This window comes from Xenopus tropicalis, chromosome 5, assembly GCF_000004195.4.
Source record: "Xenopus tropicalis strain Nigerian chromosome 5, UCB_Xtro_10.0, whole genome shotgun sequence".
NCBI classification, from domain to species: domain Eukaryota; kingdom Metazoa; phylum Chordata; class Amphibia; order Anura; family Pipidae; genus Xenopus; species Xenopus tropicalis.
Window position 1 is genome coordinate 104,437,498 of NC_030681.2, and position 144,179 is coordinate 104,581,676.

Genomic DNA, 144,179 nt, shown 5'->3' on the forward strand with positions numbered 1-144,179 from the left:
ACAAACGAGTGGCCCCTAGTTGCATGGGCTCCTCAGCCAGAAGACTTGGGGTAGATGAAGATTCTGGAAGCAGCACGGAGGAAACTGGTGATCTGCGGACCCGTGACTTCAGGGACTGCCTCTCCTTGATCCTGGAGTCAATGCGAATGACGAGAGACACCAACTGCTCAAACTGTGTGGGCAAATCTCTGGCGGCCAATTCATCCTTGATGCCTTCATTAAGACCTTGCCAGAAGGCTGCGACTAGGGCATCATTGTTCCAAGCAACCTCGGCCGCCAAGGTACGGAAGTCAATGGCGTATTCAGCAGCAGACAAGGTGCCCTGAGTTATCTTTAGAAGGCGGGTAGAGGCGTTGATCTTTCGGCCAGGGGCATCGAAGATCTCGCGAAACGTAGCAATAAAAGCCGAGGAGTTGTGGACTAAAGGGTCGTCTCGTTCCCACAGAGGTGATGCCCAGGCCAGTGCTTTACCCTGGAGCAATGCAATGATGTATGCCACCTTGGATTTCTCAGAGGGGAATCTGAGGGGAGACAGTTCAAACTGAATGAGACACTGGTTCAAGAAACCACGGCAAACCTCAGGATCCCCTGCGTAGCGCATAGGAGCAGGAATCTTAGGTTCGGAGTGCGGTACCACAGCCGAGGGTGCAACAGAGACAGGAACCTGTGGAGGCGAAGCAGAACCGCCTTGCGCTCCTTGGAGGGAATCCAGACGGGCGGCGAAGTGCTGGAGAGACTGGGAGAGATGAGCCTGTTGAGCCTCTTGAAATTCCAAGCGCTTGAGGAGTGCTTCCAGGACGTTCTCCAGGGAACCAGTAGGGGCAGCGTAAGAGGGCTCCATGTTGGCCCAAGCTAATCTGTTACAGTCTGTATGCTTAGGAGCCCGGTAACTGCCCGGAATAACCCCTTAGATAAGCAGGAGAGCCCGGCCGACCCCGGTATTCACCGACGCCCTTTTGGGGCCCCGGACTTTCTGCGGCGGGAGAGGCAGGGATCCTACTTACGGCCAAGGTTATTCAACGCGGTACCAAGGGTAAAGCTGTAATCGGAGTCGTGGTCAGGCAAGGGTCAGTGGCAGGCAGCAAGGATCGTAGTAGAGAGTCAGGCAAGGTCAGTGGCAGGCGGCAAGGATCGTAGTCAAAAGTCAGGCAGGGAGTCAAAAACCAGAGAATCAGATATAATATAGCTTAGCAAGGCACCAGGAAATCAGGACCAGCTTGGGCAATGAAAACAAGCAAGGAACCGCTTTTTAAGTTTGAATTTGGCGCCAAGGTGACGTCAGCGCGTCCACTGACGTCATCGCGCAGCGCCGGGAGGACCTAAAGCTACTGCGCATGCGCGCGCGCGCCCTTTGCCATTGCGCGTCGGGACGCGCCGAAGAGAGGTGCGCGCGGGAGCGCGCTGTACCAGAGGAGCCCGGGGACCGGCGCGCTTGAAGGTAGGAATGCGCGCCGGCCTCCCGGTGCTCCTTACACTGAACTTATCTCTAACATTTGTGTGGGTGAGCATTTGGGGAACAGTGATCACAACATGGTCTCCTTTGAGATAATGCTGCAGAGACAGCTCTATAAGGGAGTAACTAAAATGCTCAATTTTAGACGTGCAGACTTTGCCAGTTTAAGGGCATCTCTGCAATGTGTCAACTGGGAAAGGCTTTTCATGGGGTTAGACACAGAAGGAAAATGGAACATCTTTAAAACATTGCTTTGCAAGTATACACAACAGTATATTCCCCTTGTAAGCAAGGAGAGGCATCGCAAAGCAAAACCTTTATGGCTGAATAAAAGTGTTAAGGTCGAGGTTGGTAATAAAAAACGTGCTTTTAAAGCATTCAAGTTAGCTGGGACAGCGGAAACTTTCATCAGGTACAAGGAAGCAAATAAAGCATGCAAAAAAGCTATCAGGCAAGCTAAAATAGAGATGGAAAGGGATATTGCAGCTAGGAGTAAAAAGAATCCAAAATTATTTTTTAATTATGTGAATAGTAAAAAAATGAAGCAAGAAGGGGTGGGAACTTTATTATCACGGGGAGGTAAGTTGGTTGATGAGAACGGGGAAAAAGCAGAAATTTTGAACTCTTATTTTTCATCTGTCTATACATCTGAGGAGCCAGATAATGAAGGCTTCCCTTTTAATATACCCAGTGCTAGTAATTTAGCTACTGACGCGTGGGTCACTCAGGAGGAAATTCAAAAGAGACTTGAACATGTAAAGGTAAACAAAGGTCCAGGACCGGATGGGATTCATCCCAGGGTATTAAATGAGCTGAGCGCTGTGATTGCCAAGCCTCTTCACATAATTTTTCAGGATTCGTTGAGGTTTGGCATGGTGCCGAGAGACTGGCGGATTGCTAATGTGGTGCCGTTATTTAAAAAGGGATCTCGTTCTCAGCCTAAAAACTATAGGCCTGTTGGTCTGACATCAGTAGTAGGAAAGCTTCTGGAAGGGGTAATAAGGGATAGGATAGTTGAATACATTGCAGTTCACACTACTATAAGTTTGTGCCAGCATGGTTTTATGCGTAACAGATCTTGCCAGACTAATTTAATTGCCTTTTATGAGGAGGTGAGCAGGAACCTTGATGCTGGAATGGCAGTTGATGTCATCTACTTAGATTTTGCTAAAGCGTTTGATACAGTACCTCACAGAAGGTTAATGATCAAATTGAGGAATATTGGCCTAGAACATAATATTTGTAATTGGATAGAAAACTGGCTGAAGGATAGAGTACAAAGAGTGGTGGTAAATGGAACATTTTCTAATTGGGCCAGTGTGGTTAGTGGAGTACCGCAGGGGTCAGTCCTTGGTCCTTTGCTTTTTAACTTGTTTATTAATGACCTGGAGGTGGGCATAGAGAGTACTGTTTCTATTTTTGCTGATGACACTAAATTGTGCAAAACTATAAGTTCCATGCAGGATGCTGCCGCTTTGCAGAGCGATTTGACAAAATTGGAAAACTGGGCAGCAAACTGGAAAATGAGGTTCAATGTTGACAAGTGCAAAGTTATGCACTTTGGTAGGAATAATATAAACGCGAACTATCTACTGAATGGTAGTGTGTTGGGGGTTTCCTTAATGGAGAAGGATCTAGGGGTTTTTGTAGATCACAAGTTGTCTAATTCCAGGCAGTGTCATTCTGTGGCTACTACAGCAAATAAAGTGCTGTCTTGTATAAAAAAGGGCATTGACTCAAGGGATGAGGACATATTTTTGCCGCTTTATAGGTCCCTGGTAAGGCCTCACCTTGAGTATGCGGTGCAGTTTTGGGCTCCAGTCCTTAAGAAGGATATTAATGAGCTGGAGAGAGTGCAGAGACGTGCAACTAAACTGGTAAAGGGGATGGAAGATTTAAGCTATGAGGTTAGACTGTCGAGGTTGGGGTTGTTTTCTCTGGAAAAGAGGCGCTTGCGAGGGGACATGATTACTCTGTACAAGTACATTAGAGGGGATTATAGGCAGTTGGGGGATGTTCTTTTTTCCCATAAAAACAATCAGCGCACCAGAGGTCACCCCTATAGATTAGAGGAACAGAGCTTCCATTTGAAGCAGCGTAGGTGGTTTTTCACGGTGAGGGCAGTGAGGCTGTGGAATGCCCTTCCTAGTGATGTGGTAATGGCAGACTCTGTTAATGCCTTTAAGAGGGGCCTGGATGAGTTTTTGAACAAGCAGAATATCCAAGGCTATTGTGATACTAATATCTACAGTTAGTATTACTGGTTGTATATATATAGTTTATGTATGTGAGTGTATAGATTGGTTAGTATAGGTTGTGTGCTGGGTTTACTCGGATGGGTTGAACTTGATGGACAATGGTCTTTTTTCAACCCTATGTAACTATGTAACTATGTAACTATGTAACTATGATTTATGAATAGGAGAGGGACTGAATAGACATAAAAGGTATAAAAAGAAACAATAACAATAAAACCATAGCCAGACAGAGCAATAGCTTTTGGCTGCTGGGGACAGTGACCCCCATTTGAAAGCAGCAAAGAGTTTGAAGAAATAATTAAATACCTATAAGAAATAAATAATGAAGGCCAGTTGAAAAGTTGCTTTGAATTGTTCATTCTACATACTAAAAGTTAAATTAAAGGTGAACCACCCCTTTAAATACACTGATCACTTTTGAATTACTTATTATTAACACTGATTGACCATTCCCACACATAAATATGAGAATCCCTTCTTTACATGTTATATTGAACTAATACATGCTTAATACTAATGCATTAGTTTTTTCAACCTCCTTCTCTAAACAATAGGGGTCAAGCACATCTCAATGGTGCTTCTACTGAAAATAACTGAAAGACTCTGTATTAATATAGAGCTGGTAAACACCTGTTTGAGTGTGGTTGACTTTATTTTACATATTGTGAACAGTATTTGGGGGAAGAGACTCAAACTTTGAATTCCCATATAGTCCCTTATACTGGTGTAACTACTCTGCACCGCCCCGCCCCCCCACCTGCAGAAAAATCTTTAAAAGGGCCTAGCACAGAGTAACAAACTCACCCAGCACCCCATACATCTCCCCTATGCTATGGCACGTTCCCCACTCCCTCCCTATGTAAAGAAATGGAGGAAGCAGTTTGCTTCCTTGAATGTTATGCCACTGGTCCCTCACTTTAAATTCTGCAAAAGCATAAAAAGTTTAAAGGAGAAGGAAAGTCATTTTGCTATTTTACTTCCAATAGATTTGCCACATAAGTCCCACCAAAAACACTATATTTATTCTGCAGAAACCATTACTATGCCTGAATAAACAGCTTTAGAAGCTTTCTCCGTTTGCTTAAAATAGCAGCAGGAGCAAGGAGAGGGGAAAGAAAAAAAACTGCGCAGACTCTGGCCACAGGAATTAAGGAGGAAGTCAGACACTGGAACATCATGTTTACAAAAAAAGAGACAAGAAATCCTGTGTTTCTTTTAATAGAGGTGCAGCATTACTGTAAGTGCTTATGGCTGTATTTAACTAGACCTTTCTTATTAAAGCTTACTTAGTTTTTACCTTTCCTTCTCCTTTAAGTAAATATATAAGACTATAGGTTTATTAATAAAGGCTTATTAACTTTAGGAAGGTTTATTAAAGTGCAAAAAACAGGTGCAAATTGCAATGGTTTCATGATTTTTACCAACATTGCAACTTACCTCTACATTTTTGTGACTGCAGATCTTTGCAACTAAAGCTGGCCATACACGCACCGATAATATCATACGAAACCTCGTTTCATACGATATTTGGTGCATATATGGCAACTCAGCAAGGCAACCGATATCGCAGAAGGCTGCGGATATTGGTTGACTCGCCGATCGGGCAGGTTAAAAGATTTTGATCGGGCACCATTGAAGGCGCCTGAGCAACATCTACCTCTAGGGCTGAATCGGCAGAAGGAGGTAGAAATCCTATTGTTTCTACCTCCATATCTGATGATTCATCCCTGAACGTCACCACGTGTGTGCCCAGCTTTAGGGCTAAACTTCATGAGAGATTTTTATCAGATTTTGCGAGCCAGATTTAATCTGATCCATCATGCAACAGCACTGGATTTTGTAGGATCCTACAAAATCTGATCTCCATAGGTTGTAATGTAAAGTTGGATTAGATAAAGTATGATGATGTGTTTTGTTCCTGCATCTCCATCTGACAGTCAATGTATTTCAAAGGGAAAAAAAGTCAGTCAGACGCTATCAGATTTGATCTCGTCAGGTGAAGATGCAGCATGCAGTGTCCCCTTCCGATAGGTGTGTAATGTTGGATGGCAAATCTTCTGATGTGTAGTTTACACATCAGATTTTTCTCTCTGTTCCATTATATTTTAGCTGCAATAACATCAGGATGCGTTTTGTCTGTCTGGCGCCATCCTACAAAATCTCCGTGGAGGTTAGTCCTAGGTCATGTGGCCAAGAGGTTTGCTCTGTGCCTTGCACAGGTTGCTCTAAAAAAGATGCAAAAGTGCAAAACCTCTATAGGTGAACTGGTGACAAGTGAAGAGTGCCAATGGGCAATTTTGTACCTATTAGTGTGTTAGTAACTAGGGATGCACAAACCCAGTTTTTTGGGTTCGGCCGAACAGCCAAAATCCACCCCGATGGGTTTGGCCGAATACTGAACCAAATCCTAATTATCATATGCTAATTAAGATCCAGAAGCGGTAAAAGTTGGTGCGAGCGGCGGAATTTCCACCCCCCTAACATTTAACCCTTCTGAATGCTAATTAGCATATGTTACTTTATGCTAATTAGGATTCGGATTAATTTCGCCCAGGAATGTGGATTCACCCGAAACCAAACCCTGCCAAAAAGGGACGAATCCTGGATTTGGTGCATCCCTAATAGTAACATGTATAGTAAATAATATGTCGGATTTGCTATACATTGTTACTCACACCTTAATATTTGGGAAATCATACACTAATTGTTTTGTTGCTGGGTATGGAATTCTGCCTAAAGCTTTTCATCTAACCTAACAAAAACTTCCTAGCAACAGAACCACTGTCTTCTCAGCATATGCTATTGTAACTATTTTCAATCCGCATCAAGTCAAAAACATTATCTGATGGAAATTTTCTAATTAACCATATAAATGGTATCTCTAGGTTTGTATAGCAACCACCTTGGCATAGCTACAAACTCCCCACGCATTTCACTTTGATATAAACCTTGACACAAACAGTTGATCTCTGCAAGAAAATTAATCAGAAGCAGAGCTGTGGAAATTTTCCCAAAGAAAAATCTCTGGGAAACAGTTGTTATGGAGCCAACAGTAAAGTATTACTCTGCCCCATTCTACTGCTAAAAAACAGCTGCAAGAAAACCGTTGTGAGCACTAACTAAAACATTTGGGTCTGTGTCACTGGCCCTAAAGCATTATGCACTGGGTTAACCTAGCTCACTGCTTTCAGTGGGCCTAGACAGACTGCATGGGATAGGGCAGTGCATTTCAAAGTATGGGTGCAGCACATGAGAAGTCCTGGATGCAAGAGTGAGAGGAAGTAATGAGTGAGGATAGGAAGAGGTTGTGTGCTGACCATAGGTTACGTTTGGGGGTATACTTGGGGATTAGGGTGGTTATATCTAGTGGTTAGTACAAGCACCTTAAATTGAGTCCTGTATATAACAGGCAGCCAGTGCAGGGACTAGCAGAGAGGGGCAGCACTTGTGGAGCGGGTGGAGAGGTGTATTATTCTTGCGGCACTGTTCATGATGGATTGAAGTGGTGTTAGTTTAGACAGGGGAAGCCCACAGAGCAGTGAGTTGCAGTTGTGTAAACAAGATATGAAGAGAGGAAGAGAATATTGGCAGTTTTGTGTGTGAGGAAGGGTTGAACGAGAGAGATGTTTTTGAGGTGCAAGCGACAGGATTTAGTGAGTTGAATGTTGGGAATGAATGAGAAAGCAGAGTCAAATGTGACTCCTAGACAGTGAACTTGGGGAAATATGGTTATATTATTATTTTGAATGCTAACAGTGATTTCAGGCAGGGAAACAGAGCTGGGAGGTGGGAAGCTGACCAATTCAGTTTTGTCCATGTTGATTTGTACAAGAGGAAATGAAATTGCTGTGCAGACCTGGAGAAGAGAGGTGGATTTAAGTATCATCTGCATATAAATGATATTGAAACTCAAATGATCTCATTAACTAACCAAGACCAGTGGTATAGACTGGAGGGGTCCAAGAATTGAGCCTTGAGGTACCCCAACTGAAAAAGAGCATGAAAAGGAGGTGGAGGCTACATGGGAGACACTGAAGGATCGATTACATAGGATCCAAGATAGAGCAGTTTCTTGAATCCCCAGTGAAGAAAGAATATGGAGCAAGAGAGGATGATCGACAGTGACAAAAGCTGCAGAAAGATCAAGCAGGATTAATAGGCCATTTGATTTAACAGCAAGTATTTCGCTACTTTAGGGCTCTGGTACACGGGGAGATTAGTCGCCCGCGGCAAAACTCCCTGCTCGCGGGCGACTAATCTCCCCGAGTTGCCTTCCCCCTGCCATCCCACCGGCGAACATGTAAGTCGCCGGCGGGATGGCAGACGCGGCTGCGCGATTTCGCGCAAATCGCAGAAAAAGACTCGCGAGGCTTTGTTCGCCGGTGGGATCGCAGGGGGAAGGCAACTCGGGGAGATTAGTCGCCCGCGAGCAGGGAGTTTTGCCGCAGGCGACTAATCTCCCCGTGTACCAGAGCCCTTAGTGATGACTGTTTCTGTACAGAGGTGGGGGTGGAAGCCAGACTTAAGTGGGTCACGTAGGCAGTGAGATCTTAGATAGTGTGAGAGTTCATTGTGTACATTGCTGTTCTAGTAGTTTGGGGAGAAAGGAGTAGAGAGATTGGTCAATAGAGGGGAGTGTAGAAGATTTTTTAAGCATAGACTTAATGACTGCGTGTTTGAATGAGTGTGGTAATATGCCAGTAGAGAGAAAGAAATTACAGAGAGAAGTGAGAGTTGGAAAAAATATAGGTGAAAGTGGAGGAATCAGATGAGAGGGAATATGGTCAAGAGAGCAGGTGGTAAGATGAGATTTACACAGGAAAAGAGAGACAATCTCCTCTGTTATTGTGGGATTTAAGAGAAGTAGCAGCTGAGGGAATGTATGCTAGTGCACTGTGCCTTGGGCTCAACTTTATTTCCTTGCAGATTTTTTAAATTTTGTCTAGGAAATAACTAAGTTCTCTGAAGTGATAAAGGAGGCAGCAGGTTGAGTGGGTGGATGCAGCAGGGAGTTGAAAGTGTTGAAAAGTTGTTTGGGATTGTGAGACTGTGTGGATATGAGTGGAGAAGTAGGATTGCTTTGCAGACGACAAAGCCTTCCTGAAGTTTTTTAAGGCATTATTGTAATGGAAGAAGCTAATATTGGAGTTGTTTGAGCCTGCTCGACTGCATTTGGACTTGTTTTGTTTAGTGTGCCAGGGTTGTCTATTGGTGTGCCGTGGGTGGTGTGTGGAGAGGGGGCAAAGCGGTGCAAGACAATGGTAATTGTGTCACTGCAGAAAAATGTAGCAAGTTCAGGGTCAGTGAATGAATAGACAGAGGCAAGCACAGGCTGTAGAGTGAATGAGAGATGTTGAAGATTAATGTGATTAAGTTTCTTGCGTCTGTGGTAGGATTCTGAGGTGGAGATGGAGTGTGCGAGGGGGAGAGTGTAAGGAGACAGTGATCAGAGAGAGGTAAAGGAGAGTTTAAGAGGTTAGAGAGCAGAGGTGCGTAAAAAGTGCTGTCTTGTATAAAAAAGGGCATTGACTCAAGGGATGAGAACATAATTTTGCCCCTTTATAGGTCCCTGGTAAGGCCTCACCTTGAGTATGCAGTGCAGTTTTGGGCTCCAGTCCTTAAGAAGGATATTAATGAGCTGGAGAGAGTGCAGAGACGTGCAACTAAACTGGTTAAGGGGATGGAAGATTTAAACTATGAGGTTAGACTGTCGAGGTTGGGGTTGTTTTCTCTGGAAAAGAGGCGCTTGCGAGGGGACATGATTACTCTGTACAAGTACATTAGAGGGGATTATAGGCAGTTGGGGGATGTTCTTTTTTCCCATAAAAACAATCAACGCACCAGAGGTCACCCCTTTAGATTAGAGGAACGGAGCTTCCATTTGAAGCAGCGTAGGTGGTTTTTCACGGTGAGGGCAGTGAGGTTATGGAATGCCCTTCCTAGTGATGTGGTAATGGCAGATTCTGTTAATGCCTTTAAGAGGGGCCTGGATGAGTTCTTGATCAATCAGAATATCCAAGGCTATTGTGATACTAATATCTACAGTTAGTACTAGTGGTTGTATTTATAGTTTATGTATGTGAGTATAGATTGGTAGGTGTGGGTTAGGTGTGCTGGGTTTACTTGGATGGGTTGAACTTGATGGACACAGGTCTTTTTTCAACCCTATGTAACTATGTAACTAACTACTATGTAATGAGGTCAAGGGTATGGCCATCCTGGTGGGTGGGGTCTGAAACCCATTGTGTGAGCTCATACGTGGCGGTTTAAGTTTAAGTAGCTTGGAGGTAGGAGACCCTTAATTGTCGACAGGGATGCAGATACCAACATAGCAATCCCCATTCCACTCACACAGTGGCAACTAATCGTCCAGAACAGGCACCGAATCCACCTTTTTCTATTAATTTCATTAGTATCAATTATGAGTTGTACAACCAGGATTTAACATATGGGCTGTGTGACAATCACAACCTTAACCCAGATATAGCACCAAATCTATTTACAGAACACTATGATTAGTACCGAATATGTCCCTGATTCACTCAGATCCTGGGACAAAAACTGCTTTATAAATGAATACTATGTACTCTATATATATAAATATAAGTGTGTATATTCACATACAGATTTGTACCAATAACAGTCACTCGCTGATTCAACATATTTTGAAGCAATTTTCGAGCTCCTGGCTGCTTATCCCAGAATAAGAAGTTCTGGCGAGGTCCAGTTGCTAATGCAGAGGCGGTACCAATTAACTTGGATCCAATTACGCTATGCAGAAGTAGCAGCAGCAACATGCAATAATCGCAATATCCAACCCTGGGAATGGTGACGACTTGTTTCACAATAGCATAACATGCAAATAATGTATTGCACAAGTCTCATTTCCCTTTCCTGTATGTACGGGGCTGCGGAGGTGCCTGAGGTGAGTGAGTCAGTACAAGCAGCTCAGCAACATTTTTCCTAAAAGATTTTGAATGACAGTACTGTCGCTGGCAGCTCCAAGTCTGCAGCATAACATACTGCCTGCTTCTTAACTCCGCCCCTACACAAGGATAGAGTGGGAGGCTTCTGACAGGCATTGGGACTGAACCAATCCGCTGTCATAGGGGGAGGAACCGTAGGAACTGACAGAGAAGAGGCAAGCCGGGAAGAGAGAGAAAAAAGTGTCATGGAAAGTGGCTGGGTGACCCGCGGCAGGGCTGCGGCTGACGGCTCCAGCTGGTGCTTTTTGGTCTTGGGAAGGAGTCTGCCAGTAAGGGACGAAAGACGCTTCTGATAATCCCTACTGTGAGACTGCAAAGGTGAACGTCCTGACACAGGTAATGTAGGATGTAGTTGACATGTCGCACAAAGTGTTAGCACATGGGGGCTAGAATGCCGACACAGCTAGGGATGGAGATGGTGTATTGAGGTTTCATTACCAAAGCGCTTATCTTCAATATTTCGTAGAACTGTAACTACCACTACACAGCAAGGAAAGCTATATAGGGAGTGTATCTGTGCAATGCTTGAGTTGCTGGATGTGGGGACACTTACATGAGCGCTCTCAACTTCGCTCTTATCCTGATGTTGTTAAAGAGGACCTGTCAGTTTTTTAAAAATGCATGGATGTGTTTTCAGATATGGTACACATCATAACAGGTTCTATGTTGTAAAACTGGTGTGTCTCTCTTCTGAAATCTCGCACATGCACAGTGAATCATGCCATGCACAGTCATTTTTAATTTGACCCCAGAAATTAAGCACAGGATAAGACAGGCAGCGTTTTGTGCACCTTTCACATCACGATTTACAAATCAGTATAGAAGGCACAGGGAGAGGGGAATTTGTGAACGGAGCTGTAGGCACGGAGGGGGGGGGGCGGGTTGGGGGAGTGAGTTCAAAGCCTTTCAGAAGCTAGGGGGGGGGGGGTTGTGTGAGTAAAGAACCAAGCATTGCTTCAGAAACCCTACCCTTGCTGCTGTTTGTCTGTAAATCACAAGTCCCATCAGAAGTTAGGGGGGGGGGCTGAGATTTTGCCTGCATTGTAGGATTTCCCATGGGGCTTTGCGAGGCGACTTTCAGAAAGTCGGGTCTTGTGGGGCTCATGCTCATTTTAAAAGCTGCTGTATTAGTTACAGCCATGCAAAAAAAGATAAAGGTATGTAATTATTATTAATGCTTAAAATACATTCTTGCAGTAAACTGAAAAGTGTCAGGTTCCCTTTAAATGATAACTATGACAGGGGTTGGTGGGAGTTGTAGTCGGTATGGGAGTTGTAGTCGGTATGGCTGCAGCAGGGAGATCCCATACCTAAACCTCATCTCGCTGGCGATCCTGGCTGCCGAATAGTTGATACACGTCTTTGCTGCCAGCTATGGCTTCTAATTACTGCAGGTCGACTTTAATAAGCATAATTGCTAGTGTGCTTATACCTTCATCATCCTTGGTTTTGCTACGATGCGACTGCTCTACCAAGGCGCTCGTTTGGCTTACTGGAGAGTAAACACCTCCTCCCAATTCTAAACTCCTCTGATGTAGCATGTATATCCTACTCCATGTCCATGTATTGGAGAGCCAGAGGAGCTGACATACACGGAGTGCCTCGGAATGTTACTGTGCTAGGCAGGTAGAAGTTACAGTGTTCCCTACACAAATGCATGTTTCTATTGGTTAATGTGCAGTGACACAGATTTTGTACATGTTCCATAGCAGGGCTCTCTGCTGCCAACTGGAATATGGACCCCTTGTTACAGGCCATAAGACTGCATTGTTCAGCCTTGCACTCTCAACAGACTTGCTTTATCTTAAGAGCCTTTCATTTATCGCAACTAGCAGATGACTTATGACAATGCTTAAGCAAGTGATTGGCTGAGGCTGAATTTTGGACAGTAGTCAAAATTTAAATTAATAGTCTCATTTAGATACATTTTCTGACGCAAGGCTGCTACTACTTGAATATTGTTAATTTCTCATTTGCCGCTATAGCATTAGTAGAAATCTATACATTTGCTTTGGTTTCAAATCAACTGCGTTACAAAATGGTCAGTGTCTTTCCTGCAAGCATGATTTCCTGCAATACACTGTTCTATGCAAAGTAGATTTTTGACTGGGTACAATTCTTAAAGGTGGTTGTATGTTGTAACCCCCCCAATTCTTTTTTTATCACAGGGTCGGGGGCTGTTGCTTTGTGGGTGTTACTAACCATCTCATTACTGTAGTGTAGTCCCTTATCAATTTGTGATACTTATACTCCATCGGAATGAATCACTTATGTAAAGCATAGCAACAGTGATGACAATAATGATTTAAATACACAGGGGTAGGAGATGAAAAGCAGGTTTAATAGAGCTTCAGCCATCATAGTGTTTTGTGTTGCACGCTCCCTCAACCACAGTATGGGAAATGATTTAACACTCCTAGAACTATCAGATCGAGAAGCATGGTTTATTATTGTGATTTTCGGCCCAAGTCTGCAAATGATTGGCGGCTCTCCCCTCTCCTTACAGATTGTATCTTTGTATCTGTAAATAAGAAGAATGCACAGCCACTGGTAGCTGTCATAGTGAGATGGGGGGGGGGGCACAAGGCATGCTAATGATAGCTCCAGGTCTATGGAATCAGGCTTTATTGATTTGTTTAAGACTGCTGAGGGGTAAACGAGTGAGGCAGACCATCAAGTGAGTTTGACTCATTCATGGTGAGTGACACTTGGCCAAAATAGAAAGAGTTTACATGGCATGAAATTGACTAAGTGTCAGGTATAATTTGTAAACCAGTCTTTATTGCCAAGTTTAACAACAACACATGGTTAAACAGTGGTAGGCAAGTCCAATTGGCAGTTTGCAGTACCCGTCACGTTACATTTACTAACAAATTTACTACTACCCCCACATGATAATTCAGTGCCTGTAAAGATGCTCCATTTGTAAGCCTGAAATACCTTGTCCCTGATATGTAAAGGAAACCTTGAATTCACTAGTAAGCACTGATGCCCTTGGCTATGGGCTTTCATTTAATTAGGCAATGTTCATGGGTCTTAGTGATACAGCGTGCCAGTGAATTGTGGCAGTCCTAGAGTGGGAATCTGTGGGTGCAGTTAGATGCCTTAGACTAGTGATCCCCAACAGCATCTTGCGAGCAACATGTTACTCACCAACCCCATGTATGTTTTTCCCAGTGGCTGATTCTTATGTTTGAATTTCTGGCTTAGAGGCAAATTTTGCCAAACAGAGCCTTCAGTGGGCTGCCTGTCCACATAGGGGCTACCAAAGAGCCAATCGTAGCTCTTATTTGGCACCTCCAGGAACTTTTTTCACACTTGTGTTTCTCCCCATCACATTTCCATTTGAATGTGGCCCAAAGGTATAAAAGTTTTGGGAACCCCGCCTTAGATAGTCACTATTTATTGGGGTGGTGGAAGGGCTGTTTGTGCCTTTGTGTACTTAAAAGGACAGGGGTAATTTGAATCTTAAATTATGGCTGTATTGTGGAATAAATCACTTTGTATTTAAGATGTGTTGCAGAACTGGACAGCCTGGTGGTGGGCAAGTATTGGGCTCAGTTGGGTAAACTTGGGGATACACATCAGCCTTTTGTGAAGCCATTTGCTTATTTAGTAGGGCACATTCACTTACCCTGATGCAGTGAGCTATGTGTTGTACATTGGTAGCCATAGAGCAAAAACAGAAAATATAGAGTAGGTGATACCTTTAAAGGAGAAGGAAAGTCATTTTGCCATTTTACTGCCAATAGATTTGCTACATTAGTGCCACCTAGAACACTATATTTATTCTGCAAAAAGCATTTCTATACCTGAGCTCTAGAAACTTTCTCTGTTTGCTTAAGATAGCAGCTGCCATTTTGAGTAGCTTCCTGCTGCAGCTCTAGCTGTTATAGCTCAGATCACACATTCCTAAAGGAAGGGGGAGTGAGTTTTATGAATTCTTGTGAGAGGGGGGAGCAGGAGAGGGGAGAGAGGAGAGAGGAGAGAGCTGTGCAGACTCAGGCCCCTGAAATGAAGAATTTTTCTAAGAGAGGAAGTCAGACACCCGAACATCATGTTTACAAAAAAGAAAACCTCTGTTTTTTTTTTTTTTTATAGAGGACTCATTGCAGCTTTTCTCTGAGTGCTTATGGCTGTATTTACACAGTTTTAAAGCTTTTCTTATAAAGCTTACTTAGTTTTTACCTTTTCTTCTCCTTTAATGGCTAACTTAGTAGAATGCAAGCTTTCCGGACTACTTAGGTCCCTGCTTCAAGTGCCATTTCAGATGCAATCACTGTGTTGTTTTTCCCACAATACAATGTTTTTTCTCAGAATTCATGCGTCATTGCATGAGCAATGTGGGTGCTGATTTAAACGCAACTGTGCTGCATCTGGCAGTTACACTGAATATTTTCACAGTTTGCTTGGTGCCAATTCTGGTCTTTGCTCACAGTTTCAGTGTGCAGATGACGTCTGCACCTGATTCTTTAGCTACATGTGTGCTGTGTCAACGCAGGGCGCTGAGGGAACCCTGGAGCCAGCACCTGGTCAGGAGGTGATGGTAGTTCCAGGGTTCACACAGTGCTATGTATGAATAGACGCAGCAGCACTCAAATTTGGAATGGGAGGCAGGAAAGACTAATTGCCGCTGAGCGCAACCATACAGGATTGCGCAGAGCCCATTTGTATCCAAGTGCCTTAATGAAAGTGGTTTTAAACGCAACTGACTGCGAAGAAAAGTGCAAGTTGCCCACTGTATCTGTATCTGTGGACGAAAATAAGCGATTTATTTATTTTTTTATTTTTCAGAAATTTTGTGAATCTTTATACCTTAAAATTGAGCTATAACCAAGGCTCCAGGTCCTACAGGTTTTTCTTACCTCTGATCTGTAGACATTTTGGTGCAAGAAAAAAATATTTGGGATTAAGAATCCCTGTAAAGTGAGCCCAAAAGCCCAGAATTGAAAAATAAGCTGTGAAATTTTCCTTACAGGCCCTTTTGCACATGTGCTTTGCCTTGTGACCTAGCAAATATATGCTTCAGTTCTTGCACAATCAGAATAGATCAGAGTATATAGTCAGTATACAGAAGTGTGTTTTATGTAATAAAATTAGATATGATAAAGCTTAACCAAGCATGAGAAAGGCACACTTGCACTCCTTTCACAGCACGCATTGTTTAGAACTTCCAACAGGTAGGATAAGGAGTTTCGGCTTTAATATATCAATACAGAAGACCTTTAAATGTAAAATATATTGGCTTATCCCCCATTTAGTATTGATTGGGATAATGCCATTTATGCATAATCAAGCTTAGTTACTCTCACTTAATCTCATAGTACCCTTTTGCCTGGGAATTTGTTGTCATTTATTAATAACTCATGGCTCTCACCCAGAAATTCAATAAATATTTGATATGTCATAAAGTGGTTGAACTTGAGGTTGAACCTGAGCATTATCTTTGCTCTTGTGTATCTTTTGGTTTGTGGTCACTTTCCTCTGTTCAGACATGGAAAATGTGTTGTGCATCATAACAGTCAATATGCAAAAGGGTTTGTGGTGCAATACTGTATAGGTTTGATGCCATGCTTTCACCAGCGTCAGAGTGAGATATGTGATGCAGAATAAGAAAAAAGACCCTCCCCTTATTGTCTCTAAACAACATGCAATTGAAATTATGTATGTTCATTAGTTCTTTTTGTCTGTAGATGTAAACTGTTAAATTTGTATCATCCTACTCTGTAAAGCACTGTGGGAGAAATAGCGCTATAAAAATACTAATAATGTGTCAATACTTTTATTAAACTAGTGAAAAAAAAATCAAATACTAGCTGTATGGACATAAAAGGGTTAAGTTGCAAAACTTAGGGCAAGATATGATGGGTAACTATGTGGCAGATTTAAAAAATTTATCAAAATGGGAAAAATTCGGACTGGAAACAAAAATCTCTGAAGATCACAAATATCACGAAAAGCTTAAGAAAAATTGTATTAGTCACGATAATATTGTATTCGCGATCCGAAAGTCACTAAATTTTCGTAAACAGCGGCAAAACCGATCCGACTTTTTCGCGCAAAAAATACGGAAAAGTGGCGCAAGAGTCGAAAAAGTTGCGAAAGCACTGAAAAAATGGCGCAAGCGTAGAAAAAGTTGTGCAAGGTACAAAAAAGTCACGGAAAATACGATTGGACCGATCGAACAAACCCTCGGAGCGTTTGTGGATAAGTAAATGTGCCCCTATGTGTCCCATCATTACTCTTTAATCCACCTTGATGCTCTTCAGCAGCCTGAACTGGAACAGCTGGAGGCCTCATGTGTGACATTCTTGAATATGTGTTGCATTATCCTATATTGGGAAGGGAGCTGTATCCATTGTGTAAATCAACTCTTGATTTACTCTCCTTCTATGTATTTCTACTAATTTGTATCGTCCCAGAAAGTGTGGAGGCTTGCATCTTTCCTAGCAACAGTTTTACAAAAAAGAGAAAGGCATTTTTTGGTTTTTAAAATCTGTGATTGAAATAATAAAATATCTGCTGAATCTTATATTAATATTTAGCGGAATAGCCTATAAATGTAAAATTATTGTTTTTATTTGTTCAGAAGTCCAACTGACCTCTTTTTGTGTTGGTGTTTGAGAGGTGTGTTTCTATTTTCCATATTCTTTTCTTTTCTTGATTTTTTTCTGGAAGAGTTGTGCAAGCCTTGAACATTATAGAGCAAGGCTGCAGAAATGTGTCAAAGAGGTGAAGCAGAAAGAAGGATACCTCAGTGCTTGAAAGTACAAGTGTTACATGGGCAGACCAGTGCTGTGGTGCATACTGATCTCATTATACCTCATTATACCATGGCTGGAGTTACAGGGTCATAATAAATTATATCACCCTCTGGAACAACCACTTTATCTGTATGATCAGGTGATAGGATTCTACAGAGCAAGATGATGATATACAGGACACGGGGCATTTAAAAATAAAATATTGCAAGAATGATGTAATAAATTATTTTTAAAAATCTGAATAATTTCCAGTGCTAGCTGGGAGCTTTCATAAACAACAGGGAGGCACAAGGAGAGAGAAGCTTTTCACATCCTCATGTTACTATATAAATTATACCACTAAAGTTAGTGGATCCTGCAAACTTCATTGTGTGACTGTCAGAACTAAAGATTAACAGCTTCTCCATTCCATGTATGCAAATGTGCTGCGCATAACTTTTCACTGGAGGCTTCTCACCTGTTTTACACTGCAAAATCTCAGTGTCCTTTGCTGTCCAGTGGGTGGAAGCTGTTCTGAACAGGACTGTCTTTAGGCTAAGGCAGGTGTCAGTGCAAAAGAGAAGCTTTAAAAGACTGGGTGGGGAGAATCCAGCTTGTACAGTTGTCAGAATGGATAGTGCAGTTTTGTTTGGCTTAGTCTGGAGATTAGCTGTTTCTGCCACTGAGAGCTGTTATGTTAAAGCTGATAAGTCTACAGCTGCACCATATTCTCTCTCGTTATGATGAGGCAGTAGAAATACTAAAAAAGCACATGCTGTTTAATCCTCTTCTCGCGTATTTCCCCAGTGGGAAGCCAGAGGGAGCGGATGCATAGATCAGCTCCACATCCCAATTGGACGTGTGCCGTATGGAGACACAATTAGAGGGCTAGGCAGCAGGGCATCTTTTGTCATTTACAGACCGTACTTTCATGCCAGAGGCTTTAATTTGAGATAAAACGTTTGCAAAAAGCCTTGTGCAAAAATGCCTTAAAAATCATGACTATTCTATTTTATCTATTGAGGGACATTTGTATATCAGAGTAGCTTTGTTGGTTTGTTGGCATCTGCTTTAGATAATTTGTAGATAATACATTCCTGGAAGGAGAAAAAAAAACTTCACTGAATTATCAAAGCAAATTGAGCATATTTTTCTAAAGGAAAGAAATTGCAACAGTATTATGCCTTAGTGACTGACATTAACATTTATTTACTTACCTAGGTGTTCTTGTCTAAATGGCTTATATGTAGCAGTGTTTTCATTTATATGTATTTGTAAATGTGTTGTATTGGCTTAAGCCAATTTTTTTCTCCAAAGACAATTTAACCTGTCTGGAGTGTAGGAGGATTACCAGGAGGAAAGCCACATGGACATGGGAACAATATAAAAACTGCCTGCAGATAGTGTTCAAGGCATAATCAGATTAAGGCCCAAAAAATTGAGTTGTTGATTTGAGAAAAAATATAGTAATGTTTGAAACCTTAAATAGTGGGGAGTTATTGAAGAAAAATATTGAAAAAATATCTAGAGAATACTCTGCAACTAAAAGCTAGTTTCTATAGAAACCCATGGGACTTTTCGCTAACAACTTTATGTATTTATTTACCCAGTTTATTAAAACATTTAGGTTTTTCAGCCTCATTGAAATTAAATGAACCATTTAATTTGTGCTTCTGTGCAAGTTTTTTTCCATGGAAAAATGTGGCTGAATATTCTGTCACCTTGTTTTCTTAAATAAGGTAGTGCTCGACCTTGAAGAAATTAGGCCTCCAAGTGCCTGTTTTGCACTTCCATTTACAATCGCTTTTGTAAAAATGAACTGACAAAACCTTAAATCCTATGTATCATACTATCCTTGCATATGTGAGTGTTTTCATTTTAAAAAGCCATTTCTTTTCTTTTTTTTAGCTACACATATCCTATGTAACCTATATAACTGTAAGAAATTTTGGGATAGATTTTCTGTGGTTATGCCATGGTGGTCTAGAAGAAAGTTCCCTAAGCCAGTGCAATTTTTTAATGAAGGCGCAGACCAGCTCAGGAGAGAAAGGTAGCAAATGCCTCATCCCACAGTGTTTTTATCAGTTTACTGGGGTTTTCCGGATAAAGGATCTTTCCGTAATTTGGATCTTCATACCTTAAGTCTTCTAAAAAATCATTTAAAAAAATGGATAAACCCAGTAGGCTTGTTTTGGCTCCAATAAGGATTGATTATATCTTAGTTGGGATCAAGTACATGGTACTGTTTTATTATTACAGAGAAATCCATTTTTAAAAATTAGAATTATTTGCTTACAATGGAGGCTATGGGAGATGGCCATTCAGTAATTTGGAACTTTCTGGATAACTGGTTTCCGGATCACAGATCCCATACCTGTGTTAGTATAATGCTGAAAACTATGCTTTCTACTATGGAATCAATCTGGATATTTTTCATTATTATTAAGGGATAAGACAAAGCACTTTTCAATAAATGAAAATAACTGTCATTACAGGGAAACTAATCTTACCCTTATTGTAGGTTTTTCTATGTGTCACTGATTAGAAAACTAGAGGGTATTTCCAGACTTTTCATGTCTATGGGGTAGATTTATCAAAATGTGAGTTTAGAGCTTTGTACATAAAAAACTCACCCATGTTCTATTCATTCCTATGGGATTTTTTTAGAAGCATATTTATCAAATGGTGAGTTCTAACTTTCACCCATTGATAAATACAATTCTAAAAATCCTATAGGAATGTATAGAAAGCGGGTGAGTTTTTATGTTTAAAGCTCTAAACTCACATTTTGATAAATCTGCCCCTAAGTGTATATATGCATATTAAATGTCAATAATATGCATGTGTGGTAGAGATAGTGCCTTCAATAACCTCTAAAACATTCAGTTGTCCAATTCTACTGCTAGGGTGTTCAACTGCCTGTCATTGAGAAAAAAAATAAAGTCAATTTTTGCACTTTATAAATACTTGTAAAAGGTCACAGGTCAAAGCAATGTGAAAGTCAATAAATTGTATATATGACATGCCAATGGGAATTGCCTTATTGCTCTCTTTCCAGAGGTATTAGTGTCCTTTATAGTTCAGATATATTTACACAGTGCCATTACAGAGTTTGTTCATTATTTACAGTGGAGCTTTACAGTCTGTGTTCCTATTATATTCACACCCACCAGGGTCAGTTTCATCAGAAGTGGAAGGAAAACGGAGTACCTGAAGGAATGGAGAAAACCCACACAGGGAGTCCCACTACATGGAAAGAGTTGGAGAGCACTGCCCTAGATATTTACTGCTCTAGCATTATTTGGTGTGAATTGCTGCATATTTTGTCAGCACGGAGTAGACTGTAGCTGTCTTGTAAATATTTCTTACCATCACATTATAAACCACAAAAGGGGAACTGGCTAAATCCCTGTCATTGACAGTTTTTAACATCAGCAGATGAAACCCCTAGAGTTGGTTTTCATTACAAAGCATAAAGCTTTTATTTCTTTTCTGTATATTCTTTACAGAGTTGCAGCTGATGGCCTTGGACATATAAAATATAAATACACACCGGAGCTTTGAAATTGCCTCCTTCTTTCCCTAATATTATGACAAATGGACTCTATGGTATTTTCATGATGTTTAAGAATAAAAATATTGATGGTAAATCATTCACTGACCTCCATTATGATATTAAATTAAATGTTTATTCAACAGAAGAAATTTTAGTGGCTTTTCCAATTTTTTCAAGTAAGAGAATGTATGGAGCTGTATGAAAATGTTGCTGTGGTGCTAGGTTTGATTCTAGCCAGGGCTCTATCTGCAAGGAGTTGTATGTCATCCCCTTAGTATGTTCTCTCCCTGCGTATTTGGATTTCTTATGGGTTTTCTACCACACTTCAAAAACATTCAATCTTCTAATAAATTTAACTATAGTGTGAGTGTGTTAGGTAACTTAGATTGTAAACTTCATTGGGGAAGGGCTGATGTGAACAATGTATCATTTCTGTGCATTTTCAGTGCTGCAGAATATGTTGGTGCTATATAAATAAATAATAAAAATTGGAACAATGTTTTAGCATTAGATGCCTAACGAGTCTTTTCACTTGCTTTTTCTCCTTTCATTCCTCTACAGGCCATTCCTTTCCTCCCTTTCTCTCCGCCATCTCTCATCTTCATTTTATATCAAAATAGTTAAGTGTTAAGCTTAGGGGGATATTTACTAATCCACGAACGGACCGAAAGCGTCCGAATGCGTTTTTTCATAATGATCAGTATTTTTGCGACTTTTTCGTTGCCGTCGTGACTTTTTCGTATGGCCCGCGATTTTTTCGTCGCCGTTTACTATCGCTCAATACGAAAAAGTCGCGCAAAATACGATAAAGTCACGATGGTGACGAAAAAGTTGCGCAAAATACGATAAAGTCACGATGGTGACGAAAAAGTCGCAACATTTTCGTTTCCAATACGATTTTTTCCCTTTCGGGATTCGGATTCGTGGATTAGTAAATCTGCCCCTTAGTGTTAAGGTTAGAAATTGGTTCCTTGTGAGTAATGTATAAAAGTTGGGATGTTTGAACCAAATGTTGCAACCTATAGCAACCAGCCTGCAGGTCACATTTGCTTGTCACCTGTTTAGAATCCAAATCTGATTGCTATCAGTTACTAGACATGGTGCAAACAGCCTCCATTTCTAGGTATGTGTAGATGACTTTTTTCATGTGATTCAGCTGACCAGTGTTTTTCTGTTATTATAGGACGGGCTACTAAACTAGGTCTAAAAAAGAAAATTCATATACTGTACAATAATAATAATAAAAAAATGAAATCACTTTGCATTACAAAAAACATTTAAACCTATGAGGTGTTTTCCATTGCTATGAAATGCCACAATGTCATAGGCCAAATAGGTAGGCTGACTTGTACCCAGCATTGGCTTGCAGGCAAACAGCATAACCAGCACTCTTGTAAATTGTGATGTATGCAGTTTCTACTTTAACACAAATTGATGTTTGGTAGTTCTCAGATATGTTGTAATTGGTCATATGGGCAGGCAAGTGGTGTAGGGTAAAAGGAGGCCAGTAAAAGCTCAGCACCTTTAAAGGAGAAGGAAATGTTAAAACTAAGTAAGCTTTTTCAGAAAGGTCTATGTAAATACAGCCATAAGAACTCACAGAAAAGCCCTCTATCAAAAGAAACACAGAATTTATTGTCTCCTTTTTTGTAAACTTGTTCTTCATTCCTGGGGTCAGAGTCTGCCCAGCTCTCTCCTCTACTTTCTCCTGCTCCAACTGCTTCAAGAATGCTAAGAAGTCCATCCCCCTCCCTTAGGAATGTGTGATCTAAACTGCCAAGGCTAGAGCTGCAGCAGGAAGCTATGAGGACCAAGCTAAAATGGCAGCTGCTGTCTTAAGCAAACAGAGAAAGCTTCTAGGGCTCTTTACTCAGGTATAGAAATGCTTTCTGCAGAATAAATATGGTGTTCTAGGTCGCACTAATGTGGCGAATCTATTGGTAGTAAAATGCTAAAATGACTTTCCTTCTCCTTTAAACACACCTTGGTATATGTTTTGTCCTTCTACACAATTCACTGGCGATTAGATTTTCAGTACTATCAAATGGCCAAATATCATTGGTCAGCCATGTGATTTTGGGTTACATGGCATTTTGAAAACTCCTAGATTTCCTTTCCACAGTGCACTGTTGTGTTGTTCTCTGAAACTATGTAGTAGCGTAATCTGATGGGGCAGGTGGGCAGGTGTGGAAAATTGCAAATAAACTGGTGGATTGAAACTCATCATCTTTGGTGAATGGTATATCCTTTGTCACAATATGCTGAGTAGTTCTACAATATTTGTTTGATTGGAGCCATATGATTTTGAGATATTGAATACATAGAGTGCAGACTGAAGCTCAGCACATTTAAAAACCCATAGGTATATGTTTTGTTAGATTTGGTCTTTGCAGGGCCTTGCATGCAGGGGCCTGAAATTTTTTGAACCAAAAGTAATTGTTGACATCTACTGTATGTAGAGGATGGTCCCTGAGAAGTTTAGCTGTCCTTGCTTTTACTGCATCCAGAGACATAAAACACACAACCAAACAAAGAAACTGACAAACTTTCTCAATATATACTGTATATATATATATATATTATATATATACGTTGTATAAATGAAGAACAGAGTGCCACACATACAGGGACTTTAAAAAAGAACAAAAAAAATCTTTATTAATCCAATGTTTCGAACACTGAATGTGTTCTTCTTCAGGGACAAACCACAGTATATATATATATATATATATATATATAATGGGAAACTCAGTAAAAATGTAAAAGTTCCCCAAATTGGTATTCACATTTTTAATATGTCCCAAATAGATTATTACTGTTTTTTTCTGTTTCCTACTATTCACTTACAAAATTATTGTTATTATGTAACTTGACCTGGGCTGCCCAAACTTTGGCATTCTGTATGTTTAAGGCCAAGATTACTTAATATAATCTGGAATATTTTGGGGTGGAACTGTATTAGATGCTTTAGCAAAGTCTAAGTAGATCACATCCACTGCCACTAGGTTTCTGCTCACCTTATCATAGAAGGCAAGATCTGTTACACAAAAAAAAAAACATGCTGGCACAAACTCATAGTATTGTGATTTGCAATATCCTGTTTCCTGTTGCCCCTTTCAAAAGCTTTCCTGCCAATGATTTTTAACTAAGGGCCTATACTTTTCATGCTGACAACATAATATCTTTTTTGAATAATAGCACCACATTAGCAATTTGCCAAGCTCTTAGCACCATGCCATCAAAACATGAAAGATTCCTGGAAAAGTAAGTCAGTTGGTTTGCCAATAACAGAGCTGAGTTCATGCATATTATAAATAGCAGGAAAATAAAACATTTAACTTTGATTTGGAAACTGAATGAAATATAAAACAATGATGGGATTAACTGCCCCTTGAAAATGTGTGAAATCGAAGACAATGATAGGATTCATTTTTCCTCGAAAATGTGTGAAATAGAAAACAATAATGGGATTAATTTCCCATTGAAACCGGGTAAAATAGAGCATAATGATAGGATTAACTTTTCCTTGAAAATGTGTCAAGGACAGGCTGTCACTGACTATTCTATTCCTCTGCTATTCTAAGCATCCATAGGACTCAATGGTACTACAGATCAAACCTGCCGAATTTTTTTGGGCAACAAAAGTTAACTAAACTTTAGTAAATCACAAATTGTGGGAGTTAATTTTGAAAAAGTCAAATTTCTGGGGGGAAAATTTTGTGGAAAACTCAAAATTTTCCAGAAACAATATCGCAAAAATCGAGTACTGGCAAAAACCCATTCTTTTTTTCACAGAATTGCTTAGTAAATGTGGCCCTTAATCATAGGCCAGTAGCAGTTTAATGCTCAAAGTACCAATAGCCTTGAGGGCCAATGTAAATACTGGCTTAGTTTATTGGTACTTTGCCCTGCTCCCAGACACACTGTCAGTTGTAACTTTTCTGTTCTTGAAGTTGTGTCGTGCTTGACACAGATGAGTAGTGGAGCACTGAGGGAAGGCAGTAAATGTTGTGCTGGACACCATTATATAGGCAAAGTAACAGTTTTTTTCTAAAATGTATCAGTATCCCTTTAAATGCTTTTTGCATATTGAAATTTTTATGTAAGTACCCTGACTTATTTTCCCGCTATAATATAGGAAACAGAAAATGAAGGTAGCTGTAAAGATGAAATGCTTTTTATTATAGGGCAGCCTTTTCTAATAACAAATATGCACTTAAAATGTCAAACCTTAATAACATTCTTTATAGAGCATATAATTTCCCAACTGGCTCAGCCTAGGGATGTTGCAAGCTGCTGGGTTTTGCTTGGAGTTGACAACTCTGGGGTGGTTTTATTCACAATGGTGAAGCAAGCATAGTTGGAGGCTGTGTATTAAAGGGGATGCTCACCCTCATGCACAGAAAACTAATTTTAAAAAGTACAAGGGCAGCTAAATGTGCATAATAATTTAACAATGTATAAAATGTTATTTATAAGTGCTTACATTTCTATTCTTGTGACTTTATTTAAGGCATGGCTGGAACTAGAGGTACTGAGAATGACACAAAGCAGGCATAAGAAATACATTAATGAAATAACCTTTTTTGAGCTTGCAATGACATATATATATATTTTAGGTCATGCTGCTGAAAATGCACAGCGCAGTTTAAAGAGTAAAGACTGAATGGCTGAATTTGCACTTCAAACAGAAAAGAAAACCCATTTTTTTAACCTATGGCATAGCAGAAAAACCTTGAAACTGTGTTAAAAGCGCAATCTGTGACATGCAATTTACAGATACATTATGACAATTTGTTCATTTTTAAGTTATTCATTCTGATTTTATGATGTGCTATTTAAGATATCCGCTCGTAAAACTAGCTAAATGCTTGGTATTTTCTTTAGTAATTGGTATTCTCTGAGTCTTTTCAATTAAAATTTCTGTGGTTAAGAAAAAATGTACACTCCCCCAGAAAATATATAACTGTTTATATGGCTAATCGTTAATCTTTGTGTAGTTGGAAGGGACAGTGACACAAGTCTTTTGTCTTTAAATAGAAGGCTTAGAACGTTTTCCAAGGCAGGTTCCTTTGTGGTTAAATACATATCCTCTTTTTACTTTCAGGATTCTCACTAGAATACACTAATTTAAAGAAATGTAGTTAATTGTTATGTTTTCCTTTTATAATATCATATTAAGCTTAATGAACATTATAAAGCTTTCAATTAGCAGAGCAATTAGATTTTTGCCACAAAAAACAGTTATACCAGCACAAATAGAAAAGAAAGCTTTTATTATAAAACAAAAAAAGAAAAGAAAAAGTACTCTGCAGAAAGAATGATAGACACGGCCTAGTCACATGCAACTTGTTTTTCTGTGTTGCCATTTATTAAGTGTCAAAACCACAGAAAAAACTCATTTAAAACTTTTCCATCTAAAAGCTGCTAAAGTCAAGGGCAGGTGTCCTTTTTTAACAACTGGAAGAACTTTCTTTGTTTCATGGTTTTAGAGGTTTTTGGGTTCTTATGACGCTTTCATTTGTGTGAGTAAAGGAAACATTCCCATTTTTCTCTGCGTTTTTTTGTGTGTGCTTTTTTAAAAGGCGATTTTAATAAATTCTTTGGCATTCGTCATATTAGAGAAAATGGCATATTTATCAATAGGTGAAAGAGTTTAGTATTTGATAAATACGCTTCTAAAAATTCCATAGGAATGCAGTGTGGGTGAGATTTTATGTATTATGCTCTAAACTCACATTTTCATGAATCTGCCCACAAATTTACTAAAACTCCAATTTATCTTGTTTATCTTTTTTGAAACCACAAATAAACTTGGTTCCACAAATGTCAGACATTTCTCAAGAAATCCAAAGTGAAAAAGCACATGCAGGAAAAAGTTGCAGAAAAGCACAACTTATTTGACTTTGCCACACGACAACCACAACTTTTTTTAAAAGTTGCACAAAATTAGTGACACAAATCCGAAAAACACGAAAAGTTTGAAGCAAAGAAAAGTTTTCCAGGGATATCTGCCATTGACCTCTATATGACCTCAACAGGTTTTATGTGGAGAGTTTTGGAATAGTCGCGGAAGAAACGCTTGAAAATCTCGAAAAAGTCATACCTTTTATTCTCACAAATTTTTCAGCACCAAAAACCCTGACCCGAAAAAGTTGCAGTTGACTTCTATATGACCTCAACAGGTTTTAGGTGGAGAGTTTTTTCGTTTTGGAAGAGTCGTGGAAAAAATGCTTGAAAATCTCGAAAAAATTACAACTTTTTCCTGCAAATTTTTCAAATTTTTTTTAAAAAAAAGTTGCAGGTTAGTAAATGCCCCCTAAGTGTTTTTGCCAGTCGAACACCATTCTGTTCTATGGAGTGATACTGTAGGTCTGAGCACTATCACCATTTGCTTCCCTATACTTCTCATATTAAGGAAAGATTCAGACAAACATTAAATCTTAAAGTCTCAGTACAGTTTTACTAAGTGAGAACTATTGCTACTGTTCTGTAAAATCATAAATCAGCCACTTAATGCTAAATATTATAAATAAATAATAATAAATACTGGTATAGGTTAGGTGTAGAATTGAGCTATATGTAGGTCTCAAGATGACTCTGAGCTACAACGCCAGTATTCCCTGACAGCGGTATGTCAGTCAGTTCATTGGTTTGGTATTACATAGCATTTAGTTCATGTGACACTGAATATTTTGAAGCAATATATATATGTATATATGGAAATACATTTAATGAGATTCTTGGAAATGGCTAACTTTGCTCCCCTTTAAGTAATATATAGCAAACAATCAAATGTTTGCTTTTAAACTGACCAGTATATTCTATTGATATGGTAGCAAATGTTGCACTTATTTTTACCCAGTCTTACATTTTTGAGATGTAAGGTTTACTTTTTGTAATAACCCCGTTTTCTTTTATCTTATAATCTGTACTGATTATTACTGAATATTGATTTATTTCAGTTTAATGATGTACATAAATAAAATGATGTAAAAAGTACCATATAAATGTAATTAAAGGGGTTGTCCATCTTTCAGTTAGCTTTTAGTATGATGTAGAGATTAATATTCTGAGACAATTTGCAATTGGTCTTATGAAAGCTGATAATTTATAAGGGGGCCATTTGCTACCGTTTTTTTTCGATGATTCATGGGTTTTTGTGCTAAAACTGTTTTTTGTGTAAAATAAAACACAGGAAGGGACATAAGTTGAAAAATTGTAGCCTTGCAGAGCAATAGTTTTTCTGGTTGCTGGGGTCAGTGGCCCCTATTTGGAAGCTGGAAAGAGTAAGAAGAAGAAGGCAAATAATTAAAGAAAATTATAGATAATAAATAATGAAGATTAACTAAAAAGTTGCTTAGAATTGGCCATTCTATAACATACTAAAAGTACAAACAAACGACACCCTATATTTTTAATTTGAGCTGGTATCGAATCAGTTTATCCCTACCCTGCCATACACGGGTGGATTTAGGCTGCTGATTTAGCCCCTTTAGACCAAGCCAGCAGCCAGATTTCTGTTGGCAAGCTTGGAAATCCAGTCAGATGAGGACAGAATTGGCATGTTGACAGGCGCGAATAAGCTTCCATTATAATCCAATTATTGGCCTGTGGTACAAATGATCAGATCATCCTTATTTGGCCCAGCACATAGGTCACCAAATCTGAAAAAGTTCTGCTCGTTTTGGGACCTTGCCACATCAGCAGATTGTTGTGTATTGCCAGCTTAACCCAAACAAAATTTGGACTGATGAATATGCATTTTGCTACTAATAAATTCCAAAAGGCTAAACCCCTAGTTGACAAGTTGCAGTAGGGTTCAAGACCCCATTTTTCATTGCATTAATGCTAACCACTGTACCCATTCAGATTATCAAAAATACTTGGGACCTTGGGTTTTCCAGATAAGTGATCTTTCTGTAATTTGGACCAGCATACCTTAAGTCCAGTAAAAAACATTTTAACATTAAATAAACCCAATATGATTGTTTTGCCACCAATATGGATTCATGCAGTTTAGTTACCCTCAAGTTCAAGTTTCTGTTCTGTTAGTACAGAGGAAAAAAAACTTTATTTTTAAATATTAGAATTATTTGCTTATAATGGACTCCAAGGGAGATGGTCCTCCTGCAATTTGGAGTTTCTGGATAACCGGTTTCTGGATAATGTATTCGGTACCTGTATCTGAACAATAAGACACTTCCCAAAAATGCAGTTTGCTGGGCTGCACACTAAGGGCTGAGGCAGACGGGGAGATTAGTCACCCGCAACAAATCTCCCTTGTCACGGGTGACTAATCTTCCCGAAATGCCATCCCACCGGCTAGAATGTAAATCGGCGGTGGGATGACATACGCAGCATGGCGATTTTCCTAAATCGCTGAAGTATCGGGAAATCGCGGCGCCACATATGCCATCCCACCAGTGATTTACATTTTAGCCGGTGGGATGGCATTTCGGGGAGATTAGTCGCCCGCGACAAGGAAGATTTGTTGCGCAGCGACTAATCTCCCCGTCTGGCACAGCCCTAATAGCATTTACATTACATAACAATCAGTTCAGCCCAGCTAACTGCAATTTGTAAAATCGTTACTGATATTTCGTAACGATCTGGTCTTACCCTAAATAGCTTTCAGATTTTTGCTAATTTAGTGCCATAATTTATTTTCTTGTTCTGCTAAGGTAAGCAGTTTACATGATTGCTACAGACTGTGTCTTTAATACCTTCATAAAGGGAATTCATTGACATGAGAGAAATTTGTTTACTGGCATCACTCCATCACTTTTAGGAAAATTCCCTGACTTTGAATGCATTTGTGAGGGTTTATTATACCCTAAACAACCCACTGCTGTGTCCCTGCTTTTGCACCTGCGTATGTATCAAGCTGAAGTGTTGCTTTTGACCCACAGAGGTGTGAAAGAAAGCTGCATGAAACACTCTGCCCATGGGTGAAAATATAAGCGGTTTTCCGATGCTGGTGCCGCTCGCTTCTGGGGTGGTATAAATTCAGCAGTGGGGCAGAAGCAATGTTGTTTCTTCCCTCCTGCAGGTTAATAAACATGAGAACAGCTTGGGCACAACTGTCAGTCCATCAGAAATGACAAGGAATTATGGTGCTTGCTAAGGATAAGATGGCAGAGATTCTAAAATGCTTTATTTATTCTCTGTTTCCAAGAGAATGATTATTCATTTATAATGAAATGATCCTGTTTTAAGTGTAAAATGCCTTTCGCTTTAGTCATTCTGAAATTGTTGCAGCATTAAAGTAATGGAATGTTTTGTGCATGAAATGTGTATTTTTTTTGTATTATCAACACTTCCTTTTAAATAAAGACATAATACCATCTATGGCATGTGTGCATGTCTGCTAAATAATGCTAATGTTATGTCAGATAATGAAAGTAGTTTAGAAATTGGTAGTATGTGGGCTCTGGTTTATAATGGAGAACCAACAGCAAGGAGAAGCATTAGGAAATCCCTTGTCATCATTATCAACACATATATACAGGTACATAAATATATAACACAGCACTGTACAATTATACAAGATTATTTTCCTGAAACAGACTGCATACAAATATTGAGCGATTGATTAATATTGAGGAGATATAGGGGCACATTTATCGAAGTCCGAATTTCGGATGTTTAAAAGCACGAAAAAATTCGGACTAACCACGATAATTTCTGATGAACGTTAATTGCACAAAATTTGTATCGTTGTTGTATGAAAATATCGTGGTGTGATCTGAAAGTTACAAAATGTTCGTATCAGAGCGATTGTAAACGGTGCGAAAACCTTTCTGACTTTGAACTTGAATGAGCTTGAATGAATTCCGAAACGTTCGTAGTCGTTGCGACAAATTGACACAAAGCACGAAAAAGTCACGGAATTTAACGAAAATATCGTAGAATTAACGCAAGGTTCTAAAAATTAGAAAAAATATGAATTTTTACCATTCAGACCCAGTCGTACTTTGATAAATGTGCCCCATAATCTTGCCCCTTTAAATTTACAATCTAGCCATTACTTAAGCTTTCAACTTGCATCAGTGTAAATGCTACACTTCTGGCAAAAAAGTTAAAATGCTTGTGTGTAGATTCTGGGGTAGATTTATGTGATTTTAAAAAGGCAACAAAAGAGTCAGTTCTGGGTTTCGGAAGGCGTAAAATAAAAAACATCTTGATTAATTTGCCATTTATTTTATACAGCTTTTTACACCATTTTTTTGTTGAATTTCATTTTTCATAGCATAGTATACAGGCCCCTATGTGTTTCCTCATTTAGTAAAAATTTGTTTTCAAATGCAGGAGGAGATGCTGATAATGTGCATTCATCTTAACATGCCCATACATTTTATTTAGCCGGCGACCACAGGTGGAAAGGAGGGGTTTATGATGTGGGAAGACTTGGCTGGGAGGTGGGGGAGAAGAATGGTAACTGATGGAAAGGGGTTATTCCGTTTCTGAAGCTGTAGTACTCTCTTATGGAATATATTCACTATATGTGGCATGCTCCTGTTTATTATTATGTTTTAATGAATTGTTTCTGTGGCTAATTTACTTAATTCAGTTATACCACTGTATCATTATATGGTCACACTGTAAATGGTTAACTGTCTGTTCACCATGTGAGTTATAGACTATTAAACCATGTATACTTATAAAAAGAAAACATAATTAGCTACATAGAATTAACTTGGTTTGATGAAGGACCAGCTGTGCCAAGCTAATCTGATGAATTTCTATGTAGCATTATCAGTATGGTGCCAAGTCTTTTTAGGTTCTCTATAAATTACATTAGCTACATTGTAGATGGTCTATAAAGTAATTGTAATTCAACTACATTTAGTGATATCTGTAAATTTTCTCTATATAGAAAGATTATTAAGGCAGATTGGTCATTTTTGCTTAGAAGCTTGATAACAACAACTAATGTCAGTCAGCTCTTGCAAAGGCTAATAAAACCTTAGAATAAGAAGGGAAAATAGCTTCTGGGGTTATAAGCAAAATACAGTGTCAATACATTATACGTTAGACCACATTTTGACTACAGGGGCATGTTTGGGTTGCCCAGTTATTTAAAACAGAATTTTTTATTTTTTTAAAAGGTTTTCGTTTCTGGTTTCTAGTTTCACTGATATGTACTGAATTGTAACAGTGACCTGGCTCTCAGATCTGCCACTGGGAAACATGGGAGTGGGAAAAATTAAACTGATTCATTAAAAAAAATTGTGACGTATTATTTGGAAACAATGGTGGACATTTGGTGAGACCCCAGGTGTAAGAAAACTGAAGCGCAGGATGCAAAACACAGGAAACATAGTGGAATGCGTGTTTTTTTTAGTTTTGCACCCTTGATAAATGAACACTAATATTTTTTTTTGTAAAGGTGAGCTGCCCTATATATTAAACTAGCATGGATGGGCAGATTTTTTGAGCTTGCAGGCCATAACTGGATCTGGTGTGCATAAGCCGTTGTTCAGAAGGTATGTTAAAAGTTAACTTTGTTAACTATATACAGTTACCTAGCATGTGGTTGAAATGTATGATTAGTTTAATTTACCTTTGTTGTTTCAGTTAGGTGTTAATTAAATATAACTGGAAGACTGAATGCTGCTATTGCCATATGCTGTTTATGGCCCACCAGTATTGAATTGTGCAATTTCTTCAATAATTAGGCTGAAATTAATTTATGAACTTAATTTATTGACACATTGCTTTCTATTTTCATTTCGTTTTCTAGTAAGGCTCTATGCCTTAGTTAAAAAAAAAATATTTAGAAGTCAGATGGTGTTCTATGCCATGAACAGTGCTTTGACTGCCACTACTCATGCCTTAAAGGAGAAGGAAAGGCAAAATATATAAATGGTAGCATTCAATAGTGCTACTCTTGTCAAAGAAAAACGCTATACTTTTGGATCGATTATTGCAAGAATAACTTTATAAAACTTACTTGAAAGTTTCAGCACGCTGTATAGAATGGCGCCGCCATCTTGGAAGTGGTATGCCCACTTCCTTTTCTTCAGCGCACTGCACTGCGCATGTGCAACATTCCTCCCCCCCTAGCCTAGGAACGCATCTGTCTCTGCACACAACATTCCCAGAGGGTGTGATGAATGGGGAGCATGCCTGCTTGTGCGCGCCCACTGGACATAGACATGTGCATGCTCCGCCTCAGTTCCTAGTCATAGTGTCTGTGCAGGAGTGATGCATCATGGGAACTTTCTTCACACGGCTCAGCGTTTTTTTTTCCTGTTTGGCTTCTGAACTTCTAAACGATCGCTATATGGGGAGACTTAAGGGCACTATTGAGACAACTGATGGTAAGCCTGCAGCTTGAGATTAACTCTTATGTAGCCTTTCCTTCTCCTTTAATGCCTCCTATTCTATTGAATTGAAAGCACTGTAGGCCTCTCAGTACCTGCAGTTGTTGACTGAATATGCTTACTGGATCAAAGGTGTTGTAGACACTATGGGTGTGTGCAAATAGGGGCAAGGGGGGGGGGTCACTTGCCCCCCCCTGGAATTTCACATAGAATACTGCTCATCGCCCCCTGTCCCAGATCATTGTTTGAAAGTCCTACTTTACCCTGCTTCTCCAAAAAAACATCCAAGATAGCTGAGCGTTCCACTGTGGAATGCACAGCCATTTAGAATTTTTTACATGAGCCAAGCATAGTGAGGGAAAGAGACACAAGCAGCATGGGAACAATAGAACTTTGGTATTGGGATTCTTCTTGTGCAAGTGTAGGTGAGTGGATGCTTTCAATCTGTCAATTTCTGCATTCATCTTTCTGGAATGTATGAGTAATTTCTAATTGGTGATATCTAAAGCCATTATACTGGTACATCTGGGGTTAAAATCAGAGTGTCCATTTTCCATAATTATACTGGCATGTCTGGGGTTAATACACAGATTGTCCATTTTCTGTACCAATTTTAATGGCAAGTCTGGAGTTACAATGCTCATTATCTATTTTATTTAGTGATTATACTGGCCCTTTTGTGGTTAATATTCTCGTTATTCATTTTTGGGGTATGTTTTGGTAAAATGGGTGTGGTATTTAGGGATGTGGCTATAAAAAGCATGTGACCAAAACATTTCAAAGGACTGCACACAGCAGATTTTCATGATTTATACTCAAATAGGAAAAGGGAATCTTTGGTCCCTTATGTAGGGACCCATCGGGTTAAGCTCTGCACCACTGAGCCTGGGAGCAGAACATAGGCCCCAGAAGCAATTTTACCCCAGGGGACACCATCCCTCTTTAGAAAAGTCAGGGACAGGGCCCTGTGAATGAGGTTAGAAAATACAGCAGATTTGTCATAGCACTTTCTAGGAAAGTGAAGTAGTTAGCACCTAGCAAGAAAGGTCTTAATAGCCCCATCAAAGGAGAGTTTAGATCTGGGAGTATTTCTCCTATCCGGCAATGTTGCCTCAGTGTAGGGCCACGGAGTAGAGATAGTGACAGGCATAGAATAAACCCTGATCCCTACTCACCCAGAGGACTCATATACTAGAGGTTATCAACCTGAAGGAGCAGATATCTACCCAGACTACCTCCACAGGGGTATTGGCTAAAAGGTGTATTTACCCTGCCCTGACTCTACCAAGAGGGTAAACCGGTGTACACCCTCTCTTATTCCTCAGAGTGTATTATCAAGTAACATCTACCTCTGCTTGCGTGTGAGTATTTGATACCCTGTTACCATCTTGTCTTGGACAATAAATCTATACCATAGTTTACCACAAGAACCTTTCTTGCATCCATATTTACTACACTTGCACTACATAGCTACAGTGAGTTGTAGTTCTACTACACCCTCAGCTCCTAGTCTAGGCTTTTCCATCTAAGCGAATGCCCATCCTAAGAAAGAGGGTTGCATGTAACGCATGCTCTCATATCACTACTAGCCTGGTTTAAGCATTCCATAGCCAAACAAGTGTTACACTTACATGTTTGAATAGCTGCCAGCTCAGTAGTATATACCCATGTGTGACAACTTATCCTGAAGTTCCCTTTTCTCCCTTCATACTTCATACTCCCTTCATACTATTTTCCAGTTGGTACTGTATGTGAAGTAGAGTTACTGTATTATCTTTCCCTTATTCCCAGAGACTGCTCTAAGTATGCATAGAGTGTTCTATTCATTTATCTTGTCAAATGCTGCTAGCAATGCATTGTAACCAGCTACTTAAGATAAAGGCATAATGGGCACCTTTTTTGCACACACACGGCTAGTGCTGCATACTGCATGTCTTCTGCCTGCATAGATGCATACTTGCATGTTTTAGATGCTAAACTCTACTTCACTGCGCCCTGACAGGCAGATGCTGTGGTTGTCAGTACACAGAAAACATGGGGTGGAAAACAGATTGTCATTTTCAGTCCCTTTCCCATCAAGCAAATAAATTACAGCCTTTAACACTTTACATGCCGGGCAATGTACAATCTACAATGCTGGGCAACAGGGGCGGGCCGAGCCAACCTGGCGTCTAGGCAACCCGGTCGGCCACCTCGCCCCTGCAGCTGCGTTATCGCAGTTCACGCTCGCGGGGGGTGGGGAGTGATAGTTCGTTCCGTCGACCGCATAATAACAAGCGGTGGGGGCAATGAAAACAGAGCACAGACTAAGGGTAGGCAAGAGAGGCTCCTGCCTGGCGCCCCCCAATCATTGCGCCCTAGGCAGCTGCCTCTTCTGCCAACCCCTAGTTGCTGGGCAATTTTAACATTTTAGAGAGTTTTATACATCCACAAGAAAGTGAAAAATGAAAGTCCAATTTTTATTCTTGCAGTTGAAAAAGTTATTATTCCTGGTGTACTACAGGTATGGGATCTATTATTGGGAATGCTTGGGACCTGTGTTTTTCCAGATAAGGGTTTTTTCATTAGTTTTGGATGGATTACCATACCTTAATCTACTAAAAACATTTAAAGATTAAATAAAGCCAATAGGTTATTTCGCCATCAATTTAACTGATGCAACTTAATTGACATTAAATACAAGGTCCTGTTTTATTATTACAGAGAAAAAGGAAAATATTTAAAAAAAATGTATATATTTGCTTAAAATGGCCTTCTCATAATTTGGAGCTTTCCGGATAATGGTTTTCCAGATAAGAGATCTGCAAATATGTTGCAAATGATTATTAATCAGGGTGTGAATTCGAACAACAGCTGTGAAAATATAAGAAATACAAAGCACTGTTTGGTACGTGCACAGTTTCTATGTCAGAGTTCTGATAATTTGTTAAGAACAGTACTGTTGTTTCGCCTGTGTTCTCTTCTGGTAGATTGTTTTATTTGTTTTACGCTATAAACATTACCAGTGTTTTGTAAGTGCTGTGACCAGTACTGGTATATGTTATGTTAGCAGTACCATTTTATTCCCAATATATGAGCTGTGGCCAATGCCGCTGTATTGACAGGATATGTGCTATGGCCGGTTATTGCTGGTACAGGTATAGGACCCATTATCCAGAATGCTCGGGACCAAGGGTATTCCGGATAAGGGGTCTTTCCGTAATTTGGATCTCCATACCTTAAGTCTACTAAAAAATCAATAAAACATTAATTAAACCCAATAGGATTGTTTTGCATCCAATAAGGATTATTTATACTTTAGTTGGGATCAATTACAGGTACTGTTTTATTACTACAGAGAAAAGGGAAATCAGTTTAAAAATTCTGAATTATTTGATTAAAATGGAGTCTATGGGAGACAGGCTTTCCGTAATTCGGAGCTTTCTGGATAACGGGTTTCCGGATAAGGGGTCCGATACCTGTATATGTTTTGTGTGTGCTACTGTTACTCTGCTACCAGTTATTATATTGTTCTGCCTAATGCCAATGTTAGTCCCTGGAGTAAATAATAGTGCATCTCCTATTTTTAATTTGTCAGCAAGATATTTGGGGGGTAGAATTATTAAAATGTGAGATTAGAGTTTACCACAGAAAAATTCACTCTGTTCATTCTTGTTGGCTTTTAGACATTTATCAATGAGTAGAAGTTAGAATTCACCCATTAATAAATATGCTTCTTAAAAAAATCATAGAAATGAACAGAAAGTGGGTGAGTTTTTATGTGGTGAGCTCTAATTTCACACTTTGAAAAATCTGCTCCTTAGGGTCTTGGCCTTTGCATGAATGTTGAAATGCATCCGAAGGCCTCCAATATCTACCATCCCTTATCAGTTGTTTCTTCTGCATTATGCATTATTTTTTTCTGCATTTTTAAAGGGTGAAGATGTATTTTCTCATTGAAACTGCAGTAAACTCATTACATGTTAATTTATACAAGCCAGGCAGCATGCCAGGGACACCAGTGACTGGGAGCCCGCTTCTTTATATTTTCATGATATTTACTAATGTCAAAGAAGGATCATTATTTTTAATAGCATTTGAAATGTTTACTTATCTCTAATTATTATTTCTAATAGGGTAATAAGGTTATAACTTACATATTTATTTTATTAGCGTTACAAATGTAATTAACATATTAATAAAAGGCTAACTATCCCTAACACGTTATCTAAACTTATACACTTACGCTTCTGTGCATATACTGTAACTATAATATATCAGCGCCTAGTCCTATTCTTTTTCTTGAAAAGACAGTGATTAAGAAATTGTATAAAAAACATCAAGGGGCATATTTATTATAGTGTATAAGCCAATATTACTGATGATGTTGTCCATAGCAACCAATCTCTAACTTGTAGGTGACCGTTTAAATCTATTTGCTGATTGGCTGCAATGAGCAACATCACTGGTGATGTTGACTTACACACTGTAATAAATATGCCCCTTAATCTTAGTCATTTTTACACAACTCATGTCCAAAGTAGACATGAAAGTGTTCAAGTTAATAAGAAACGTAGCTTATTTGCTTCTGTTTTTGGAATCTGAAAGATTTTTGTCTAAAGGTGGCCATACATTGGGACTAGCTTAGTTGGGTTGTTCATCTGTATGTAGCAACCAAGGCAGAAGTTGTGCGGGGGGGGGGGGGGGCATGCATGGTATATAGGGTTGCCACTCTTATTTATTAATTTACCAGCCAGGGTAGGCTCGGTGGGCTGACCAGGGACCAGGCAAATACATAATCCACTGGTACGATGACCCAAAGGAGTGGGGCTTGCTTATTCCAAACCATTTCACTCGAAAAGAGGCTAGATTAAACCAAACTAGGGGTGGATCAGGGCTTAAGTGGATGGGCCAGGGGTGGAACAAGAGGGTGTTGCAAACTTACTTTGTCAGTAAAATTCTATACCATCCCTGGCCTTACCTGGTGTTTTACTAGCTAGGCTGGTAAAAGACTGGGTGGCAATCCTATCTGTATGTGGTACGCTGCTTAATCAACTTTCTAGTAATAAGAGTAATAACTCATTAGATTTGGTTAGCCATATCTATCACCATGTGTAGGATAAAGCCAACATTGAAATGGTGATTTTCTGTTTGTTTGGCAATATTGGGTTACTTCCTTTGACTCGAAGGCCATATCATTGGAACACTGAAAGCTTTTGCTATGTATATATACAGTTTAATTTGACATATTTGTTACTTTGCATACCAGAATAGGGTATCATCATCATCATCATCGTATTTCATTTTGTGACAGGCCTCTCTAACTGCAACATACCCCTCCCCCATAGAGTGTTGGTCTGCTCAGGAAAGTGTAGGGTTTACCACTTTTAGTTCATTCCCTTTACAACTAATATATTTTCTTATGTTCTGGAAAATTGTTTAATAAGTCTCTCTGTCAGTGTATTTATTGTTACATATTTGGATATCTTCATTTTTTCCACTGGTAATATACTGTTAGGAAGTACTTCAGGGGGATACAAGCCATTCATTCTGCACTGTGTCCCTGCTTTGTACATTGAAATCATTCAAATGGAATGCATGTTATGGAAATGTCTGTTTACAATTGAAATTGAGCTGCAAGTGAACAACTTATAATTGTCCCCTGTCTAACCCTATAATCTATGGCATTGTAAAGTCAGCCTAAATCTATATAGCTATACCAGTGTTAACTTAACTTTTACTTCAGGGAGCCAAGTTAGGGAATCAACTTTGCACCCCATAACTATGTTTACAACCAGTTGTGCGGTTTGTTTCATTGCTATTTTTTTCTAGCAGAAATTTTTACTCTATTTGAGGTAGGGACTAAAACAGTTTTAGCAACAGACTGAATACTAAATCCACCACTAAAGTTTCAGCCAAATCCTGAACCCAAATGAAACTTTAATTGGATGCAAATTTACTTGACCCAGGCATCATCCACTGCATCCTCACGCTAAACTCTCTGCCCAATAAAATGCGTGACACTATCATCTTGGAATGATACTGGCCACAGCTTTATTAGTTTTCAATACAATCCAAGCATAACAATGTATTAATATACAATGTCCATATCTCTTTACATCATATATAATATCCAAACATGTTAACTTTGTAAATATTGTATAAACATATAACATCCATAAACATAAAACATGAACCCCTGTCAGTCTGCCCTTCCTTACCTGAAGCACTATCCTCCAGCCGTAAAGCATCCTAGCCCAGAGGATAGGCCGCCAAACCATACTTATAACAGAGACTCCACCTTACCTGGAGCCCCCCGCCATCACCTTTTAACATCTTCCCCTGTAATGCATCCGCAATGATGGCCACCCACCTTAGGGGTTAAACCATCCCACCAAGATAATCCACTCTTACCAACCCAAATATTTTCCCAGCAGACTGACAAGGGCCCGCCCACTGCTGTGACAACTATCCTTCAAAAATCCGGCCTTCCAGTTTGCCTATGTTCCTCCTAACTGACTATAAACTTGTGTACCCCAGCCCTCATTGGCCACACTTGTGGCATCTAAGAAAACAACAAACCAGGCCCTGGATACCACCCCCATCTAGGGAGGGCGGGTGGGGAACTTTTCTTCCCTACTTGCTACCATAAAATGGTGGCAAGTTAACCTCTCCTCAAGCTGAAATGGCCCCGCTACTCATCCCCCCAGTATCAACCCTTCCCCTTCGGTCAAACCCACCTATTGGGCTCCGGCATGGGTTGAGCCTGGGTCATGCTGCCCCTCCTCCAAGCTGGGGCTGCTATCCGTGGCTTACTAAATTACACTACTTTTGCCTCCTGACAAAAGTCCTTGTGGGGGACTGAAACGCTGAGGTCTGTAATGTTCCTGTTTCACAATTTGTAATAAAATTTACTTTTTTTTCAAATAACTTAAATACTGTGAGTGCTGACACTTTTTTTGTTTTATTGTACTATATTTGCTCTTGCACCCAGGTATAATCACTGTTAGTGGTGTGCACTATAAAAGGAAAGAAACGGTGCAAGTACCCCCCCAAAAAATAAAAGCTAAAGAATAAATAAAATAAAGAATGCTTCCAGAGAACATAAAAGGCTGTTTGCCTTGAACAATAAATCGCATGATCTGTGTCAGCGCTCATGCGATTTATTGTTCAAGGCAAACAGTCTGCTCCCGAGCCCTACTATCTTATCTATTTTTGCGACCCCTAACTCTCTGATGTACATAGAGCCGCGATTACCGGACCATATGGGAGCGCCCCTTGAACCGATGTGAGTAAACATACCAACTTGAGCTTTTTCCTTTACTTTGCCTTTTATGTTTTCTCGAAGCATTCTTTATTTTATTTATTCTTTAGCTTTTATTTTTTGGGGGGGTACTTGCACCGTTTCTTTCCTTTTCCTTGTTTTTCCGTATAAGTGTTGTCGGTTGGGACTGCTTGGTAGTTCCCTCTGCGCTACATTGTAGCGACTGTATACACAATGATGTACTCAAACGTGTCAATATTGTAATACAGTTTCCAGTTCATACTCTATGTTTGTTTCGATTTCTCTATATGCAATAATGTTATACACTTAAAAACAATGGTTGTCTGTATTCTGTAAAGTGTGACGTCACGCTTGCACATTTGCTGTCTGTATTTTCCCGCCACTAGGGGTATTTATGGTTTGGTTTCACTCTGTATTGTTACTTTAAGAAAGGCTGAGGTGTTCAGCCGAAACGTCAGCCCACCATTTATTAAAGGAATCTTTATTTTTCACATAAGTCCTGTGAGAGCGGCTTCTTTATTTTCTACTTATATATATATATTTCTGCAGTCCTCTTATAAACAAAAAAAGCACATAGCAAGGCAACACCTCTATGGTTTAATAGAAGACATTGGTAAGAAAAACACAAATGACATAGCAAGGCAATACACCAATGATTTAATAGAAAGGTTAGCATGGACATTGTAAAGAAAGAAACATGCATTTATGACCTTTAAATTAGTAGGGGCAGTTAAAACTTTTATTAGGTACAAGGAGGCAAGTCACACATGTGAAATAGCAGTTAGGCAATCAAATAAATAGGTTTAACAATGAAAAGGGTGTTGTGTGAAGAGTTAAATAATCCCTGCTTAATAATAATACATCTTTGTATATTGCCTTATTAAAATGGGAGGCCTAAATAAGGCAACACATTTATGATTTAATGAAAATGTTAGCATGAAGACTGGTAAAATATGACTTCAAGGACAATTCTTTCCCCCACCACCCTTGCACACTTACTTTTTTTCTTCCATGGGGCTACATTAAAATTGCACTATCTGCACTAGAGGAGCTAAATTTCTAGTTTAATTATGGAATTTTGGCACTTAAAGCTTCTAGGGTCTGCTTTTTGCTACCCATGGTAACCTGTAGGACACTGCTGCTGATGCAAGGTCAGTGGTTGAGACCCGACACCACAAGGGCAGGGACGTAACATAACGGAGGTGGGCTTTGACATGGTGATCGGTGATTGGCTGATCGCCTCATCAATTTTTCCAAATCGGAAAACCAAGCAGCCAGTTTTGACCCGGACAGCCTGAAAATCAGGTTGTCCGGGTCAAAACAGGAGAGGTGGCAACCCTGTCCAAGGGTGATAAATGCCTAAAAATATACTTTTATAGTCAACCATTGGAATTGCTGCAAGCTTGTCAGTAAAAACAAATATTAGCACAAAGTGCTAACCACTGCATTTCTGCTTGATTATACTTTAAATTATTTCCCATAGAGGGGGGAATTAAGGATGATTTATTGCGATACTTTCCAAATCACAATAATTTAAGTATTTCTATTGGAATATAATGCAAAGGACCTTTACCAGACCAGTCATTGACTTTAAAATTGCAAAGGTGGAGGTGAGAGGTAAGCTAGACACTGAGGTGGCAGTGGATGTTATCTACTTTGATACAGCTTTTGGTACAGTATCATGCAGAAAATAAATTAATAATTTTAGCCTGGAAAATAGTACAGGTATGGGACCTGTTATCCAGAATGCCCGGGAACTGGATTTTTCCAGATAAGGGATCTTTCTGTAATTTAGATGTCCATACTTTAAGTCTGCTAAAAATCATTGAAACATCAAATAAACCCAATAGGATTGTTTTGCATACAATTAGGATTAATTACATCTTGGCTGGTATCAAGTAAAAGGTACTGTTTTATTATTACAGAGAAAAAGGAAGTCATTTTTAAAAATTAGAATTATTTGTTTATAATGAAGTCTATGGGAGATGGGCTTTCCGTGATTCGGAACTTTCTGGATATTGGGTTTCTGGATAAGGCAGGGGTCCCCAACTGCCGGCCCGCGGACCAGTTCTGGGGCGTGGATGGTTAGGCACAGGGCCGCAGCGGTTCCCGCGTCGCACACGTAAAGGCACGAAATAGCGTGCCGCACACAAGAAGGCGTGACAAAATGCACGCATAAGGCGCGGAGAATGTGAGGCATGCACAAAGGTGCAAATGAAGCGCACGCCCGCGCCTGAAATTTGTGCGCAGACCCCCCCCCCTCCCCCAACCCCCGGTCCATGGAAAAAAAAATCGGCTCAGTACCGGTCCCTCGCGCTAAAAAGGTTGGGGACCCCTGGGATAAGGGATCCCATACCTGTATTAATATTTGGATAGAGAACTGGCTGCAAGATTGATTACAAAGACTGCTGATAAATGAAATGTTTTCTAGTTAGGACAGTATGGTTAAAAGATCCCTCAGCATTATGGTTGAACTTGAGGGACATATGTCTTTTTTCGACCTAACTTACTATGTTACTATGTCTGCCCTTGCTCTGTATTATGTTGAATAACTTTGTGGTTTGCATTGTAAATAGTGTCTCTGCTTTTACTGATGACAGTAAATTCTTTATATATGCAGGATATTTGCACAATGCATAGATTTTTGTTAAAGGAGATATTTTATGTAAAGTCCATATTCAGTTATAATATTCATCCTCCCTCAAAATGTAAAATGATGCAGAAAAAAAGTTGTTTTGAAAGCATTTTACCACCTAAAACAACCTCTCAAATCAGAAGTCATTCTGTGTCTCTCTGCTCCCTGGCTGCATAGTTATTGATCAATAAGCTTAGTTGTAAAATGTAAAAAAATATAATAGTAACATTTTCCTTTGTTCATAGTGGAATGGTATTTTTCAAAGCAAATGTGCATAATTTACAAATGAACGTGGGGGGGGGGGGGGTGCAGATCTGCTGCTCTGTTACTGAAGTAGATCAGGGCCAGAGGGGCTCCCAGCCACATACTGAAGAGTCCTAAACTGGAAGCTTGCAAAAGGGGTGAGTAGAGCACAGTTTTCAAGCAGTTATGGACATATTTCGATCCAAAGGTATTAAAATAAAAGCACTTACTTCTATTTTAAATTATTTTACATGGTTTAGTGCATTGTAAAAATTTATGGTATATATCCCCTTTAATTTAAAAAACTGGGCAGCAAGTTGGCAAATGAGATTCAGTCCTGATAAATGCCAGGATATGCATTTGGGTATAAAAAAAATCTTGGGTGCCAGTTATACGTTTAATGGAACTACATTAGAGGCCTACTTAAATGAGAGGGATTATTGTGTATAGCACACTTTAAAGGGGACATATTGTACTCATCTATAGAAGGAATGTGCTTTAAAAAGTAGTGTTTTATGCTAATTTATTGAAAATTTTTCCAAAAACCCCACAATTCCCACCAATTTGTCCCATTTCCTGCTGCCTCCTATCCTAGGCTGCGCAGGGGAGCTGACGTTACTCAGTGCACAACACTGTAGGATAGGAACCAATCAGCAGCTAGGCTAACCTGATAGGGAAGTGAAGCCTGACGTCGCTTGGCTTCCCTCCTACTGTGCTTTGGCAGGGACTGTATCACACACCCACCTCTCATTTGAAACAGGTTGGCACAGGTAGGAGGCGGATGCCGCTATTTCGGCAAGCGATTTTCAGCTTCCAGAAAATATACGCCAGACACCTCGTCTGACATTAGCCTTACACCCTTATAATTAATGTAGATTGCATTTCCCTGATTTTACATTTCAACTGAAAAATGTAACAGGATTCTACTGTACCTAATATATGGCATTGACTGATTTTGCCTCTGGTAAAGCCTTACATTGAGTATACGGTGCAATTTTGGGCCCAAGTCCTTAAGAAGAATATCTGGGAGCTGAAAGCAATGCAGCCACATGCAACTAAACTGCTAATAGGAATGTAACTAGTAAGCTATAAGAAAAGACATTGCAAGAAGATGTAATTACTCTTTAAAAATAATTTAGAGGACATTTTAGACAGGAGGCTCCCTTTTCTTGAGCCAGGGACCTGCTGTTTACTGGCACTATCACCTCCTTGTTGAGCCACTGGAAGCCTCATGATGCAGTCACTCAGTTACTTTTTCCCCTGCTGACACCGCCTATGATCCAGCTGCTGACAATTAAAGGACTGTTTAAGCCTACCTCCTCCAACAACCCATGCTTGATCATTGTCCTTTCTGCTGTGACAGCTAAACCTCATGTTCCTAGCTCCTCGCATCCTGTGTTCTTGTATCCTGTAGTCTTGTATCTTCTATTCTGTTTCTGCCCTGCCCACGTCCCCTGCATTCTGATTCCCTGGTATTAATCTTGGCCTGTTTGCCGCCTTCCCTTACCCTGTTCCTGTTTTTGGATTCTCTTTGCCTGCTGCCTGCCAAGACCAGTTATCTGTTCTTCAAAATTGTTTTCCACCTCTTCCCATGTTTCATTTTTTTTTTATTACATCTCTTTTAAACAAGCAGTTCTTGTGAAGTCAGGGGCCTTGCTGCCATGAGGCAAGTTGAGAAACCAGGGGCGGCAAAATGCTGCTGCTGGTAACTATCCAGATTTTTAAATTGGAATTTTTAATTTGAATGAATTGAATTGGATGTCTTTTTCCATAGGCAAAATATACAGGGATACAGATAGTTTTGTGCAAGTAAGTGAATGTATATGTACTGAATGTTTGTATGTAGAAATGCCATTTCCAAATAAGTGTGGACTCTTGTAAAATAAAAAAATGATTGGTGAACTTTGTATAGAATACTTGCAAACAAAAGCTTTAGCTCCTAGTTGTTGCTCTGTGCTGCAACCAAATACAATTGTAGAAATCCAAAAAATAGGAAAAAAGCTTCAGCAGGTTTAATGCAAACCATTATTGTTACCACTACCCACAATAAATGTTTTGCAGTAAACCTGCTGAAGCTTTTTTCTTATTTTTTGGATTTCGACTCTTGTAAAATGTTAATAAAAAGTGTGTGGCATGATTTGGAAATAATTTAATCTCTATATTTTTTTTAGAGATTTTATTTTGCATATTTTATAATTCAAACAGATAAACAACAGAAAGAAAAGAGAGTTAATCTCTATATTTAATTACAAACAGAACAAAGACAACATAGCAAATGATGAAACTTCTTCTGGTCTTTTGATTATTTGCCTTCTTCTGACTATTGCTCTTTGAGGCTACAATTTTATTATGGTTACTTTTTATTACTATCTATTTTTTTTGCAAAAAATAAATGATTAGGGAGACTCTATGAGATGCCTTCCAGGAAAAAAAGTATTGCCTCCTATATTAAAAGACAGAGAATGAGAGAGATCGAGTATGAATAGTTATCATTGTGTTGCCATTATATATTGCAGTCTCAAGCCTTGTTCCGATTACATTAAAGGGCATGTCAACCCCAAAAATAATTTTTTGCATAATGAAAGAAAACATAATTCTAAGCAACTTTCCAATATGAAATAATTAAAAATTTGTAGTGCTTTAAACATTATTTGTAAATGTAATTGCTATTGAAAGCAGCATTTGCTGAACGCCTGGTTGTTACTATTTAAACAATGTTGCAAAGGTCTTGCTTCTCCAGCGAGTCAGGTCTGTCAGTCTGCTGCCTTGTGTTACATTGTTTCAACAGTCTGAGAACCAGGGCAGAGAATAGAAAGCACAGGCAAACACTGCTTCTAATAGCAATTATAAATAAAAATAACTCAACTTACTTGTTACAGGTATAGGACCCATTATCAAGAATGCTTGGGACCAAGGGTATTCCGGATAAGGGGTTTTTCTGTAATTTGGATCTCCATACCTTAAGTCTACTAAAAAATCAATAAATAATAAATTAAACCCAATAGGATTGCTTTTAATCCAATAAGGATTAATTATATCTCAGTTAGGATCAAACACAAGGTATTGTTTTACTATTACAGAGAAAAAGGAAATCCATTTTAAAAATATGAATTATTCAATTAAAATAGAGTCTATGGGAGATTGTCTTTCCGTAATTCTGAACTTTCTGGAAAACGGGTGATAACGGATCCCATACCTGTACTGTTTTGTGTTGTTCACATACTTTCTTGTCCTTGTGATTATAGTAGAAAGCCCTTAGAGTTGTGATCAAGTCTTTGCTTGAACAACCTGGCTTTGTAAAGTAGATTTTATTTGTAACTCACAGTAAATTGACTTTTCTGTCTAATGTGACCTTTATTCCTTAGTAGATATTTCTCTTTTAATTTTCCTATTACTGTGTATTTGGAGGGTGATGCATTATAGCAGAGTGACTGAATCTTGTGCTGATTTATAGCTTGGTGTATTTTTTATGTTGTGAGCATATTTCAGACTTCATACAGTGGATATTGTTTGGCAAAAAGATGTATTTTTACCAGAGGAAACTGTGACTCACTTGTGCTTGTTCCAAAACTGATACTATTTTTACTTATGTGTCCAGCACATCCTAATTCTCTTGCTAATTACAGTTTCTTCCTGTTTTTATTTTAGTAATTAACTTGTGACTTCATTTTCTGTATTTATAACATATTGCCTTGCAGTACGTATTGCACTTGACATTTCACTTCCATTATCTGTAAATCTTGTACTTGCTCCTAAGTAAGATATAATTAATGCTTATTGGAGGCAAAACAATTCTCTTGGGTTTATATAATGTATAAATTATGTTTTAATAGACTTGAGGTATGTAGATCCAAATAACAGAAAGACCAGATCTGGAAAACCCCAGGGCATTCTGGATAAAATGTTCTATACCTGTATAGCATTCCTTATTTTTTTTTCCTTTCTGTCTTATGTAATCATAATGTACATATTGTAATTAAAGAAATGCTTCTTCAAATGATGCTACTGCTAATTTATCAGTGACAGAATTTGCTGTATGTGACTTGGGGCTCACAAGGCCCCAGAAATGGAAGACCTTTGTCTGCTGTTGCTGCAGTGGAAGCACGCTAATTGTGTATTCAGAACAAAGAGACACTTAGTTATATTACATTTTAAAAGTAAAAACTGTTATAATAACAATAAATAAATAATAGCTATTATATTTCTTACTGTGCATAGATAAAATTAGATATCATCTTTAGATCCCAATGTCCCCAGTGGCCAAATAACATAAAGTGTTGGAATGCCAGCTTGAACTTAAGCCACAATCTGTTTCAACAAAAATTAAAAGTTTGTTGAAGACGATTCTTAATAGTATTTTATGCTAGTGTCACAAATTTCCTTTGTTCAGATGTGGTTAATTAGTTCCATTGTTCACTTTACAAATTTGGGTTCTTCAAATCCTGTTGCCAAAAGACTGTCTTCCACCTCAGTTGTGCTATATCTCACGCATTTTACCAGGAAAATAAATAAATAAATAAATGGAAAAAAAAAATATATATAAATATAAAATCTCATGTAAGAATATCAATATCAATTCTTACGTGATTGGAGGGGGAAGGGTGAGTTCTGCTACAGCCCTGATTATCATTATTGTAGCGCCAGCATTTGCTGTGGCACTTTTCTTCCTTATAAGATAATAATAATTTTAAAAAAATCCTCAACACCCAAGGTGAATTATCATTAATAATTTTTATAATATTAATATTCTATATTGCATTAAACTTTTTAGATGCACTTTTTAAGTTACTATATGTTGGGATTGGAGAGAAGTATTATGTTTTTTCATGATATTTTATAACGTTTTTTATTATATTAGTATTCTATAATGTAATTAATTTTTTTAGATTTGCATCATTTAGGTTACTAAATGTTGGGATTAGAGAAAAGTATTATTTTTCCTGATATTTTATATGATTTTTATGATATCAGTATTCTATGAAGTAATTAACTATTTAGATTTGCGTCATTTAAATTACTATATGTTGGGATAGGTTTTAAAAATGATACCATTCAAAAATCTTGCCACATAACCAATGTCCACTTGGCTGCTACAATCACTGACTCTTTCTTCTTCTTTTTGGCTAGTATACAGCACTTTGCATTTCCTAATCAAATGTACATTTCTGAATAAAGTTTATGTGGACAGTGAAACATCTTGCAAAATCAGTTAATCACGTTCCTTATCTCTGTGGTTTCTAAATGGTTTTTAAATAGCAGGGAATACAGAAATTAAAAATAATATTAATAATGTGCAGTGAGACTTATGAAATGCAGTACCATAAACAGAAAGGTTAGTATAATTTCCCAGAGCATAAAATGGCTTTTGCAAAGGTCACAGGAACTCCAAAAATATGTGCATGTTAAAGTGAAATGTGGGCTTTGCAGAAAGGAGAGTAGTTCCAAATGCAGAGTGTAACTTTGCTATTTATTGAACTCTTTGACACTTTAATTTACAGTGCTGACTTTGTATTTACAGTGCTGACTCACTTTTCTTGAAATAAAAGCATTCATGACAGTGCAGTGTACCAAAGCTTCTGAAAACTGTAATTGTTAACACCTATAATGAATGCTGTTATCAGTATGTAGTCTGAGTCTGTTTTTGTTTTTTGATAACTGTTTTCCTTTCCTGCATTTGTCAGGCTACTGAGGTTGCTAGGAAGGGCAACTTTGCTGAAGTACACGGTCTGATGTATTAATGCTTAATATAACTTGGCTCAGTACTGGCAGGCAGCTTGTGTTCTGAGCAGAGAAGAGTGGTCCAACCATTCTTTACTGACATCTAAAGTTCAACCCCCACCTGCCCATCCTTCCTATCTGATAGAAAACCTGGAAAAGACTTTAAAGAAGGCCTAAAAATTCAACCCAATTCCCCATTACATTGTATGACACTTTCCGTCTCACTCACCTGAGTCGCTAACAAACACATAGAACTTTATTTGTATAAATCATGCGCCCTTTGTGGTATGAAACACGTAACCTTTGTATGGATTCAGTAAACTAAAAATGTTTTTAACATACTTTGAGCTGCTTTGAACGTCTATACTGTCGTGTGATCTGGAGTGCCAGCCTGCTTTTCTTGTTTGTACTTTTTGTACTTTTATACAACCAAAACTTGACACCAAGCCCAGAATTCAAAAACAAGCACCTCCTTTAAGGCCACTGGGAGCAACATCCAAATGGTTGGTGCGCAACATGTTACCCACTGATCACTGGTCTAGGGGTTGGTCCAATTGCCCCCTTTGAAGCAAGATTGGATGAGGTATCAGTTGGGATTTTTTCTCGCTTTCATCTGGATCAAAAGGCAGTAAGGCAGGTTTCATTTCATCACTTCCAATACTAAACCAAACTAGCAATCTTTGGATTCTGGCAATTACCAGAGGGGCTGCTTTTAAATGCCATAAACACTCACTATTTACTGGGCTGGTGGGAATTTGTTTGGGCCTCTGTATAGTTGAAATACCTGAGGCTAGTTTTGATCCCAGTCCAGACGCGTACAAAACTATTAAGATCACTTGTTTACAGGCATCTCTTGCTTGTGCCCAGCCTTGGTGGTTCTGTGTAGCATTTCCAGAAGATGCCTCTGACACTGCAGTATCAAGCAAACTTGTTGAGCTTATGAATTTCTGTGACTGGCACAACTTTCACAAAGCCAACCAGCACAGATACACACATACTCCTTGGAATTGTGTTAGATGTGTCAAAATGACTGATAGTCATAAACAGGTCTGTACTGGGAGTCAAAATAGGCCCTGGCATTTCAAGTACACAGAGGCCCAAACAGCCCTCTATTATAAACTATTATATACTTTTTTTTTGGCTGTAATACAGAACAGGGAAGCCTATACTCATAATATAAATTCTATTTCCAATACAAATATGCAATATACTTTAATAAGTGTTTTATTTAAACAGTTTGATCTCTTAGTCGTGAGTGAGTTAAAGAACTCATGTTCTCTCAATGAATATTCCAAACCCGATGCTTGAAAATATGCACCTTAGAGTATATGTTATATAAAAAGCACAAATATAACTCATTTTATTTCTGCAATAAGTGTGATAACCAGAAGATAAACCTTACTTATAAATGTGGTATGATATGCTTAAAAATGCACAGCACTTTAAGATGCATGGACTGAAGAAGAAGGCTGCGGGAAGAAAGCTGTTATTGTTTGGGCATTTGTAAAGCATGAATCACAGATCATTCAAACAAACAAAATATGGGGTCAAATTAGGTCCATTAAAATAGTCTAAATTGTTTAAAATGGTCAGCAGGAAGTGGAAAATCTTGGTTTTGTTCCTTTTAAAATTCTGTTCATTGTGCTTCATCATCTGCTTCTGCAGCCACAAGGGCACTTCTAAAGCAATCTTCTCAGCGTAGTGAGGAAAACAGTGGTGTGTTTGGTACATAATTCTGTTGTTGGTAATAAAGCAGTGCGACAATAAGTACCTAAATCTGCAGCTTCTCGGAGAGCTTGAATGAAATATGCAGAACTGTAATCTTTAATAATTGCCTTTAGGGATGTGATTTGGGCCGTTTCTTTGCAATTACTTTTATGCATGTTTTAAGAAAATATTCCCTACCTTCTAGTGCAGTTATGCGGTGTCAACTTTTCATACATGTTTTTGATGCTGGGGCAAACATTTCAACAGGGACAAGGCTATCTTATCAATTTCCACATGCTTTAAGGCAAAATAGAGCTGTGATGATTTTTTTCCTGTATAATTTTTAGCAGTATTAGAGATTTGCTTTAAAATATTTTTTCCCTCTGTGGATATTTTTCCCTTCAAGACATTGGGTTATTTGATGCAGTGACAGATAGTTTCCAGTTAATCAAATACAAGTATGGATGGCCATGTTCATGTGTGTGTGCCATGAGTCTTACATAGAAAACAATAATTCAAAACAATAAGTTCAGTGGCACAAACTTTTGGGCAAACGGCAGATTTAGAATGCAATATGCACGCAATCAGTGTCACCTTAGCTCTGTTACCTCAGCTCGCTTGCAGTGCTGGGGATTTACCTGCACCCTATATCTACAAAGCTTGGATAACGTGTATGGTGGTACCAACTTACTATTCATTTTTCAAAAGAGCTGGGCGCACAAATATCTTATGCTGCTAAAGCACCAATAACAGGCTTCGGTGGGTGTTGTTGCCCAGACATAAAACTGGCATTACAAGTACCTCTTGCTTCAGGGTGCTGGCTTTATTAGTGTAGGGACCCATAGGGTTAAGCTCCCTATGGCTTTATCCCCTACCTCTTCACACCTTTACTATTATTGGGCCCTTGTACTCAGTTTACAGTTGTAAAGCTATCCCTTATAGGTTTAGCCTGGTTGTACACGCCCCCCTGCAGACTGATATAATGTCTGGCAGGAGGGTGTGACTTCCTCTTTGGCTGCCGGTCTGCTACCTGAAGCACCACTCCATTGAGCCTGGGTACAGATCCGGCCCAGTAGCCATATCCATCCAAATTAAAGTCGGGGACAGGGCCCCGTGAATGAGGAAAAGACAGCATAGCAACATATGTAATAGCACCCTCTAGGAGGTGTGAGTTCAGTCTTTAGCCCCATCTAGGATAATAGGAAAGGAGTAGTCTTCCTACTAGGCCTTTATTGCCTTATTGTAGGGACACAGAAGTGGTAGGGAATTAGGTTAGCAAATATGCCTTGCCCTAACCTCCACAAGAGAAAGGGACTACTCCGGTGAGCTGCCTATACCTATCCTTCTGTTGGTGCTGTACCTACCTAACCTCCAAAAGAGAAGGGATCACTAGGGAAGCATCATATTCTACCTGTTGATCGTTTGAAATACCTATTGTACTTCTGCATGCTGGTCTGTTTAACATCTGAGTGAGTATATTGAAATACCCTGAAATATCATTGTCTTGGACAATAAAGTATTATCTAGTTCATATGCAAGAGCTCCTGGCGTCCTATTCCTTTAATCTATTGCACAACACCAGTGTGAGTTGTAGTCTAACAACACCATATAGCCCCAGACACAGCTCCCACTTAGCGGAGGCCCATCCTGGGAAAGGGGGTTGCATGTAACACATGCTCTAAGCCCAAACTAGCCTGGTAATAATACCCCTATTAAGCCAAACAAGTGTTACATTAGGATGAAGACACGCGGAGCTACTAGTAGCAGCTACTTGTCACAGCTAAAAAAAAAACCAATGCTGATCATTTACTGATAATTGTCTTTATGTGTGTTTGAGCAGAAGCAATTCTCAGTATTGTCTATGGCAGGGTATTTTCTGGTGTTTAGCAGCCATGACAAGTAGCTGCTGCTAAGAAGCTCAATGTGTCTTCACCCTTAAAAAATGTGGTTTTACGCCTCCTTAGGACAGTGGCACACGGGGAGATAAGTCCCACCAGCAACAATGTAAATCGCCCAAAGTTTGTAAATCACTGGTGGAATGGCAATGTGTCGCTTTGGTTTTCCGAACCAATGCGTATGCCATCCCACTGGATAATATTGGCCACAATGTATATGAATGTGATAGGTGCTTAAATCTAAATTCCCTATCGGATCCCATTGACACTATGCAGCAGTTGGGACGAGGGCCGCATCCATGTGCTGATGCACCGTTACCCCGAAGGGATTTTTAAACTTGCCCAATCTACTTCTGGCCGATTTTGCCTGGATATCAGTCATGTTGGCTGTCACCGGCTTTTATTGGCCTGTGTATGGCCACTTTTAGATAATAATGGTACGCCCTGTTTTTGTTATTGGGTCCCTTAACAACAGTTGAGAAGTTTATTTAATATATGTCATTTGGTTCACCATACTGGAAGTGCCACATCTACAAAAATGTACAGTAATTAAAAGGCAGAGTAGTGAGAACTACACCAAATATTTGGATTGCTGCGATTGTTAATGAATAGAAAGTGGGTGAGTTTTTCAGTGGTGATGTCTAAAATGACATTTTGATAAATCTGCCCCTTAATGTTCTTCATAAGAATGAACAGAGCGGGGTAATTATACTGTGGTGAGCTCTAAATTCACACAGATAAATCAGCCCCAATATATCTAGCTTTTGCATATATTGTAGCACCTACATATTGCCTTTCGTGTAGTTTAAATATCCAGTTGATAAAAAAGCTGCCTGTTTATATGCAGTATGTATAAACTGGGTCAAGGTTTGTTGTATTCCTTTCTGTTGATTGGTCTTTTCACATTTTATCCACAATTTGGTAAAATATATTTAGAAAAGTACTTTACTGTATCATTGTATCAACAACATTAACATGCAGGGACACTATTCACAACTACTTGCATTTCCAATTATCTGTAAATCAGCCTGTATTTTACCACCAACATCTGACAAGCCCTTTTCTATTCCCGTGGCTTCTAGCCAAAGCATGTGTGAGAAATGGTCTATTTTGTCAGTAAAAAGTGTTGGACAAAGCTACAGCACCAAGTGTATATATATGAACATCCATAAAAACCTATCTATCCATGATTAATTATGTGAAAAGAAAAATATTAATTTTTATATTTAAAAATTATCAATATCAATATATCAATATTGGTGTTGTGATTGAAACAGTGTCAGAATAAAATCCAGCCATCTACAGAGATGCTCTGCATATGTATTGATGTTATCCATCCTCCTGTCAGATATGTTTCAGGAATGTGGATTAGACTCAGCGGGAAATGAGACATTACATGCTAATACACTGCACACTTGGTTTATTTTAGGGAACAAATATATTCAAGTTCTCTTAACAGTCTTGATGAAATATTCTTTTATTTGCATTAGTTGTTGGTTGATATGCAGTACAGAAATGGGGGCTCTTTTGTCCTAGGTTGTGCTAAAAACTTGTACTATTAGGGTTAAGCAGGTTAAAGTTTCCATGATGTATAGCTACATGTATAGTGCTCTATCCAGCCCAACTGATATCCATGTACAGTGGATATGACGGATTAACAATTTTTTAAGAATTAAACTGATAATAACAAGAGCATAAAGAGTAGTTTTTTTGTTTTATTTACAAATATTGAAAAGCAAGATTAGGACAAATACAAGTACATTTGCAGCGCAGGATACATTGTACCTATGTTCCAATTGTTCCAATTGATAATACATCTCAATGGCTGCATGGACACAGGAATTACTTACTTTGGTCCCAAAAGACCTCTCCATAGTACTAATATTTTCACAATAGATTGTAAGGTACCGTAGATGTACAGCATTCCATTTGGGTATCACGGTATTTTCCAATTATGGAGATATAACACTATACTACAAAGCATTTAGCCAATTGATGGCCCGTCAGATGAGGAAGTATAGATGATCCACAGGTCCTCTTCACTTCTTGTTATTCCAATCTTTCATCCTTTGCACAATTGGAACAATGGGAAGGCAGCTATACAGAGTGGCCATTCTTACGCTTTTCGTACCCAAAATGAGAGGGTATCCAGATGGTCCCCTTTAGGCTTAGGCTAAAAAGTATAAATAAGTAACTGATCTCTACACTTGTGACAAATCTCTTACAAATAGTACAGAGCTGTTCTAATTGTCGACTAAAAATTTTGCAGGGGCAAATTGTTCATGTGATATTTTTTCTGTAAACTTAACAAAATAAAAAAAAGGATATGCCCTTGTGTATATGTGTATCTATGTACGCTGACTCTTAATGGAATCTAGCAGTGTGTATATACTGTGTGACAGGGACCTTAGATTGTAAGCTCTTCAGGGGCAGGGACTAATATAAATGATGAGCAATATCTGAAATACTGCAAACTTGTTGGTACTTTTTAAATATAGCATAATGTTTCAATCCCTGCTGCTTATTGGTTTGACCATAATTGTCTTTCTTCAGGCCAAGGGCTAAACTCTAAGGGTGAATTTGATCAGATTGGGGTTTTGTGGGTCACATTTGATTTTATCTTGTTATGCAACACCATGCAACAGCACGTGATTTTGTAGGATCCATAGGTTTTGTAGGATCCATAGGTTGCAATGTAAAGTCGGACCAGATACAGTCAGATAGTGGGTTTTGTTCCTGCATCTACATCCAACAATTAATGTACAGGTATGGGGTCCCTTATTGGGAAACCCGTTATCCAGGAATTTTTAGCAGATTAAATTTATGGAGATCCAAATTATGGAAAGATCCCTCATCTGGAAAACCACAGGTCCCGAGCATTCTGGATAACAGGTCCCATACCTATATGTCAGTGTGAATAAAAAGTTGTCAGATACCATCAGATTTTATGTTGTCGGATGAAGATGTAGCATGCAGCTTTCCCTTCCAACAGGCGTTGTGTCGATGGCAAATCTTTCATGTAGTTTACAGATTTTTCTATCAGTTCCATAATATTTCGATCCATGCGACTACATCCAATTTATAGGATGCATTTTGTTGACAAAATATCCCATGGAGTTTAGCCCTTAGATAAGCTAGCTGATAGCCATTGCCTGCTTATTTACATCCTGTTTTATCTTTTGCCAATGATCCAATAATCCTTCTGCTTCTCTCAATTACTGTAAATGTGATTGCCAGCACAAAAAGGCTGCTGTTTAAGCAATCATTGAGTGGCTTATTGACCAAGTAGGGTTAAGCTGCTGTAAAGCCAATAAACCAAAGTGGATAAAATATCCCAATTGATCTTTACTGACATAGTTCGGGACACATAAAAGGCATAGCCCACACTGAAAATAAAAAAGAAAGCCTTATTTCTCAGTCATTGTTTTGGATGTCTGATTAATTGAAGATACACATATTTATTCAGTTTTCAGAGCCTTAGACAAACAGTTAATTGTTGTTTTAAAGCAGAAATATGCATTGCTTGTGCTTGGAGAAATAGCCCAAAAGACAGCCTAGTGGAATATGTTTTGAATATACAGCTCTGCGGTTACATTTGTAACATCTAAAGGAAAAAGAAATAAAGAGACTGCTAATAGTTGAAAAAAAGCTAAACAACACACATCTATCATCTTAAACTAAGCTGGAAGAATGGTATGTTAGAGAGGCCATTCAGCTACAAGGAAGACATCAAGATTATCTGTGTCCTTGGTGTACTGCCTGGCAGAAGAAAAAACGCTCCCTTGGTGATATTAAATCACCTTTCCTCTTTCTTAAAAAGACACCGTTTTTAGCAAAACTTGTGCCTGGATATATTGTGTGATTCTAGTATAGTGCTGTTAAAATATATGAAAATACGTGTAAATGTGTTGGCAAAGTTAAAGTTAACAGGGGCTAACTGGATGGATAAAAATGATTGGCCAATAATAGGGAAGCAGCCAGATATCTGCCATCTGCCTGTTCAGAGTATCATATAAGACAACTGAAATGATTCTCTCCCATGGGATCTGAATAGGCTTCTGTTATGACTGATCATTGACTCATTTAGATTAACCTGATTAACTTTTAATTTTGGCAAAGATCCACTTGTTTCTCACAGAATGTGCAGAACATTACATGTATTACCCTTTAAAAATAGGCACCGCGCCTAAGGTACTTCTCAGCAAGCACCAGCACGCAATCCTTTTCTACCACTTCTTCTTTCTTAGGGTAGAGTGAAAAACCTTTTTTAAAAATGTTTGGCTTTTCACTCTACTGCACCATGTGAAGAAAGAAAAACAGGCAGAAGAATGCTCCATGGTGCTCGCTAAAGTGTCCCAGACCGGTGCAGTTTTCCACTAACATGAGCATCAGCTCGGTGTATCAGGTAAGTGATTACAGTGACTCGGGGCTGCTTAAAATTTTAACCCCCCCCCTTAGATTGAAGCTTTTTAATGAAAACTATGGGAAAACCACCAGCTTCAGATCGATTACTGAAATCTGTATTATTACTGCATTAGGCTATAATCAAAGCTTGAATCAATTTAACTTGTCCCTGATAGTATATTTTCCAATTTTTGCATTTCCACAGAGCTATTTGTACAAAATTACATACATCAGCTACTTGTTGTGGCAAATGACCAGCCTAAACAGGACAAATAACGGCCTATTGTAACAAAAGGTTGCTTTGCAGTCTATATTTGCAAGGCTGAGGGCCCCCTGGTCTTGGAGTGCCCCAGACTGTAGTATAATGCATGTTCTTGCCTACAGAGTAGTAATGTCATGACATAGGAATGTATAGGTATAATGAGCCTTCACTCTGGCTACAGTATATTGTCACAGGCTCCCCACCACTACTTAAAGCATCCCTGAGCGCATGTATTCTCCACCTTTTGAATAAATAGAACAACCTTTGTAGTTGAGTGCATTTATTTTCTTAAAATCCATTATACATTTTTAGAGAGACAGCTTTTACTTAAAAGGTGTATCATTTTGTGTCACACAAACATTCAAGACTTTGCAAGAGCTGCACCCTTTCGCTTGAATTTTCTCCCACATTCTGTCCGACTTTCTCCTAATCTTTCTGCCTTCAAAAGATCTCTTAAAACTTCTTTATTTAAAGAAGCTTACTCCCCTTTAATTTAGCACAACTTCAGTGTGCTGTTAAATGCAATACCCTGTGCTACATCTCTTACCTTGCTTACTTACTGATCTTGACTGTTCCCGCACCTTGTGCTTCAATCCCTTCTCCTTATAGATTGTAAGCTCGTTTGGCCAGGGTTCTCTTTACCTCTTGTATCACTTCTTGTATTATTTGTTGCATGTATATAATTCTGCATGTTCTGTGTATAAACCCATTTATTGTACAGCACTGCACAATATGTTGGAGCTTTATAAATACATGCTAATAATAACAATATATGCTGTTATATTTTACTATATTGCATAAATACTGTATTTACTGTCATTTCTGTATTATTATTTTATATTTAATTAAATTATATATTTATTATAATAATTATAATATATATTATGGTATTATAGCAGACAGGAATCAGGAGATTTCTGAAAGATTCTGTTGCAGCCCAAGCTATCAGCTTTTGCATACTGTAGGTTGTAGGCTTGATACAACATCAGCTTTAGTGTGATCCGAAATAACCCACCTTAAGATGGGCATATTGGGGAAAGATCTGCTCATTTGGTAAAGGGGGTAAGGCAGAGGAAAGACAGGTAGTGGAGAGTTAATAGAAGGGAATGATTAAAGAGCAGAAGAAAGATAGATCGGGAAGAAAAATGAAAAAGTTATGAGCAGCAGTGGCTAGACAGAGTTGGGGGATATAAAAGAATAGAAGGGACAAGGATCATTGCAACATGGGATAGTGAGGGAGTGAGAGACAGAAAAGAGACAAGAAAAGACAGGCAGCATAGTTTTAATATTCTACAGTACACTGTGTGAGTATATTGCAAGCTCTGTTGTTGCAGTTATCTGTTTATGCCTTTAAAGGGGGAGAGGGCATATTGGTGAAATTTAAAGGTGCTATTAATAAATTCAGGGTTCATTTGTCTCATATACAGTATAAATATGAGATATATGGAGGTTGCATACTTGGCTGACCAGCTAAAGAACTTATTCTTGTTGCACAGTGCTAGTCATGCACTGTACTAATGTTTCTAATCCTTTAAATATGATAAGGAATAAGTTCTGTGTGTACAGATTTACCCACAGGACCCCCTGACTTGGATGGATTCTGTTCTCATGCTAGGTTTAGTTACTACTACCATGGCCTTGAGGACAGAGCCACCTGTTTGGCTGTAAGAGCAGTTATTTGTTTTCTGTGCTTTGAAGAGATATATCTATGCTTTTCTTACTAGTAATGCCTATACTCATACTTTCTTATGTCATATGCTCTTGTGTCACAAAGTCTATAAAAACCCTGGGCTGGTTTTGCTCTGTAGGGATGTAGCGAACATCGCCAAAAATGTTCGCGAACCCGTTCGCGGACTTTCGCCAAAACTCGCGAATATTCGCGAACTTTGCAAACCCCATAGACTTCAATGGGAAGGCGAACTTTAAAACCTAGAAAAGCCATTTCTGACCAGAAAACTGATTTTAAAGTTGTTTAAAGGGTGCCACGACCTGGACAGTGGCATGCAGGAGGGGGATCAAGGGCAAAAATTTATCTGAAAAATACTTTGTAAAAAAAACGCAAAAAAAAACCGCCAAAAAATAACGCCAAAAAAAACCGCAAGCTATTCCTATGTATACGCAAAGGCGAAAAACCGAAGCGAAAAAACGCGGCGGAAAAAACCGAGGCGAAAAAACGCGGCGCAAAAAAAAAACGCGGCGAACCCAAAATGGCGAACATCGCCAAATTTTTCGCGAATTTGCGGACTTGCGAACACCCGATGTTCGCGCGAATTAGTTCGCCGGCGAACAGTTCGCTACATCTCTATTGCTCTGTTGTTCTGACCCTTGACTTTGCTCAGAACCCACATTTGTGTTAAATAAACCTTACCTTTTTACCTCAAGTGACTTTTGGTAGCTAAATTTCCATAACAGATACCCCCTCTCACTTCCCAGAAACCAATTATCTGCTGTGCTGAAGCCTTTAGATTACATAACCCAATTTATTATTACTGAGAATCACCTTGAAAAAATTTCTAGATAGAAAAAAAAAAAAAAATTTCATGTGAAAGTATCCTACGACCACACAACTCACTGTTAGTTTCTCTGCATTTTCCCTCCTCTTTGAGCTCTTTTTGGAGAAAAATCACAATAGAAGTATATAAATAATACTGGTTATAGTGTCACAGCCTACTGTAAGCAGCATCCATTGTACATTAAGCTGGTAAGTGGTTTGGTGGGCGTGAAACATTGCTCAATTTTTGCAACGTTTGAAATCTGAGTTCACAAAGCTATACATTTAAGCTCCCAGTTTCATGTACAGTATTTAGCAAAGAGGCAGAGAAAAGAATTGCTCAGTTCTTTTAGTTCACTGTAGAAATGAAGCCGGACAGGAAGTTTGTCATATCTAATCACTAGTAAAAGGGGATCTGTCTTTATTATGTGTGTTCCATTAACTGCTACCCTGCGGCTATGGACAAACGTCCGATTTCACTGCACTTTTATTTTCCGTAACTGAAAGTATTGACCTATATTAGGGCTAGCATTAGTGAGGTATTTGCCTCGACCCTGTAGGGCATGAAATGCAATTACAAAAAGCTCTGCAACAGGAATTCTGACAATCCAGCTACAATTCATTCAATGATACATGCACCTGAACTGACTATATCTTCCAAATATAAAAGAAATGCAGAAAGGACTCTGCAGTATTAGTACTCAGAGGTTAACTACATGTGTAAGTAAAAGAGTTTCATTAATAGAACTTTTATTAGTGCATAAATAATACCACTGAACAAGGAAGGATACATGAACATGTAAGCAAGCATCAGCGCAGGTCAGGGCCGGAACTTGGGGTAGGCAGAAGAGGCAGCTGCCTAGGGCGCAAAGATTGGGGGCCGCCAGGCAGGAGCCACCGTGTCATTACGCGGTGGGGGCAATGAACTAGCGATTTGCATCGGGGGGTGCGGCGATGCAATAGCGCAGGTGCAGGGGCGAGGTGGCCGAACGGGTTGCCTAGGGAGCCCGGTCGGCTTGGCCCGCCCCTGGCGCAGGTTTCAGCAAATGTGGACAACACAGTTATAGAGTGCTTACAAAGTGCATACTAGGGGGCACATTTACTTACCCACGAACGGGCCGAATGCGTCCGATTGCGGTTTTTTCGTAATGATCGGTATTTGGCGATTTTTCGGAAAATTATCGCAACTTTTTCGTTGCCGTTCCGAATGTTGCGCAAAATCTGGCGATTTTTTCGTAGCGTTAAAACTTGCGCGAAAAGTCACGTCTTTTTCATAGCCATTCCGAAAGTTGCGCAAAATGTTGCGATTTTTTCGTAGCGTTCGGATTCATTCAAGCTTCAGTATGGTGACTTTTCTTGGGCCAGGTTGGAGCTGCAGGGTGCCATTGAGTCCTATGGGAGGCTTCCAAAATCATGCTAAGTCTGAAAGTTTCGCCCGCCGCTTACGAGCGCTCAATATGAAAAAGTCACAACAAGATACGAGCGAATCGTAATGGCTACGAAAAACTCGCGTTTTTTCGCGCAAATCATATTGGTAACGAAAAAGTCGCGACAATTTCCGAAAAGTCGTTAAGGCGCCGAAAAAAATCGCAAAAAATACGAAAAAGTCGCGAAATGTTCGTTTTCCAATTTTTTTTCGGATTCGAATTCGTGTCTTAGTAAATCAGCCCCTTGGGGTCATTTACCACTGGACAACAGTGTGCAAAGTGCAAATTTCACTATCACTATGTTTTTCATTCACAATGCAGCATTTTTCACATGATTCCAGTGTAATTGCTTTGCATTATGGCATCAAATCTTGCATTTGAATAGCATAAAATAAAACACCTTGATGAATTTGCCATTCATATTACAAAGCTTTTACGGTTTTCCTTTTGGCACAACTGCCCTGCAGATATGGACACCAGCTGCTGAGGGAACCCTGGGGCTGTTAACAAAAAACTATACCCCCAGAAGGAATATTTAACAAACAGATAGTTCATATTATATCAAGTAACCTCTTATATAAAGGTATAGGACCCCTTATCTAGAATGCTCGGGACCAAGGGTATTCCGTATAAGGGGGTCTTTCTGTAATTTGGATCTCCATACCTTAAGTCTACTAAAAAATCAATAAAACATTAATTAAACCCAATAGGATTGTTTTGGCTCTAATAAGGATTATTAATATCTTAGTTGGGATCAATTACAAGGTATGGTTTTATTTTTACAGAGAAAAAGGAATTCAGTTTTAAAATTCTGAATTATTTGATTAAAATGGAATTTATGGGAGACGGGCTTTCTGTAATTTGGAGCTTTCTGGATAATGGGTTTCCGGATTAGGAATCCCATACCAGTATATAGATTAGTAAATATTGCCCTTTTACTTCTTTTCCCTTGAGCCACCATTTTGTAATGTTCGGTGTGATCCCTCAGAGATCGCTTGACAGGAAGGAGTGTAGGAGTAGAAGACAGAACTTTACCCATTAATTGGCTGATGTGACCTAAAAAGTTCAACAGCAAGCACCTTTAATGACAACAATGAGATTGCACCTACCAGTGTATTTTAACAGATGCCATTGACCAATGCAATGGGAATAATTGCTTCATGCTAAGGAACACAATCTTGCATCCCATAGCAATCTTGCACTTGCTCCCTGTGTTTTTAGGGTATGAACTCTTTAGTTTGTTATTACTCTGAGGACTCTGAGGCACTGGACATATGACTAGCAGTAAAACACTGGAAATTGCAGCAGATTGCTTCCTATTGACTAAAACAGTAGCCCACAGCCTGCAGTTATTTACTAAAAACATAGGTTTTATACTTTGGTAAAGAACTGTATTATGCATTAGTACATAAACCTTGGCTATGTCTATGCCGCCTGTAGTTCTTGGTACCGGCTACATTGATGTCCAACCTTGATTCATATCATATGGTAGTAATTAGTTCTGATGACAAATCCCATATTATATACAGTTTTAAAAAGCCCAGTAATAAACTTTATCTGATTATTATTTTACACTTGAAATATCTTATTTTGCTGTTTGTTTTAGTATCTCTCAGAATATGAAGCAGCTCTCTCTAAAAGATACTTAAATCACTATTTTATTGGTATGGCTGTATTTCTTTGGTGCTAACTGTGTGTCTCTTTCTGACAGGATGAAGTTAGGCTTTCTCCTGTGCTGTCTTTGTGTCTTCACTGCCCCAACATGCAGCACGTCTGGTAGGTAACATTTAAAAGAATATTTATGTGAAAGAGATTTATCTGTGTTTGCTAAGGCTTTGTTTGTCAGCTCAGCTATCCTCAAGCCTTAATTTGCACTTCTTGTTACTGGGCTGCATTTCTGTCTACATATATGAAAATACCTTTTGCAAAGTAAGCAAGCACTTAAGGATTCCTACTGAAATGTTACCAGAATTTCAAACCAGACCTAAGGGGGTCAATGATTTTTTTTTAAAATCAGACTATGCCACCTTTTGCCACTGCTTTTTTACCATGCCCCCCGAAGACCTCTTACCCCCCCATCTTAAATATGTACACAATGTTCATATTACCACAGAGAGGGAAATATAGAGAAAACATAAATACAAAAAGCAACCCTTGGTAACTTGCTCTGATAAATTTCCAGCTTTTAAACCAGAAATTTGGCAATTGTAATACAAAGAGCACAACTGCAAATAATTCTGTTTTTTTAACTATTATCTATTTTTTTGGAATAATAAAACAGTACCGCATGCTTGTTCTTATTGGGTTTATTTAATGTTAAAAGGACTGAAAGTGTGGTGATACAAATTACAGGAAAGCTCTCGTATAACCTTTGGTCACAAGCATTAATCCGGTTAATAGATTCTTTTCCTGTACTAATACAGGTGTGGGATCCCTTAACCGGAAACCCATTATCCAGAAAGTTCTGAATAACGGAAAGGTCATCTCCCATAGACTCCATTATAAACAAATAATTCTTATAATTTCCTTTTTCTCTGTAATTATAAAACAGTACCTTGTTCTTGATCATAACTAAGATATTATTATTATTTTGGAGGCAAAACAATCCTATTGGATTTATTTTATTTTATTTTAAATTCCCCTCCTTCTCTTGTCAATCTGTTCTGTCAATCTGCTTTTCTCTTACACAGACACCCCTGTTCTGCCCATATTATATTGCATGGTTACTCTTGCCCAAATTACATCCCTCATCAACTTCCAGGTGCCAAGCCATAGGAGCTACCTTCTGCCTTGGTTGCACAGCCTGTGATAATGTTCCCTGTCAGTGTGATTTTCACTCAGTATTCTCTACCCCAGCAGTTTGAGGATTGGGGTGGTATCGTATTCTAGCTTTATATTTAGTGCACTGCACTATTGATCACTTGGCATTAGAGATTCCTAGCCTGATAAGGGAGCAATCATGAAACAGACTGTGTGACCCCCAGGCTTTAGCAAGTGATAGTGGGAGTTAAAGTTCACAAAGGCTTGTGGTGCCTGCTGTTGCTGACCTCTTACCTAGCTATTACACCCATGAAGAAACATTGCTGACTCACAGAAACTTATCACATCCTGCAGCAAATCTTTATTTCTCCAAGCCCCATGAAGCCTGCCAGATTAGAAGAGGGTTGATAGGTGTCAACTCACTCGTAACTGACAGCATAATATATTTTTAACTCTGACACCAAGATCTAGCAAGCTGTCGTTTGCACCGTAAATTATTCACTGGTCCTAAATCTTCTGAATACACACCGTTACTTTCCAGGGCAGCACAAATTCTGCAACATAAGCAGGCCTGTGTCTCTAATATTAATCTTTAAATATCATTCTTTTATAAGGATCTGTTAATCGCTGTGCTTCCGGTGAGCTAAGCTGTGTATAGGGTTAAGATGTTATTGGCAAGCCTAATAGAATTGATGAGCAATCTTCAAATTGTGCTGCTTATGCTGAAAAAACTGCTTGCGTAAGGATTCTTCAAATGAATGTGCCCGATCAATGACAACAGACAGACAAGCACCAGGTGAGCACTGGGAAATAGGTCAAGGTGTTTGTATTCGACTGGCTACGAGTGCTCAAAGGATGAACCCAATCTTTTATCATGCAGCACAGGCAATGAAAGTTAGATGATAATCTACATCTAACAAAGGATTAGATACTCTTTTCTCATCTAGCCACAACATAACTTCTTCTCTTCAATGAGTTGCAGGTTTTAAGTGCAAAATAACCTTCCCAAAGTGAGAAAGGTCCAGTTACTTGTAAAACGATAATAAACAATGGCAAAGGCAGGTATTATAGCAAACAAATTCTGAAGTGCTGTACAATAAAAGAATGTATACAATTAATATACAGCTTATATACGAAAAGAAAAACAAGAAGTAAAGAAGGCCCTGCCTAATGGTTAACTGGTGGGTAGGGGGGTGACAGATGCACCCATTATGGCCATGTTACAATTTACAGGTGTTAATCAGTAGGAACTGCATTTTTAAAGACAGAGTGTGTATTAATTATTTATCCCTTCCTGATGATTAATAACTCCTGTCCCTCCATCTTAATAGCATAATTTATAGTTCGCCAAGTTTAAAAAGGTTGTTTTAATCTTATAAATCCATTCTTTATTTACAGTAAATCCTGCAAACCCTATCCACCAAGTTACAGTATGTAGGAGAATAACTGTGCAGATTCATTACAAGCTGTCATACAACCATGTTGATGCTTACCAGGGCGTAAAAGCTTAATTGCAATAATTTTTTAAAGAGCATCTTCCAGAAATGGCAGCCAGAGAGCTGGCATTTTTATACAGCCCCTTTATTTAACAATTGTTGTATTATGACCATTATCGTTGTTCTGGCATCTGCTAATATTAACCAGGACTATATTTTGGTCCGTTGCCACCCTAGGCACCAGACCTAAGTGCCCCTCCAGCTTTCTGGAATTTACTTTATGCACACGACTGTGAGGGAAGTTATTTCTGCTATGTGTGAGGCCACTTCCACCCACAGTGGGCATAGTATCCCCTCCAGCCTATGATTAAGTACCGCAAGGTACAAAATGAGTAAGGCTTGCTGTATCATATGTTAGCTTAAATAAATATACTGTGATTTTACCTCACTTTTTTTGTGAACTTCTGCCACTTTTTTCATTTTGAAATCCCGGAGTGCCTGCCTATCTTGATGTTTGTGATGTATCCATCATGGTAACCCCTCACCCCAGCAGCTGGGGAGTTTGGTAGCTTTCATAGAAAAAAAATTATCTATTATATAGGCACCCAAAGCCGCCGCCCCCGCCCGAAGCTTCCGACTTAGGCACAGGCACTCAGGGGCCTATATATAAATACTCTGATATAAACACCTTCTTGCAGCTACCCCTTTGGCCCTGCAGTGCATGGGTGCATAGAGAAAAGCATCACTCTTCAATGCTCTGAAGTAAATACCCAGAGTACACATACTATTGCTACATAGTAATGTGCTAAAATAACTCCCACATGTTGTTCAGCTATAAACTGAGCCATCAACATGAAACAACAGATTGTGGAGATTGCCATGAGAGCCAGGAACCATGAAATGACAATTGAAGAGAAAGGGAAAAGCAAACACAAATATTATGATTTTTTTTGCCAGTCACACATAAAGTCACTTATATAGAGATCTGAATCGATTGTTAAAAAGTAAAAAAATTAAGTAAAAAAAACGAAAATAAATACTTATACAATTTACGGATACAGCAACTGGTGAAGAGATCAGTTATGACGTTACATGCATGAGCTGTGTATCATACATACATCTGTAATTCCCTACTTGGCTTCATTGTGCCTCTGCCATTACTGCACAAATCCATCTCTAAGTTATTTAATGCATCAGATGAAGGTTGAAAGGATATAATACGAGAGAATAAAACTTTATGTCGGAACACATTCAAATAAAATGGCAGGAAATTTTCCTTCTTATGTTTTTGTGGTTTCAGGGACTTTCTTTCCTTCGTAAGATTACCTTATGGTGCTTACAACTTCTAGAAAAAGGAGCAGAGAAAGCACTAAATAAACTTTTTATTGTTTAAGAACTGTAGGCTTTATTTAACACAATAAATGGTGTTTAGGTGTATTTAAAGACTTATCTCATTCTGATTATATATTTATATCTTGTAAATTATATACATATAAAGAGAGCTTAGTGATGTGAGCATCGTGTCATTAGTTATAATCGGTGTTAAGTAATGACATTTCTTTCACATGACTCACTGAAAGTTATGTATTATAACATGAGGATATTAGAAGTCATTTCAGAGTTATGGTCATGGAACTCCTTGGTGATAAATTCCCTGTATTATATCACTATATTTTACAACAGGGGGCACATTATTTGCAGAAATCTGGCGCTGGTAAACCTGTATCCTTATGCAGGAACACTAGACTAATACATAGACTAAAAAATATAGTCACTCTATATGTGACTGGAATATATATTAGAAATGCACCAGGAGGAAGCTGGTGCACCCACAAGACCCAGCACCTAAGCACAAGCAAAGCCATGGTGTATATGCTGCCCAGTGTAGTTAAAAGTGCGCAGATCTATACATTAGAAAAACTAAACATTCCACTCAGCCACGACACAACACAACACAGGAGTGGTAGTGGGACACTACTTTGATGACAGCAAGATATTATGGACTTATGAGTAGAGAAGGTAAATCATTTGAAGGAGACCACTTATGTAATTCTGGAGCAACCATTCATAAACAGAGGAGGGGCCAGTCAGCAACATACAATGCAGCTTTTACATCTTTACCATGGCAGTTTCATGACAATTTGCACCTCCATGCATTGAAATATCCACTCTTTTGGTGAGGTTGCATGTACTGGTTTTTTAAACCTGCATGATGAATCAGCTGGGCATGCCTGTTGGAGGGTCATATACATGGGCATATAAACTGCTGACTTGGTCTGAAAGGGGCTGAATTAACAGCTTAAATTTGCCTGTGTATGGCCACCTCAACACCTGTCCCCGATTCTTACTGAAAAGTCCCTCATTTCCCTTTGATTACCTGCACTGAACGCTAAAAAAGATACAAATTTAATTAAAAAGTAGCTTTTGGCAGAGAGCCCAGAAACCTTAACAAGCTTCACCTGCACTTAGATACAATTGTAACTAATAAGCTAAACAGGTATCTTGGGGAAACGGAGACTTGCAGCTTAATGGGCATTTTCAGCTTTTTTAACAAAACTGTAATAACACATAAAACAAGACCCCAAAACCCCCAGAAATGTGTTCAAACTTTAAATAACCTGACAAATTTAGTCAAATGGTAGTGGTATTTAGGGGTGGAATGGCAAAAATGGACGTGATCAAAACATTTCACCGTGTTACACGCGGCATTTCTTCTTGTCCCTCTTTCCATTTTCAAAATGTTGACAGGTATGGTAATGGAACCATTGTAACTGGATTTTGGTGATTGTATCATCATCCTTAAGGATTTAAAACATTGCTTTGATTATTTTCTATTATTTATTGTTATTCTCTGTTATTGGAGTTCAATGTATGTTTTATCTAAAGCAGATTGTATAACTGTATATTAAACCTTATAAGTTATGGTATGGGTTAAAACACATGGATTAGTAACTACAACTCTATACACCATCGTTTTTATATTTTTTATATTTCACTGGATAAAACTAAAGGCAGAAGTTGGTTGCATGGTTACCTCAATTTACAAAAAAATCCAAAAACTATACAATCCAGTAATTTAGACTATGGAAACTGTGTTTTATAGAATCCCATATAATAACAAATAAGAGCATGTATCTTATCTAAAGCATCAAAAAATCAAGAACCATTTCTCCCTTCATTAATTCATGGCCTAAAGCACACTGGGTAATATTACTGGGGTTTGTTTGGCTTCTGAAGCATAGAAATTCCTTAGATGTGATCTAAATACATGCAATTTTCAAGTCCCCCTTGCAGAAAAAATGTCAAATAACATTCAACTAGTGACCATAATAATTAGTGTAGCAACTGGGCATGTAGCTGAACAAAATCAGACGTAAATAACAGTATGCATGTTAGGGGAACCACAACTAGATTGCATTACATGCATGACTGATTGTAAGTGTCATAGGTATAAAGGGAACTGATCCTACTAGTTAAACAGACGACTCTCCATTTCACCATTATAGTTGGAATCATGTTCAATTCCCAAATTAAAATGAGGCCCTAGGCTGAACATTTCAGTCTGAAGCTAGAAAAGCAATGCAGCTTTGGCAAATTTCCTCCTACAGATATTTGTTCTTCACTGTGAAGATAATAAGTCTTTCTAGTTTATTAACTTAATAGTGTCTATGATTAAAAAACCAGAAGAGTTATTCAGAAGGACAGTAAAGAGTGTATCATCATCTGTGCTATGCAAGTTACACATTTATCAAACACAATTTTATATATCTCATTTTAAAGGGCAATTAAAGCCCATACCTGTTAAGATTAGGCAGCAGTGTAGCTCTGCTCCTTCCAACAGCCAAAAACCCCATGACACTTAGTTAGAACCCCCTCCCATTCAAACCTAAATGTAATTCTGTGTTTTTCTGGCATTTCCATTCCTATTCATCTGGGGCATAGCTTGTGTGCAGTAGAGCACCCCAGTTTGCATGCACATGAGTGCATTATGGCCCACAGTTTAGATAAGGAGGACCACAGTGGGAGGTAAAACTTGTTGATGATTCTGCTTGTCCAATCATAGTACCCTACGTTGTTGCTGTTTATTGTGATGGCAAAAACTTTCTAATTGGCACAACAAAGTTGATTACTTTGTTGTGGAGGAAAAGCTAATATGTGATGAGAAAAAAGGAATATTCTTGTATACAACATGGCTGAATGCTTCGCCTTTTTTCATAATTTCTGCAAACACTTGCAGGTTCAAGCTAGAGAGTAATTACCGAACATTTAAATTGGAAATAATTGCTTCAAATATATAGTAAAAAAAATGCCTGCAACATTTCAGTTCAGTGAAGACTGTAATTGGCTAAACTTTATTCCTAAGCTAGGTGATTTCAAGTAAATTGATTGGTCACATTAGACAGATTTTAATTAGCTTGAGAGATGCTGAAGCTCAAACCAAGTCCTACTAATAAGCATATTTCGGTACAAAGGTCATGTTACTTTGTTCTTTCTCTGCTACACTGCATCAAAACAATGTATTTATCAGCAAGAACCACCAAACTGAATGAACCGACTTCCCAAAGATACAAAGCATTCCGCATCTTAAACAACAAACACACCGTCTGACAACTCTGTCTGGTCTGCTGCCTCCGAAATGTCAGGGCGCAGACAACTGTACCCATCTATCATTACTGTGTTCCTGCCGAATGGGAATGTAAGCCATTAAATGCCTCTCTTATGAGAATGACGCATCTACCAACCCACATTCATTATGATGTTATTATAACACAATCAAACTTCTCTGAATTTGTTGATTCAATTCCAAAATTCAAAGGGAGTAGAAGGTTCTCTGGTTCCATAAAATATTAATATGTCATGCAAGTCTGAAATACTAATAGACATGAACACAGTGTTTAATTAGAATTCTAAAGAACTACTTTTAAGGAGAAATATCTGAACAAAATAGAGTGAAGATAAAGCCACTGATCTACAATTACTCAGTCCCCATAGAAGATTAATGTAATTCTAAAGTAATACTAAACTAGGCGCTTTATCTTTCTGCCAGAAGATGCATTTAACTGTGAATACACTTTCTGATATGCAATGAATCACATTTTGTGGCTATTCTGCCTTCAAGTGTTTGAATGTGGACATGAAGTGAAAATGGCCTCATATTTTAAAAACAAAAAGGGTGCTTAGAGAAGGCTGAATCATATGTATATGGAATTGTAAATGCACTAGGACTAGTTAACCTTAAATTTGTTAAAATGGGCAGTTCTTAGCAACTTTCAATTGGCCTACATTTTTCATAGCTCTTGAATTATTTACTGCATATTTCTAACCCTTTCAAGCTTTTAAACTGGGGCACTGACCCTGGTAGCCCATAAACTATTGCTCTGTGAGGCTACAATTTTACTGTTATTGTTGCATGTTATTACATCTGTCTCCAGAAGGATGGTCCCACTCATCATAATTATTGTTTTTGGCAATGCTAAATCTACTAGTAAAGCAGGTTACTTTAAAATATACAGATTGACTTTGTTCATTGAAGTTTCAGTCTAAATTATACTGCTTCCATGAATATCCATCAGTGCATTAAATTTATGCAATAATTATGCAATCTTGAAGGTGATTGTGTCAGCCTCTTTTTTTGCCAAAAAAAACAGAATGTGAATGAGATACAATGGCTCCATTTTAATGATAGGGGCAAGGTACAAAAACTAGCACTACTCACTCTTTTTTGCTCAGACTGCATTATTCCAAAATTACAAAGGTTTAGATACACTACTGGTATCTGTATGCACAATACTTCTATAAGTCATAATCAATAGTTACTTAAAAGGCTGTGTCCATGGGCTCAGCAAACTAATGGAACCTTGTACTTTGCATCTGCCTAAGATGGCCATAATTGCTGAGATTTGGTTTGGAAGTTTGGCCTATTTTGACCGTCCTACCATTTGGACATGTATGAGTGGGGCCATCCAGGCCAATAATCCTGTGATCATAGTGGATTAAGGCTTAATGACTCCAAGTGTTTAGATACTGTGCAGGTGGAGCCTGTGAATAACCACATTAAAGAGGTTCTGTCATGATTTCTATGGTATACTTTTTATATTTAAACCATATTATATTTAAACCATATTAGAACTGTTTCTCCTGCTTACTGTAACTGGAAGAGTCCCAAGCCGGACTTGGATTTCTTACTATTTAGTGCTATCCTACTGGGAGCTGCTATCTTGCCACCTTCCCATTGTTCTGCTGATCAGTCATAGAATGACTGAAGTTTATCAGAGCACAAGCCACATGGCTGTATTACCCTGGGAAATGAAGAACATGGCTAGCTACATGTAAAATTTCAAAATTAAATATAAAAAAAAAAATATTTTAAAAATGGATTTCAATGTAGGATTCTGCTGGAGAAGCTAAAGGGTGCTGAATGCTCCTTGCCAGAGGACAGGTAGAGCATTTGCCACCTTTTGTGTACATCTTTCTGAGTATTCTCTCGACCAGTGATCCCCTAACAAGCATATTGCTCACCAAACCCTTGGACGTTGCTCCAAATGACCTCAAAGCAGGTGATTATTTTTAAATTCCTGGCATGGAGGTAAATTTTGGTTACATAAAACAGGTGCACTGCCAGACAGAGCCATGTAGGCTGCCAGCCTACATATGGTCTACCAAATAGCCAGCCATAGCCCTTATTTTTCATTACAGGAACATTTTTCATGCTTGTGTTGCTCCCCATCTCTTTTGACATTAGAGTGCGGCTCATGGGTAAAAAAGGTTAGGGGCCCCTGCTCTAAACTATCAGCGTAGGGGCTTCATCTTGTGAACAAATGCTGTGTGTTTTCTGTTCAAAATCAGTTTGTCACCTTTAGGTGGATCCCACTGAAGTAAATGACAGGCTGAATGGCCATATTGGGTGCTTCTCTACCAACTGAGAAAGAGCTCCTTGCGCTGCAGAGAAGGACTCTGCAGGGGTACTTCTTCTCTGAATGCACAAATGCTCCTAGCTCGTACTACTTGACCACAGACAGGTCTGCTGCTATTAACTTTAGGCCACAGTATCATTTTTTAACTTTAATGTATGGGTTTTGGTCCCTTTTAGATGAATTGCTTAGTCAGTTGACTTTCAACCTTTCATTAAGCAAATGGTTTGTGGAGGGATATTCAGGTTTCAGTCTGTGTGTTTACACTCCAGACACCAGATTTCATTTCAGAGTAATTCAAAAATGTTGAAAGTGATCAAATTGTTGTATGAGGGTGGAAAGCTTTATGCAGTATACAATATGGCCATCTGTGGTAATAAAGTGATGCCCATTGCCGCTCTTTATTAAACACACACACACAAAAAAATTTTATGCCCAAAATCAGCTTCCTTAAATCTGAATATATAAGAAGATAGTTCCCTATGACTTTTATGGAGACACACACATCCGTTCTTTAAACAGTAAAATTCAGGATTTTGCCATTGATTTCATTAAAAAAATATTCATGAGGTTAGTGAATAGGTAAAGAGTTATTGGTTGACTGTACCAGCTTAGAGCAAAGTGTTTTACCAGGTTAATACTTCTTAATCCAGCTAAGATTCTTTATGATTCTTACTCATCAATTTAAAGTTGATGGAAAAATATTGATCTCCTCCTCTTTTTTATTCTAGAGTAGGATAATGGAAATGCTCATATTGACAAAAACTGTACTGAAGCAGCATTTTTGCATTTTGCTTGCTCATCTAAATGACTGCTTCAATTAACCTTAAGGGAAAATATGCACTTTTTTCTATATTTTTGATCTTCTGGTAAACTATCCTTGGTCTTAGTCTTGTCTTGGTGTATATTTTAGAAATTGATATCTCTGTGCCATAGTGTTATTCTGCATCATTGTTTAACATACTGTATTGTAACCCTTTCTTGGCACACTCTGCAGAAATTGTGTTACACTCACTTAACTGGGCTGTATTTACTTGCTTAGTTCTGAAGATCTCTAAATTTTCCTGGGAGGTGGGATTTGCAGCGCAGTGCCTCCACCTAGTGGACACTGAGGAGCACACCTCAAGGGAATTCCATTAGGAAAATAATCACACAATGTTTTGCAGCAAAGATAAACTTTAAATAACAGTTTGAAATGCAATAACTGTAAGACGAAAATAGTAATAAACCCTGCTTTGGGAAACCCGTGTTGTTATAGCCAAACCTACTCCTCTCCTGCAGGAAATACCCTTTCCTAGTTCAGTCCTGGCAAAGTCCCTTTCCCAAGAGCAAAGCAAAGTCCCTTCCCCAAAGTACCTCTCCGTTTGGATAGGCAGTTGTTCCCACGTAGTAGGCACACAATCAACATCTGTCCTCACACAGGGGACACACACAGGAGACTTTCAATACCTTCCTCAGATGGATCACTAACTGGGGACCCGCAGGGGGTAAAGGCATGTAACAGCAGTGTAGCAGATCTCTCTTTATGGGCTGGCACTCCAAATGCTAAGCAGCCATTTACACTCTCACTGCTCTCCTGGATGGCCTTTCTCTCTCAAAAGGCTGGCAAAACAACAGGGGCTCTCTTTAGAAACTGCTGGACCTGCCCTGATTTTTGACTCCAAAGTCCGGCACACCCTCTCTCCCAACAGTGCACTGGGGCATCCAGCCAATCGGGTTTCTCTCCAGTCTGTAACCGGGCTGGATGATGCATGTGTTCTTTGTTTCTTTAAGGACTGCTTCCTTTGTATCATGATACATTTTCAGTGTTGCAGCATGATTTTCTAGATTCTTTCTTCTTAAATCCTGTGGTACGCTGATGAAGATTTTGTTTATCTTTTACACCTGATTTTGCCATGTATTTTCTAGCAGTTTATCAAAGGAAGTAAAATATAACTGTGAAGATGAAAATGCATGGAAAACGATTGGTGATTAGCCAATCACAGCCCTGCAGTCACACAAGCAAAGACTGGCTTTGGTTCCCTATCAGGTCAGCCTAGCTGCTGATTGGTTCCTATCCTACAGTGCAGTGTACTGAGAGCCACCGGCTCCCCTGCACATCCATAGAATTCAGCCAGCAGGAAGTGGAACAGATGGGCGGGACTACTGGGGTTTTGGTGGAATTTCTCAATAAATCAGTCTGAAACACAACTTTTTTAAGCACAATCCTTCTATATCTAAGAGTATAATTCACTGGTGCATTCATAATTTTTATATGATATGTATCCTTTAAGCAAACAGTTGCGGTCAATTTTTACCTAAGGACAAATAACTTACAAAGAAATTGTCTACAGAAAGAAAATAGTTCTCAACCATTTCTTTATTTTTTTTTTCTTTTGCATGTGTTCTTTGTTTCTTTAGGGACTTGCTTCCTTTGTATCATAATACATTTTCAGACTTGAAGCATGATTTTCTAAATTCTTTCTTCTTAAATCCTGTGGTACGCTGATGAAGAGTTTGTTTATCTTTTACACCTGATTTTGCCATGTATTTTCTAGCAGTTTATCAAAGGAAGTAAAATATAACTGTGAAGATGAAAATGCATGAAAAATGATGGCATCAAATAAAACCCCTCTGGAATTAGACTGCTTTCTTCTAGTGATATGAGTTCACATCCCAGCTTTGCACTTCATACCGTTCACTTGTAAGCCCATAAAATATATCATACTGGTTACTACAGATATAAGGGATAATGTACCTATTTGTAAAGTATAATGATATTAAAAGTCACAGAGGAGTTCCATGACCATATAAAAGCAGTAGGCTAAGTCAGAGTGCATTTATAAAGGCAATGGAGGTCTGAGATGATTTATAATATCCTCATATTTTGAAAACAGGAGGTGACACAAATTACATCATTTAAGCACCAATTATAAACAGTGAAGGCCTTAAGCCCCATTTATAAGGAAATATATGAAGAAATATTTAAGCAAGCTACAACATTCTGTTTAAAATGCAGGAACAAAAAGAACAGGGTTATTTGCAAAAGCGGCAACAGTAAAAAGGGTGTTTTTTTTCATTGCCTTCAATAGCAAGCCAATAGCCCTTAGACAGGCAGACTGTACTTCGTGCAGGCATTAGCATTCTGTCAGTGCAACCAGTCTGTCTTATTAACGATCACATGTAGCTGTGGCTACACATGAATCAAGCAGCTTGATTGTGACACCCGGAGGCTTAGCAGTGCACTAAACACCATCAGCATCATTTGTCTATGACACTTGAGAATGAACTGCTGTCTTCTTCCGTCTGTACCACTCACTGTCCTGGGAATCGCTGGGGATGTTGGATAATGGAAAACTGTCAATAGCAGTGCGGTACAATGGAAGTATAGCTCCTTCCCCAGAGAGGTCATTCTGCTAAGTGAACTCCAGTACACTTCTAAAAGCAAGGAAATTCTTTTCTAAGACAGGTAGTGGTTTATGTGACTGCCTGGTTTGATATGTATTCATTAGGAGATGAATATATATATATATATATTTCAGGCTCTCTTCAAGTTTAGAATCATTGGGCAGCGCTGTCTACCTGGAGAGCCACGGGACAAATGTGACTCTCCAAAGGATTTTAATGGCCCCCAGTCTTCTCCGAGGCTCCAAAGACTTTACTATATCATCATTTTAATTCATTCTGGTGTTCCAACAGATGATTTGAATTAACAGATGATTTCAATTAGCCTCTACTGTTTCCCCTGCAGAAAAAATTAAAGTGGAAATGTATTGGTTAGCAAATTAAAAGCTAAATCCTAACTACATTGTATTATATTTTGCTACTAAGCCTGCCATAAATGAAGTCAGTCTGCATAAACAGGGGCTGGTGACTTACTGCTGACCATTTCTACACACTGCAACTCTCACTTTTACAGTGTTCTGGGCACTGGTTAGAGCCTAACGTTCACCAGCTGAAAGGGCATTAAACTTGCTGCTTACTGTATGCCGAAAGTGAAAGTTTAATCTGCAGAAAAATCTTACTCCAAATCCCAAGTGATGTTTCTGCACAGTGGGTAATGTATAATATACTGGTCCGACATAGCAGTTGAAGTGGCATATAGCCTTTATATGTGCATTACAAATTGTGCCCCACATTGTTTTTTTTTTAGCATTTATTGCACAGTAATCTGCATATCATTTTTGACAATGGATATATACAATTGTTAAACTTTTGTTTTGTTTCTACAGATTGTAGGCCACTTAACAAAACTCTAGTCTATGCTCTTATACAATGTTTTGTAAGCTTTCCATTTAATGGTCACATAACGTCATGGATAACATTTCTGATGCTTACATATGACTTTCTGTTTTTGTCCCTAGAGCGATGTGATGATTGGGGAGTAGACACTATGAAGCTAATCCAGGCTTATGAAGGAGAGCCTGCACGCATTCGATGCCCTCTTTTTCAAGACTTTCTAAAACATAATTATAGCACAGCACATTCAGCAGGTCTGACCCTAATGTGGTATTGGACAGGCCAAGGGAAGGACCTTGAAGAGCCAGTCAACATCCGTCTTCCGAACAACAGAATCATCAAAGACAAGGACACACTCTGGTTTCGGCCTGCTATCATCAATGACACAGGAAACTACACCTGCATGCTTAGGTATATTTTATGACATGTATTTGCCTGTGCTATGTACATCATAAAGAAATATAATATAGCAGTTTTTTACCTGACCAGAAATGCAACATCCTTTCACGTACCCGTCTGTCTGAGCCTTTTAGGTAAACCATAATATACCCGAGCATATACATAGTGGCTGCAAGGAATACATTTTGTGATATGTGAGGTTACCAAATATAGAAGAGTTAGTATGCAGGGTCATGCATACAAATATAATTAATAACAAATTTGATATTCATAAAGAGCACTAAAGATTTAGAGAGTAACATAACAGTACTTATAGCCGCTCCTTAAAAGCTCTTACACTTAAGTCAGCACTGGGCAGGATTTTGGGATTTTGAATCACAAGTGAGAGCCCCCTTGGGTAAGTGCAGTACAAGATGTCTCCACTGCTAGAGAGGGTAAAATGCCTGTATTGTGTCTTTTTTCTTTAAAGCAAACAAGGGCAGAGCCTTACTGAAATCACCAGTTTTGGAATTCTAGGGAGTTAAACAAAAAGCAGAGATTGAAAGCAGGTACAAACCTTCCGGCTTTAAACACTACTGTGCATGCCCAGTCCCCAAGTCCCTACCTGGCAGCCCATAGGATCAGTGCTGTGCTAGTGACTGAGTGCAACTGAGGCATGCACACTAGCACTGTCTTTGCAGATTTTACACACTGTGAATCTCTATTTCTTCACTTGGGTAAGCACCACCTTTAATTACTGATAGTATCCAAACATTCTATTTCTGATACAATAAAGTATTTAGGAAAGTGTTTTTTTTGGCAAAATCCTTCCACTTTCTTAAAGGCAAAGATTCCCTTAAAATTTTAAAAAAGCAGGAATAGAGAATTTTTTGATTTAAGTAAACAATCAATATAGAGTAAAAAAAAAAAAACTCTAGTGACAAAAGAGGGTAATACATGTACCAAATACAGACTTCTGCACTACTCAAAGAATATAGTTAAAAAAAATATTTATTTAAATCCATAAAAAAACACTAACAGCTCCATGTGGATAGCCTAATTTTTTTTTGTTTCATGCTTACCCATGATTAAGTGCTGGGTAAGCAAGAAACGCATTAGGCTTTCCATATGAGGCTGTTAATATTTTTAATGGAGTGAAATAAACAATTTTTTTAACTACAGCCTTTGAGCAGTGGCGAAGTCTATATTTGGTATGTGTTTTACCTCTGGTCATATTTCTTAGGCTCGTACCTCCCTGCTTGGTGGCTTTTTTAAAAAAGAATTGTCTCCCGACCTTCTTGATACATTCCTTCTAGTGCATCAAGGAGCACTACAGCTCCCATTGTATCTATCTGGGTGCACCTCAGTAACTTCTCATCTGTTCATGTTCTTGGAAAATGCATTTTAAATGTGCTTTGGTGTTTTTTTCAGCATTCCGCAGAGGGATGCTATAAATTGTTCCTGCTTCTGGGAGCTTTACTTCTGAGCAGTGTTTAGGATGTGTAAGTCTATGAGGAATCACCTAAATTAGCCGAGATGCTAAAAGCAACATGTGTACAATGACTAACAGCAAACCTTGAATTTACTGCTGTGAATTCTGTTTGATTTAATGAGTGTTAGAGCTCTGCCAAATGCAGAACAGGTTTTGAAATTTTTGAAAAATGCATGCATGGAAATTAAGCCTCAAGTTATGGGTCTTAATTCCCAGCAGACAATAAAATAGTAATGTTCAAAATCTTTTTACTGCATTCTGGTAACTACCCCAATATTTATTGAGCTTTACAAATATTGTTCTTTAGTCCTTTAAACAAAAAGTTTGGACAGAAAGCAGAGAAATTTTATGTGGCTTATAACAGTGACAGAATTATAATATCAGAAAAGAAGATTAATATATAATGATTAAAGAACAAAACTTACAAAAAAACAAAAAGACAAAACTGCTATTAAAAGTGCTACCTGCTTGCTGGTGTCACTGACTATAGTAACCAACAGCAGGTTAGGTTTCACTTTCCACTGGTGGTCATATGACACCAGCAGACCACTGTGCCTTAACCTACTGTGCTGGCCATTGAAAAAAAAGCTAATTGTCCACTTATTGTACAGCGCTGCGGAATATGTTGGCGCTTTATAAATAAATGTTAATGTAATGTAATAATTGTCTGGAATGCTTGGGATCCAGGGTTTTCCAGATAAAGAATCTTACAGGGATACCTGCATATAGCTAACTTGTAAGTATCTACAAGTTTGGCTGCTGTCATGAATACTAGGATGATGAACGGTATAAAACAAAAGCTAAATAATTAAAACATATAAAGGGTCGTTTACATCCACAAGTGCAGTGAGCAAAGTGCAATCAAAGCAAAGTGCAATTAAAGTGCAGTCACCATGTATTTTTCCCATAATGCAGCATTTTCCCCAGAATTCTAGCTTTATTGCAGTCACAAGGTGACATTGTGTCTGAGGTAATTGTGTCCAATGTTTCAATGCACGGTTCTCTTTATCCCTTCATTTTCTTCGTTTCCATATGCAAATTTGGGTTCACATTCAGTTCGGTATTTGGATTAATATTGCATAAAGTATTCAGGGTTCGGCTGAATCCCAAAAAAGTGGATTCGGTGCCTCCCTACTACCAACTGGGCCTGATCTGGAGGTGGCTTTAGCTCCAGGGTACCCCTGACTTAATAGGTGCAACTATGCTCGGTTTTGCAGAGAGCGCCTTTTGACACAAGTAATCAAAAGGTTTTTACGTGCACCATGGAGATTTGCTTGAACGCAACTTTGGTTGTGGTTGTAAATGAATCCCATAAGATATCAAAACCAAATTTTTTGCTTTTAACCAAACTTGTTTCACTCGTTACACTGTCGTACTATCATACAATGCATATTTAATGATAGAAATGATCAAATTCTCTTTATTTTTTTCAGGAACACAACTTTTTGCAGCAGAGTTGCTTTTCCCCTGGAAGTTGTACGAAAGGATGCAGATTCTTGTGTTAGTCAAGCTGTGAAACCAGAAGTAGTGGAGCTTCCTTTAGAGCACACAGAGAGGCTCCCATGTCCAGATACTGATGGGTTTTTCCCTGTAAATGTGACCCCTTCTGTAACATGGTACAAGGTAGGAGAATCTGTTTCTGAGGCTGATAGGCAAGAACAGAGACAGCATATTAGCTCTTAATCTGCATTCTCTCACTTTCTCTCTTTCTTTCTGTGCCTAATATATACTAGGTAGACAGACAGACAGTAGCTGACATCCCTCTGCACTGGGGATATTTGATATTACATATTTAAAACAACATTTTTTTCAATAAGAGCACTCTGCGTTGCAAAACATTTGCACTAATGTGAACTTTTTCAACTCAACCAAAGGTTGACATTCTGGAGGGGACGGAATGGTCCCTGAGACATTTCACTGAGTTTAGTCATCTATAGTGTGTCCAAATACAAAAATAACACTCAAACCAACATCAATCAAGTAAACAAACATTTTATATTTATATATAAGATATATTATTAGAAATATATTTAATATTATAAATATTAAAAATACTTAGCCTAAGATGGGACTGTGCCCTACAGTCCAAAGGTAGTGTTATTAAGTGTATCGTAAGCCTATATTTCTATTTCTGAGCAGTAAAAACAAATCAGGTATTCATAGTTTCACAAAGGATGCTAAATTTATTTCACCATTAGGATCATCTCATGTCATTGCTGGAGCATTGCAAAGGATGTCACAACAGGCTTAATAATAACCAAGCAATTGTATAAGAATGAGGCAACAAGGAAACAGGGCAATGATATTTAGCTGGAAATGATGACATGAGTGTTACATAGCAACAAGACAATCAAAACAAAAGGACTTATGTGCCAATTGAAAAGCATCAACTATAATGAACATCTACCATATTCCAAACATCAGAAAAGAATAGACACCCAGATATTATGGCAGCATATATAAAAAAAATCACCACAGCTGTAGATTCTAGGCCCTGATACTTCGAATAAGTGAGGCCCTTGGGAGCTTAATTAAGAAATGGCCAGCATTTAGATACCTTCAAACACTTCATTCACGCTAACCAGATTCCATGGGGAGCATACACACTGAAGCAAGAACTCCTAGCATATTTCATGGACATTCTTATATACTATACAGCTTTATTCTGCTGTCTTATCCTAAGTGTGTGTAAATTAATAATACATCAGAAGTCAGACTAATCAGAGATCATACTAAATGCTTTAGTAAAATACTGTAGAACTATCAAAATATTCTGGTCAAGTCTTACTAGCTATATATTTTCCTCATTTCTGTTTCTTTATTTGAAGCACAGTTCAGCAGCAGAGTAGGTGGGATAATCTGAGCTGTCATGGTACTGTGTACACCTCCTGTTCACTAGTATACAATACATGCATTTTACCAGCATGTCATCAACATCTAAAAGTACTTGAAATGCGATCGATAAAAAATTGTAGCAGTCTCAAATATCAAATAAATAAGTACCCAAATGAGAACACTGTATTATATTATTTAATTAAATCAGAAAGTGAAGCTCCTAAAGCCTAAATCAAAACTGAAATATATAGGTCAAGCAAATGAAGCAGATCTCCCAATGGACATCTCTGCCACCTTTTCAATTACACGTGATAGTGTCTTGATATTTCCCATTGCCATTCATTGTTTGATTTACTTTGTTATTATCGTCAGATTTCTAGGTTTAATTATTGCATACAAAGCTATGGCATGCATAATGTCAGCGAAAACACATGGGACCTCATTTATAAATAAATGCCTGTGGAGCCCTGTACCGAGGGCAGATTACTCCTGCCAGTGCTACAGGAGCAAGTGCTTAATGTATAGGCCCAATGGGATATAATTTTACATGCTTTAGCTGTAAAGCACTTGTAGTATTGGCAAACAAGCTCTATGGTTTGCACAAAAAAAAGCTCACTCTATAGTTTAGGATGAATTATTTTTTATTAAATAGAAGGTATATTTTCTCTGAGCAGCATTATAAGGAACACTGTACTTTGTTGAGTTGACTTTGCTGTATGTCTCTTTTAAACAGGACTGCATTTCTGAAAACTTTTATGAGAGATTACCCCAAGGCCTCAACCTAACTTTTATAGTTGTACGATCAAACTATCAAGGAAACTACACTTGCATCGTTACTTATGAGGACAGTGGAAAGATCTATAACCTTACTAGAACTAGTGAAGTTAAAGTAGTCGGTAAGAAACTGCTCATTAAGAATAAGACTGTTTGTGATCTTTAACACTACTTTAAAAGTTTGGTTTAATAATATAACCATGTGTTAGTATTTCATGTTGGGGTCTATTTTTATCTTTTAATTCTTGGATCTTCACTGCTTGCTTGGGCAAGTTCAAGTACTATGCCGTTATTACCTTTTTTTAATGTTCATTTTACACTGAAGAGTTAAATGAGAAACCATTAAACATATTTATGTATGTACGGATATATGTATAAAGCACTACTATATGTATAAAGCACTACTATATGCATTGTTATACAGTTCTTACAACAAATACATTACATTAGTACAGACAAAGGGACACAATGTAATAAACAATAGAAGTATATACAATTATATTAAAGTGCCATGTGTTAAGAGTACGTAATTAGTGCAGCCCTTGATCAAGGACATTTACTGATGTGCATGGGTCTTTACTCTGTTTTGTAAAGATCAATGCTAGAACTTGAGTTAAGTTTGAGTTGTAGCTGCCTCCCAGGAATGAGTTATTGGCCAGTTGGATAGGGAACAGCCCTCTTAAGGCTTGGTCTTTCTTAGTTATGCCACTGCAAAGACAAAACTTTCCCCTACTTCTCTGGAGCTTACTACAGAAATGTTGCTCTCAGTTCAGTCCTTACTTAAATTTTTTTGCTGAGCTTTCTATTAATAGCATAGAGGAACTGTGTGCATTACTAGATCAGACCAAGTAATTGCCACAGTGCTTCAGCCTTTTGTTCAATGCTTTTGTTTCATGGATATGTGTGCAACCCCTTGGTTCGTGATCATGAATGAACTTTGTCCTCTGAGCTCTGTGGAGCTCAGATTCTTTTAAAGATCCTTTATGGTTACAGCAAATGAGTAGTTCTTTTCTCTGTAATTTTTCCTTGCTACATGTATGGACTGATTTTGAGCTATTTTGCCACTGAACAAATGGTTTCTTAACTTGCCCCACTAGAAATGTAGTCTAATTATTTATTATGTTTTTTTTGCAGGGCCACCTGAAGATGAGAAGCCACCATCGATGACAACCCCAAATGCTAAAACATTGTATGAATTTGCAGCAGGTAAATAGCGCCATTTGTGTGATGCCAGGATATGGCAAAGCCACAGAACTTCAATATTTGGTTTTACTGGTTTAATTAAACAGTATAACACATCACAACAAAGCAAATTCTCACTGGGAAACCCCACAGGTAGGCAGCCAATAGCTTTCCAACAATGGATGAAATGTCCCACACTTAAAGAATAGTCACAGAATGTCCAGCAACACAGGGGTTATACATGCCCCCCACTATACAACCCAGTACTTCCTGGCCAGCAGAGCAAGCAGCCCTGGTACCCCTTCTTCCAAGGGTGCAGCAGCTCCCCAATTCCAGCAGTGATCCACACTGCAGACAATTTAGTTCCTCAGTGGTTCTGCTGGGGTCAGTTGCTTGTACCTTCCCTGATCCAGTAGCCAGTTATCCGGTCAGACGTAGCACCACAGCCACTATGCCAAACGCTCTGTACCAACTAACTGACCCAGCCCTTCTGTAGCCTATTTGAAAGTCCCGGGGGTTGAGATCCCACCCCCTTTGTTACTATTCCCATTGTTCCATTGGCTGGACATGCCCTTCAACTTCCCAGGGTGGGACATTAGTACTGCCTCCCATTGTTCAAGCAGGCCTGTGTATGTGACCTGCAGCATGTCCACAGTTAACCCATTGCCTCCTAGCACTTACTTCAATCCACTGCAAAAGATAATGCTGGAGATCTTTACTTAGGTCTCCACAATCTGCATTAAATCTTGCATTTACAACATCTCAAAGCTCTGCCATTCCTATTGCCATAACATGTCTATTAAACAATTCCAGTATCAGAACAGAGTGAAAATGCAGTAAAATATGTGTCAGAAAAAAGTCTTAGGTTTAACAAAAATCCCCAAGAACCAGTTTTATTTAAAGATAAGAGAGATGCTTTGCACATTAAGATACTGTCACTCTGCTTTGATAGAAGTAATTTATACACTCAAAAATATGGCAGTATGTTTTTGTAATTTTTGTAATTTATCTTTCCAATATAATATAGGCCATGCTAGGGCTAGCCACACACAGACTTGCATTTGGGAGGTCCAGTTCTTCATAATCTCTTAGTGATACTGTAATCTCTTAGCATTACAATACCGTAGATCAATAGAATATAAGGTTTTACTTTTTTTTTTGTTATGAAAAAATTTGGCCTCACAGTTGCAACTGCTTCCTGTTTAGTGAAAAGGATTTCAACAATCTTGCAAATGCAGATTAGGATCTGGGGAATATTTATATCCCCAGAAAGTTTGAGGAACTGTTACAGTTCAGTCAATGAGTTGCATTAATACATAGGTTTGCTTAGGACATGGATCCCCATCCTTTTTTACCTATTAGCAACATTTAAAGGTTAAAAAATGCTGGGTAGCAACGCAAGCATGAAACCATTTTCTAGGGGATGATGAATAAGGGCTGTGATTGGTTATTTGATAGCCCAGTGATTACTGGCAGACTTCAGGAGGTTCTGCTTGACAGTACACGCAGTCTTTATGCCTCCAAATTTTGTTTTCAAGTCAGAAATTCAAAAATTATTACTTTGATGACTTTGGGAGCAACATCAGAGGGGTTGGGGAGCAACATGTTGCTCACGAGCCATTGATTGGGAATCACTGGCTTACGAGGTGCATGTATACAAAGCGCTGCAGTTGCGTTAAGCCTGAGGTTTGAATGCAAACACATACAACTGAGAGATCTAAAAAGTAGAAAGAAATTTGTTTTTTTTATCCAATGTAACTTGTATAAGGGAAAATATATTTTCTTTATATGTTGATTTTACATATTTCCAACAAATTATTCTCATTAATCTGAATGTATATTTGTACTTTCCATTCTGTGCGCAGAAATAATTTCTTCTATGTAAATGCACAAAAGAGCACTCTATTCTACAACTGGCTGTGAACAAAGTGCCAGGGAAACTTGTTTGTGGCCAATAACAGTGGGTACTGTGCTATTCATTACACTTTCTATTCTAGTCTGTGGGTAGGGAAGCAGAGAAAGTCATTGCATGGTATTATCTCCATTGTTACCAACTGCATTCATTTTGTAATATCAAATTGATTGGTGTCACACCATAAATAACCATATGCCTACAATAAGAAGTAGGATATTTAAAAAACTTCAGTTGTACTTAGCCATAGTCAGAAGTTGGAGTTTTATTATTTTTGCAGAGATTTTACATCATTCACATCAGTCCCTGCCCCAGTGGAGCTTACAGTTTAAAAAAGAACTAAACCCTAAAAATAAATATGGCTTAAAATGCCATATTTAATATACTAAACTTACTGCACTAACCTAAAGTTTCAGCATCTCAATAGCAGCAATTATCTAGGTCTTTACAGTTGTCACAGGTGGTCACCATCTTGGAAAGTGTCTGAGCCACTCACAGACACAGTGGGCTCTAAACAGCTGTTGAGAAGCTCAGCTTAGGGGTTGTCGCAAATTATCAAGCAGAAAATGAGGTTGGTCTGTTCTGCCATACATCCTGCCATTTATATTTTGTATATACAGTATATTGTGGGTGGGTCCCTAAGTTCAGTAACTGACAGGAGCACAGAGCATGTGCAGTGAATCAGTAGAAAAGAAGATGGGGAGCTACTTGGGGCTTTTTTTTGGAGGAACAGATCTTCCCTGCTAAAGGGCTGTGGGGCCTTGGGCTGATACAGAAGCCCAAAACATAATGTACAACACTTGTTGTACCCTACATCTTTAGTTAGGCTTTAGTTTTTCTTTAAGGTCCCTGTTACATTCACACACAAGGGCACATTTATCAGAAGCCAAATAATCTGTTTTTGGAAGGGAGGGAGGGAGGGAGGGAGGGAGGGAAGGGGAGGAATCCGGAGGAAACCCAACACAGACATGAACAACCCCAACACTGCAATGCAGATGTGCTAACTACTGAGCCACTTAGTTGCTTTATCATTCACAGTGGCCCAAGGATCTCTTTTACAAAGCTTTGGTACTGTGATATCTCTCCACAAGGAGCAACATCACCTATATTATTTCTGTAAGCTGATAATAAATATAATAAAGGTTTTAGAGACATGGGGAGAACAAAACGCTTAGCAATGCGTACTCAAATGTTCTCTTATGTATGATGTATTGTCAGACAGCACCTGCCAGTATTTGGTAACCTGTAGAGCAGTATTAAGGCATGTAAGGGCATGGCTTCAGAAGAAGGTGTTCTGCATTCATTATAAGGCTAATGTATATTTACACAGCTGCAAAGAATGAATTCTCTTGTCATTTCCATGGTAATATTTTCAGAAAGTTGCCTCACTTCCTCATGACAGAATATTATTATTACTGATAGTCTGCTGACATTATCAGGCATGATGTCTGTCATTCTAAAATGAATTACTCACATAAAATACGTTAAAGATGCCAAAATGGTAAGGAATAATTGTTAAATTTTAAGCAAAGATCTTTGAGTATTGATGTACACATTTCAGCAATGACTCCTTCCTTCTGTCTGTCCTCTCCCACTTTTTCCATTCTACATTCAATTGTATAAAAATCCAAGAATGCAAATTGGCTTTTAATGGGAGGTTTATTTTGTTTGTTTCTTCAGGTGAAGAAATGCTCCTTTCCTGTGAAGTATTCTGCCCTTTTGTAAGGAACTCTCGTAATGATGTCTGGTGGACTGTTGATGGCAAGAAGCTAGAGGAAAATACTGAAAGGATTATTATTACTGAAAGGTAATTGTAATAAATCGGTTTGGAAATCTGATCCAGAACATCCAGAAAGCACTGAATTATACCCTATTGTAAACAAGAAAGATATTAGAAGTTATCTCAGAGTGACATGACCACAAGTCACAGACTTGTAGCATTATATGTTGTGGAACTTCTTGCTGCCTTATATATTACATTATTCATTATATATCTTTACAGTAGTGGATGTTAGCAGCCATGGTCATGACTTCAGGGCTATTTTTTTACACCAGACACCTAATACTAAGGCATCAGCATGGAGAGATTCTGAGGATCTGTGCGTACCATAGAGATGACTTTGGTGTAAGAGATTATTATACAGTTTTTGTTTAGAAATATATTTTTGGAAGGTCTTCATCTATAAATATGAAATCCCTTGCTTAATGGGATCTGCTCATGGAGAAAAACATTACTGACAGGCACGCACACACCTGTAATATGTTGTCCTGTTGTGTACCTTGAATGATTTTCGTCCAGTGGCACTTACATCTGTTATCATGAAGTGTTTTGAGAAGCTGATGCGGAATCATATCATTGCGTGCCTGCCAGTAGATTTAGATCCATTCCAATTTGCTTACAAGGCAAAAAGATCTACTGAGGATGCCGTGGCTACAGCTCTTCATGCTACCTTGACTCATCTGGAGCAACGGGGGAGTTATGCGAGGCTGCTTTTTGTGGATTTTAGCTCGGCGTTCAATACCATACTTCCACAACGATTAGTGTCCAAATTGGCAGTTTTGGGTCTTCCATCTCTTACGTGTAGCTGGATCTTGGACTTTTTGTCCGGTCGCTCTCAGAGGGTTAGACTGGGCTCACACATCTCAAACGCTCTATGCTTAAGCACCGGCTCACCCCAGTGTTGTGTATTAAGTCCGCTATTATATACCTTATACACATATGATTGTGTTCCTACACACTCTGGAAATAAAATCATTAAGTTTGCGGATGATACTACGGTGATCGGACTTATCTCTGGAAAAGAGAGTGAGATGGACTACAGGGATGAAGTGGAACGGCTGTCAGAGTGGTGTAAAGACAATAACCTGCTCCTGAACATTGAAAAAACCAAGGAACTGGTCATTGATTTTACGAAAAAAAAGACCAACGTTGAACCACTCATAATTGATAAAATGCAGGTGGAGAGGGTTTCAGTGTTTAAATTCCTAGGAATGGAGTTGGAGGATGATCTGACATGGAGTGTAAACACTAAGGGGCTGTTAAAGAAAGCGCAGCAAAGACTGTACTTTTTGAGAGTTCTGAGGAAAAACCATCTACCTAAAAATCTTCTTCTTGCCTTTTATCACTGTTCCATCGAGAGCATACTTACGTATGGACTATGTGTGTGGTTCGGTGCCTGCACCTCCAAAGAGGTTAAGGCACTTCAGAGGGTTGTTAGATCTGCAGAGAAGATAATTGATTGTCCGCTCCCAACCCTGGAACACATTTACATCTCCCGTTGCCGGGAAAAAAGCTCTGGGCATTGCACACGACCCGACTCACCCTGGCCACTGTCTCTTCCAGCTCTTGCCATCAGGGAAGAGATATAGAGCATTTAAAGCCAGAACTAATCGTCTGAGAGACAGCTTTTATCCAAGAGCAATTATGGCTTTAAATATGTAACAGTAGACTGATATTATCTTTTACTATGCCACTTTGAGTTGTTGCTTGCTTCTTTTAAATCTCGTTGTTTACTATGTGACAATGACAATAAAGATATATTCTAGACATTCTAGACCATCCTATCAAAACAAAATTTGCTCCAGCTGTATGACTAAACAAAACTGTTAGGAAGCGCAAGCCTATTTTGTTACAATAAAAGTGGTTGCAACACATGGAACTTTCTTGCCATCTTTTACTGTAGTAGCAGTCTCAGGAACTAGGAACAGATATGGTGAAATCTACTTAATTACCATCTGATTTTATTGCCAGAGATAGAGATTAGGAAAGTATGCCTAATGGTTACCCTTTATGGGTAATAGTACACAGAGTACTTTGTTGGCAGTGGGAACTTGTGCAATAAATGATAAGGTGCCTGAAAATAAACTTCCATTGCCATGAACAGGAATCGTTGTTGGTAAAACAATCGAGTAATCATGTGAAAATGACTTCTTATGTAACTCAGGTGATTCACGTGATTACTCGATTTAAGTAAATTTAAGTTTTACACACAATGATTTCCGTTCATAGTAATGAAAAGGTATTTTTTGGGTGCGTTGTCACCATTGGGGATAGGGATTTTCATTGCCATTATCCTAGATATCAGTGCTTTGTGATGCTATCTTGTCTTGTTTACATTTTATATGTTCTCATGAGTCTTTTCAAACATCCTTCTATTAGGACTCTGGCACACGGGGAGATTAGTCGCGGGCGACTAATCTCCCCGTGTGCCAGAGCCCTTATACTCACTCTATAAACATCTTTGGTTTAATACATGGTGGAAGTACTTCCATCATTTGATAAACATAAGAATTAATGAAGTGTTCTCAAATTATCCCCTAGTGTGAATGAGCAACTTGGTGGAGCAAAAACCATTAAAGTATCTCTAAGTATTAAACAAGTAACTGTGGAGGAGCTGAAGCGCAATTATACCTGTGCAGCAAGGAACAGTTTGGGAGAAGTCTCCAGGCAAGCACCAGTGAAAGAGAAAGGTAAAATGAAACAACTTGTGTCTATTTCAGTGACTAAATGTTTCTGGAATTTATACAGTCTTGTTTATAGTTAGTAGTTATAGTACATTACTATGTGCATCGCTCCTCTCCTTCATCTTTGGTGGAAAAGCTTAATAAAAATAAGCAATGCAATTAAAAATACTTACTTTCACAGGAGTCTTTATACTTATTGTTCCAATTTGGAAGGAATTTAAAAATATTCAGATGTAAAAGTAGGCAAGTGAGTATAAACGTAATGCTTTTACTGGAATACTGTTGTTGCAATCACGGTTTTATTTGGGGCCAAAATCAACTAATAATGTTGTACAGATATATTTAGTTTTGCTCTTCTTTCATACTCCTCAATTGGTTCTTTTTTTCTTCCAAGAAAGAGAAAAAGAGTCTTGCTGTACATTATTGACTCACTACTAGTCAAGTGATCCCCCTCTAACACATGCTCTGTTCTGCATAAAACATAAAAGACTGCTGCTTTTCTGATTGCCATGGTAGAGCTTTAGTCGACAAGTACAAGTACAGCTAAAACGTATTAAAATATATGCTGACAAAGTTATCATTGTGCATTGTTACAGCCACATCAGTCATTTAGTGATCTCTGGGTTGGCATTATATCACTCACTGTGCAGTCCCAGGCAAATTATTTGGTCACCTTTAGTTATTGTTTTCTTATATTGTTTTAACATTTTTTAAAATCACCCACATATACTGTATATATATATACAGTATATATATATATATGTATTGCTTGAAGACAGGCACTCGCGTATCAGTATGTCCAAGGGAGTCTGGGTGCAGTCCCAAAGGTCTGAAGAAAATAGCTGAAGAAAATGTTCCAAAATTTGTTTTTAGCGAATCTCAATGACATACTGGAGTGTGCGTTATTTTTAAATATGGGCTTGGGGTGTTTCACTTAGGCCAGTTAACTATGGTGAGCAAAGTTCTCATTTATTATATATCTATATCCTTTTAGATGCCCTTAAAAAGACATATCCTAGTATGAATTGAAAGGATATTAGGTATTTTCTTATGCTAGTAATGCTCTCTGATATTTTGAATTAATACTTGTGTGCGCATTACCTTTAAAGATAGGGCCCAAGTGATGGTTTTGTCAACTATGTCCAGAACAGTTTACATATATAAATGTATATATATATATAAATACATATATATATAGCTGAAGAAAATGTTCCGCACTCGCAGGTCTTTATTTAAATCAACATCTAACGTTTCGGCTGCATCTGCAGCCTTTCTCAAAGAGCTTAAAGTTCTTTACTTCTGTTTTTATCTCTTCCTTCCGTGTTGTGTTTATTCTCTATTCTCCTTTTCTGATACCTGTTCTTATAAGCTTTGATGTCCCCACACACACGATCAAGTATTTTGCATTGTGCAGTACCATAACTACGCGTGAGTTGCAGTACAGCATCAGACACAGATACGGGCGTTGTATTAACTTCTACCATTTCCCCACATCGTGTTACTCTCATATATATTATGTATATAATAGTTTATTTGTAGTTTGCACTATTTCGTGTATGTTTGTTTTGTTTGCACATTATGTAAATTTTCTGTATACACACAAACTGCACAACAACAGTTCAAAGGGATGATTTGCAAACATCCAAAAAGAAGTGCTCTTTGGCTACCAAAAACTTCTACATATTTAGAAAGATCATTAGGTCCAAAAGCACTTAATTTTGTATCGATAAGGACTTCCCATGTTACATGTTTTTTCCCTAATCCTAAATAACAGTTTTAGGGATTTGTTATCTATTCAGTAGAATAAATGTCATTATTTCCAGGTGATAATCTTGTAAATTAATACAGAGCCTTATGTATAAGTTGTGCTAGGATACACAATGGACAAATTGCATTGCTAAATCACTTCTGTGATCAGTATTCTAGAATCTCACATTCCCTTGACATTGTATGACCTCTTTCCCATTATCACAATCTCTGTAAATGACTGTGTGCACTTTTGCTACACTCTCCACAATCCTTGGCTGGTCAGTTTTCCATTTCAAAGATCACAGGCTCTAGAGGTTCACACTTGTTTAAATTGGCTGTTGAATTTGTCCCATGGGTTTTAGTGTGGCTAAATTGATTGATTCTGAGAGTGTGACACAGAAATAAACAGCTCTATTTAAGACCTCAAGGTATTTCTAGTTCATTCTCTGCATATTTACATTTATACTAACAATGCACCGAACACAGGATTCAGTTTTAAACCTAAGCATTTTTGGCAGGGTTTAGACTCAAACTGGTACAAATATTCAATTTATTTTTTATCACAATTCCCCAGTTTTAGATATGTTAATATTTGTTTCTTAGTATTCAGCCAAAATAAAAACCAAACCAAATTAAGATTTGCACATGGTTTCCAAATTAGTGCATGTTTCATCTGTGGAATCGGCCATCTTGCATACGTTTTATAATGCATTTTCTCCTCTGGCAGCAATGTCTACTCACATGTATAAAATATGTCAGTAGCCTCAACTTCTACAAATATTGCAGTGGTTCTATTTTAATAGGATGACAGTGAAACAATAGCAGCTGTATGGGTGTCAACTAAACTTCAGTATTCGAATTATAGAAAAATTTTAAAAATATATTTTTATTTTCCTGTACAGTGGGCACTCCAAGGTATATAACTGAATTGGCATGTGGACTTGGAGCAACACTTTTCCTTGTGGTGTGCCTTATCATTGTATATCATGTCTACTGGCTGGAAATGGTGCTTTTCTACAGGGCTCATTTTGGCACTGATGAAACAATTGGAGGTAAATATTGAGTTTAATCATGTTGAATAATGATCACACTGGGCGGTTCTCAGTGTTATTAACATGGCACATACTGAACCTGATACATTACTGTAGTCATAGCTGAATAAGTCTGGTTGCCTACAGTAGACACCATGCTGCTGTCGTGTACACCACAAGCCTACTTACTGGGTACATGTTAAATAGTAACGTGCTATTAGTTCTGCACACTGCATAGTCAGTTAATATTAGCCCCTACCCCCCAACATCATTTTACATTGGGCTCAGATGTTCACATATGCTGGATACAAGAATGGGAGAACTAGCTCAAAATATAGTAAGCTTGTCGCTGGGCCACTATGGTTATAATATAGGAATGTTCCCCCAAACCTCAGAATGTGGATTAAGCTATTTAAACTGAATTAAAGATTTACTGGCAAGCTGTGCCATTTGTCACATGCTTTGGTTCGGCTCATCCCATATTATGACAAATCTCCTAAAGTGACTTTTCCATTCAATAAAGATCATGAAATATGAAAATCCTGCTTTACATTCTATGGTATGATCATTGGCCAAGTGGACGATTACAAACACTAGAGATTCTGCTGGTCCAATACTCTGGTTCTTTCCAGATCATACACAGTTTTTATGTTATCTCAACGCAATTAAGTCAGTTTGATTTAGATTATCCCTTAGGAGAAGCAGTGTGGGTGGAAAACTTGTAACCAATGAAATTTGTACAATGCTGTAGTAACACCAGCCTGTGCATTGACAGGTAACAGGTACTTAATACAGTTCAAAATATTTTTTTTCCTCAGGAAATCAGACTAAACAAATAGGTGTGTAGATAATCACTAGTGTGATGAAACCTTTTGAAATTCCAAATACTAAGTGGGGCTGCATGACTGATCTAGGAAAAAAAACACTTTTTATTATTGCATTTGACATTCTAGATTAACTCTTTCTGTTTTTTAAAAGATTTCCTGAAATCTATTTTACACTATTTCTGAATTTGGCAGATGGAAAAGAATATGACGTTTATGTATCCTATGCAAGGAATGCAGAAGAAGAAGAATTTGTACTGGTCACGCTGAGAGGAGTATTAGAAAATGAATTTGGATACAAACTGTGTATCTTTGACCGGGATAGTTTACCAGGTGGAAGTAAGTAACCCTGAGACTGTTAGCACTGACAGACATGTATTAATGCATTCTATTGTATAAATAGACACTATTTATTCTTAGAATATATATTTTTTAAAAAAAAAGCCAAGTTGTGCAAAATATATTTATTATATGACTTTCCTTACAGGCATGTCTAACCTAAATGGCTTCATTTCTGAAATTAGAACTGGAGAAACTGAATTTCCCAACAGGGCATGCCTTCTCTCTGTTGTTATATATAGTCATAAAAGAAAGGGTTTGTGTCTATGCTGCTTTGGTCTGAGTACATGTTCTGCATGGACATAAGAAGACAGTCTTATATGTATTTGCCTTTACTTAAAAAACCAGAAGCCAACAATATGCTAATATTCAGTCATATGTATAAGTGCATATCTGCAAAAAAAGAAATCTTGTTTGGGTAGTATGAGTTTGATCTCATACTATTTTTATAAAGGCAGGAAAAAATATTTTAAAGCAGGCTAATGTATGTGTCAGACAAAGATGTAATGATATCTGTTGGATATAAATTGCCCACATCCGCCATCCACCACAGAGCACTTTGTACTACCATATAGACAGTGTTTTAACTGAGCCCAGCTGGGATGGCCTGCAGTGCAATGAAGTCATTCTTTTATTTTTATTCCCAGTATTTATGGATGTTTTCTGTGTCTTCCTTGGAAATATAGGAATTAAGGATACAGTCTAGCCTGCTGTGTGAAAACGATTCAAATTCATCATACAGTAACTGCATATACAATGGACTTTTTATTTCTGATAAGCCAATGTTCTGCAACCATCATAAAGTTCAGAGAAATTTGCCTGTACCATTTAATAAGCAATTTCTTCAATCTGCTCATAATGATAATTTAGTTGAAAAGGGCTGTGTGTGTAGATTATGATCTCCCGGGTAATTTTAATACTTGAGTCTTTTACATTTTTAGATATGATGCCTCTTCTGAAAGAATTATGCACTATGTAAATTCATTAATGTCTTGCTTTTCTTTTCCCAGCTGTTACAGATGAGACACTGACCTTCATTAAGAAAAGTCGCCGCCTTCTTGTTGTAATTAGCCCCAGTTATATCCTAAAGGGTACACAAGCCCTGTTGGAGTTAAAAGCTGGCCTTGAAAACATGGCCACTCAGGGCAACATCCGTATTATTTTAGTTCAGTATAAAGCTATTAAAAGTAGAGAAAAGGTGAAAGAGTTAAAACTGGCTGAGTCTGTTTTAGGAGTGATTAAATGGAAAGGAGACAAATCTAAGTTTCCAAATGGCAGATTTTGGAAGCAGCTCCATGTGGCTATGCCTGTAAAGAAGCAGTCTCAGCCTAAAAGCTACTGTAACACATACATAGAGCTGTATCCCCCCAGAGGTCTGTGATCTGAAATGAGAACAAATCATACCAGTACCAGTATCTATGAAAGAAAAAATGTTGTCCTTGATAAGACAGCACAGTTACCATTACCTACTATTATATTTGATACTCAGCTTGGAATTAGTAGACAATCTTATAACTTTATTAATTAACTTAGTGCCTTGATCTTTTCAACATCCTGTGTTGCCTACAACAGATGTGTAAGGTTCATATTAGTAAGGCTTGCCATGGAAGTTTGGTTATTGCTATTGGATATAAAAGAGTTGTCTTTTAGGAGACCTGTAGAGAAAAGATTGTTAATCAAATAAGGGTGGATTTTGAGGGTACCTGCTAGTTAAGTTTTGCGGCAGACATGATTTTAAATGTTTCAGATAAGCTAAGAATAGTATTTATGATCAAACTAGTGGGGCCATTTACTATCACTTGGATTTTTTTTTCCCGATTAGGATTTTGTAGTGCTAAAAGTTTCCGGAGAAAAATTTGACTTTTTTTCGAGATTTGATATGCGTCAAAATGGCTAAAAATCCAAATCTACCAAGTTTCAGTGCAACAATTAGAAAAAGTCGCACTTTTGTGACTTTTCTGCAACTTTTTCCCACACAGGGTTTTTTCAGTTTATTCAAATTCTTAAATGAAAAAAAAAGTGTTTTAGTAAATCTGCCCCTTAGTGTCAGGGTTCCCAGGCAGGAAAGACAGAAAAGAGCTAATAGTTGGTTACAGTGGATATGTTTCCTTTTATTATGGCAGGAATCTTAAATGGGTTGTTCACCTTTAAATTAACTTTTATTATGATGTAGACAAAGGTATATATAATTTGCATTTGGTTTTCATTTTTATTATTTGTGGTTTTTCAGTTATTTAGCTTTTGGTTCAGCAGCTCTACAGATTGTAATTTCAGCAGCTATCTACTTCCTGCTTTAGCAGCCAGGCAGTGCTTTGAATGAGAGACTGAAATATGAATAGGAGAGGGCCTGAACATAAAGATAAGTAATAGAAAGTTACAATAATAATAGCCTCTCTGAGCAATAGTTTTTTAGCTGCTGGGGTCAGTGACCCCCATTTAAAAGCTGGAAAGATGTGGAAGGAAGAGGAAGGCAAATAATTAAAAAACTATAAAAAATAAATAAAGTAATGAAGACCAACTGCAAAATTGCTAACAATCAGACATTCTATGACATAATAAATTTTAACTTAAAGATGAACAATATATTTAAGAATAGTTGTGTAGTTGGGATATGAAGAAGCAATTGACTCATGGAAGACAGTTTGTTGGTTAATTTAGTTATGGAATTCAGTTGAACTTGGAACAAACATCTGATAAAAGAACAAGCTGCAAATGCTGTACCTGATGCCCTGCCCTTACAGTACGAGTCTAGAGGTAGAACATCCCTAAGGCAGTAACAATCCATACCTTTGTCCCAAGAAGCTCCATCTTTGTATCTGGGGCCCCATGCCAAGTGTGCTTTGGGCTGCTTAGGAAAGATGAATTTATTTGTTGTCTATCTTCCATTAACATAAAATAAGATGAAGTATTGGTGTCTGTGCTAAAATGCAATGTAAAGCTCAAAATGTTGATGAAACAACCTTGTGGCATGTGGATATTAAAGGATTTATGGATTTAAAGTGCCAAATATGTAAAATCATCTTTTTAAAAAGAAGTCACTTCCACCTGCATGTTAAAAGATTTAGTTCAGCTACTACAAGTGTATTCAAAATGTGTCATGGGTCTGCAGTGTCTAGTAATAATACACTGTAACATAATATATACCCTGAAGCACTGGTGCTCACCACAAGGAAAAGCTTTTCCATTTCAAGCAAGTCCGATACAGCACAGAAATAAACAGAGCCACACAGATGCCTCTTTTAGGCCAAACAGAGCCTTACATGTTTCATTAGCTGAATACAAGGCAAATCATTTTTGTTGCTGTACTGTGTAGCAATTAGTTATCAAGCCCTCATCTTGAATGGCCAAACTGGCCATTGTCAACATCTGTCAACATTTGCACAATATGATATTATGATATTTTTGGAGTGCTACCAATAAAGAAACTTATTGCTAACCTCCATATAGTAGCCTTTTATCTATTTATTGGTGGCCTGGTTCAGTTCTCTATGTCACTAAGCCTCTATATCTCTTAAGTCACATATATACTGCAAAAGCCAAAAGAAGGTACAGTACAAATAAACAAATGTATCTTAACGGTGTTATAGATCCATGCATTGGATCTTTAACTGTGTATATCCAGTTAAAGAGGTGATAGAACAGAGTGTCCAGTTCTATGTAGATGATCAGTTAGACATAAACTAAGTAAAACATGTACTGCAGCTTCTAATTTAATTTAAACAAAGTACAGTGAGCAGATTTAACTGGGTTCACATTTAAAATGGTATCCCACTGGGCAATAGTGGTTTAAATACATGTCTGCAGCATTTAATCACTTTAATTAACGTTAATATTTAGGGGTTGATTAATCAACCCAAAGTACAGTTGTTATGGAGTGTTAATGATAAAATGGTAAAACGTTACAGAGATTTATCCATTTACTTCCCTGCTGAAGTGGTTCATATTTGGAAACCATTGCATTCTGCAGCCTGTGTTTGTGCTTATTACTAACTTGTGAGGCCAATGAGCCACGCATATGTTACATATGTCTAAAGTGGCAAGAATAAAAGAGCATACATGACAATATTAATTTCTTTCACTTGGATTTGCGATTTCATTTCTAGACTACCTTCAGTTAAACTTCATTCATTTAAATAAACACACATACACTATACAGTGCTATTGGCAGCTGCATAAGACAGACTAATGGCACTCTCTGCATTTTGTCCGCCAAAGTAAAAACACCAGTGGGGAAAAAAGGCCAATCTGCTAACTTCAGAGGCAGCAATGTATACTTTTGTGTTTTGTTCTTTTGTGCCAAAATTCACCTCGTGTCCACTGACAGGCATATGCTGGTGGAGGTAATTGAAAAATTATAAACAAAAACGCCAAAGGAGAAAATGCAGTATGCGGCCCTAAACTTTAAACTTAATACTTATAACATCCACATGCTGCAATGCTGACAGCTATGGAAACTATTGCACCAGAAATATGCTTCAGCCCTGCAACTCAGAGTGTAATAGCCACTTGCTGTTGACCTAAAAATCAATTTGGGAGTTACAACCTCACATTTTCAGTATATATTTTCAGTATACTGAAAGCTTAGGCGATTAACAGCAGACTGAGCAGGTAGTGTACTTCAGCAGAAGTACAGCAAAGCATATATACAAGCATATATAGAATATCTTGCCAGATTTGTTGTCAGACTTTATTTGTCCTTCAACATAGAATAATAATGATTACTACAGAGAGAAAGCAAGTATATAAGAGGGAAGAGCCAAGCATTATTGTCTGTTGCTGCACCGTTCTGCTTCTCTTGTGCAGCAGGCAGTGTGCTGTTGTGCAAATGGCATCTGACAAACACAAATCTGTCTTAACGGCAGTTACCTAAATCATTATTCATGCTTCTAGCAGTATGGATACTCTATTTGTGTGCTGCAGCCACTAAAGCATTTTGCTGAGCATGCAGCCACAACAAGAGTGCTGACATAGACATGTTGCATACAGTCTGCTGTCTTAAAAACCTTCTAGTTAGCTAAATCAGGATGAAATGTATTCTCAGCACAGAAACATTTCCCTAAAGACCCCCAGTGTCCCTTCTGTCAGTGTAATGCACCAGGAAATGGAAGCAAAGTTGGAACTGACTGATGCACCCTGCTTCATGCCATGAATAGACATTAGGAATGAAAGATGTCTCTGTACTGCTGATATGTGCCCACTTACTGTCCTGCTGATCTATCTGTTGTCATTTATTGAAAACATGTGCAAGGTTAAGTAGAAGGCCCTCATTACAAATTTCACTTTACCTTTTGTTCTTTTTTTAATGAGGATATAAATAAATAGCAAACTGTATAAACCCTTATTACTGTATGTTGCAGCTGGTGCTAAAATGGACATTGTGCTACCCTCACTTTAAAAGGACACTATTTTCTTGTATTTGTGCTTAATACAGGGAGACTACCAGCTAGTATATAGTTTTATATTATTGAGGTAATTTATCTATGCAAGTGCAGTGAGCAAAGTGCGATATTAAGAGGAATCCCATTTTTTCCTCAGAATTGCACAATCATTGCAGTCTCAAGCAGGCATTGGAACACACAGTTAAACTGCGTTTGATCACTTACATAGGATTTGTCAAAATGAATTCAACTATGTGCACATTTCATCACAAATCAGACACAGAGCAGCAGTCCACCTGGAGTAATTTGCCAGTGACGTCTCCACCCAATACTTTAGGCATCTATTGGCCCTGGGTGCAAAGGAAAACCTAAAGCCTGTAGCTCCAGGGTTCCCATGCATCAATATGCAGGAATGGAGGGCAGGAAGGACTTAGCAGTGCCAAGCTAACTGTGCAGAGATGCAAAGAGCTCATTTTGCAACTTTCTGCAGCTACGGCTGGAGGTTGTCCATGGTTTTGCTAAGCTTTGAAGTGCAACAGCTGTACCCCTAACTGGCTGGAATTACCTAATTTTGTCACAGCCTTTCACTAAGGTTGGCCACAACCTTCTGCATCACATAGGGCCCCCTTGTTGAATTTCCATCATGCTGTATATGCATATATGTTTTTGTCATTCCATTGTGAACACCTGAATATTTATTGGTTAAAATGATGCCCCTGTGATAAGAGTGGAGAAACAGCCCATAATTGTGCATTGTAGCACTGTATTTATCAGGTGCATGTGATATAAAATATTGTCATTTTTTCTTTGTTGATAAATAGCACCTTTTCATAAAAAGTTGTCAAAATTAAAACTCAACAGTTTTTTGTACCTTAACAGAATGGGCCATCTGTTCTCATTTCTCTTTCCTTCATTCTAAGTAAACCTGATGTGAAATATGCTTGGGTTACAGGCACTCTACTTTTTAGAATGTGCTTTAAATAATCTGCATGGGTAATAACACTTTGTAAATTGTGCATAGAGGTACAGTCATCAAACCTGGAAAAGTATTTAAGAGCATCAAGAAGTTCGTTGAGGGCTAAAGGGAACATATTCCTATTTACAAGTTAAAGGGTCACAAAATGTCTTGTTTTCATATAGTGCACTGCAAATAGAGGCGTTTTAGCATTGTTTTTTGTTTGTTATTGTCTGCTTTTATGTTTGCCAGTAGCAGCTCAGCAAGCCTGGTTGATTCATTAGTTAATACATATCTCAGCAGGAGCAGCTTCAGTCCCTTCAGAGCATGCTCCCAGGCTTCAAACTTTGCCAGTAACTAATTACATTTGCAAGAACTCACAAACACATTTAAGTAAAGAAATGCTAGCAACTAATATATCAAATTGTAACTGTTTAAAAAGTCCACCAGCTAACTGATGTGTTACTGGGAAACATGATGGGAGAAAGCTCTTTCATTTTTAATACATTATTTATAAAAATATGGTAACACGCAGAAAACATATCAACAAGTCATGATTTGTGGTGTAGCTCTTTTTCCAGAGCATATTGCCATTTATTACTTTATTATTACTGCCATTTATTACTATATTATTAGTTGTCATCATTTCTGGTGTATTACATTTTATGGAGAACAGTATTACCTTCGTTTTAGTAATAGATTAAACTGAAATTTGTGCACAATAAGCCATGGCACAACTAGTGTACCAAAAATGGTATTAATATAGTTGGTATATCTATCTTAATAAGGAGTCTGCACTCATTAGTTGGAAAACAGGTTGTAAAAGAACTGCGACCAAATTAATCATACATCTCCAGGCATCACAGCAGCAAAAACAGCATAATTATTAAAGGAGACATATTGGATTAATGGGAAAAACCCTAATTTTGTAGGCAATTATGAATAATATATGGTGCTGGTTTCCCTTTGGGCTAAACATTAATCCTATCTGTAAAAATGGCCCCTTTATTGGAGCTCCCTATAGATCCTATCACTTCTCTGTCAGAGTTTGAAATGATGGGTGGGCGTGTCCTAACGGTCCCTGCCAGAAGCACAGTAGGAGGGGGAGAGCCAATCGCAGCCCTGCACTCACACAAACACAGGCAGGCTTCAGTTCCCTATCAGGTCAGCCTAGCTGCTGATTGGTTCCTATCTTATAATGCAGTGTACTGAGAGCCGCCGGCTCCCCAGCTCATCCAGAGGATTCAGCCAGCAGGAAGGGAAATGGATGGGCGGGGCTAGTGGGGTTTTGGGCAAATTTCTCAATAAATCAGTCCAAAACACAACTTTTTTTAGCACAATCCTTCTATATCTAGAGGAGTATAATTCCCTGGTACATTGTTAATTTTTATAGGATATGTCTCCTTTAAGCTGTGTAATGATGTCCAGCAATCGTGTACCTGTAAGTAAAAATCTGGTATAAAAACAAGCAGCTGCATAAAAATTGTATGTGAAAATATGGTGTTCACTAGTTGTGCTTTTTCTGTGTCTTTCCACCGTAACTTATTTGGCACTTGAATTTTTCCCTTTGACTGTAGAAGTGTAAAATAATAGTGTCAAATTGGGCATTCAGGCACTGTAAAGTAGAACACCTTGATAAATTTGGCATTTAGTTTTCACAACTTTTTACACCGTTTTTTCTGGTGTTTTTCTGGGGTACTTTTTATTTCATAATTACACTGTTTACATTGCAGATAATTCACTCTACCATTTACATTTTTATTCTTGGACCAACAGATGTATTTTTTTTTGTTGCAATATTGTGTGTAGGTGCCATCTCAGTGCATTGTGCCTGAGTCTGAGCTTTCAGAAGGAGCCAATGCTTCACATTAGAACTGCTTTCAGATAACCTATTGTTTTTCCTACTGCCGTTTAACTGGAGGAGTCCCAAGCCTGACTTGGATTTCTTACTATTGAGTGATATTCTGATATCTACTGGGAGCTACTAGCTGTGGCACCCTGGGAAATGAAAAATATGGCTAGCCCCATGTGAAATTTCAAAATTAAATATAAAAAAAAAAAAATCAGTTTCCGCTTTGGAAAAACGGATTTCTGCTGGAGAAGCTGTATTAACTGATGCGTTTTGCAAAAAAAAAAAACGGATGAGCCAATAAGCTTTCACTTTGCCTTGTAAACTTTCTGATTTGGTTTTAAACCTTAAATGATTTTAACATTTTAAGAGCATATGGGACAGGTTTCTACAACCCCCCCCCAAAACATGTACAGGTATGGGATCCCTTATCCAGAAACCTGTTATCCAGAAAGTTCTGAATTACGGAAAGGCCATCTCCCATAGACTCCATTATAAGCAAATAATTCTAATTTTTAAAACTGATTTCCTTTTTCTCTGCCAAGCATTTCCTATTTGTCTGAATAGGAGGTGCAATGGCCGTTCCAGCTGATTCTCTGCTGTTAAGAATATGCCCCATGTTATTATTATTAACATTTATTTATAAAGCGCCAACATATTCCGCAGCGCTGTTGTTCTCTAGCCTTAAAGTGCCAGCCAATTAATGGCATAATCGGGGGAAGGACTTTAGGCGATGAGGCTATTTTTTAGTATTCTGATAATCAGCTATGCAGTTATGTTTAAAATCTGTGTGCAAATTCATTTTCTTGTAAAATCCCTAGGTAACATAGAGAACTTTTCTAAGACTTTGCAGAAATTAATAAAATTTTAGTAACACATAAAGAGCACGAGCTTTCTATACACCAAGTTGCCTGACCCGCAGTCACTGGGGGAAGAAAGAAGCTACTTCATTTCATTTCAGACTCCCTACCCATCAAGGTAACTACTTATAGGCAAGTGTCTGAATAATTGCCCTATCCTGCACACTATTTATTATTTTGAATGCTTTATTAGAAAATACCTACTAAAACTTGTATAGGAAGAAATCAGGCTAGGATCGATCAATCGATTGACGCATAGTGGATTCTGCCCTGCATCGCCTTATCGCCATATTTCAAATGACCGGAAGCCAAGTTTTAGCAGGTATTTTCTAATAAAGTATTCAAAATAATAAATGGTGTGCAGGATAGGGCAATTATTGGAGCAGGGTAGAATAGATTTTTTACTTAAAAATTTCTAGTGTTACTTTTCCTTTAAGCATTAGTTGAGATGAGAGAGCAGGGTTGCCAGCTGTCCAGAAAAAGACTGTCAGATTTTCACATGGGTTGTCTGGTTCAAAAAAGCTTCTTAAAGTTTCAGCATTTTGAAACCAGACACTTGAAATATGCACAAGTGCACCTATTGACACAGGGGTACCCTGGAGCTACTGCCTGCTGTAGGTGGCAGTTCCAGGGATCCCACAGTAGGCCATGGCAATAAGCACAGTATGTTTACACTTATGGAATAATGCACAGACTTCATCTTGAAAATGAGTAATGGAAATTACATGATAAATTACATGATCCCAACTTTGAAAATGTTCACTACAATTGGGCCCAATTCATCAAAATACACATGTAATTACACGCATTTTTGTAAAAAAAAACATGGTGAATGTCACACTGCACCAGCAGTTATAAATGACCCAAATCTTATGTTTTGTTTGTACCTTATTGGCACTGCTCCTAATTGTAAGTTAAACATGCAAGGAATTAGAATTTTTCTAAAACCTTAGCATGATGTTAGTGTGTAGTTCTTGGGAACCTTTGTTCCAGCGTGTTCACTTATTTTGCAGCCACAGGTACCTGTTAGATGATTTTAGTGGTAGTCTAATGTGGGTCTTTCATTGGTCTGCCAGCTGGGCCCTACCCCTCCACTCCTTCTGCTGGGTGTTGCATGGTGTTTCTATTCCAGCCAACATGGGATCCTTTAGTGGTGTCGCACCTTCCCAACTCAGTTGCCCATTTGAATCCTCAGAGCTTTGATAACCACATATATCCTAATAGATGTCTAATAACACTAAGGAAAATTATGCCGAAGCCAGTGAAAATATCCTTTTCCCTTTCTTTTTTCCCTGCAACATTCTTAAATTCTCACATTTATTTTATATCAAAACCGTAATGCAATAAACCTGATGAAGAATTGTAAGTAATACTCTTGAAAGCTAGCACTTTAACTGATCCAACTAACCAATAAACAGAATCACTAATGTGTAACAAACAGTTTTCCCTATGTAATGAAGTGGAAAGAATGAAATGCGGATGCCAAAAGGCCCAGTAGAGAGTCTGGGGATTGAGCTGAGTGTTTTATCGCATAGCTGACAAAAAGTAAGGTCAATGGAAGAAGAGAGATGGGGCAGAACTTTGAGAAGTGAAATTTGAATTAAAATGAGTAGAAAGTTGAAATAATAAGTGCCAAAAGGGTGGAAAAGTAAGTATAAGTTACAACAATAACAAAATGTATTTTTCTTATTATGTAATTCATCTTGGAGAATCAATTTCAATGTCTGCTTTAGACTGATGCCAAGAGAATATGTTATCTTGTGCACAGAGGCATCTGCCACACAACATTGAAATCAAGATTGCAGATTAGAATACAATGAAGCGGAATTAAATATGTAAAATACAAAACAAACCAGTCCCAATTGGACAGCAGTGTTGAATATGCATTCTGGCTTCGATATTCAGTGAAAGGGAAACAATTAGGCAGAGAGTGGCAATGAATAAGATGAATGGCGTCCCTGGCTTGCTCTTTATTAGTGCTACACTGTAAAATTATATATTCCGTAAGTGCTTTCTGTACCTTTAAACTCAATTAATTTCCTTCTGTTCGCCCAGTGGAAATCGTCTATCCGTCCCCACATAGCTCATTAGCCCTGGTAAAGTTTGGAAGCATCTGCAGAGCACCCTGGGATGTCATTTTGTTAGTGTTTTATCGGGAGAGACTTTTTTGGGGGGGGAACACTGGCGGATCGGTCACTAATATATGCTTAATGTTTGAGAAGCTATTTCAGCACATACCTTATAAAAGTGTCAGGAAGATTCACGAGAATCTTTTCCAAAGCCGTTTCAGATTCAATCAAACTCTCTAAAATAATAATGCAGCAAGAGGGGCCGTGTATTCCATTTAGAGCCCTATTTTTTGTGCTTAGCCAGATGCATTTTATTGCTTAATTGCTTTTGACCCCATTTCTGGAACAGACGCTGACCACTGCATATTTCAGTTTGTGTCATTGCTTCATATATATTTACATTTTTATGTTTGTAACAATTAAGTGGAAAGAGAGGGGATCCTGTAACAATCAAAGGGTCAGATTCAGGGAACTGATAGTGTTTTGCTTCTACTAGCAATATTGATCCTGACATTAAACTGAACAGAGGATGACAAAGTCTTTAACAAGCTTTGTCAAAGATGGCAGCCATTAATCAATTAAGGACATACATAGAGGAATAATGATATATCTGAGGTTGTGATTGTACAAGGAAAAAGAATTGCTGATAAAATGCAGGCAAGATGTGTCAGACATTAATAAACATACATTAGGGGTCACTTATGTCCTGCAAGAGCTGTTGCGGATTGGGACAGACATAAGAAATAATGCCTTCATTATAGGTACTTGCGTCTGAAGCTGCACATTGCACTTACGCATGGTTTGCGCTCAAAGCTGCTAGTTCTGTCCCACCTCCCTTTGTGAAATGTGCACAGGACCTCTGGAGGGTAACAGGTAGCTCTGGGGTTTCCATAGCTGCCTGAGTTAAGGGGGCAGAAAACTGAAGAATAGAAATGTAATGTTGATGATGAGCACTGGAACATCTGAACACTACATATACAGTGGAATTGCATCAGGCATGTCACCACTTTGATGCAGAAATTATGCATTTACGCATTGTGGGGAACAAAAACGTAACAATATGTGCCCTATTCTATGCTATCTTTCAGTTCCATGATCGTTTAGTCACTTTGACACTGTTTGTTCCAGGCAACTATTTCTTCTTCTGACTACTATGCTCCAAACAAAGGGAGGAGACTAATTCTTATTCTTAGCTGTCCTTTTTACATCTGCTGCTTATTCTACTAACAATTGCCTTTTTCTCTGAAACTTACAAACTATTAAAATATACTGTCCCTAATATGTTTTTCTTTCTCTCACCCTCTTTCATTTCACCTGTCCTGCCTATCCCCCCGCCTGTTCACACTAGATACAATGGAAGCTGTATTTGAGTTCATTCAGAGAAGTCGAAGAATGATAGTTGTGTTGAGCCCTGACTATCTGACAGATAAAAGCATTAGCATGCTGGAATTTAAGCTAGGTATGGTATGCCAGAATTCCATCTGCACTAGCCTTATCATTGTGGAATATAGACCTCTTCAAGGAACACATACGACCATTGCCAAACTCAAGGAGACTATTCCCTTTGTTCGCTGGGAAGGGGAAAGTTCCAGAAGAAACAATTCAAAGTTTTGGAAAGCACTAAGATTGGCTTTGCCCTTACGTAGCTTAACTACTCGATCCAGCTGGAACGAAAGCTGCTCCTCTCAGTCAGATATCAGCCTAGACCAGATTCAGAAGAAGAAGAGACGGTTAAAAGGAGAACTGGTTACTCCGTCAACAATACAAAGTACTAAGGATAAAAATACACCCCAGGGGAGTAAAGTAAAATCAAAAAATGGACCTAGAGGTGCAAAGGCCTGCCAGTGCTGTGTGACATATTGTGATAGTGAAAACAGACTGCGTAGTAAGTGCAGTGCTGGAGCAAAGCCCAAATGGGAGACACATTTATGCAAACCTGTTACCTATAGAAATAAAACCCACTGGGTTCAGAATGGTACTACCCAGCAGCCACCAGCGCCACCTCCAGTGTCAGCTTTCACTCTCCAGCAATTCACAGATCTATCTAATAATAACAGTGACTTCTATGTGCTTTAGCAAATGTCAAAAAGCTACCCAAACTCCTTCATGCATTCATGAACTAATAAACACCTTGGAGAGAGGAGGACTTCTGGCTGAGGCCTACACAAAATCCCTAATCTGAGGGGATTTTTTTTCCATTATAATTTGGTTTCTAGAACACTAGAAGAACAATACACTATGGAGCCGACCATTTGTCATATGTATATTTCGAATTGTGAAACTTTATCTGACAAGTTGCTGTTGTCATTGTTTCTTACATTCTGTTTGCACATGTTAAGTCTGTTGGGTTACAAGAATTGGAATATACTTTGCCATTTTATAACCACAAACTGTGTGTATTCTGTAAGTGAGCTGGTTTTTCTGGTCAAAAAACACACACTGATCTATTTACTCCATTCTGCCATCCAGCAGTTCAGAGGACTTCTGTATTTCCCTGTAGCTACCCATCTTACTACATGGCATATTAAAACGCTCTGTTTACACTTGCCAACCTTAAACAGGCATTTGCTAAGAAAAGAAATCTTTTTTAATGCATCTTATCAACATATATATAACATAATCTGTCAACAAAATGAGCAAAGGTAATAGGCACAAGGGCCTTATGGTGCCAGATTTCATCTCTGCAAACATCAATGTTATTGCAAGATTTTCTTTCAAGCAAAGGTAAGCATAGCCAGATGGGCCATTTACTATGTGAAGTACTAGGGTTTCTCAAGTACTGCTAGTGTAGTATTCTATAGCAACTGAGGATTGATATTGTGATTTCTGCTATTCACTTGGAACTACTTGGAGTATATGGTACTTTTTAATGGAGAAGGAGACAAATGAGTTATTTTAAATAATGTTTTAAGCTACAAACAAAGGCTGTTTTTAAGGAAAGGTGTGACAGAGTTGTGAGAAATGTTAGAAAATAAATAACATTCAGTATTTCAGTCATTTCTTTCAATTCTAATATAATAGGTTGGAGAGAAACAAACAATATACCAAATACAATACAGTAATATAAAGAGGCAAGTAAAAGAGAATATGTTTTTATTTATTATTGTTTCTTGTCATATTTATACCCAGCAAACAAAACAATAAGCATTGGGGAAAACAAAGCTGCTTACAGGGGTACATTTTAATTTAGATAGATATTTAGTTTGCCTTAACCTTGCTAGCCTGCTGCTATAAAGGTTAGTCCTCTAAACTAGAAGGACCTTCTGGGAAACAATATGATGGGATGGGTGCCCCTTTAGACAACAGCTTATGCATTAAAAACTATATACAATAAGGATTTACATAGCTGCTCTTGTCCCGGGGCCAGTTAGGGTGCTACTAGGAGGCAGACGGTTAGAATATCAGGAGCTGCAAACACTGGAGGGTAAAACCCTGTTTGCTGGTTGATTATCAGTCAGACCTACAATGGTCCATTGGACAAAAATGGCGTTCGATTTAAAGTTACATTGATTTTTTTATGCCCTGTGTTATTGCTGACCCATGTTATGCTCTTTTGTTTCTCCTCAATAAATCTTCTCCCCTTCTGTTGCAGTTCTATTACTTGGCTAATAACAGTGTATTTTACTGCAAGCATGATTACATTGTATTGCATGCATTTATCAAGATCTATATATATTTTAATTACCTTCTAATTAATTTTTTGCATCGCACACATAAAATGAATCAGTAATAGCTGTTAGGGAAGCTGCTGGTGAGTGTTGGATTAATGTGAGTAAGCAATTTGTTTTTTCTGATGCTGATCTTGGGGATTCTAGGTTGAAGTCATTGCAGAGGATGTAAGCAGACCTTCCTTTTTGTAGAAATTTTTGATATTTTGATTGAAGAGCTCAATTTTCTTTTTATGTATCTCCATTCATCAAAACTTTGAACTGTTTTATTTTCTTATGAGTTGGTTTAAGAGAAGCATAGTTTGCAGAGTTGCCCAGGCATATTCACATACATATGGCTGGCTGATTTCGCTGTTAGGAATGATTGATATTTTACCCACGGCGTAAGTGCAAATCAATTATGATAAGCGATTCTGCACTGCTTGCTGGGATACATATATAAAAATCCAAAACAATGTCTGAACCATAGCAAATGAGGCACTGGAATAAATACCTATAATGTATAGGATTTATATGATGAGGCCTTCGGACAGTTGGAGTTCAAGCTCCCCTTTACAGTATAACAGTCCAAGCTTTCACTGCAGTTGTCCTTTGGGATAGGTAGTATTAACCTCATTAGTGCTAAAGGAAAGTGTGACAAGCCCCACAGTTCATTAGCAGTAAAAATCCTGAATTTTGTGTTTATTCCAATATAAGGTTGCTTGGGTTCCTGCTTTCAGGTGACCTATTGTTTCTCCCATGTAACTGAAGGAGTCCCAAGCCGAACTTGTATAAAAGATTGGGATCCATGCTAAAGAGAGTGCTATTTAGGGCCCAGTTTGGCTAGATATGCCTCAGTCACATCATGGTATGCCCCTGGCTAAACTGCTACTGACGACTTCTGCTTATGGGATCCTTGTGACCAGCCAGAGTGAAAATTACACATCAGGTAAGGCAAAAACTGCAGGAACTGCACTACAAAATCATATATAATGATTGGACTATATATGAATACCACAGAGCAGTATAAGTGATGCATGTTTCCTTGTATCACTTATATATATATATATAATATATATATATATATATATATATATATATATATATATATATATATGTAAAGCTGTGTAAAATAAATGGTATTAGAACTGTAAAAAAGGTGTGAACAAGGCCATAGATGAGGTGTAGCTTTAAAGGGGAGTTCACCTTTAAATTAACTATTGGCATAATGTAGAAAGTGATATTCTGAGACAATTTGCAAGTGTCTTCATTTTTAATTGTGTTTTTTTTTCATTATTTAGCTTTGTATTCAGTAGTTCAGACTTTCAACAGTTATCTAGTTGCTAAGATCTAAATTACCGTAACAACCAGTCATTGATTTGAATAACAGTCAGGAATATGAATAGGAGAGGGCCTGAAAAGAAGATACTTAATAAAAAAGTAAAAGTACAATATAATTGTAGCCTTACAAAGCATAGTTTTTGGTTGCTAGATTCTGTGACCCACACTGGAAAGCTGAAAATAGTCTGATCAAGAAGGCAGATAATACAAAACCTAAATGGCTACAAAACAGCTTTAGAAATACACAATAAACCAACTTTTACTTTATTTCTTTTTTTTTTTGCAACAAAAATTTGACACAGCCTTATAAATTTCTACTATAAATGTGCCCCTTAGAGAGCAGTGACTGCAGCCTGGGACGCTGCTTTACCTTCAGCGTAGGCTGAGAGACAGTCAGGAGGTTGACATCTCATTAATCAGACCTGCTGCAAAGTGGGGCAGACTGCATTCAATAAGGTCAGGAGACTGGGTAATTATTTGGCTGAAATCTTTAATATTTACAGCCTCTCTGAGATACAAACATGTTGAATTGTGATTCTAAGATGAGTAAACCCAGCAGAGCTGACAGATAAATATGTATGTGATATACAGCAGAAAAATAAATGGACCAATTAACTTCAAGACTAAAGTGCACGGTGCATTGCTGTATTGTGCTAAATGCAATTCCCCCCACAGAAAGGGAACCACAGTCACTCCATGTGCTTCAGCGGCTCACAAAGAGGAGAAATAGATGGAAGAATAGATGCTAGCATGTAAATAAAAGAGACTTGGAGAATAAAGTGGTTGAGTGAAGAAAGGAGGAAAAATAGTTTGGAGAGTGGGCCCATGGCCAAAGGTTTTCCGGTGGGCCCCTGGGTCCCAGTCCGACACTGGGCTCACATATGGATCAAAGCGACTGATATGTTTATACACTGGTCTTAGGCCAGAAGGTTCTTCACTTTGCTTGCATCCACCATCACTGCACACAGGGTAGATTTTAAAATCCACTCCAAAGGGCATATTTATTATGCTGTGTGAAATTAAATTCGCCAAAAAAAAAACCAGTGTAAAAATCTGTGTAAAATAAATAGAGAAGTTCGCCCGTCTGAACGCCAGATTTAATGCCGTTATTTTACGTAAGTTCCAGCAGAAGAAAAAACACATGAAAAATTAGCTTCTGTGTGGTAGCTAGGATGAAATTTACCCTTGCAACAATGGTTTGAATGAGAAACTGGAAGATGAATAGGAGAGAGTGTGAATAGAATCTAAGCAATAAGGTGGGACCCATATTATCACTGTGGGGTCAGTTGGTTGATGAAAACAGGGAAAAGAAGAACAAATTTACTCATCACTAATGTAGATCAATTGAAATGCTGCTGTGTTGGTTACTATATAAATACCTGCTGCTGGTTATTGTAAATGTACCTTTTGGGTCCCTTTAGGCATTTGCTGAACCCGCCATTCTACCATTACGTATTCCACTTTATGTGGATGTTATTAGTATGTTTGTACTGACTTTATTATTACATTTATTCTGTAAATGTTACATGACCTTCAGTTGTCAGATGCAATTTGTCACAAACGCCTGTATGACTTATAACAGGTATAACCTTTATTGGGTAATTGTACTGACAGCAGCACTAACTTACATGTCATTCTTTTCTTTTTATATGTGCGCGTATATGTGATATAAGGGCTGTATTTCTCCTGTAGCCCAGTTTTCTGGCCCTAACAATTGAGAGCTCATTCGTGTCAGTTCAGACAACTGTTTATGGCTGGTTTAATTTGGACACAATGTCAGGCACCTATTACAGCTTGGGTCAATATTAATCAGACAAGATATGAGAGGCAAAAAGGTACAAGCCTATTCCTCTGCCAGAGCCTCACCATTGGTTACCCAGGGTAGCTGCACCCTTTCAATGGTGTCTGTAAATTAGGGCAATAAATCTGTTTTGAAAACTCATAAAATAAAACTGCTCTCTAGCCTTTTTAGTAATACAGCACTCATACCTCCCAATTGTCTTGTTTTTTTGTGGGACAGTCCCGGTTTTTATAGGAACACCCGCTGTCTCCGATTTCTCATTCTGTTGCCCTTCAGAGTAAAAACCTGAGCATAAAGTCGCTCTTGCTCCCTCTAGTGGCTGCTACCCTCAAAGTTCTTTCAACTGATGAAACACAGCAAGCTGCAGTGCTGCAGTGCAGCAGTGACAGAACTCCCCTGTATCCTCGCCATATATAACTCTATGGCAGAGTCCTCCTAGCAACCCAGCTTGATAAAAGGTCTTGTGACCTGAAACGTTGCTGCTATTGTTGTTTGCCCCAAAAAAATGTTGCAATAAAGGCATTTTAATCTACAAAGACAAGAGGTGCTGTTCCTGTTCTTCTGTACCTCCTAGCAACCCAGACAAGGTTTCTGTTGCTGGTATAAAATAGACGTACTGGATTCCATAGATGGGATCTGTGTGTGACTACTACGCTATTGTTATGATTGTCACTACTTAAAGCAGTGATTATTGTGCCCACAGTGTGTGTGATGGAATGCTTAGGGCCATAATATGTCATGAAATTGTGGAGGCCACTGTGTGTGCCTAAAAATGCTAGTGTAGTTTAAGAATCTGCTACTGCCATTCCAGCCACACAAATAGAGTATGTTTGTGTTAAATGAACATGGTATTTGAAGGAGTGACCATAAAGTTGATGTGGCCAAAAAAAATGCCATTCTGTGCTCGGCATATTTTTTTTGTCCCTTTGTTTTTCAAATTTTGGGAGGTGTGGCACTACACTAAATGCATGTTATGCAGAAGAAGAATATTGGGGTCATTTATGCATTGGAATTTACATTTCATGATAAATCCCCAGAAATGAGCAAACTTTTACCTTGCTTTACATTTAATGCCCCCTAATGCAGCATGGCTGTGGTTACTCCTATAAATCAGTAATATTTCTAAGCCTGCAGTTAAAAATGCAAGAGTCAGGTGAATGGGTCCCTGTTGCTCAGGCTTGTTAAAGTAGCAATGATGCCAGTGGTAGACTGAGATGGCAGAGGCCCACCAGAAAACCTTTGACCATGGGCCCACTCTCCAAACTATGATTCCTCCTCTCCGCCCTCAATCTCTTTATTATCATTGTCTCTTTTCTCTACATACTATACTCTATTCTTCCATTTATTATGTCTCATTGTTCCTATACAGAAAGAGGGAATAGCCAAATAGCTAGAAGTGAGAGGGCCCAGCCTGGGCCCCTGGTGTATTGGGAGATTTCCTGCTATCCCGGTGGGCCAGTCCATCAATGGCTGTTGCAATGAAATGAAAAGGAAGAGATGCAGATGAGGACTACAATGAAAATATGAACCCCCAGCCAAAAAAGAAAAAACATTTTATATACAGGGCAATGATTTTTCAAGGAAATCACCACCTGTTTCAGCACCACATGCATTCATGGAAAAGCAATTATCACTTGGTATTTCCCCCCCAAAATGACTGTCTATACAGCACAGAAACACTTGCATGGAAAGCCATGACTCCAGCAGTGCTCTGGCTCCACCTAGTGGTCAGTTAATCTTTTAGCTGAACAATGTAATTTACCACTTTCCCATAATTATAACTTTTTCTATCAAAGGGGAGAAAGTGCAAATATTTGAAACCCTACCTAACTAAGACTCTAAAGATGATACAAACCATGACACATACATTCATATGGGGCAATTACAGATGTAGAATACAAAGATCTATTCTTATGGCCCTACTCCTGAGAGGAGGCCTCGGCGTTCCATCCTTTTTGAAATATTTGGAACAAAATCGAGAGAAATAATGCCTTAATTTTCAAATGGAACACATTCTGCCATCATTATCATCAAAAGACTACCTGATTAGAACCATGACCATAAAAATATGCCTCTGGATACCAATGCCTGACACATCCAATAGCTCAGCTATGGACTTATGGAACCCCTAACAAGGCAATGCAACATATTTATTGGGGGGGGGGCTCTGTGTAAGGAGGGCTACTGTGTATGGGGGGCTCTGTGTATGGGGGGGCTCTGTGTATGGGGGGCTCTGTGTAAGGAGGGCTACTGTGTATGGGGGGACACTGTGTAAGGAGGGCTACTGTGTATGGGGGGGCACTGTATAAGGAGGGCTACTGTGTATGGGGGGGCACTGTGTATGGGGGGGGCACTGTGTATGGAGGGCTACTGTGTATGGGGGGGCACTCTGTAAGGAGGGCTACTGTGTATGGGGGGCACTGTGTATGGGGGGCACTGTCTATGGGGGTGCTGTCTATTGGGCCATCGTGGGCACTATTTTAATTATTTTAAAAATGGGGTGTGGCAATTGGGACGTGGCCACAAAGTGGGCGTGGTCAAAAAATGTTGCCGAGGTATGATATTGTGCGTCAGTCCCTAATCTCAGCGGGTGACAGCAGCACAGAGTATGTGCAGTGAATCAGCAGAAAAGAAATGGGGGCTACTGGGGGATCTTGGGGGCACAGATCTTCCCTGCTAAAGGGCTGTGGTTGCCTTGGGCTGGTACAGAAACCAAAACATAATGTACAGCATTTCCTACTTCTTTGTTGAACTTGAGTTCTTTAGAAAAAGATTAAGAGAGAGTTGGATGAAACATGGAAGATATTCAAAAGAAGGAGTGTAGCCCTTGCACTTAAGGGTATAAATAGGTAACGGGAGAGGAGTTGAGGAGTAGATCATTAGACGTGTGTAACAAGCACTTGGGTGAGTAATTGGAGTTACAGGGAGATATAGGGTGGAGCAGAGCTGTGAACTGCTTTGAATCGCAGGATAATTAGAATTTTATCCTGAAATGTAGCGTAGGGGCTAGATGCCTATATTCTGCCCTAAGCCTGTCCCTCTTAAATACAGCTCTGCTTAAAGCAAGCTCTACTGTATTTATTGGAGAGCTACAGGTTCTTGCCTGGTGCTGAACTACAGAGCACAATACCTGCGCCTGTGGGAGCTCTGTGTGGGGCAGTTTGCTCCTGTTTGTTGCACTTTGCTTGCTGCCCCTTGCAGTGTACATCCCACTCACATCAGGCAGAGGTCTGCTTAAGTTCTGTTCATATCAGTTAACTAAAAATACAAACTGATTATGGTACCTTAACATTTGGGGCCCTTTGTTTTTCTAGTGTGATTCTAAGCATTATAATTATTTAGATTCATTATTAAAGAAAAACAAAGAGCCACCAAAAGTGCTATTCATATATATAATACTTAGATTATTATGCATAGGGCTACTGCCCCACTGCTCTGGGGGCTAATGTTAATGTTTTACTCATAATGAAACTGTCCCTCTCTATGGCTAAACTGTCAGGCATCTGCGTGCTTCAGCAGCATGTATCTGTAAATGCGCTACAGTAACTTTCATATGGTTCTTATTGCTGAAGAATACAGGTGAATAGCAATGGGTGCATCATTAGTACAACAGAATAATTGCCTACTGGGTAATAAAATCCAGCCACCAACTGCCTACATCCACCCAGGGACAATTGGCATGGCAAACACAAGTGCTACTCTCTACCCCTAACACGCGTTTTATACCATAATGGTTTTTGCTAGCAGGTAAAACCGGAACAGACATAGAAAAGTGCTTTGTATGATGTGCTTCTTGTGCTGAATGAGCAGGAACAAGTCAATTATTGCTAGATCTATTTGTATGCATTTCTGCCAATGTTGTTATGGGGAAGTTTGTACTTTTATACACGGCAAAGAAATCACCTGAACTGAACTTGTCACTGAGTGTCAGGCCATTATTTAGTTATTTGCTCAGCTGCAAGGGCTGCTTGTTGTATGATTTTACATCAGGATTTCAAGTATTTTAAATGAATTTGATAAGTATCAAATTTCCTGCTGTCATTCAACTCAAGCACAATACACATACTGATACTGACCACTAGATGGAGATCATTTGTCATAGTTAATAAAGTCCACAGAAGCGGGGAAGCAAAATGTCTCCAAGGAATAGCTTTTACTATGCAAACAGCCTTTCAGAGCTGTGATGTGTAAAATCAGCACATAATATAGAGTGCAGCCTTGTTTCTATCAGAACATGTATTTATTAAGCTTCAGTATATTTCATATCTAAGGGAAATTAAGTATGCTTGTATGGTAGTCTATTTCTATTCCCCTTAGGTCAAGGTAATTCTTTAAAGGTTTACTTATCCTTTTAAAAAAAATGTCTCCCCTTCCTCACCCCAACATCTATTTTGTTCACTGCTGAGCACCTCAAAGCACCTTGTTCTCTCCTGTGACCATTGTACACGAGGGGGCCAGGATCATGGGTCTGCTGTACATTTGTTCCCCTGCCATGACAGACATACCCCCTGCTCTCTTATTTGCAGCAGGCAGCACCACTTGATGCCCTGAGGTGGGGTGAGATTGGGGGGTTTTGGTTTGGGTCTGCTGCCTTCAGGTATTATATAGTGTCATGGGGCAGCAATCTGATGCATAGTATATGTAATAAGATAAGGAAGGAGACACTAAATCTGACTTTTACTACAGCCAGTAGCATAATGTGAAGTCACTGGGCCTCCTCAGCACATCTTCTCATGCCGCCCTCCCTACCCCACGTGGCTTGGTTGCCTGTCCCCTTGTTTCCTGCAGAGGGGCAAATTAAAGGAGAAGATGTGGCTGAAAAGGGGGGCTACTATACAGCAGACTGGGCCCTGGGCCCTCTATGACAGCGAGTCTGCTGTATGGTAGTTATGCCACAGACTAGTAGAAATATGCCCCTTTGTGTCAGTGCTCAGTGATACATTTGTGTGGAGGCAGTGTGATACACTATAGAAACACAGTGAGGTGTGTGTAAATCTTTATGGGATAACTAGATATAGTTGGGAGGAGGAGCAGAAGGGGTGGAAAATTGAGACCTTGTAAGAAGAATTAAAGTGCACACATTCTACCTGTCACGCAGTGATGGGCATTGTACTAGTAATGTATAATTATCTTCCTGTTACAATGCTTTCCCTTACATTTACAGGGTGTCTCTAGCTCTTTTTGCTTCTCCCATACAGGCCATTGCTTTGTTTCTTTGTAAAAAATCTCCCTCATTTCCTTCTAAAGCCTTTCTGTCATTTAAAGCCTTCTATAATAATCCTGTTCATTAGTAGAGCTTGGGGCGCTGCCTGTAAGGTAGAGGTGTAGGCTGATATGATTGGATGCATGGACAGACATAGAGGGTATGGGAAGTCATACAATTCCTATTAGCTGTGCTTAAAGAAAACATAAAAGATACACTGTAAAATATATGTTCATTTCATGCCTGTGCTACATTCAGGCGCCATTCATGTATTAGTTGGATTCTTAATAATTGTGTAAATGGATAATCATTGATTTCATATAAACGGCTCTTACCTATTTTATAAGGGCTCATACACACTTATAACAGCCAATACATTGGGCTAAGTGCAATTTTGAGCAAGATCACCTTGTTTTTTAACCACAATAAAACATTTTCCCCCATAATTCCAGCACAACTGCGGTCGCCAGTGGGAGGTGCCGCATGCAACTGTGGCCAATGCATCAACACTGACACAAATGCAGTTGCACTTTGACACAAATTGGATGCAAATTTAGGGCTTTTGGTGGGAGAGTGATGCGTGCACCCTGTTCAGGAGGCAATGTACTACTTCTTTAAAGTGATACTGACACGAAAAAACAACTTTTTAAAATATGAATCTACATAAAAAGTTGCCTATAGGTCATGTTGATTATTTTTTGCTGATAGGTTTGCTTTTGTAAGTAATTGTTACTTGAAATCCCAAAACCTGACTGTTTTGCCAACCTGACTGTCCCTTCTCAGCCTGACAGTTACAGCTTCTAATGCTAACGGCCCCCTGCTGGACAAATATGGCAGCCCCCTCATAGAGGAACATGGGGGATCAGATAGGGAATGTAAAAGCTTGGACAAATACTTTTATGGCAAAATTATAAATAGCATGCAAAGGCAATGTTATGACAATGTTATAAAAAAGGTTTAATTTCTGGTGTCACTATCACTTTAAGGCCTAACTGGAATAAAGCACTGCTTGTGCTGTGGTAGTGGAAAAATAAAACAGGAAAGTAAAAGGCATGCACTACATGATATAAGCAGTTTTACTCTGCTGATATCTGATCCATTGTCTCTGGACACTTCTCTCTGCAGTTTTCTCCCTTATTGTCAGATGTAAACTTTGAGACGCCAAAAGGGCTTTCTTTTAGTTTTTGTTTCTTCCTTGAATACTATTACTTTCCTGGGCTAGTGCTGCATTACTATCTGTCATCCCTTTGCTGGTTTATACTTTAAGATTTCAAGCAAACTGCCTGAGCAAAAGCAACCATTTTGCATATGGAGAAGCTGCGGCAGCCATCATTTATACATACTGTTTAGTACAATTTGGGTGAACATCTCCCCCTCCATTACAAGGGTTTTCCTTTGCGGGGGGGGGGGGGTACCCACAGTCAACACTGGACGGGTAGTAGATGGGTAAATGTGGGTGCAAGTCAGTAGGCAGGTGGGTTATTTATAGCAAAAACGAAAAAAGCACATTTTGACATTTTGTTGCCGTTGTGCAGTCAGAAGGTCATTCCATGTCACAGAAAAATCAATAGAATGACTTTTTGTCAATAATTGGTTTGTACACAGAAACATTAATCTGTGTAAATATGAATCAAAGAGCAGCAAGAGTGCAGAAATCAAGTTCCCTCTTTTGGAAGTTGCAGGAAAGGGAGGAAGAAAGCTTGTTAATGTTCCACAAATAAGACCTTGCGAAAAACAATTAGGAAGCTTATGGTCTTGGAGCAGGGACATTCAATACAACGATTAAATCCTTTTACATCTGAGGAATGTGCTTATGTCATGTAACCAAAACATATAATTCCCTTAATCCCTTCTGCTTAACCCTTTCCGCAGGCAATTGGTTAAAAGACGTAGCTGTATCTATAGAGATGTGTTTATCTTTATAGCATAGGAGCCTCATTTGTCCTTTTATTGCCAGCCATTGCAGATTTAAGGGGGAACTCTCACCCCTGTTAAAATGCACACAAGCTGGAGCAAATGGTTAATAGTTTTGCAGGTTGTTTTTCCTTCTTTAATAATTTTTTAATAAGGGGAAAGTAGAATAACATAAAAATACAACAACATATTGTTGCAGGTCACTACTTTTTTTACTCACAACACATTAGAGTGCAGTTGTGCTCCCACCAAAATGCACCACACAGCTTGTGCCAGATATACGTCAATCAGATGCAGAACAATTAGGTGTGTGTATTAGAGCATCAGGCAAAGAGTACGTTGGAATTACCACTCTCTTAAACAAGCTGTAAAATGCAGTGCTTCTTTGTGTCCTGTTGTGCAAAGCAGACCCTACAGGCATATAGCGCATAGTGCCTTGTAGCTGCTTGGTGTCAGTACTGTGCAAAACTAATGTGTTACACAGTGATAAGCACAGTCAGGCCTGGAATGAGATACAAAATAGACTCTGGCATTTTAAGTACACAGAGGCCCAAACAGCCCCCAACCAGCCTAATAAATAGTCACTATCTATGGCATCTTACAGCAGCCCCCCTGGCCTTTGCCAGAATCCACAGATTGCCAGTGTGGGCCTGGGCATAGTTTTGGACCAGTTAGCATGTTGGACCAGTTAGCTCACATCTGCTATTCTAAAACAACTATGGCACACTGGTATTTTGACTGCCGTGGTGATTTACAGGGGAGATTTTCTGCCCAAACCCCTTCTTCGCCCCACTTTCCTGTTTCAAAGAATAGGAAATGTTTTGCCTATGGAAGACACTGGTAGTGACAGGCATGAACCTTTTCGGTGCTCAGGAAGGTAAAGTACAAAAGGAAAAGAGCTTGGAACTTGAATTTTTGAATTTTTTGGATAAGATGCATCCAAATAGCAGTGTTTTGACTGTATGTAAGAGCCGTTGTCAGGTTTACAAAACATTGTTTACTAGGAGCTAGGCAAGGCTTACTTAGACAAATGATTAAACTTGATGGGTGTGCCTTTTTCAACCTCATCCACTATATTTTGTTACTATGTTACATCTATATAAACCCCCACTGCTGATTCACAACACATGCTCTTGGCTGTTCTCACCTACCCAACATTAGGGACCAACAATATCCAGTATACATATTTAATATATTCATATTTTATGTTATATTTTATATAATATATTTTAGATTTAATATAACATGCATGATAAAAGTCTGATATTACATGGCACCCCAGAAATGTTAATAATTCTGTTGCCCCCTTAAACACACTGAGCTTGTGCAGTGCTGCTGACACTCCAAGATGAGGAGCGTGTGTGGGCAATTATAATGCATGGAACTTTACAGTTATATGACTGCTGAGCATCCTTGTTGGCACCGTGTTGTGACATTGATAAAGCATTTCCCAATTGGGCAAACAATTCATGGGGGGGTTGCAGGTGATGCAGGGAAGTCAGTTTTCCCAAGCAGAGTTTGTGAGGTTTTTGCCCACACCATGCTTTGACAATGCAGCCTTGCTCTACCCAAGCAGGGAAGAGTTGGCATGTTGAAATATTTGCAAGGCCATGGGGCCTATTAGATTGAGATTGGGGATGAACATGCAATCAGTGGTCACTGAGCAATAGCTCCTATTTTTTTTTGCTGTTACAATCAATCAGGCAATCCCATAAACAAACAGAAATGTGCCCATTTGTACTTTGTATTGTATTTATCTGTTCAGTCAGTCGGAGTACCAGTTGGAATACCATGTGGCTATGTCCGTGGCCATAGTGTTGGACTGGGACCCCACTGGCCCACCATAAAACCTTAGACCATGGGCCCACTCTACAAACTGTTCTTCTCCTTTGCTCACCCAACATCTTTATTCTCCTAGTCTCTTGTATTTACATGCTAACATCTATCCTTCCACCTATTTCTGCTTTTTGTTCCCATTCAGAAATAGGGAATAACCAAATGGTCAGGAGCAGGAGGGCCCACTGACATCTGGGCCCACCGGGAGTTTTCTTGGTATCCTGGTAGGCCACTCCTACACTGTGTGGCCACCATTACTTGAGATACACCAGATACCTGATAACATCCACCATTTCTGGGGCAGGCTGTAGGGAGGTTGATGAACATGCTCACATGAAGCTCAATATTGTGTTAGGTTGCATATTAATCATAGATCCATTATATCCATAGTTAAAGTACTATTTCTGGCATTTAGTTCCTATAGTCTAATGATTCCCAACCAGTGGCTTGTGTTCAACATGTTGCTCTCCACCCCATTTGATGTTGCTCCCAGTGTCCTCAGAGTAGGTTTCCATTTTTACATTTCTGGCTTGGAGGAAAGTTTTGGAGACTCAGAGACAGGTGTGTGTGCTGGGTATGGTTTGTGTGTGCTGGACTTACTTGGAAGGGTTGAACTTGATGGACTCTGGTCTATTTTCAACTCAATGTTACTATGTAACAGTTTTACTCCAAGTGGAGCCTCCTGCAGGCTAACAGTCCACATGGGGCTACCAAATAGCCAATCACAGACCTCATGCTTGTGTGGCTCACCAACACATTTTACAACTGAGTGCAGCTCATGAGGTTGGGAATCCCTACTCTAGTCCCTTGTGGTTTTACCTAAATAATTCTAGTTTAGTTTGAATGTCTATCCTAACAATATTGTACTTGTTGGCCTAATAGCAATATGTTAATTAGATACAGTGCACTCCCATTTAAATAAAAAAAAGATAGGTTTCTGACTTCCTTTTGTCTCTTATCAGTTCAGGCTGTTTATTCAGTATGGTTTCTATGATTAATGGACACTTTATTGATAGATAAAGTACAATTCCATGTCTTTAAATCTCAAGAAAGATTATAAATTCTTTTGTCCTAACACCACTGGGGTTAAGTTAAATATTTGCAGTCAGTTAACACTTGACACCATTTGGAGTGTGTGCAACAGCACTAAGGTTCATGTTTGCCCCTCCTGCCACAGTAACACAATCATAAAAATACAAACATTATCATTATTAGAATGTTTATAAAAGTAAGCAAGCTATCTATGCCTATTACTTGGCCTTTACCATATAGAGTCTAGGGATTTTAACATTGAAAACATTTACAAAGCAAAACAAAATCACAACATATCAGAATAACACTATTTATAGTTTTTGAATTATTTGCCTTCTTCTTGCAGTTTTTACATTTGGGTCAATGTCCCCAGCAGCCAAAAAAAAAAAACATTGCTCAGTTTTATTGCTATTGTTGCTGTTTGTAACTTTCTTTTCTATTAAGTCAGTGACCCCCATTTGAAAGCTGGAAAGAGTGAGAAGAAGAAGGCAAATAATAAAAAAAAACTATAACAAATAAAAAATGAAGACCAATTGAAAAGCTGCTAGAAAAAGGACATTCTATAACATACTAAAAGTTAACCTGAAGGTGAACCACCTCTTTAATAGAAATTAGATTCTCACTGTCTTTTGTGAAGTAGTGAGTGATTTTTGAGCTTGATCTCAGGATGGTCTCTCAAACCCAGCTCCTGCCCTGAACTACAGCTATGGTCAAAATCAGTCAAACCACCCAACCACATGTGAGCATGTATGGCTAGCTTAAGAGAGGGAAAGCTGTGTGGTTAACAGTTCTCACATATGCCACATACAGTAGCATGCCACATTTACTATGCATTTCTCTTACAAAAGACCTTTAGTACTATTAATTGGGTCACTACATATATATATGTTTAATTTGCTCCTTGTACATCAATAATAATTCCACTAGGCCTTCTAACTTTGATACTTACTGTTTTTTTAAGATCTACTGAAAAGATCTAATGTAAACTTAGCAATGGATTAGTACAGAAAAGAAATACAGAGGGATATACATCATGTCATTTTATTGTAAACAAGGTAAGAAAGTACCCAGTGTTTTGGAAAGATCCACTTGACCTGCAATTCTGTTCAAACAAAACCGAATGGATTGGTGAGGAGCTGCATTTATAGAACTGGGAAACTCTTTTCCGGTATGTTGCATCTTTTCCCTGGATGTCTGCCAGCCAAGAAAGATTTGTCAATGTCAAAGCAAATTATTACCTATATTTCTAAATCTCCCCCATCTCTCAGCAGGAGATCACAATAAGTGACAGTGACTGAACAGAGAAATGCAGCAGAACCAGCTTTCTAAAGTTACTGACCAATGACGCTCTTGATGGGCTGTTAATGACAGGCAGCGTATGTTTGTAGGAGCCAGGGCGTGGGTTGCCAGTATGGCATGTTCTGCTTAGTTAATATCTTGCGTTGCTCTTTTATCTAAGGCAGTTAAACAACAAAATAATCCCTGCAGCTGATGTTATCATACCCTTGTACCTCAGTTTGGCTAAAAAGAATGCCTAACACTTGTCTTTTTTTCAGCAGTGATAATTTCTTAACATGTTGTTTCCCCATATCCCATGACATTTATTCTTTAAACTACTTTATTGTCAAAGATGTAAAATCCTCGTCAACACACACATGCTCTGTGTTTATAAAATGTTAACACATCCCCTAAATGAAATTATACCAATATAGTGGAGGCCTTTATTTCACCATGAAGATCCTGAGTATCTTATCATCCCAGTTGGCAGTGCACAAAGCAGACAAGGGACAACATGCTGCAGGAGGAGCTTTAGATGTGCAATATGTCAGTACCAGGTATTTTACTTTACTCTGGGGCAAGCATTGCTACTAAATCCCTTAAAACAAAGTAGGCCTTTAGTTCATAATCCCTTTTAAATAATGTAATAATTACATGACTTTTTTCCAGTCCATTGGTGCCAAGCCAAATATTGTTGGTCTCTATAAAAATACTGTATATTCCATAAAACCTATGGCAATGCTTTATCTCAATTAATGGACAGAGAACTTTTACTCCCACAATTCTTCTAATATATATATAGGAAGAATTCTTAATAGATCACTTATAATAGTATACATTATCTGTTGGTTAAGTATTGATTCTGAAGGTATAGTATATCCTGTGTTAGCCACTGACAATTTGAAAAAAACAAAAGCTGAACCATGAGCACCTTAACAGTTCGGCCCTGTAACACCAACTTCTCAGTATCTACACATTGAGTACAAGAACTAATTAAAGGGGTAGTTTGTGTTTAAAAAAACTCAGCATGATTTAGACAGTGATTTTCTGATACAGTTTGCAATTGGTCTTCATTTTTTATTTGCGGGTTTCATTTGTGGGTTTTTAATTACTTAGCTCTTAGTTCAGCAGCTCTCCAGTAGGATTTTTCTGAAGTTATCTAGTTACTATAGTGTAATTTACCCAAGCCATTAGACATATGAATACATAAATGAGAGACTTTAAATGAATAGGAAAGGACCAGAACAAAAATATAAGTAATAAATAGTAACAATATCAATAAAATTGTAGCCTCACAGAGCAATAGCTTCTTGGCTACCTGGGTCAGAAATCTAGAAAGAGGCAGCAGAACACAAATAATTCCGAAAATAATGATCTACTGAAAAATTGCTAAGAAAAGGACATTCGGTGACATACTAAAGGCTAACTTTAAAGGGGACCTGTCACCTTAAGAAATAATTCCAAATTGTTTTCTATTGTGTTTGTCAAGTAAAATAAACTTTACTTACACTATATAAATAATTTTAATCTTATTTTCTTCAGCCTTGGAATTCACAATTGCAGCAAGCAGGCAGGGGCCATTTTGTGGACACTGTTATCAAAGCAGGCGTAGCATCCTGACAAAATCTTGTTTCTGTGCCAGTATGGAGGGACCTGAGGCCCATGTCCATGCACTGGTTACAGAATTAGATGGTGCGGAGGGAGGGGGAATGTGAGGAGTGCAGCAACATCTAAGAAGTTCTGAATTGAAAGTGAAAGTAACTCTCTGCCCCACCTTTATGCCTAAGGCATAGAGGCGGGGCAGGCAATATATGATTGACAGCTGGGATTTTTAAATGCTTTTATAATGGGTAGGGATGTGGTAATGAAAAAATGGTTTTGGGTTTCTTGTTTCATTTGAAAAGGGCTTTTATTATACAGCTTTTTATGTCTGGGTGACAGGTCCACTTTAAATATATTGGCTCTTTCATAGTTCCCTGTAATCAAAATATCTCCATTTTTTATTGGAGCCTCATTCACATAACAACATGTTTTTTACTACTGATATACCTTGTTGGGATTATTCTTTGCTTAGAATATAATCAGTTCCCCATTTCTATTTTTGCTTTCCTGATTGCTGCTTCACAATACTTGCAGAACGTGTGGGTCCTAAGAGAAGTGTCTGTCCACTCTGACTGAAATGCTATTTTATTCATGCCTATTAACTTCCTTACATCTGAGTTGTCACATAGTGTGGTCCTTTATGCTTTTGCATTTCTTCTTTAAGGGAATACACTGAGAACACTAATGGTTTAAAGGAGAAGGAAAGGTAAAAACTAAGTAAGCTTTATCAGAAAGGTCTATGTAAATACAGCCATAAGCACTCACAGAAACGCTGCACTGACTTCTCTGAAAAAAGATTTCTGTGTCTGTAATTCATGTGCCACAGACACGCAGCTCTCTGCCCTCTCCCCTCTCCTGCTGCCCCCTCCCTCAAGAATGCTAAGAACTCACTCCCCCCCCCTTAGGAATGTGGATTTGAGCCAATCAGCAGGAAGCTGACTCATAGGGGCACATTTACTAATCCACGAACGGGCCGAATGCGTCCGATTACGTTTTTTTCGTAATGAACGGTAATTTTGCGATTTTTCCGTATTTTTTGCGATTTTTTCGGCGTCTTTGCGATTTTTGCGTAAAAACGCGAGGTTTTCGTAGCCATTATGAAAGTTGCGCAAAGTCGCGATTTTTTCGTAGCGTTAAAACTTGCGCGAAACATCGCAACTTTTACGAAAAAGGCGCGACTTTGCGCGCAAGTGTTAACACTACGAAAAAATCGCGACTTTGCGCAACTTTCGGAATGGCTACGAAAAACTCGCGTTTTTACGCAAAAATCGTAAATGTCTATGAAGATTTTCATTCATCTTTACACAGCTCAGTGTGTTTTCTTCCTGTTTGGATTCTGATCATCTCAACAGGTGAAATATGGGGAGACTTAAGGGCACTATTGAGACAACTGAAGGTATGCCTGCAGCTTGAGATTAACTCTTTATTAGCCTTTCCTTCTCCTTTAACTCAAATGCTTTTACCCAGATGTTCTAGTGTCATTTGTTCTGGGTTGTTGGATGCTGCCCCTTTGTACCCAACACTTACATTTCTGAGCATCACAGGGCTGCAGAGCCGAAATTCCGCTTTAAAAAATGGAATTTCAGCTCTTTAAGTTACCAGAAGCGGCTTTTTGCCGTCCATGGTAAAATGCGCCTGAGGTGAATTTTTCAACTTGCCTCATGGCAGCAGCTTCCGTGATCTCACACCATTACACTATGACAGCAGAAGTGTTGTGCGTTGTGTACCAAACAGTGCGCTGATACCTGTGTCTGTATGCTCCTACCAGGCAGCAGGCTTGAGAATTGTTAGTGAATAGTGTGTAGCATGTTGTTCTGTAATGCACAGTGGAGTAACCCTGGGGTCTGCTTCCTCTATAGCTACGCCACTGGGGTTGTGCACTAACACCCATCAAAAGCAGGGAGATTTAAGGTGCTATGGCATATAAGCATGATCATGTTGGAAATACACAATAAGGCTTGTTTATGACCACAGCCACAGTTGCAAAAATATACAGTACGATTTGACACCATTCACCAAAGGTACTTGCATCCAAACCTGCTTCTTGAACTTTCTTATTTCTCATTGTAAGGCGTTAACTTACTTACTGCCCTGAGAACTGCAGGGTATCAATGGAGTGCCTGCTCGGTGTGGGAATCGCAAATTTTTCTGCTTGGAACGTGTATTCTGTGGGTACCCATGGACTCATGTTATATGGTGTCATGGTGACATATCTGTTAAAATAGCTACATAAAATGCTGTTTTTTTACATTATTTTGTTATGCAGTGGATTATGCCAGATAGTTTTAGCTTCTTTAGAAAAAAGTAAGTACAGTAATTCTTAAAAACATCTCATTAGTTTCTGTTGGTTACTGGACCTGACCTGAGAAAACTACAATTTGTGCCCCATTATACTCTACTGTGTTTTTGTGTTCTCCTTACATCCATCAAGTTCCTAAGGCATGGGAATAACCGTGAAAATCTATATCATACTATTATTATTTTTGGAACTCTTAATTGATGGTTACAATGTACCTTTAAATCATTACACATGTCATCTGGCAGAGAAGGAGCAATGTCAAGACAAGGATTAGGTGTCCTTAGATTGTACCTATGGTGTAACACGCCAGTTTCTAACTCCGTGACCCAAAAAGCTATTCCAGTAAATATGCCCCACATCTTTTGGATTTGCCAGCTTATGAAACGTGACACATTTAAATGGTTCATTGCATTAGTTACATAATGGCAAGAAGGAACACGTCTTTTTGACTCACTTAGGGCACTGTGTGTGCATAAGGATGAGTGTAACACCTCTTTAAATGCAGCATGTAGGTGTGTTACGATTACTTTCCTTATCAAAGTCCAAGCAGGTTTCTTCTTGGCAAAATGGCAAGCAGCTGTGCCTCCACCAGGAAATGCTGTTTACAATGTATATTTATTCCATCTTTTTCTATCCAAGTTAGCTATTGCTAGTATTGCAGTATTTTGATTTTGGAGTATAAGCAAAAGCATGCATAATTTAACTATTCCCATGGTCGGTTCAGGACACAGTTTGAGTGAAACCGTTTCGAAACCCTGCTAATCCTGACTCAAGCAATCACAGCTGGAGCTTGGAACAACTTATTTCCAGTAGCCCAATGACCCGTAGGGAAACGTAGGGAAGCAGGGGCATGACGTAGCAGTAGGACAGACATAGCCACTCCCAGTTTTTTATCTGATTGGTTGTTTCGTTTGGGGTATAAATAGCTGGAAAACGTTCCCGCTCCTCATCCATTTTAGGCAGCATAGGAAAATGCCCACCCTCCCTCCCTATAGAGGTGGAGGCAACGAGTGGTTGTTGGCGGGGTGATTCAGTTGGGGGAAATCAATGGTTGGGTTAGGAAGGGAGTTTGTTAATTGTTTGGGGATGGCATGCCTGGAACCTCAGGGGTAAGTAAGTGGATTAGGAGGTGAGTTTTGTTGGGTAGGGGGTTCCGGGCTGGAAGGGCAGCTGGCAGCGCAGTTATTGGGTTGTTATGGTGTATGTTATGGTTTATGTTTATTCAAAGTTGGTTGTTTGTTATACAAACATTTGTATTGTGTTCATGAGTTGTTTTCTATCTTATTTGTTCTTATGATATGTTTTAAATTAAAACTCTAATTGTTATTAATAAATGTTCTGCGGCCATTTTATCCCAAGAATTGGTGTCCGTGTGTTTATTGGGGTTGGTAAGTAAAAACAGGCAAAGGGGTTAAGGTTGGGAGAAGGGCGGTTCAAGATCCGACGTTGCTCACGTCATGCTGCTGGTTCTAGATTGTCAAGGAAAAAGGGCGTCTGTGGGGCATAAATAGCCATAAATAAATTATATTTTAGTATAATGCAGATATTCTTAGACAATGGGTCTTCATCTTTTTAAATTGATTGTGGTTTTGTAAATGGACCCCAATTGAAGGTCTTTACTAATATACTAAGTTACTAAAAGTACTTTCACTATTTTATTCCTTAATTTTTATTTAATTTTATGCAATTCAACCTACTGCCTTGTTGCTCGGTTAACTGGTACCCTAGCAACACATTAAGAATAAAAAAAATGAAAGACCATTCACAAAGCATCTAAGAGCATAAAAGTAAGCGGCCCATTTAAAGAAACAATATCAAACCACTAAAGGGCAGTAGCACAGAGGCAGTTTGTGACTTTTTTTCTAACACTAAAGCCACAGTATGCTTATGGCTAACATCAAGGGGCTACTGATATACAGAGAGCTACTCGTTTGTATAGCAGGGGGAGTATGTGGTGAACCAGGGTGTACTTGTCCTTTAAATTCTCTGTATAAGATATCATGCTCTGTGGGAGATTCATATATCACATTTTGAAGGTACAGAAGTTTGTAAACTTGTCCCTTCCTTTCCACTGTATCTGCCCTTTGTGCATACAGTACATGTTACACTAATCTTTGTGCTTTTAAAACCACACATTTTGTTGATTTCATACTCCACAGGCATCTTAGCAGGAGGTCGGGTTTTTGTTTGTAGGATTGCATGATGTTCCATAGTTTCAGTAACCTTTCTAAATTTCAAGCCGCAGCAGGTGCAAAGAGATTAGTGAACCCAAGCCAAGTCTCCATTTCTTGGGACTGGTCCATAGCTAAAACCTTTACTCGAGTCCTTGCATCACAACCATCTTTAAAAAGGGCTGGAGGGGCTGGGTGATACACACTAAAAAATGTAATAGAAATGTAATAGAAAGTTTATAAACATGGTCACTGCAAAGATTGTTGTTATAAGATTGAATGTGTAATATGAGTTTAATCCTAAGGAAAATGATTTTCTGTTCATGTTGCATAAGATCAGTGTATGTCTAGTTACATTATTACAGACTAATATATACAGGGTGCTCTACACACCCAGTTAAATTGACTTCTATACAAGTTAAATGACTCATATAATTCACATAATATTCTGCTAAGCAGCATTTCGAACTGAAGACATCACCAGCACTATTTATAAGGATATAATTTATAGGTAATTATTTGTTTTATGTATTATACATATCAAAATACACAAAAGCTGCTTTATTAACATTCTGTAGGTGCTAAATGCCATCAGTGAGGCTGGAACTAGGGGTAGGCAGGAGATGAACGTGCCTAGGGTAAAAGAATGGAGGGACAAAACCTTGTCTGCCTCCTCTAGCCCTGGCGAGTGTGGGGGCAGGGGGCAGGCCTGAACTGGCAGGCTGTCGATTCTTTAAAAAAGTAAGAGGGGCTGCCATAGACTGTCAAGAACAGAGCCACTGTTTATTGGGCCTGTGGGGCCATTTGGGCCTCTATGTACTTGAAATGCTAGGGCCTATTTTGAATCTCAGTCCAGACCAGCTAGGGTGATAGAAGTTGCACATTGGATAGAAAATAGGAGCAATCAGGGACTGGGAGGGAGAGAGAAGTGAGCAGGGAATGGGTAGACAAGAGAAGTGAGTGGGGACCAAGTAAAAGAAAGGACTGGGAGGAGATCAGGTAAAAAAAGAGAAGCGAGCAGGAATTAGGTAGAAGAAAGGAGTCAGTTGGATTTAGTAAGAGAGAGTAGTGAGTTAGAACCAGCTAGAAAAAAAAAGTGACTGTGGATTGGGTAGGAAAGAGGAGTTGTGGGGTGGAGAAGGTGGTGCGGTTGGGTTGAGAAGACAGTCGCAGAGTGGCAAGCCGAGGCAGTAGTCCGAAGTTGCTTGCTTTGGACCCTGTGTTGACTATTGCAACAGTTTTTCAGCACACATATTTGCTTGAAATTTTCCTTAAAGGGATGCACGCAACATGATGTGTTCACCTTCACAAATCTTCCATTTGAACATTGCAGCACTCCCATTCCATAGAAGTAAAATCCCCTTTATTTTACATATGGCACAGATACAGCCTGTCTGTAGTCTGAGCTTTCAGAAGGAGCTGGCGCTACACATTAGAACTTCTTTCAGGTAACCTATTGTTTCTCCTGCTCCCAAATAACTGGAGGAGTCCCAAGCTGGTTATTCTGATATTAACGACTTTTAGCAATACAGGTGTGAGGGAGCTGCTATCTTGTTCCTTCCCATTGTTCTGCTGATTAGTTGCTAAGGGCAAGAGGGAGGGGGTGATATCACTCTAACTTGCAGCGCAGCAGTAAAGTGTGACTGAAGTTTATCAGAGCACAGGTCACATGGCTGTGGCACCCTGGGAAATGAAGAATATGGCTAGCCCCATGTGAAATTTCTAAATTAAATATAAAAAAGTCTGTTTGCGCTTTGAAACAATGGATTTCAATGCAGGATTCTGCTGGAGAAGCTCTATTAACTGATGTGTTTGAAAAAAAACCCATTTTCTCCTGACAGTATTCCTTTAAGGATTATGTAGCCATATTTATAGAAGGGACCTTAGAAATTCTGAGCAATTCTAGCTGGCTCAGATTGTGCAAAGTAATTTTAGCTCTATAAATGTTAAGTAAACTTTAGTAATTGTCTTTCATTTTTGGGATCGGCTCAGTGCATAGTGCTGTGCAAGTGCCTTATCAAAAGGGGCATAAATCATTCAAACAATGATATCGAAACACAAATAATTAAAGTGGGACAGAAACTGTTTGCCTTAAAGGGCCAATACATTTATATCTGAGTGCACAATGTGAAAATATATTTTGTAAGACTTGCAAATATATTGGTTCTTAAACCTCAGCAGTAGTTGTGCGACATTCTCCGTACTGTAACCTTGTTATCTGCTCAGTGCTGCTGTCTCGTACCCGCGGGGATGGGATAAGAGCTTCCTCTGGAACCAAACCTTAAGGTCCTCATACACGGTAAGATCCGCTCGCTGGGGGGTTAGGGGACACGGCTGGCTGGGGCACCTGCAGGGCCCCTGGGGTGGGAGCCCCGGTGGGCCCTGTACCCCCCAGTCCGACCCTGTCTGTGCTACTGTCACTTACTGAGCTTAGGGACCGACTCACAATATGCTGTAAATACAGAATAAACATGTATTAGTTTAAAGAGCAAGGAAAGGCTTCTACTATAGCCCTTAATGTATTGTAGAGCCCCCTTGCCTGCAGCAGATTTTTTAAAATAATGCTCCCTTCTCCTAAAATGTACCTTTTAACTTCTGCTTTGTTTGTGTCCTGTCGCGGCCGCCATCTTGGCTCTGTGCTTCTGTGTCCTAATGCTGTGCGCTCATAGGGGCCAGCTCCCTCTCATAGGGGAGCGCGCCTGCTTGTGTCACTGAAGAGAGCAATGCACATGCGCCGCCTACAGTGTCCTGGTCATAGGGTCTGTGCAGGAGCGATGCATTATGGGAATCCTCTTTACCCAGCTCAGCGTTTTTTCTTCCTGTTTGGCTTTCGAACTTCTGAACGATCGCTATATGGGGAGACTTAAGGGCACTATTGAGACAACTGAAGGTATGCCTGCAGCTTGAGATTAACTCTTTAATAGCCTTTCCTTCTCCTTTAAGACTGATTAGTAATTCATTCAGATTCACATTATATGGCAGCTCTGAAACCAGTGCAATTAGCATCATAATTTAAGCATTAGTCCCATTAGCCCTGTAGCATCAGTTTATATGATAGGCCAGCCTCATTTTCTGCTTGATAATTTGCAACAACCCCTAAGTTTAGCTTCTCAACAGCTGCCTAGAGCCCACTGAGCATGTGCGTGTCACTGACACATCTAACAGAATCCAAGATGGCGAGCTCCTGTGACATCTGTAAAGACCTATATTATTACTACTATAGAGATGCTGAAACTTTAAACCAACGCAGCCAATTTCATATTTAAAATATGGCATTTCTAGCCATATTCATCTTTAGGGTTTGGTTCTCCTTCAATTACTCTAAAAAAACAGGCAGTTTGGAAGGCAGAATAGAATATAAATAGGAGAGGGACAAAAAAGAATGTTTATTAATGCACAATTAATCTTAAAGTTTTTTGGTTTTCTTGGTCACCAGGAACAACCAGAGAGCATTTTCAAAAACACACAAATTAAGAATTAAAGACCACAGGAAAAGTTATTTAGAGTTATGTAGGGCCATCTGAATAAAACATTAAGGTAAACTATTCCTTTAATCTATTTCTCCAATATTTTTTATTTGAGTGTTTATAAAAATTGTTTTAAAGACATTTTTTTTGTATAAAAATCTTTTTGATAAAAACACTAACATTTTTCCTTAGTCTAGGCCTGGCAAAAACCTACTTAGCCTAGCTACCTGTGGGAAAATGAGGGAATATAATGTAGCTTTCTGGGAAAACCTTTGTGATGTAGTGCTACCTTCCCTTCCATAGTTGTCATTCGCTGGCGAGTTGTGGATGTTCTGTTTGACAGAGGCTTGGGGAAACTTCACTTCCAAAAATCAGTTTGACCTTTCCAGGAGAGGGGAAATGTAGGTGGGTAGGGACCCTTCTCTCCATCACTCTTTACACATGACAAGTACACTATGACTAGAAAATCAGCCTATTTTCTCGAGCTGATGAATCTATTCACATCTAGAACTTCTTAAACAAAATACTTTTTGTTTTGCTGGTTGAGTTTTGTGTAGATCAGGGATCCCCAACCTTTTTTACCGGTGAGCCACATTCAAATGTAAAAAAATTTGGGAAGCAACACAACCATGAAAAAAGTTTCTAGGGATTGGTTATTTAGTAGCCCAATGTGGACTGGCAGACTACAGGCAGCTCTGTTTGGCAGCACACTTGGGGGCACATTTACTAATCCACGAATCCGAATCCCGAATGGGAAAAAATCGAATTGGAAACGAACATTTTACGACTTTTTCGTATTTTTTCGTTGTCGACGCCAGTTTTTCGTTGCCGTTACGACTTTTTCGTGAATTGTCGCGACTTTTTAGTATTGCGCTTGTAAATGGCGGGCAAACCTTTCCAGCTTTGCATGATTTTGGAAGCCTCCCATAGGACTCAATGGCACTCTGCTGCTCCAACCTGGCTTAAGGAATACTGAAGCTTGAATGAATCCGAAACTTTCGCACTCGGCGCGACAGTAAGACTTATTCGTGACGGCGACGAAAAATTTGCGACAATTCACGAAAAAGTCGTGACGGCGACGAAAAAAATCACAAAACTACCGATCATAACGAAAAAAAAGGCATTCAGACGCTTTTCAGACATTCGTGGATTAGTAAATGTGCCCCTTGGTCTTTATGCCTCCAAAACTTGCTTCCACGCCAGAATTTAAGAAATTAGCACCTTCTTGAGGCCACTGGGAGCAACATCCAAGGGGTTGGGGAGCAACATGTTGCACATGACCCACTACTTGGGGATCACTGGTGTAGATTATCCCTATAGGCTTTAAGCCAACAGATAAATGGCTTGATTAGAGAATCCCTAGCAACTTGGCCCTGAAGGTTCCCTGGGACAAACCAAGTTGCTTTTTCTGTAATCTATTGGCTCCCATACTGCCTCTCTCTCTCTCTCTCTCTGCTCACTTGTCCAAATTTCTCTTTCACGTCATTAGTTTCCCTCTGCAGTGGAGCTCCACCTTCCAGTTTATGTCCCTCATTTTGCACCTTGTCTGTTTACTGATAACATGTTTCTGTAGGTATGGGAAACATTATTCAGTAGGAAGTACACCGGAATGATACAGATGGATGGGGCATCAAATCAATAAATGTTTAACCCCCAAAGAAATCTATAGCTACAGTATACCCATCCTTTAGTGCAGGATACATCCTAAGAGACTAAAAGCCTCAGAGGCTTTGTTGGCTGCAGTTAGCAAGTATTATCTGAATGTTTTAACTTCTATTATGTTTTGTGATTGAAAACCACTTAACACTTGGAAAAATGTCAAAGAGTAAAACAAACAGAATGAAAGTTGATCCACACGACAGTCCTGAATACAAGTTTCTATAAACCAAAAATGCTCTGGATCTGGATAATGGATTTCTGAATATATTTCAACTCTTTTCTGGCATTTTTCAAGAGCCATGAATATCTTTTAAATTGCATCCATATAATCTGTGCTCAGTGATGTCATCATTTATAATCAGTGTTTAGTGATAGTTTTGTAATCTGTGTCATGTGACTTAACAAAACTTGTGTATTTTAAAAAAAACTTGTGTATTTGTATATCTGTATGTCATTTCCCTGTTAATAAAATTGGCAAGAACATTGCTTTTACCAGCCAGGTGGAAACCTATTTATAATATCCTAATATTTTGGGGGGCATTATTTTCTATATATACATGCACCACTGACCTGGATTCATTATAACTAGGGCACTCTTTTCATGAAAAAAATCCCCCCAGTGGGTGGAAAGGACTGATGTAAATAATGAACAATTCCTGTAAAGCGCTACATATTATGGCAGAGTTATATAAATAAATTATAATAAAAAAATATATGTGTGTATAACCTCTATTTGGCTATAAAATCATCAAAACCCAGGCTAGTATAGGTTTTAGAGCATGGGGTACATGCAACTCTCTTAGACAGGAGAGGCCTTCGCTAGATGGAAGAGACTTGCGGAGCTGGGGTGTAGTGTAACTACAACTCACTGTAGCTGTGTGCAGTGCAATTTAGCAAAGATGGACGACAGAAGTTTTTTGCAGTTTAACAATAGAATAGATTTATTGTCAGAGACAATTAAAGAGGCAGGGTTAGATCAATACTCACAATGCAGATACAGATGTTAAAGGTGGCCATACACGGGCCGACTATAGCTGCCGATATCGGTCCCTTGGACCGATTCGGCAGCTAATCGGCCCGTGTATGGGGAGAGCAGAGCGGCCTGGCCGACCGATATCTGGCCTGAAATTGGCCAGATCTCGATCGGCCAGGTTAGAAAATCTGGTCGGATCGGGGACCGCATCGGCTCGTTGATGCGGTCCCCGATCCGACTGCCCCATTGCTGCCCACATAATCCGATCGTCTGGCCCCAGGGCCAAACAATCGGATTATTATTTTTTTTACCTAAATGGTCCCCGATATCGCCCACCCGTAGGTGGGGATATCGGGGGAAGATCCGCTCGTGTATGGCCACCTTAACTGATAGTGGTACTCTGAGGACAGCAAGGACAGAATGCACACTGGTTTATCCCATCTCCTTTAGAGTCTGGGCAGGGTAAATGCACCTGGTCAGCTTGACACCCTTTTGGAAACAGTCAGGATAGATACCTCAGTCCTCAGGTTGAATGCCTCTAGCTTTAAGAGTCCTACAGCCTGTGGATCAGGGTTTAAGTACTGCCTGTCTCCTATGTCTTAACCGTGGCCCTATGCTGAGGCAACATTGCCTGTATGGAAGGGTATTTCCAGCTACATTCCTTGGTGGAGCCGAAACTGCTCTTGCTTCCTTCCCTCTCTATCTCATTCTCCTAGAGAGTGCTCTTACAAGAGTAACTATCTAACTGGTCCTCATTCACGGGGTGCTTGTCCCCGACTTCTATAGAGTAGGTGGTGACTCTAGGGCAATAATGGCTTTACTGGGGCCTTGTTCTGATCCCAGTCTCAGTGACTGAGACACAGAGGCAGCTAAAGAGGAAGCCACACCTTCTTGCTAAACACTATATTGGAGTGCAAGGGGTGTGATCAACCAAATCAACCAATAGGGTATAAGTGCAAAGGGTGAACAGCAGAAATAAGGAAGTAGTAGGGTTCAAAGCCATAGGGGCAGTTTAACCCTGTGGGTCCCTACATGTGCTTTGAAAGTCTTGCAGCAGGCTAGTTTTACTCTTATTGTAGCTTGTCACTGTAATATAGGGCTTCTGAAAAAGCAAATGTGAATGAAGCCTTACCGTGCTTTAAAGGAGAAGGAAAGGCAAAGTCACTTGGGGGTGCCAAAATGTTAGGCACCCCCAAGTGACTTTAATCACTTACCCCGTACCAAGGGCTGGTGCCCCTGTTAGGAGAAAACAGCACCAGCCCAGGGTACCTGCAGCGAGCGCTTCCTTCTTCCTGCTTCCTTTCTGAAAATGCCAGCGGTGGGCGCATGCGCAGTAGAGTTAAAAGCCGACTTTTCTGTTAAAAGTTCGGCTTTTCACTCTACTGCGCATGTGCGCGCAGGGAACCCGGAAGGAGGAAGCGATCGCTGCTACCCCGGGCTGGTGCAGTTTTCTCCGTACAGGGGCACCAGCCCGGGGTACAAGGTAAGTGATTAAAGTCACTTGGGGGTGCCTAATATTTTGGCACCCCCAAGTGACTTTACCTTTCTTTCTCCTTTAAAACCAGTGGGTAAGCATCAGTTTATAGCATTGATCCCCAACCAGTGGCTCGGGGGCAACATGTTGCTCACCAACCCCTTGGATGTTGCTCTCAGTGCCCCCAAACCAGGGAGTTATTTTTGAATTCCTGACTTTGGGGCAAGTTTTGGTTGAATAAAAACAAGATTTACTACCAAATAAAGCCCCTGTAAGCTGACAGTGTGCATAGAGGCTGCCTAATAGCCAATCACAGCCCTTATTTGGCTCCTCCATGAAGTTTTATGATGCTTGTGTTGCTCTCCAAGTCTTTTTACATTTGACTGTGGCTCCCGAGTAAGAAAGGTAGGGGATCCCTGGTTTATAGGGTATTCCATTCAAATAAAACAGCTAATTCTAAATTATTTAAAAGAAGAATAAAGATTATAATCACTGGGTGTCAAATGTTAAACACACTCTACTTACCTGAGACTCCAGGCCACTCATCTGTAGCATTGGGCGACATGACACTCCTAGCCTAGTACCCTGGGTCAATGCAATTTCAGCAAACTGGAGTACTGGCCTGGGGTCTCAGGTACACAGTTACAATCACTGGGGGTGTCTACAAGTTTAACCCCCCCACACCACAATACCCCCATTATAGTCAAAAGTGTCCCTGCATGTGTACCTACTATAAAAATGCAAAATTGCACACCTGGAATTGTGCCCAGATCCTCTTCTCTCAGAGCTCGCCAACATAGAATGGTAACGCACTGCCGAATCTGCTGAATAACTGGAACATTTAGGAATATGGCATGCAAGTCGTTTTTTGTTGTCGCTATTTGTAGTACTCAAAATTGCAGCAATGGGAATAATAGACAGCAACCTCGGATCTGCACTTATTAGCAACCAATAATGCGATGAACTAGATATGAAAACACACAACAGCTTACATTTTTAAAAGACAAGAAGGGAAATTTGCATTTAGAAAATCCATCAATTCAAGTTAAAATCCTTGCATTTTCATAAACGCATTTTGTGAATCCAAGCAGTTCTGGTTTTGGTCCAGTCTTCCTGTTTTGGGCCTATGCATCACAAGTTTCCATACAACAATACCTTTGAATCACTCTGTACACTTATTGTATTTGTAGTTCAGCTGGCTCATCTGGCAGTGAGCGTTATACATTCTGTTATAGATTTGGAACTATATCCTGGGCAGCTGTTTCAATATTCCTCAATAAGAAACCTGCCTTTAATCAACACACTTTATGCACATACATTAACTTCAACCAATAAATACCTGAACACTCTTATAATGATGGCAAAATTCCCAGTTTGTTGAGAAATAATAAACAGTAACCAAACAAAAGGGTTCTCCAATATTTTAATATTTTCCTTCTTAGCTTGTTTGAAGCAACATAAATGATAGCATTTTATTAACATGCAAACATACGTTTTAGAAGGCCATGTCCTAAAATTAGATATCCATAAGTCTTTTGCTATGTTAGTTTAAACCTCCTTGTGTTAAGTTCTGGCCCAGTGTGTAACAGACTTTGGCTTAATCATGTGGTTCCTCTATGCTTCATTTTCACCCATGGTCTCCCTGTTGAAACCATATTTATAGTCACTAATAGAGTCACACTCAGACCTAGTAACAGGGTTGTTCACCCTCTCCATATTATGTGAAATTAGAAATTGTTAGAAATAATAATATCTCATTGCATAATGTTTTTCCCCTAATCCTTTGTACATGCTTCTTATTAAATTCTGTATTTCCTGTATTAGGAAGAGTTACATAGTTACATAGGGTTGAAAAAATACCAGAGTCCATCAAGTTCAACCCTTCTAAGTAAACCCAGCACACACAATCTATTCTTACCAATCTATACACAATCTATATCACATACATAAACTATATAAACAAACATTATTACTAACAGTAGAGTTGAAACATTGTGAATCTCCACATAAACACCAACATATAGTGATCTCATAAGGCTGCACACAATCTATTCAGCACCCAAGAGCATGTTTAGAATGGTGCAGGTGAATATCACTTCTTTTTATTTATCCCTAAAGGAACAGTAACACCAAAAAATGAAACTGTATAAAAGTAATTACAATATAATGCACTGGTGCCCTGCACTGATAAAACTGGTGTGTTTGCCCCAGAATGACTACTATAGTTTATATAAAGCTGCTGTGTAGCCACGGGGGCAGCCATTCAAAAGAGTAAAGGCACAGGTTACTTAGCAGATAACAGATAAAGCCCCATTATATTCTACAGAGTTTATCTGTTATCTGCTATGGAACCTGTGCCTTTTTCCAGCTTGAATGGCTGCCCCTACACAGCAGTTTATTTATATAAATTATAGTAGTGTGCCTAAAGCAAACACACCAGTGTTACCAGTGCAGGGCAGCGGTGCATTAAATTTTTATTACTTAAAAACACTTTCATTTTTTGGTGTTATTGTTCCTTTAAGAGAAATACTGTACTATGCAATAAGAATTTCCTTTTTTCGTGGTTTTATTACTATTGGTGACTTGAAAAGTTGAGAGTGGAGCCCTACCTTGCAAAAGCTGCATGATATTGTATCATCAAGGGTATCAAGGCGTTTTTCTCTCCCTCCTTTGCATCATTTATACAGTTCTGTGGTTTTAGGTGCCTTATTCCCCAGCAGATCTTTCCAGAGGGCACCAGGGCTTCTCTTTAGATTGGAGGTTTTGTCTCAAAGTGCAGTTGTGGCATTGTTTTTTAAAAAATTCTGCTGGCAGATTTGGATACAATTATAATGTAGAATTCCGGGGCGCTGATGCCTTAAGGCGAGAGAAGCTCTCATCAGGTGGCAGTGCCACAGAAGTTACCAGGGGTGGCAAAAAGAGCTAAATTTCAATTTTTGAATCACAATTTTGGCAATGAGGCTGTGACCACAAAATTCATATACAAGAGCCCCTCTGCACTCACCCATTATTATTATTATTATTAATATATATAGGGCATTAAGACATTCTGTGCATTAAGCTACGAAGAAATGCCCTCCTCTCCCAGGGATTGTTTGTCCATATACTACAATATACTTTGAACCAGCCAACAAAATCAGTTATCCCCGGTCTGGCCAGTCCTACACTCACTTTTATCTGATTCATTAAGAGTTCTATTGCTTCATTGCAAAAAAAATACTTTTTGCTTATTGTGTCCAAACCTTTCAATATCCCTGTAGATGCTGAGAGGCAGTAAGTGTATTCAGAAATATTAAAGCACAATACTGTTTAAAAAGAGAGAGGGATTGAGCCAAAAGTTACAGGTTCCAAGAACCCAGTCTGTGTGGGAGAGTTTATGAATATGAAAGACCTTTGTGATTAGTTGCTAGAAATATATATATAACCATTCATTTCCAGTCAGAGCTGTGTTCCAGCTGTACTGGGCTTTTACAATAGGCACTCACAGGAAATGACATTCTGAACATCCATCATCTTCAACCCATTTTTCACGAATTCATCACGTTCATTTTGCAGTTTCCAAATCAGGAGAAGAATAGCGAGACTGGCATAATGAAGATAAATAAGAAGTTTGTTCAGACCGTGTGAGGCTGACATAACCTGACCATGGCAGTGTTAACTCTTTGTCTGCTGGGCTAACAAGGCACAGATTGTTTTTCTGCAATGCCCTCCTGGTTTTTCTGGTAATGAGAGGAGTTAAGATAAAGTATCAATTACATGACCTCAGTTGGCATGCCATTTTATTGGAGTGTGCCTGACATTGTTCTGCGGGAACGTTCTGTGCTGCCTCAGACACGCTCCCTTTCTCTGCCGCAGAGCAGGCAAAGCTAAGCCACTAACCCATTTATCAATTGACTTTTCGTTTTTATAGCATGAGAGGCATCTTTCAGCAGCATGAGAGTGTTGCGACCCTGTAAACAGCCCATTTGTCCTGTCAATCTCCTATCTCATCTGTGTAAAAACACCTCCTAAATATCCTGCCTGGAAGTACTCAATATAAACCATAGGAGGAAATCACTTCCTTACAGCATGTTTATACTGTTCTCTTGGACTCTTAACTGACTGGTACTAGGTGTGGCCAATATAGATTTCAGAAGCATATACCTTTAAAGAATGTTCCCTCGCTAACCATTAGGGGTCACTGTTGACCTTATGAAAAGGGTAATATACACATTTGTTCGACATGGGCCAAAACATAACTTATATAAAATATCCTGCCTGTTCATTTCATCTTTGTTTTCTCAAAGTACAAATGGATCATGATTTTATTTTTACTTTTACAACCTCCCCTGGGAATTAGATAGTAATATATAAATAATAATAACATAGGGGAGCCCCTCCCTTCCCTCAGCTTCTGCCTGTGTCTCAGGTTCACAGATAAGGAAGTGTTTATATATTACTAGGATGGATGATTTCATTAGCTGCCTTTTTCTGCCACATTAGGTTCCAGTGTTCCAGATTATTTGTTCTTTGCTGTCTAAGGACGAAATAGCAACAAAAAATAGATATTTTCAATTAAAGCCATTGGTAGAATGAATGTCAAGGAGCCCTATGTACTGAAATTATGGTAAACAAAGAAGAATTCTGCCCCTTTAATATTCCTGTCCCTGCCACAAAAAAAGTCCAGAAGGTGCCTCTGTCCTACACAGGACCAGATCTGATAGTGTTAAACCACTAGGCCAGTGCTCCCAAAACCCCCCCATTTGCACAGCAAGCACCTTCACCTGTCCCCTGAGCTCTCACACCAACCCTTTACTGGCAGTAATGGGCACTGGGCTGGCAATGCAGTTGAATATTTAGTTAGATTCCAATATCTCCCATAGTAAAACATGTTTATATATAACATAGTAAAAGGTGATGTTGCTCTGCTTAGTGAAGATCAGAGAACAGTCATCTGTTGCTTCTCTGGTTTTCCCTAAGCAGCAGCAGAACAGGGCACCTTAGTGGTCACTTATAATAATATGTAATAAGCAAAATGCCATTTGGAGCTCAGTCTCCATAATTGTGCATTTTGCAGATGGCCAGCATTATTGTGTTCACAGGTGGGCGTTGCACAATTGTGTCAACAATTTGGCAAAAATAACCCCAACTGTTTGTGCAGCTCTTAGTAAATTGAAAGCACTTGTGCAGAAGTTCCTCAGGCATAATTTTTGGTGATTGGCGTGCTAATGACATATATGCCCATTACTGGGTGTGAAGAGAAACCTGGAGCTACCACTTGGTCAGAAGGTGGAGACAGCTCCATGGTTCCCCTGCATCAATAGTTGCAGTGCACAATTCAGAATGGAAGGAAGGACTGAGTGGTACTGAACGCAATTATACAGAGGTGCAAAGAGCACATTTTGATGCAAGTACCTTGAAAAGACTTTAATGTGTGACTGCAGAGAAAAGTGCGCTTGCAGTTGTAACTGATCCCTCATGTCATAAAAATACTCCCCCTTTTATGACACAAGTTTATTCTTTAAGGTTTATGTAAAAAGGTTTATAAACACTATCCGAATAGAATGAGCTCATGTTAAAGACGAGGCTTTATTTTCCCTTTAACGGTGGCATCAAGGGTTTAATTATGATTTTAGAGGCGGATTTATCAAAATTAATATTTGTGTAATTTTCTTGGATTTTTCTACTTTTCTATTAAATTAAAAAAGCAAGAATGCTGAATTACTTAAAATATTCAAACATAAAAAACACAAATCGATAGAAACATGGAACAAATACAAATAAGAGTACGAAAACCTTGAATCCTCATTTTCATAAGAATCTTTGTGGGCTTACAAATAGAAAAAAAATCCCTATAACCTCCAAAACCACACTATAAATAAAGATTGTTACAACTTGTCTAGGAGAGCTCCCATTGACTTCTACATGACCGTGACAGCTTTTATATGGTGTAGTTTTGTATTTGGGTTTTTTGTAGTTTTTACACTTCTAGATAATTAAAAATTTAATTATTTGAGTACAATTTTTCAGTGCTATGATTGAACAAAAAGAAATCTCACATTTACTAATGCTCGGATTTTTTTTTCAGTACGGATTCTTTAGCCCTAAAAAAAAGTCCCGACTTTTTGAGATTTACCTTGCAACAAAATGGCTAAAAATACAAATCTGACAATTCGCAAAATCTGCCAATGATCATGTAGAAGTCAATGACAGATGTCCCTTCCCTGAAAGATCCTTCGTTTGCTTTGAAATGTTAGAGGTTTTGGATTTTTGAAATGTTAAATGTGCCCTTTAGTGTTAAACAATTGTTTTCTTTAATATTTAATCAAAGACCATAAAAGATATGTAGTTATAGATATATATATATATATATATGCTGGAGAAACCTGGTACATTGACTGTGCAGTTTATCTGCAATGTATGGCATGCAATGTTGTTGGAACTTTTTTTCCCTCATGAACCTGCTTGTGTTTTTAATAGTAGATATTTTTAATTATAACAAATGAATGAAATATATTTAAAATGTATAACAACAGTGTGCTACTATATATAAAAGCCACTTCAGTAAGAGGTTAATTCTTCAAAATAGTGGAATTGTTCCTCCCTTATCATTAGTGAAAATTCTGGTTGGGGAATAGTGCAAATATTCTGTGCATGTATCAGTTTTGTCCACAAGGTGGCACTATGTGTCAGTCTGTCACTAATGCCCACTGCTGGACTGGGCACTGTCATTAGAAAAAGGAGTATGCAGTAGGTTTGTAGCATTTCTGCTTTTGGGGATACAGTTATTAAACAACAAACATGTTTACAGTGTCCCATATGTTTGGTTAACATGTGAACCCTTAACTCTCAGTTTCCCTTTAACAAGAGATCTTTGGTTTTAACTCCAGAATGAAATGTGTAAGGGATATATTTCTATTAACTAAAAATAAAACAGCAATTTTTATTAGTGCATATATGACGATTAACTATCAGTTTCCTGTTCATTAATAAATGAAAACTTATTTTTACCATGTTTTGTGTTATCTTTAGAATTATTGTCATGATCATTTTATGGCTTTTTCTGTCCAATAAGACACCCACCTATTCACCATTCATTCTCACATTCTGTTAAATTCTAGGTTGCATAGGCTAGTGAGTTGAATCCAGCTAGCGGTAACACTGTCATGGGCCAAAATTACCCCAAATTAGGGGTAAGCATAATAGGCACGTGCCTAAGCTACAACAGTGGGTGGGGGGGAGGGCGTCACAAGGCACATACCTGTTCTCTTTGCCTACCCAGAGTTCCAACCCTTCTGAACTTCCTTACCATCCAGGTCACTGCTCCCTTTCCACCCCTGCCCCTTGTGTAGCGTGGGTTAGCAGGGCAGTGGGGGAAATTATTACTAAGGTGGGAAGGAAGAGGGGCAGTAAGTCCAAGGCTTGGCACTGGTCACTGCGGAAAAATGTTAAATAATCCACAACCCATAAAAATGCTGCTACAGATTGACTTATAGGGTAATGTAGTAAAAGGCACAAAGTTTGTCCAGGTTTAGTAACCCATATCATTCTTCTACATACTGTATGGCAATGCAGAATTAACATTTAATATTTTAATATGAGGACACAACCTTGAGTATAAGGCTGGCTGATTATGAGCAGATTGACTGGCGGGCATATTCATCACTGATTTGCTCAGTGTGTTGAATCAGTTGTGTCTAAACGTTATCTGTTGGA

At 38.8% G+C, this 144,179-nt stretch overlaps 1 protein-coding gene across 6 annotated transcripts; it reads left to right on the forward strand.

The window, feature by feature from the left end:
• Positions 1 to 10,768: 10,768 nt before the first annotated feature.
• il1rap (interleukin 1 receptor accessory protein) lies at positions 10,769 to 108,373 on the forward strand. Of its 6 annotated transcripts, none has more exons than XM_012962793.3 (11): positions 10,770 to 11,033; positions 63,083 to 63,147; positions 76,822 to 77,107; positions 80,000 to 80,189; positions 82,135 to 82,297; positions 83,310 to 83,381; positions 86,950 to 87,076; positions 89,591 to 89,739; positions 92,385 to 92,534; positions 93,533 to 93,676; positions 106,136 to 108,373. In XM_012962793.3, the coding sequence occupies exons 2-11, from the start codon at positions 63,084 to 63,086 to the stop codon at positions 106,861 to 106,863; spliced, it is 2,073 nt and encodes a 690-aa protein (XP_012818247.1). In that variant the 5' UTR covers positions 10,770 to 11,033; position 63,083; the 3' UTR covers positions 106,864 to 108,373.
• The last annotated feature ends 35,806 nt before the right edge of the window (positions 108,374 to 144,179 follow it).

Excerpts from the sequence above, each read along its gene's own strand:
- il1rap (XM_012962793.3), top strand. The coding sequence starts at position 63,084 with ATGAAGTTAGGCTTTCTCCTGTGCTGTCTTTGTGTCTTCACTGCCCCA. Across the intron at positions 80,190-82,134 it reads CTTCTGTAACATGGTACAAG|GACTGCATTTCTGAAAACTT; the intron begins GTAGGAGAATCT and ends TCTTTTAAACAG. Across the intron at positions 82,298-83,309 it reads TAGTGAAGTTAAAGTAGTCG|GGCCACCTGAAGATGAGAAG; the intron begins GTAAGAAACTGC and ends TTTTTTTTGCAG.